Genomic DNA, 144,179 nt, shown 5'->3' on the forward strand with positions numbered 1-144,179 from the left:
ACTGCTGGCTGTAGCTTGTGGATTTCCCACAGAGAACCAATAAAGCCTTATTGGTGGAAAAATATGTATTTATTTATTGGTTGTATTTTGTGTTCGAAAAGTATTGTTTAAACTGGCTCGAAATCCACAAACCAGCGTGAAAATGAAAACGATTGTATTCGAGTCTAGGGGGCGGAGCCGGATACTTGTTGGACCCTGTCAGAGCTGGCCGATGCATGCGCTGTGATTGGCCAGTCGGAGCTCAAGGGGCGGGGACTCAACAGGAAATGGCACATCACATCCAGTGTGGAGTTGCACATGCTTACCGGCAAGCTGAATGATGATGCTTCCACCAGTGTGGCTTATCACTAACAGTGGCAAGTCTACCAATGGAGCAGCGTACAGGCCAATAGTTCTCCAAATAATAAGCCTGAGCAAAGTGAACCTCCGCTGATGAGGTGTCAGTGGTCCCTATTAAGGACTTGACCTTTCTAGACGGAATATGGCGTTAAAAATAGCTCCCCATTCATCAGCTGCAGCCATCGAGCCACTTTGATCAGATGAGGGTGCGCTCCGCTCTGAATGTATTCAAAGCAAAGGCCACCATTGGTTTGATCTGTGTCGCCTCGTGTCATGTCAACACCGAGAGACGTATTCTCCTCTCTGTACGGCGCGAACGCTAGCTGAGACTGAACACAGCGAAACATCCGCATCACAACAGTCAGATGCAGAATCTTTTTAACGCCTCTCCGGTTCCTTTTCACCGACTGAAGGAAGAACTGGAGCGGTCCAATTTGGCCCGGAAAATGGCGCTCACGCCAAAATAGCAAAGTCCCAGTTCCCCACAGCCTCCCCGCGGTCATCTGACCAACTAGTAACAGCAGCTCTAAACAAAGTGAATAACACATCCGCAACGGAGTTCCATGATCAATCAGCACCGTCTGTAACGAAAGAGCGAAAGAAAAGATTGTGGTTCATCACATGTAGACAAAGGAATATGAGAACTGTTTTTTTTTTTGCTTTGCTCTTTGCTCAGTCAGGAGTGATGATGAAGATTGATGCGACGGACAACACAACCTTCACTCACAGACATTACATTCCAGCAGAAACAAAGCTTTCTCTGAGCACATCTGCAATAAAGTGTGCACTGTTTTCTGCTGTTCATACACTAGAAATGAAGGTATTTGCTACACACAGGAAATCAAAGGAGCCACCAGCTTTGTCTTCTCACTTAATTTGGCCTGGGACAGACGTGGAGGGGGAAAAACAAATGAATCTCACGCCGTGGAAGAGGCAAAGAACACAGAAGACACGACTGAACGGTTCGTCAGCATCAGGTCTTTATACAGCAACATACTAGTGACTGGGTTTTACATCTCTTACACAAGTGAAATGCTCCATTATGGAGTTGATGCACGAACAAGATGTTTGTAATTCACAAACCCTTCAGAACAACATTCACCTCCGTCATCCTTTTCAAATAAAATGTCTTTGATTGTATTTGTTCAGGGCGCATAAATGTCTCTTGAATGATCGAGGTGGAAACACTGACATGTGTTGCTGATGCTGTTTATGTTACAGTGTGCCTGTTACCTGCAGATGTGCCGTCCTTCACAGGTAACATCGTCCAGATGTTGTGAGGTCCTATCCACTTTCTCCTGCATCCTTTGCTCACATGTGGCTCCTCGGGGTTCGCTCCACACATGCAGGGATCCATCACAACCAAAGAAGGTTCCAGTTGTTCATTTTCTCTGTCTTTAGGCAAGAAGAGCATCTTCTCATTACTATTAAATCAGGGTGAGAATAAATGTAGGTGTTTGGTGATGAAGTCTGTTCATAAACGAAATGTACAACGGCAGCCTTCTGCCTGCGAGGAAAGCTCTCTTATGGCCACATGCAGTGCATGTTTCAAACCATTTACATTTGAACTGTCGTCTCACATGTGCTGTGTCATGTGACAGGAGATCTGCGCTGACAGGATGAAGATGGCTCGTTACACAGAACCATCAGCCGTCACTGGAGTGTGTTTGGAAAAGGGCAGGTACTTGGCAGCTGATTGGAGGAACGCTCAACGGTCAATCACACTCTGGCTGGAGCCAGTTGGGAGATGAGTGAAAAGCCTTCAGTGGGGTTCTTGTCTCTTCTTTCAGTGAATCCTCTCCAGTTGTGATTGAACTGATTCTATTGCTACGCTAACCTCTTCAGAAGCCACCGAGGATCCTACATGTGGTCTCTGATTCTCTGAATTGAATATAAGAACATTTGCTGAATTATATTCGATTGCTTTAGGGACAAAACACAAACACTGGAAATAAATAGTTTTCTGTGAAAGGAAATTGGTTGTTTTACTTGGAAGGACACAGATACAGGTGTGAGTTTGGCCGCATGTGTTTCCGTGACTCGGACCGGTTCATTAAAGAAATAAAAGGAGTTGAAATGAAGAGTCCAGCTGAACTCTACATATGCACAAAAGTTAATGGATTTCTTCATCCCCCTTTTTCATCAAGAAAACCATGGGCACCCCCCCCCCCCCCCCCAATGAATTACTAATCCCAATATGTATGGGAATTAAACAATGCTGACCAAAATATGACATTAGTACACCCTTATTAGGCAACCATAATGGAATCACCTCACTCTCAAATAAAGCAATCAGACATCTCTGATTGAAATGAAACATCCAAAATGAAGGCGGGAGTGTGTGTGTGTGTGTGTGGGGTGTGCTGCTCCGCACTGATCCGATTGGTATGCATTACGACGAGGCCGAGCCAGTAACGAACAACACGCTTTCAACAGCCCCACAACAAAGGGGGTGCTGGAGCGTCTGCAAGGAGGTCCTTATTAACATCTGCACAAATATAAGGTGTGTGTGTGTGTGTGTGTGTGTGTGTGTGCGTGCACGCCCACATCGGGGCTAATTGTAGCAGGCAACTCTGGCTGGCCGCCCCGTAAAAAACACAGCTCCAGCCTTTCAAATGGCCTCCTCTGCTCTGCCCTCCCCTCCTCTCCTGTGCTCTCCTCTCCTCTGCTCTCCCCTCCTCTCCTTTGCTCTCCCCTCCTCTTCTGTGCTCTCCTCTGCTCTGCCCTCCTCTCCTGTGCTCTCCTCTCCTCTGCTCTCCCCTCCTCTCCTGTGCTCTCCCCTCCTCTGCTCTCCCCTCCTCTCCTGTGCTCTCCTCTCCTCTGCTGAAATGCACAAGGTGAGGGTTGGCTCTTTAAATATGAATGGTGGGAGGGACCGACAGAAGAGGGCGGTCACTGCAGACATGATCACACAGAAACACTTAGACATCGTCTTCCTGCAGGAAACGCACAGCGACTCACACAATGAGGTAGACTGGGGTTTGTGGTGGAAGGGCCAGTATGTCCTGTCTCATGGGACCAACCTGTCTGCAGGCGTAGCTGTTCTGTTCTCACCTGGGCTGGATGTTAACATCCTCTCCTCCACAGAGATAGTGACAGGCAGGGCTTTAGTGGTCAGAGCATCGATACAAAACATTAGTTTTGTTTTTATCAACATTTATGCTCCAAACCAGGGCTCACACAGAACAGACGTCTTCCACAAACTCAGAGATGTCCTGCAGAAGCATGATCACAACGACTGTGTAGTGATGGGGGGGGACTGGAATTGCACCATAAACTCCTTATTGGATAGGACAGGAGAGGAACCTCATTTACAGTCATCCGCCATCTTATCGCAGGTGATTGCAGAGTCAGGTGTGGTGGATGTATGGAGGGTGAAGCATCCCCGGGCTAGACAGTACACATGGGTGAAGGTGTTGGATGGGAACATTAGGGCAGCCAGGCTGGACAGGGTTTACATATCTCATAGTTTTAGTAACCGGTTATTGAACAGTCACATTTACCCAGTAGGCTTCACCGATCATCACCTCGTCACTTTAGATGTTCACACCTCACCAACCACCAAATGCAGCTCTTACTGGCACTTTAACATTAAGTTGCTTCAGGACAGTGACTTCTGTGAAAAGTTTGAGACTTTCTGGGGAATCTGGAGAGAAAAGAAGAGCGATTTTGAGTCCCTGAGTCAGTGGTGGGATGTAGGAAAGACACATATACGTGTCTTTGTTCAACAATATACAAGTCACTCCACAGTCAAAGTCAAAAGGGTCATTGATGAGCTAGAAAATGAAATCAGGGATTTGGAGCACAGTCTATTCACTCACACCAGCACAGACACTCACAGGCTTCAACAGAAGAAGCAGCAACTAGGTTCCTTTCTACAGGAGCGAGCTAAGGGAGCTTTGGTCAGGTCAAGGTTCTCCAGCGTTAGGGACATGGATGCTCCTACCTCCTACTTCTTCAATCTGGAGAAGTCCGTCTCTCGAACCAAACAGATGGTGTGTCTCCGCCTTCCTGATGGTGAGATGACGACTGACCCGAGGGAAATGAGGCAACATGCTGTAAGCTTCTACAGCGCCCTCTTCAGGAAGGAGGACAACCACAAAGAGAGTGTTGACGAGCTGCTTCAGGGCCTTCCTCAGCTGGGCCCCGAGGACAGAGTTGTCCTGGACGCCGACATCTCCCTGGAGGAGCTGACCGCTGCTGTGGGTCAGATGGCTGCTGGGAGAGCTCCTGGACTGGACGGGCTGCCTGCGGACTTCTATAAACACTTCTGGACGTGTTTGGGAGCCGACCTGTGGCAGGTGCTGCAGGAGTGTTCACAGACAGGCCTGTTACCGACGACATGTCGGCATGCAGTACTATCACTGTTACCCAAAAAAGGAGATTTGGCCTTACTGAAGAACTGGAGACCGGTGGCGTTGTTATGCACAGACTATAAACTTCTTTCCAAGGTGCTCGCCAACCGGCTTAAGAACTTTCTGGAGTCTATAATCCACAGAGACCAGTCTTACTGCGTACCGGACAGATCCATCATGGATAACATTTTTCTCATGAGGGACTTGTTGGATCTCTGTAAACTGTATAATATTGATGTTGGGGTTATATCATTAGACCAGGAGAAGGCTTTTGATAGGGTTGATCATAGTTTTCTTTTTTCCACTTTAAGAGCTTTTGGTTTTGGGGAAGGGTTTGTGTCACTGTTGGGTTTGATGTACAAGGAGGCTGCTTGTCTGGTGAAGGTGGGGGGCGGTTTGAGCTGTCCAGTTCAGGTCCAGAGAGGCATCAGACAGGGATGTCCTATCTCTGGACAGCTATACTCCATTGCCATTGAGCCTCTTCTGAATAGGTTGAGGTCCCATCTATCAGGACTAATGTTACCTGGGCTGCGTCAGCGGCCCTCGCTGGTGGTGTCAGCATATGCTGATGATGTTTATGTGTTCGTCAAAGACCAGAGGGATGTCCAGGTCCTAGGTGACAGTTTAGCCTTGTTTGAGGGGGCATCTTCAGCAAAGGTAAACTGGGGAAAAAGTGAAGCTTTGCAGGTTGGGCAGTGGGCAGACAAAGAAATACCAAAGCTACCAGGAAGCATCAGATGGGGAAGGCAGGGTTTGAAGGTTTTGGGTGTTTTTTTGGGAACAGAAGAGTTTCAAAAACAGAACTGGGAGGGTGCTATGGAGAGAGTGTGTACCAGATTGTCTAAATGGAAATGGCTGCTACCTCAGCTTTCTTACAGGGGGAGGGTCCTAATTGTCAATAACTTGGTTGCCTCGACCCTTTGGCACAGGCTGGTAGTCCTGCCTCCACCACAGGGCCTGATTAAAGACATCCAGAGGACAGTTGTGGACTTTTTCTGGTCAGGGCTTCACTGGCTGAGATCTGCGGTGCTGTACCTGCCGGTCCAGGAGGGAGGGCAGGGCCTGGTGGACATCGCATCACGAATCACAGCCTTCAGACTGCAGACGGCTCAGAGACTGCTGTACAGTTTCGGCCTGCCATGGACGGATACTGCCTGTGTGCTACTGAGGAGGGCCGGACGCTTGGGTTACGACAAACACCTGTTCCTGCTCCAGCCCCAGTCAGTGGATCTAACTGGTCTGACACCGTTCTATCAATCCGTCCTACAGGCGTGGCAGGTTTTTACAGTCCATCGGAGAGCTGTGTCGACACCAGGAATGTGGCTCTTTGAGGAGCCGCTGTTTGGAAGCAACTATATCACGTCCCAGGTCCTGACGTCCGTCAGCCTGAGATCCAGACTGAGAGAGGCCGGCTGTGTGAAGCTGGGTCATCTGATGAAGACCTCCATCCCTCAACTTGCGGAGCTGATCAACATCCGGTCCAGCAGGCTGCTGCTCGGGCTGGTGGAGGAGGTCTGTGCGTCCCTGCCAGAAGTCCTCAGAGCGTTTGTTGGAGACCGTGCAATATCTGACCAATGGGACGATGAGTGTGAGTATGTCTTCCCACCCCTGGCTGTCTGTCCTGCTGTGGGTCAGTGGGAGGATGAGGAGCACATCCTGCTGTCTCTAAAGACACCCCAGGTGGAGGACTTTGAGACTCTGGGGAGGAAAGCAGCATATCAGGTCAGTGTGAAAGTCTCTAACTTGCGCTCTCTGGCAGGAGTGAGGGTGTCGAGGTGGACCGAGTTTTTTGGCAGGGGATCCTCCCCAAGGGGCTGTTGGCGGTCCCTGTACAAACCCCCTGTAGACAAGCGGACAGGAGACCTCCAGTGGAGGATTGTACATGGGGCCATAGCTACAAACAGGTATCTGGTGCACCTCGACCCTGGCTCAGGGGTCAGCTGTCCTTTTTGCTCGCAGACAGAATCTATCCACCATCTGTTCGTTGAGTGTTCCAGGCTGGTGAGACTCTTCAGCCGCCTGAGGGCGTGGTTTCAGGGCTTAGGAGAACACTTTTCTTTCTGTCTTTTTATCTATGGTCCAAATTACTCTGCCAAAAAGAAATCTGTGCACACACTTGTGAATTTCCTTTCAGGACTGGCTAAACTAGCAATTTGGAAAACAAGGAAAAACCGGGTGAGGGGTGTAGGGTCAGAGGACGTGAGCTTGATGCTGACCGGACTGCTGGCTGCTCGGCTCAGGGTGGAGTTTGGGTTCTACAGTCTGACAAAGAAAACTGAACTCTTTGTGAACATTTGGGCTCTGAACGACGTTCTGTGTTCTGTTTCTGAACCTATGAGTTTATGTGGGTTTTTTTTAGGTTTTTGTTTGTTTGCGTGAATTAAGGTTGGTCTGATTAACAGTAAACTCTGTAAATGGAATTTTAAAAAATGAATAAAGATACATTTAAACCTCTCCCCTCCTCTGCTCTCCCCTCCTCTCCTGTGCTCTCCCCTCCTCTTCTCTGCTCTCCCCTCCTCTCCTGTGCTCTCCTCTGCTCTCCCCTCCTCTGCTCTCCCCTCCTCTCCTCTGCCCTCCTCTCCTGTGCTCTCCTCTCCTTTGCTCTCCTCTCCTGTGCTCTCCTCTCCTTTGCTCTCCCCTCCTGTGCTCTCCTCTGCCCTCCCCTCCTCTGCTCTCCCCTCCTCTCCTGTGCTCTCCTCTCCTTTGCTCTCCTCCCCTCTCCTCTCCTCTCCCCTCCTCTCCTCTGTTTCCGTTTCCGGTTGCGTGTGAGTGGTGGACGTGAGTGTGAGTGGTGGACGTGAGTGTGAGCGGCGCGGAGGTTTGATTCTTGTTTCACAGCTTTGGGATTTGTTCCTCTGTCTCTGCACATGATCAGGTGAGATATAAGCGGTGTATTTATCGGAAGAACGTGTGCTTAGTGGTGTTGTTTGGCGTTGTTCGGGAGGATGGCGTCCTCCGAGACGCCGCGCCCGTCAATCCGGCACGGAGTCCGGGTAGTTCCACCGGACAGCAGCGTGTCAGTAGAGGAGGTGCTGCTGGCTGTGGGAGAACAGGTGGGACATGACAAACTTTCTTTCGCGTCTCGGATGAATAAAGCTGTGGTTGTGTTTGTGGCGAGCGAGGCTTACGTCCACAAGCTGATAGAGAGCGGCGTGTTCATCAGGGACAGCTTCGTGCAGGTCTCTCCGCTCTCGGTGCCCTCTACGCGGATCACCGTGTCCGGTGTTCCGCCGTTTATACCGGACGAACTGTTAGGGAATGAGCTGCGCAGGTTTGGAAAGTTTGCCAGCGGATTTAGAACAGTTAATTTGGGGTGTAAGGACCCCAAGCTGAAGCACGTGCTGTCGCTTAGGCGGCAGGTCTTCATGTTCCTGGAGTCACCGACACAAACACTAGAGGTGTCCTTCAGGGTGAAACACGGGGAGGGTTCATACATGGTGTACGCGAGCTCGGGACAGTTCAAATGTTTTGAGTGTGGCGATGTAGGGCACAAACGCTTCGCGTGTCCGCACAAGCAGCGGAGAGGCGCGGAGGCGGAGCCTCCGACTGCTCCGGAGGCGGAGCCTCCGGCTGCTCCGGCGGCGGCTGCTCCGGAGGCGGAGCCTCCGGCTGCTCCGGCGGCGGCTGCTCCGGAGGCGGAGCCTCCGGCTGCCCCGGCGGCGGCCGCTTCGGCGGCGGCCGCTCCGGCACCGGACGTGGAGCCTCCGGCTGCGGCGGTACAGACCGCTCCTGCACCGGCTGAGGAGCCTCCGGCTGCGGCGGTGCCGGCCGCGCCGGGACCCGCTGGTGTGGCTGCGGCTGCCGCCGGTGGGGTCGGCGGCGTTTCTTCGTCTTCTGCTGATGACAGTCAGGGCCAGTCTTACAACCAGCAGGCTTCTGTGGTGGCGCAGAACCTCATTACATCTGGTACCGGAGCACCACCACCGTCTGTAGGAGTCTGTGAAGAGGCAGCTACAGGTTCTGCAGGTGGAGATCTCAGCACAGCCTTAGATGACGCACAGAGTGTAGGGTCTGTGTCCAACAGCCAGATGTCTTGTGAAGGAGAGGACATGGACGATGGGAGTGAAGCAGATCTTGCATCAAATTCTGGAACGTGCATTAAAAGCTCTGATCTGTATTCACTTAAGGAAATAAACTCGTTTTTGGAGGTCACTTTCAATAGAACTGTAAAAGTGAGTGAGTATTTCCCCGACACGGAGAAGTTCATCCGATCTGTTGGGGTGGTGCAGAGGAAGGTGGGTTTGGACCTTTTAGACGGGAAAAAGCGCTACCGCCTGAAGAAACACATCACAGCTGCGAAGAAAGAGAGGAAAAGTCAAAAGGGTCAAACTAAGACCGCTTAATATGATCATGTGCCACACGGGGTTTTCCACTTTCCACTGCTCACTTCTCATCTTGTCTTACCGCTTTCCATCCTCTGACCTTTCCATGCAGAGCTTTAATTTAGGGTCTTTAAACATCAATGGTGGGAGGGACGGGCATAAAAGAGCATTAATACAGGAGGTTGTAAATCAAAAAAGGTTGGACATCCTCTTTTTGCAAGAAACTCACACCATTCCATCAGATGAAGTAGACTGGGGTTTATGGTGGGAGGGCTCATGCACCTTGAGCCACGGAACCAATCTTAGTGCCGGGGTAGCCGTGCTGTTTAGAACAGCAGCTAATGCAACCGTCCTGTCGGTCACTGAGGTGGTGAAGGGTCGTTTGCTGATGGTGAGGGCAGAGATAGAGAGCTCGCGTTACTGCTTCGTCAACATATATGCACCGAATCAGGGGCCAGAGAGAGCACGCTTCTTCACTACGCTGCAAAACGAACTGCAGAGCTGCCTTCAGGAGCAGCTGATCATCGGAGGGGATTTTAACTGCACTTTAGACTTCACCATGGACCGAAATAGTGAGGAACCACACCCACAGTCAGCTCAGAGTCTCCACAACGTCATCTTACACTTAGATCTGTTGGACACTTGGAGAGTAAAACAGCCACTAAGCAGACAGTACACCTGGGTTAGAGTCAGAAATGACAGGATTAGTGCAGCCAGGCTGGACAGAGTTTACATCTCTCGCAGTCTCAGTTCCAGACTGAAGAGCAGCACAATCAGTCCAGTTGGGTTCAGCGATCACCACCTCGTCAGTCTAGGCTTGATAACCTCACCGGGTGAAAGGGTTAACTCCTACTGGCATTTTAACAATAAACTTTTACAGGACACCACTTTTTGTCAGAGCTTTGGGGTTCTTTGGCAGCAGTGGAAAACTGAAAAAGCTCGTTTCAGTTCTCTGAAGCAGTGGTGGGAGGTCGGAAAAGCACAGATTCGTGTGTTCTGCCAGCAGTACACCTCAAACGCCACCGCTAAAATCAAGTCTGCTGTCAAAGACCTTGAAGCCAACATAAAGATCATTGAGGAGGGCTTCCAGAGAGACCCAGATCCCGGTGTGGGCCAACTGCTGAAGGAGAGGAGGTTGGAGTTGAGCTCATTCCTGCAAGAGAGAGTGAAAGGAGCTCTGGTCAGGTCCCGTTTCCTTCAGTTGAAGGACATGGATGCCCCAAGTTCGTTCTTCTTCAACCTGGAGAGATCGGTGGCGCAGAGGAAGCGGATGACCTGCCTGAGGCTCCCGGGAGGCAGGATAACAACTGACCAGAGGGAGATGAGGACCTATGCCGTGGGCTTCTACGCTGCTCTTTTTGGGGAAGAGCCGTCCTGTATAGACAGCAGTAAGGAGCTCCTGGAGGGTCTTCCTCAGCTCAGTCCAGCAGAGAGGGCCACGCTGGACAGAGAGCTGACGCTGGAGGAGCTTTCAACTGCAGTGAACCAGATGGCTTCAGGAAAGACTCCGGGAATCGACGGCCTCTCCTCGGACTTCTTTAAGGCATTCTGGAACATCATCGGTGCTGACTTACACTCTGTTTTGATGGAATGTTTTAAAACAGGAACACTGCCTGTTTCGTGCCAGCGGGCAGTACTCTCCCTGCTGCCCAAGAAGGGCGACTTGGCCCTTCTGAAGAACTGGAGGCCAGTGGCCCTGCTTTGCACGGACTATAAGGTGCTTTCCAGAGCCTTGTCCAACAGACTAAGAGACTACCTGGAAGTGGTTGTAAATAGCGACCAAACGTACTGTATCCCAGACAGGACAGTTATGGACAATATCTTCCTCGTCCGTGATGTGCTTGATGTGTGTAAATGTCACGATGTAGATGTAGGTAGTGTCTCACTAGACCAGGAGAAGGCTTTTGACAGGGTGGGTCACACATATCTGTTTTCTGCACTTAGGGCTTTCGGGCTTGGTGATGGGTTTTTGGCTTGGGTGGGTTTGCTCTACAGTGGTGCTGAATGCATGGTCAAAATGGGAGCTGGCTTGAGTCGACCGATCCCTGTACGGAGAGGGATAAGGCAGGGTTGTCCTATCTCGGGGCAACTCTACAGCCTCGTTTTTGAGCCTCTGTTGTGCAGGCTGAGAAGTCGGCTCAGTGGTCTGTCACTGCCGGGGTCCTCTAGTCTTTGTAGTCCCCTCACTGTGTCTGCGTATGCTGATGACGTAAACATCTTCATCAGGGACCAGGGAGATGTTCGTTGTCTACAGGACACTTTGTCTCTTTATGAGAGGGCTTCATCTGCACGGGTGAACTGGGAAAAGTCTGAAGCCTTATTGGTGGGACAGTGGAGCCATCAGACAGTGCCTCATCTGCCTGGAGGTCTTCAGTGGGGAAAAGAAGGTCTAAAGGTGCTGGGTGTGTTTTTGGGCTCTGAGGATTTTGAGAAAAAGAACTGGGAGGGAGTTAAGGAGAAGGTGTGTGCTCGGTTCGCTAGGTGGGGATGGTTACTACCCCAGTTGTCATATAGGGGAAGGGTTCTGGTTGCTAATAACTTAGTTGCCTCGACTCTGTGGCACAGACTCATCGCTCTGACTCCACCTGGAGGCCTCATAGCAGAGATACAGAGGTCTGTCGTGGACTTCTTCTGGTCCGGCCGGCACTGGGTTCGTGCAGCAGCGCTCTATCTGCCTGTGGCAGAGGGGGGGCAGGGTCTCATCGACATCCAGTCCAGGATCGCCTCATTCAGACTCCGGACTGCACAGAGGCTGCTCTATGGCTGTGGCCCCAGCTGGATGGACACGGCTCGACTGCTGCTGAGGAGAGCTGGGCGGTTGGGTTATGACAAGCAGCTCTTTCTCCTACAACCTGAGGAAGTGGACTTGGCCGGGCTGACGCCGTTCTACAGCTCTGTTCTGCAGGCGTGGCAGATTTTTAACATTTCACGTAAAGCTGATGAGACTCCGGGCGCATGGCTGCTGGAGGAACCTCTGTTCTTTAACAGTTTCATCAGAACCCAAACGCTGCAGTCTGCCAGCCTGAGAACGCGTCTGAGAGAAGCCGGCTGCACTAAACTTGGACATTTGGTGAAGATGTCATCAACCGCAGCATCCATGGCCACCTTCAGGCAGAACACTAACATCACGTCTGTCAGGTTGACCAGCAGGATAGTGGAGGAGGTCTGTGCCGCCCTGCCACAACGCCTGAGAGCAGTTGCAGGAAACCGTACTCTGTCTGACCAATGGGATGAAGAGAGTGAGTACACCCCCCCACTCTGCTCGTTGCCCCAGCGGTGGGGGACTGGCAGGGGGGAGGTAACAAGCTGCTGACGTTCACAACCCCTCACCTGGACAAGTTTCAGGCAGCAGAGAAAAAAGCCATCTACGAAATCTGTGTAAAGGTTGTGAACCTCCGCTCTCTGGCAGGGTTGACAGAGTCGAGGTGGACCGGGTTCTTTGGCCCAGGTTCTTCCCCGAGAGGCAGCTGGAGGTGCATGTACAAGCTGCCCGTTGAAAAACGGACAGCTGACCTCCAGTGGAGGGTTGTACATGGAGCTATAGCCACCAACAGATACCGGGCACACCTGGATCCACAAATTGGGGAGGAGTGTGGGTTTTGCGGGCAGACTGAGACCCTGGAACATTTGTTTGTTCAGTGTCTGCGGCTCTCAGGGCTCTTTGAGCGGTTAAAAAGATGGTTTCAGGGTCTTGGACATGTTTTTTCTTTCATGTTGTTCATCTTCGGTCCAAAATACTGCTCCAAACAGAAGGCTGTCCACACAATGGTAAACTTTTTATCTGGTTCTGCCAAGTTGGCCATCTGGCTGACACGTAAGAATCGGGCGCGGGGTGCCGGTAGTGAGGATCCGGTGAAGGTTCTGGAGGGACTGTTGAAAGCCAGACTCAGGGTGGAACACACCTACTATCAGACAGTGGACGATTTACAGGCTTTCAGGGACAGATGGACTACTGGGAGCATTTTATGCTCAGTGGGTGCTGGTGGAGAGCTGGTGGTGAACTTCTGAACGTATTGTTTGTTGTAATTGATGGTTTATTTGTTCTTTGGTGCTTTATTTTTGGTTATTTGTTTTTATTTTATTGATTTTCTGATTATTATGTGATGTTTTAGAGTGTTTCTGGTTTCACTGTAACAGTGAAATAAAGAGATTTTAAAACCCAAACCCTCTCCTGTGCTCTCCTCTCCTGTGCTCTCCTCTCCTTTGCTCTCCCCTCCTGTGCTCTCCTCTGCCCTCCCCTCCTCTGCTCTCCCCTCCTCTCCTGTGCTCTCCTCTCCTGTGCTCTCCCCTCCTCTCCTCTGCCCTCCTCTCCTCTGCTCTCCCCTCCTCTGCTCTCCCCTCCTCTCCTCTGCCCTCCTCTCCTGTGCTCTCCTCTCCTTTGCTCTCCCCTCCTCTCCTGTGCTCTCCTCTCCTTTGCTCTCCCCTCCTGTGCTCTCCTCTCCTCTGCCCTCCCCTCCTCTGCTCTCCTCTCCTTTGCTCTCCCCTCCTCTGCCCTCCCCTCCTCTGCTCTCCCCTCCTCTCCTGTGCTCTCCTCTCCTCTCCTTTGCTCTCCCCTCCTCTCCTCTGCTCTCCCCTCCTCTGCCCTCCCCTCCTCTGCTCTGCCCTCCTCTCCTGTGCTCTCCTCTCCTTTGCTCTCCCCTCCTCTTCTGTGCTCTCCTCTGCTCTGCCCTCCTCTCCTGTGCTCTCCTCTCCTTTGCTCTCCCCTCCTCTTCTGTGCTCTCCTCTGCTCTGCCCTCCTCTCCTGTGCTCTCCTCTCCTTTGCTCTCCCCTCCTCTCCTCTGCCCTCCCCTCCTCTGCTCTCCCCTCCTCTCCTGTGCTCTCCTCTCCTTTGCTCTCCCCTCCTCTCCTGTGCTATCCTCTCCTCATATCTCCTGTGCTCTCCTCTCCCCTCCTCTCCTGTGCTCTCCTCTCCTTTGCTCTCCCCTCCTCTCCTGTGCGCTCCTCTCCTCTCCTCTAGCTCCGTTTGGTTCAAAAGAAGGCTGAAAGGAGAACTGAGGAGGCTCAGATCATTGCGAATCTGTGCTTTGATACGCTGCTGCCGTTTAGACATGAGCCTTTCCCGCCCTCTCCCCACTCTTTTTTATCCTTTTCATTTCTAGCCACAAAGCCCCAGTTTGAAATGCAAGTGTTGCGCACCCCTCCCCCCTCTATCACAAACTACTTTGGATTGCGGCGGGGACTCGACGTCGTTGTCAGCCTGCTGCAATTTCCTCGCTGCTTACATTATTCATGTGTGTGTGTGTGTGTGAGTCAGAAGAGGGAGTGAAAAAATTGAGGCTGCTGATGATGAGAATCACAGAGCTCCGAACCGGGTGGCTGAGTTGAAACTGACAAAATGATTTCCGGTTTCTGTTCAGGGGTAATTGATGACATCTATCACCATGGGCCGAAGCGCGAACGGAGTCTATGATGAGTGAAGCTACAGCTACAGCTGAGAAAGACTCTTTATAAATAACATACCTCAAGTACACACAGAACACAAGTAATGTGCAAAATAATCTGAAATACTGAAAGAAAAAGTTTATTTGTGAACACAGAAAGTCATTGAACAACACAATCTCAAGCAGAAACGCAGTTTTCATTCAATTCTCATGATGTCCGCTTCATCCAGAGCACTTGTGACGGAGCACACGGCTCTGAAGAAAGCAAGTAAGTGGACCTGGAGTTGGGAACTATTTCCAAGGTCCAGAATAAACAGTAATGCTCGACTTTTAAAAGAAGTCTGAACCGCGCTGTGGGTGAAATCACAACCGATCGGCACGCCAGATATTTAGGGGTCCAATCGTATCATCTCAATGGAATCGTCTACGATCTCTGAATTCACGTCAACCCTGGTGAACGTTGAGCAGCATATTTGCACCTTTGACCAACAGCGAGCCGTCTTGGCGGTGCTGACTTTTGGGGGAAAGAAGAAGCTTATTAGCTGATTGGCACGATGCACTTTTATTGAACTCTTCTGTTGAAGTAGAAAGTTCTCCGGAGAAGAAGGAACGGTTCGCAGACAAATACGAGACAGGAGTCGCTGGTACGAATGCTTCTCAAAAACGAACTGAAACGGCTGAGTGGGCAGTTAAGCAATAAACATCTGCTGAATGAAACTATGTACAACACACAGAACAAAACGCCACGGCACAGTACAGAGAGAGAGAAAGAACGAGCTACCGTGACCGAGTAGCGCGAGTAGCTCTCGGCTGGCGAGGGCGAGTGGTTCACCCGTTGGCCCTCCACGCAGTCACTGAAGCCTCTACAAGCTAATGTTTCACAAAGACATGCAGGTCCGTCGGGCTTTGACACTTGCTGGATGCGACCGGGGCTTTAAATGGCTAAATCTAGATTTGATTTCAATAAATAATCTACTACGTCACCGTATTTTGCCGAAGGAGGAAACACAATGGTGATCCTGTGGCCAACTGCTGAAAGTAATGCAACATGTATACTACTAATAATAATAATAATATTATTATTAATGTTATTATTATAACATGTACACTGTATATTTGCGGTATTGCAGTAATATTACTGAGGTGACATTCACGCAAAAAAAATAAAAAAAATAAGTGATTTTTGCACACAACATGTTAGTCTGGAGCTCCAGACCCATCGGAACTCTCAATGAACTTCAGCGGCTCCTGAGACTGCATACAAACCAGTAGCGTGACAGTTTGAACTGCACCTCGAGTTGGCTTGAGTTTTATCGAAAGTAAGAAGCATTTTTTTTATAGCCGATTCAGAAGATCATGTCTAAGAAGTGCTAAAGGACGGGTGTGTAGGACTTAGTGTTAGTTCTACTTCTGGAGTATTTACAAAGAGCCCACGGTTCAGATACGGCACATTCAAAAACTGGAGGTGCACCTGTTCATCACATCTCGAGAGCTCATTTCATCCCTAATGTTTACCGTTTATACACTCAACCACCTCTTCATGTTCAGAACAGGAAAACTCAACAAATCTTTTATCTTCTCCCTCTTTTCATTGGCAAAGAAGAGCTCAGTACCAAATATCTACACGTCTTTGTATTACAATGTGTTGCGTCTTTAAATGTCAATCTCTGAGTTATTTATGACTTGTTGCTTAAATGTGTGAAAAGCAAAACTCAGTTTTTTTTCTTGATGATTAGATTTGATAAATTATACTGCAGCCCTAACCCTACCTTGTATGAGAGAAACAATATGAATGAGCAGCAACGGGTTGTGTTCATTTCATGGCGCGCTGCAGAATGGACGCTGGCTTGTGAGTGGCTGCTGGTGCTCCAGCCTGCTGAGGCCTCGTATTACTGTTTCTATGTTTGTTGATCTGCAGCAGCGAGCGCTGGGAGAAGGGCTGCAGACGGAGCGGCCCAAAGCCGGACTCCCACAGGAGCCTTCCACGCTCCGCTAACTAAAACAATGCGGCCCCGAGCTTCAACCGGCACACTGCTGTACCACCACAGTTCACAGAGCCGTGTGTTAGAAAGAATGAAATAATGATGGGCATGATCACAGCTGGGCACAGTGCAGAGAGGAGTGTAATGATAAAAATGTTTTAACATGTCCTCATCATATTTTCTGTGAGATATGTTGCTGTTAGAAAGTTCATTTGTCTGGATGTCTGAACACATTGACCTATTTGGTCGAGTACAAAGGTCACTTTTCTATCGCAAATCAGCCCTGCGTAGGTATTGGCGCTCTCTACAACGTTTGTTGTCATTCTTGTTCAGGACGGGCAGCTGCAGTGTTCTTTCTGCAATCAACTGCTTCTTGTTAGACTAAACATTTCTGCCTTAGTCTCCTGTCTGTTATCTGTCTCCTCTGTGCCGGCCGGTATGAATACCTTGTTTTTATTCTGCGTCTCTAGAGCATTCTCACAGTTCACTGCAATACGTGGTTGTGTTTTGTGTTCTCTGTTTGCAAACATTAAATTGACTTTTTGAAACTTTGATCATTCATCAAGACTCTGTTTTATGTTAAACACTTTGGATAAAACCAATTTCACTCCTGAACTTTTGAAGGAAATATTCCACAACAGGAGACAGAGGACCGGCGAGGATTCAGTGCTTTGATGTCTTGTTTTTGTCTGATCCCGCTCTACTGGGTCACACTGGGCTCCGTCGAGCTCTTGCCACTCTTCTTACGTTTCTTCTTGACCCGGTACACGTGGAAGGTTTTGTTCTGGAATGTTCTGGTGAACAGAGCGCCGTAAGCCGCCGCCGCCTCCTCCGTCTTGATGGCCTCGCAAAATCGAGGGTGGGAGGCGGGGACGAGGTCCGGGTCGTTCTCTCCCGGTCCGTCCATGATCTGATGGAACACAGCAGGAGGGTGTGAGTGAGAGAAGGTTAGCACCGAGGTGTGTTCCTAAAGGGGACATGTGATCATCAATACATCATCTACACACAGGTAGTCGTAAATAAACAGACCGACAGCCTCTCACAGGCTCGAATGTCGTCTCTCATTGGTTTATCGTTGGCTCAAGATGTGGATAGCACATATGGTGGTATCACCATATACTAAATACCGACACTAGAACGTGGAGTTAAAACACTGCAGACCACTGATTGGTCAGAGCGAATCGTCACGGAACATCCTGCACAAACCCGTAATTTTTAAATAGCCGAGCAGCGATCAGTAGCGACCACACACTTTGTATTCACTCCACCCAGGTTGTTGTAACTTAAAGCAACTCCAGTGTCTGTGTAGTCCCTAAGCATCCGTGTGCTGTGACTACATGCACTGTAAGCCATAACTGACACGTGAATGTCAATTGACGCTGTCATGGCGCTCTGCAGGCATCAGATGAGATATTTCAGCAACATCTTTGTGAAGAAACCCACGAATCTAAATGATGAAGGTGCTGGTGCTGCTATAAAGAGGATACGATTACAGTGTTGAGATGATGGAGATGTAAGTTAGATGACGTTTGTCATTTCAACCGAGAGACAGCAATATTATTAATTAATAAAAAGAAAAAGTATAAATAAAATATTATTATTATTATTATTATTATATCATATCAATGTATTCCTTTTCGCTCTCTCCAAACAGTTGCTGCAGCTGCAGAAAAAAACAGCTTTGGTTGGATTATTTAAAACAATATCTATACTTCTAACGTCAGCTCTCAGTGCATCGGGCCTTTAGCTTTCACAGATACATGCTGCCAATAATGATGTGATTATTGAATTGGTTTTCTATATAAATACCAAAGAGTTCATAGTTTTTTTAAACGGTAAATTTTCTGAATGAAGGATCTGGTTCACCAGAAAGAAAGAAAAAACACAGACAGAAAGAAAAAACACAGACAGACAGACAGACAGACAGACACAGATAAATAAAATAGAAAGAGAAAAAAAAGAAAGAAAAACAAATAAACATGAGAGAAAGAAAACAAAGGAAGGTGAGAGTGAGGACAGGCAGATGTGAACCCAGCGTTCCTTCAATAAAGCTGTCAGATGTTGTGTGTGCTGTCTGACATTTACACACACACACACTCTGTTTTTCATGTGTCAAAAACACCACACTGAGCCAGCCAAACGGAAGCTTGTCTCCCCTCTGATAATCTAAATAGCCAGGGGGGGGACGACAGCAACAGAGTGAGAGACAGTGAGGTGCAGATGGGAAGTGAGACTATTGATCTCGGAGAGCTTTCACCCAGACGCAGAAGTTGGCAAATGCGTTCAAACACACACGATGAGTCACGTTAGATAAATGCCACCCACATGTCCGTTGGCCAGGTCCAGCAGGTCCCTCAGTCTGCAGCCTCGGCTGTGCCTCTGCTCGTAACAGATGCTGTTCTCCAGCACCACGTAGTCGGCCCCGATGGCCCTCAGGGTGTCGTGGACCTCCTCTGGGGACCGGCGAGCGTACACCTGATACACCTGCTTACACACACACACACACACACACACACACACACACACACACACACACACACACACACACACACACACACACACACACACACACACACACACACACACACACACACACACACACACACACACACACACACACACACACACACACATAATGGGTTTTATCTTGGTTCGTGTGGATATTTGATTGCCCCCCCCTAAAGATCATCTGGTGTAATAATGGAACAGAAGAAATAAAGTGTGTCACACAACAACAGATTTAAATAGAAGATGAAGAACTGGATTGTTTATCGGAAAGAAAAGTCCGCCCGGGAGCAGAGTTCCAATTGGTTTCTGGTTTAAATGAGGGCTGGAACATCAGAGTGACAAAAACAAGTTGCAAGTTTCATGTTTAAAATCCCCACAAAGGAGCGGACTGAAACCGCTTCTTTCTGCTGACAATCCCACAAATGTAGAGGTTAGAGTCACGCGACCCGTCAGTGACGATGATTCAAAGGTGTCCGAGATGCCAGTTCAGTGTTCACCAGCCTAAACTGCTGACGGGCCAACTCCCAAAAGGACTGCACGACTTTTGCAGCCGCTAAACCTCTCAAAGCACACACAAAGGGTGAAATGTTCCCCTAACTGTGCTGCCGAGCAAATAGCATCTCGGTGCTGCTCTATTAGGAAAATCCGTTGCCTCTTTCAGAGTGAACCAGTCGCCTGTGTTTGAGACACGCTTTGACAAAGACTACACAGAAAAATAAAGCATAAAACCACCATTATCCTTCACAACCCAGAAAACACTGCATTCTCTGAACACACCCCCTCTTTTCTGTTTCGGACACCCTGTACAGGAAGCTTTATCAAAGGGCGTGCTACAGTTTGAACACAAATAAACCTTTTCCACCGTTGCTCCCCAATTTAGAATGTGTGCCTGCAGGGTATGTGAATTCATTCAGACAGGAGAAACACTTCTTTGTCCACTAATGAATTATGTTGTTCTGACACACAAAGTAAGCCCCAGATAGGAACTGGAAACATCATTAAGGTTCTTACAAATGTTAGAAGATGCATTCACACAGTTTTTTTTCTACCTCAATATCACACACACACACACACACACGGAGGCCAGAAGGCCTGCACCAGTGTCGTGGACTCTTAATGAGCTCCACGCTAAGCTCGGGCCTCGCCTGTGGCTCAGCTCGGCTGACTTCCAGCTGGGAGGCAAAACATAGGTTGAGCTACCCGAGAGATGACCCACACATTACTGCCTGTTCATGAACCGCACGCACGCACACACACACACACACACACACACACACACACACACACACACACACACACACACACACACACACACACACACACACACACACACACACACACACACACACACACACACACACACACACACACACACAAAGTCTATATCCGAGTTATTAAAGATATTGTCTCGATATTGCTCGACAAAGGGAAGAAGAAACCTACGAAGCAACGAGAATTAACACCAACAAATGAATCAAATGATTTATGCCATTTTAACAAATAATTGAATGTGTAAAATGAACAGAATAAAAACTCACATATTTAGTTTGTCATGAAAAGTGTTTTTTTTCCATCAATGACAGTGAGAACCCTTTCCTGTCCACATGAGCAGAAAATAAAAGCGATGCTCTCCACAGTGCGTCTCACACACTGAGATGCACATCCATCCCTCCTGCACTGCAGCACAGCGCTTCCATCTCCACTCCCCCCACCTTATTCAGTGCGACTCAATGGATGCACATTGTGCTCAGTGCGTGATTCATACATTCACCCCCCCCCCCCCCCCCCCCCCCCCATCTACAGACAGGTCCCCTAGTCTCTGGCACTAAGGACGCTGACACGGAGCTGAGAGAGATGAACGTGTGGTAACTAATGCCAATGTTCCTATGAACGCCCACCTGGACGGCAAAACAAAGCTGCATTCATGTGAGCTTCTACCTCCAAAGAGGAGACCAGGGAGGATGAGCCTCTACAGAAACCCGTCTCGAGAGAGAGACTGAGCTATTCTTAATGAAGTACGGAGCATATGGGTCACACGTGTTCCTACATCTTTGCGTTTCCTTTTTTTGAGAGCGGATTTAAACACTCGTGGGTCCAGCAAAAGGAAATCAGTCTGCATGTATCTATAAATGAATACGAGCGACTCTTACGCCGTGTTCACGGCGAAGGAGAAGAGAATTCCTCAATCATGGCTGAAATAACCACTGTTGCTGCTTTGTACATGTTAAAGAGTTCCTCTTGAACACCCGGGTTCACAATGTCATCCGGTGAATTGTACAGAGCCGTATGCACGTATTCATAATGTAATTCACAGTAGTAGAGACTTCTTAGTTCCACGGTGTTGTTAACAAGAACACTGAGGACCAAATAAATCCCCCTGATTTGCTAAACTAAAGAATGAAAATGTCCTTATGAACATGAAGAATAGAGTTGTTGCAGGACTTCTTGTTTGGCGCCTTCGCTGGCTACAAACAAAACAACAAAAAAGAGAGAGAAAGAGAAGTGGCGAGTGCTGCTGTTCAGTTGCGTTTTGCAGCACAAAGTGACATGGAGAGGCAGCAGACAGTAGCTGCAACAAAGTCAATAGAAAGAACGGAGACAAAACAAGAAACTCCGCTGTGGGCGCCTCACATTGAGCTGGAGACGGAGTACATCGGCTTGAGCTGAAAATGTTTCAATTTCAGTGGACATTTGTGGGGTTTTTTCTTTTCCCGGGCTTCACTGTCACCATGAATTTAGAGACGGGAAGCAGGAAGGAGAGGGTCTGGAGGAAGAATAAATGGAAACCATGGCAACTTCGGCAGTCCGGGGCTGTCACGCATCAGTCGTCAGCTGGTCTCGAACATTGAAGGCTCGAGGACACGAGGTTGCAGCCAAAAGACAGAAACACGACTCGGGGTCAAAAACGAGCAAAGGAATCCCCACCACGCTCTCCTCCTCTTCCACCACGGTCACGGAGCCAAATGAATGGGTCCTGTGAACACCAACCGTCAACCTTTGGCGTCACGAAACTATTAGCAATTTATTTTTTCCTCTCTGAGTGATTCTTACAGCATCTGTTGGCTCTAGTCTGTGTGAAAGGCTTGTCCTTCAGTTCATTCTACAAATGTGACGCCAGACATTGGAAAACTTCAATTAAAGGTTTGAATGGAAGGGAAAAAAAGCCGCCAGACCGTGTTACACCCGACCATGTCGATATGCTGACGCTTCTCAAGAACAAGCGGGCAGAATTCTGCACAGATATCTTCTCACGTCTTTCTTGTTGCAGCGTCACATTTAGTTGTTTCTGAGTGCCTCTCTTATAAACATGCTTTACATGTGTTTAACATGTCGAGGCCTCGACATCTTTATATGCTTCCTAGACTTCACGATGCTGTTCGATAATATGCAATCTGTATGCATGCATTTGGTATTGTTTGGTACAAACAAAAGTTTTTGTACTTTTTTTGCAGGCCACCAAATACCTAAAATGTAATATCGGTCCGGGAAAACAAAAAATCAGGTTTTATCAGCGTGTTTCTGGAACAACCATGGCATCACACAACCACAGAGCGTAAAGCTGACAGTAACTATGAACTGACAACCATCTATTTACCTCAGAAGTTGAAATTCTCCATTTACTGTGTCTGCGTTATCTTGCTGCCCCTCTGGTAGTTTGCCCCCCCCCCCCCCCACCGTGTGTGTGTGTTTGACAGTGTAGGGCGCTCTACAGTACCTGCTTGGTCCTCTCCCGCAGGTCTTTATCTTCATAATGGGGGTGGTTGGTGAGAACTCTGCCTGTGCACAGCTTGATGCCGGCCAGCAGCTGCATGCTGCCTGCAAATACTGCCCTCTGAGGGGTCTTTGTGCTGTGGACAAACGAGAGAGGACACATCATTCACCGCTATAATTATGTACATAATACATACCGTAAGACGTCCTTTGATGAACCACAGGATGTTTCAGGGCTTTGTGAGTGAGGTTAAAACAAGACGAGAGAGAAAAAGAAGAAGAAAGAAAAAAAACATCTCCCACAGAGAGATGTTTGAAGGAGTTGGAAAAAGTATGAAGGTGCATCCAGTCATCGAAAATACGTTTGGTTGAATTTTGCTCTAGTTTATTTTTCCAGCTTTATTACTCCACATTATGTAGCTTCCTGCATTCACAGCTATAATTGTCACCTACTGATGGCATTTAAAGGTTTCTATCAGAGATGTGGCTTCAAGGACAGCTCTCGATATTGAGACCACTTATAAAAGCATTCTTTGTTGAACAAATTGAACCCTAACGAGACGACAAAAGCTACGCAGTTAGAGAGGCACGAGAGCAAACCTTGAGAGGCTTCAGCGTGTTAACCTGGTGGTCATCTTTAACCCTGTTTCAGTCATGAAACTATAAACTAGATCAAAACAAGGTTAAGAGTCTACAGCCGCGCAAACAGCCGTGCTAGTATCAAAAAAGGAGGATCACCAAAGCTTTTAAAAATCAATGTGGAGACAGTTTACTCAAAAGCAGAAATGTCAACCTCATGGTGGTACTACAGACAACGCCAGGGGACGTCACCAATGACATTAGAACACATTGTCTGGGAACCACAGATGTCCCAACAGAATTTTGTGCCAATCCTCCGAGCAGTTATGGAGATATTTCACAGGATATGTGAAACCTCGACGCTCTGGTGGAAGAATGCTTCCTCTGGGCACTATGAAGATATCGGTATCGAATGTCACAACATTCCATCCAATAGTTTTTGAGATATGGCACCAAAAACCGCAAAAAACATGTCGCCCTCATGGTGACGCTAGAACAGTCAGGGCGATCACCCAAATCACGAGGATTCATCCTCAGGGGACCATGCATGTCTGTACGGAACGTCCCGACAATCTATCCAATAGTTGTTGAGCTTCTTCCATCTGGTGGACCAGCCAACAGACTGACATGGTAAAAAAAAACAAATCCACTGCGTCCAAAACCACTTCGTCACCATCGTCCTATGTAGAGGACTATAAAATGTCAGATTACAAAGATAAAAACAAGATAATACAAGATTTACCTGGACCATTCCGTTCAACCGGCACGCATTCAAATTGATGAGCCATGCAGCAGGTCCCTGAATGAACTCCCCCGGCGGACTCGTGATGACAAATTGCTCTCTGTTTTTATTACGCGTCATGTGGGGAAGCTGGTAGTGGACCAAGCTGGCTTGTGAACATCATGCCATAAGACAGCTCTTTGTGTGATTATAGAGTTGGTTGTGTGAGGGTTAGAATGCAGCGCATTGACAACATGGCCCCATATCTATTAAATAGGAGTTTCGTCTCTATGAGGCTGGCTTGAGACGACCACATTTGTTTGCATTTGAGGCCCTTCTGTTGTCAAGCGCCAAGTTGGAAAAAAATCGGAGTTTCGCAGTTGTAATTACGGCACGAACGGCAATTAAAAACTGTAAACTGGTAATCATGTGAGCTCTGATATGACAAGAACGTGGCACAAGCCTTAATAAGCCTTCCGACTAGGATTCTAAAAACTGCCAACAAGACACGCTTTAAAAAATAATAAAACGGTTTAGACCCAAACAATATTCACTTTGTAACGCATCACATCCAGCAAACTGGCATTCAGAAACGAGTTGAATTTTTTACACGTTAACACTCAAACTTACAGATAATGAGGAAGAGGAGGCTTCACTTCAAACCCCGATTGGAAGTGGCACAACAACACGCACGTCATTATAGAGAGAAAGAGCCTGGTTGTAGTCCAGCCGTACACATCGTATGATGTGTGCGGCACAAGAATGACTCGCCACAAGCCTTGTGTGTGTGAAATGCAGCTGTTCTGCTCGAGTGGATGTGCACATATAGGGTAGGGTAGTTGAAGTCAAATATTTATCTTTTTTTTTTGCGTGCTCTCGGGCGGATGCGTGGGTTGACGTCTTGCCCTCCTGACCTGTAGTTGAAGTGGGTCATTTCCATTTCTGTCCGTCTTCTCTCCGCCAGCGTGTCAATGGAAGTGTGTGAATTGAATCGCCCACTGCATCCCGGGGAGCGGCTTCCGTTCCCCTCCGATGTTGATTTACATTTTTTATATTCTGGTATGTAAATGCCACAGGGCACTGGCATGCTCCCCACTGACATTATACAAATGATAGAGGAACATGAATCGAGTACGGGGGGTGGAGAGGGGGACTCACTGTGGTGCCCTAGTGCGGATACTGGCTTGTTTGTATTTTACTCTGTGCGCGTGGGTCAGTGTTTACAGGTTCGTGCACTTGTGCTTTCAAAGTGTTCATTAGCACCTGCTGCTGTGCTTGAGAAAGCACCAAAGGAACATGAAATAAAAAGGGTAGAAAGAGAGCAGAGAGCAAAGACCTGAGGATGCTTTTAAGATACGATGCAACACCGGCAGTCAATTATTAATAGTCACAGTAACAGAAAACATGACAACGCGTCAAAAAATAAGTACTTTCAGCGCTCCAAATAATGCAAAATAAATCATGCCTCCTTGAATTATTGTAAATACTAAAATAAACTAAAATACTCAAAACATTTCCAGATGTCACAAGACAAAAGCTGCAGCAACACTGGGAATGGTTCTGGCAGAAAGCGATTTAAAGAAGAACATTATGGGGGGGGGGGGAAGAGAGGTGCTGCAGTAATGACAGTGATGTGTTTAATGAACATTAAAGCATCTTAACATTTTCTAGTCGACCTCTCCTAAATCAATGAATGAACCTGAAAATGTGTCAACCTCGACAATATGAACAAATCCCCCTGCTTTTACAAACTGTTCAACATAATGACTGCATGCACTCATATGATGCCGCTATTTGTGACTGCGAGTGCTCTTTTAAGATGCATGCCGGCATTTGCCTTCAGAGCAGGTAAACTTTTCGCCTGCAGTCACTTCAGGACTAAAACGACTCTTCGTCCTCTTCTCTCTGTTGTTGTCTGACAAAGTGTTGAAACTTGTAATGAAACGCATTCACAGGCAGAATGGCCATCGACGCCCACCTCATTTTACATTTCCTGTGATGGTTCAGCTAACAGTGTGACATCAATGAACACGACTTGAACCATTCCAACCATTCAGAATAACTGAAGATGCCTGTGTGTGTGTGTGTGTGTGTGCAGGGTCTGTGGTGTAACATGTCTGAGAAGCTGCGTAACTTTTCTGATCATTATTTTAGTTACTTCTACTTGCAAAGAGTTGAGCACTCTAAACACACAGACACACATAGAGTTAAGTAGTACTGAGAGGAAAATACGAGGACGACTAACAGTGAGATTGAAGAAATGATTGGAAGAGTTCTTCTATTTCTAAAATGTGTAATTTCTACTGACGTCTCACTGCTGATTGAGAGGTGTGTATAGTTCAATCACTCCTGCTGACTCTCTCTCTCACTGAACTTCCTCCAGATGAGTTAGAATGCCATGGAAGACGGACACACACACACACACACAATTCAAGGATGAGGCCAAATGCTGCGAATTTAGACAATTTAAAGACGCGACAGAGAGCCGCATGACAGGAAGACAATTAAGGGAGCAGGAGAGCGAGCAGAGGATGTTAGAAATGGCGAGGAAAAAAATGGATTTGTACAGAAGGATTGATGTGGAGATGAATAGTGGGACATGCTTCCCAAGAATGGATAAAGTAATTTGTTTTAATTACACAGACAAATGGACACTACGAGACAGATCTACAGAACGAGTCTGAGCGAGCGAGAGAGAGCGAGAGAGAGACAGAGAGAGAGAGAGAGACAGAGAGAGAGATAGAGAGAGAGCGACAGAGAGAGAGAGACAGAGAGACAGAGAGAGAGAGAGAGACAGAGAGAGAGATAGAGAGCGAGAGAGAGACAGAGAGAGAGAGACAGAGAGAGAGAGACAGAGAGAGAGAGAGAGCGAGAGAGAGATAGAGCGAGATAGAGAGCGAGAGAGAGACAGAGAGAGAGAGACAGAGAGAGAGAGAGAGAGAGACAGAGATACAGAGAGAGATAGAGAGCGAGAGAGACAGAGAGAGAGATAGAGAGCGAGAAAGAGACAGAGAGAGAGAGACAGAGAGATAGAGAGTGAGAGAGATAGAGAGCGAGAGAGAGACAGAGAGAGAGACAGAGAGAGAGACAGAGAGAGAGAGAGAGCGAGAGAGAGAGAGAGAGAGAGAGAGAGAGAGAGAGAGAGAGACTCTATTTGCACTGGACTTGAATAATGGAGGGAGCTCATGTGAGTAAGGAGCTTAACCTTTATCCAGACAGGATGCAGAATGCAGGCTGCCCTTCACCAGAACAATGACAGCACTGGTCATTTGCACAAACAATCAAAGTCAGCATTGTTTATGGCTTTTTAATGAAGGCCGTCCTCTCTCAGTGAGGGAGGGAGAGCAGAACTAGAGTGATTTTACAAAAAAACAATAATAGTTTGGACACCTGCTAGAATGCTGAGGCTACTGTCACAAGAGCTGATACGACTATAGCTAGCTAGCCACACAGTTCACTGATGTTACACGCACACAAACCCTGGACCAATCATTGCTCAGGACCAGGCGGAAATCTCTGATTCGGTAAAGTAGAGCCAATGCAGAAGTGCCATTCTTTAAAATGGCCAGCAGGGGGCGACTCCTCCGGTTGCAAAAATAAGTCAGATTGTATAGAAGTCTATGAGAAAAGGACTCTACTTCTCACTTGATTTATTCCCTCAGTAAACATTGTAAACATGAGTTTATGGTCTCAATCTCTAGTTTCAAGTCTTCTTCAATACAGCATGATGTTCATTTAGTAAACGATGGTCCTAAAGCAGGGTATGCTTTAGGGCGGGGCTACTTTGTGATTGACAGGTCGCTACCACGCCGTTGTCCAGTCTGGGAGTTGTGCGTTTTTGTCTTAGAACTTTAACCCTTTCATCGTGTGTTTTTCAGACCTTGAAAGTTAATTCTATATATAATTCTAACTCCTATAATGTCTTATTCAGCGTGCGGTTGTATTTAGCTCCATCCTCTTGTGTCACTTCTGGTTGCAAAAAGCCGAGATTGCAACGAGCATAATGTCGAACTCGAGGCTACGAAACGGGAGTCCATGAACCAATGGGTGACATCATGGTGACTACGGCCACTTCTTGTATACAGTCAATGCATGGACACATCCACTACCAAAAAAAACAACGTTTTTGTGAACGATAAATAAAAGAATAAAACTAATTCTATTTTAACTTAAAAACTGATTGGTGGTCAAAAACCAACTCATTGGAGGATATAAGGGAAATGGGGTCACTCTTTCACACACTGGGTAACGCTTGGCGTCACTTAGGTTTCGGCAACCAAACTACTCGGTGAGTCACTTAAATATGCTGACTCTTTCATTTGAGGCTGTTCCCTCTCTGAGCGGCGGGATGAGCCTCCTGCATTTGCAGCAAAACTGCTGGCAAAGCTCTCATTAATAATTTCCACCGCAGCCTTCATAATTCTCGACCACAGACGGTATATCTCCACCCTTAAGAGGAGCTACATTTCTTTTTGGGGCTTCAGAGTCAGATATCATGAGCCAATGAATGCCCAACACATCTTACAAATACCCTGCGATTGTGACGTTCAAACGTTCAAAATGCAATAAGAGCCCCCCCCCCACTCGTGGCTCTCATCTGCGCTGTGAAATGAGACGTGAGCTTTGTTCGCCCACTGCAGCTCCAGCCTGCAGCGCTCTGCAGTGAAACAACTGTGCTCATCTGTGAGCTGTTTACATTGAACATGTGCCTGAGCTTTAGCTGCTCCTCTCCACGCTGCAGTGCACCTGTAACACTTTGACCGCCTTGAACTCCTCCATCAAGTTGATAGGGACCAGGAGCAGAGCGGGGGGGGGGGGGGGGGGTGGCAGTGCTAATCGGCACTTCTTGATTTCTATTCATGAGCCCTCGTCAATAAGACGCCGCTCCGCTTTAGCACAAGTGTGCACATCTGAAGAAGTAAAATAGGTGGCGATATATATTGAGGACGGGAGCGACATCAGTGCCTTTAAAAAGTGCACACTCACGACTACAACTCAGGAGTTGGAGGCAGTTGAACGGCCAGGCATTGCTATTGATTTATCGAGCTTCCGTTTAGAAGGTCCCTTCTAAGCCTGCAGCTTGGGCTGTTGCTGCTGTTATCAAGTGGAAACTTGTGAATGATTGGCTGTGCAAAAGCACAACTGAACCTCCGCCGGTTGCTGTCGCGTTCAACTGCGGCGCAGTTCCTCAAAACCTGTGACGTCCGGGGGTCATGACTGATTGCTCTGATAATCCCCTCATCGACCTGTTAACACACATATGTCAATGCCCACGAGGACATATTGCCTCTGACCTTATTCAAATCTCATCGCTAAATCAATCTTAAACAAATATCTATATCCTTTTCCTAATCCTGAGTTTGGATACTCTCTTTTTTATCCTTGTCCAACAACACAGATAAAGATCTCCCTGCATCTGTGTTGTTCTTCTGGTTTCACGTGAAACCTCTCTCTGCAACCTTTAGTCATACATGAGTCAGACATGGAACAACATCCCCCTGCAGCTAGAATTACCACGACGAGTCGCTGACAGCTTTAAGCGTGAAAGTCCGGCCCGCATGTATGTACCGTCTTCTACATGCATCTATATTTCTTTCTGCCCCTCGTTACGCCACGGCTTGAGAATCCCCCACGATGAGTCGTCAGCTGGAGAACACGCCGTAACATTGAACCCCCTTCTCCGTCTTAACACTTTCATCTGGAATGTAATTAGAGCAGCGGCAAGAGGCTTAGCGCTCAGCCCCGACCAAGGTAACTGTAGGCAGCCCCTAATCCCTCGTAGCCTAATGGGATTAGCTCCGGAGGGGAAGGGAACCCATGTCACACGCACAAATACATTTAAAAAAACAGCACCTCCTCCTCGAGCTCGCTGTCCATCTCTCTCTGAGCCATTCCACTATCTGTCTGACAGGATTAGACTGAAATTAGCCATTTTCTTTCAAAGAAAAAACCCACATCTGGTCCACTCAGTGTCATCGTCCTGACGATGATCGGATGGAAATAATGAGCTTGGAGTGAGGACAGTGTAGAAGACCTGAATCTAAACTGGGTCTAATTGTTGCACAATCCTGCGTTTCAATTATCGTCTCATTTCAATGGGGACTTATGGCCAATCTAAAACATTCAGAAACAGTCACACTTTGAAGATTTCTTCCCCTGAAAAGTTTTAAAAGATTCACTTTTCAGTAAAAAAAAAAAAACGAGCAACGTTACAAAACCATTTGTGCTCATTGAGTAAAAACATAGTAGTAAGTTAAATTCATTATCAACACAAAGAAACACATTCACCACGTGTTCCATGACGTGAATCTCCCTCCAACACCGGACAGCACAGGAACCGGAGGACTCTTCTGCTCACTGAGGCTCAGAATCAAATCTTTTCCAGGTATCTGTGCCTTCATGTTTGATTGGCCTTTCATACACACCAACGTTTTGTGCACTACACTTCAGTTCAACCAGCAGTGATCCTAAAGAGGCAGCCACTGCTTCACTGCCGAGTCACACTGAGCTACACACAACTTTACAGGATATATAAAATGAGCACTTTACAGCTTCTTTTTTGCTGTCAATATTTCATATGTTTAAGTAAGTAATGAAGAAAATAAAGTTATCAATTGTATGAAACTATCAGCTCAAAGATCCACTTACAAGCTTTTCTGAAGATTCAACCGCTGCTTCATCTGCAAACTATACGCTCTGATACGCAGCTGCCAAGAGTCACACAGTGACAAACATGAATGTTTCCCATAGAGGATCCATACAATGAGGTCCACTTCTGCTGAAAATACCTGTATGCATGTGACTAACTCCTGATAATCATCCAAACAGCTGTTTGATTTAGATCTGTTTTTATTTTGATCGTTGCTCCTTTGTTAGCTGCTCATGATAAAAAACAAAACAATGTAAAACAAACAGATAGTAGCCCAAAGGAGCGCTGATATTCTAACATACAATGGTGGTTAGGGTGTTGATATGTTGTCAAGATATTGATGTCAAAGAAACGCTCTGAGCACCTTTTCGATGAAGCACTGGAATGAAGCGCTACCCAGCGTCCCGCAGCCGCTTTTCTGCCAGGAAAGGTGCTATGTGGACACAGTGAGGCATACAGCTTATCATGTCAGCCTCTAAACTCAGTACCGGTCGACCTCTAGTCTGATCCGTGTTCACCTCAGGTCTGGGGGAGGGTTGTAAAACCAGCTCAGCTGACACCCGCTGACCCGAACAATTCAGGCTAAACTCACTTCATCGTGCTGCTCTGAACGGACTTCAACGGAGAAAAGTGACAAGAAACCTCGTGTGACGTGTCCTTGGCCAGACGTTGGTGGTTACATGGTTGTAGACCGCCGCACGCACGCACACACACACACACACACACACACACACACACACACACACACACACACACACACACACACACACACACACACACACACACACACACACACACACACACACACACACACACACACACACAGCAGCCAGAGTACAGAGCCAATCCAAATCACTGCTCCATCTCTGATCCCATCGCGGTGGCGCTGTTGATAGAGAAGCCCGGGCCACGGAGACCACCCATATACCCCTCCCTCCCCCGGTGGTGGGCACAGCTCTGCCAACAGCTGGGTCCTTTCCAGCACCCCGGAGTCTTGGTCATGGAGACACGTCGGCTCTCATCACTCATACTGCCCTGCAAACAAGCGCCGATGCACATGTATAACACACACACACACACAGACTAATCAAGGACATCAGGCAAAGTGAAACTTGATCGATGTAAACAACCTAATCAGATTTGCTTCAATTTGATGTGTGAGTGTAAGTGTGTGTGTGTGTGTGTGTACCTAATCCAGGTCATGAGCTCCACAGTGTCTGGATCAAAAAACTCCCTCAGTTCTGATATCTCCTCCATCAGCTTAGGCCAGAACTAGAAGGAAACAGACAGGAGATGGAGATTCATGAAGGCCGTGAAGCAGAGCGTCAAAGCCAGCGACGCATCTTCAATAACATCTCCTCACCGCACTGAATACAGCAGGGTGTGTGACATCCATTTAGACTCTTCGGACTGAGAGAAATAAATAAACAGGGATGCATTCATTCCGGGTGTCCTGATTACGATCCAATTGCTGGTTCTCATTTTCTCCCACAACTTCCATTTCAGGTTGTTTTTTTTCCCCTTTTCTCATGTCGTTGCGCACAGCTTCTCACAAACGGCTCCGTCATGAGACCAACTATACAGACGGTGAACACAAGACAGGCAGAGGAAACGGCATACCTTGTAATACAGGCAGCCGATCACCACCAGTGGGACGGCGTGTCTGACGAGCCTCAACTGCGAAACGAGGGAAAGAAAAACAGCAGTGACCAAATGAGAGCACACAATGGGGGAAAAGTGAGAGTCAAACAGAGATATACCTCAAAATGAAGACGAGCACATAATGAGATAACGGGGGGGTTAACAGACGGACAGGGCAGCATTGCGCACAAATATCACATCTTATCTGAGCCAAACGCTGTTGCTGTCGTGTTATGTTATGACCACACTGACACCTAGTGGCCTCACTGGCGACGTCGTCACCAGTCCAGAGCAGAGGCTGTGGAGTCGAATGCAACTCACTGGGCACCTCAAATCACAGAAAAGGGAGATATGATGTCTCATTGCGGTGCTGTCAAAGTCAGAGGCCAGCGGCATGCTCATTGGAGGCTGGTAATGTTGGCTGTCACTGGAGCTTTGCATCAAACCTCAATGCTTCCTGAGCACCCAGCAAAATGTAATGTAACGTCAATTGAACGTCTGTTTGCTCAGATAAATAAATAACTTATTTGAAACTGAACTTGGTTTGGGCAAAGCTCTTGTTACCACACCAATGCTCTCAGGTGTTTGGTATATTTCGTCACATAAGAGCACTGTTATATGTTTTATATACATATTGTGAAACTAAGACAAAAGGTGTTGATCGTGAAACACAGACCTTGTGTTTGTATAGAAACAAATGACCTGGGCATTTCAAAGTGGACAAGAGTAACACTGTGGACTGGCCCATGTATATACTATGTATTCATTTTTACATGTAATAGGGTAAACATGATGAAACTGTGCGTCACACTTTAAAGCAGCAACAACCATTTTTTTGGAATAACATGAGCATTAATTAGGAGTCATGTTGGAGCTCAAAAGGCGCTGAAGGTAGAGCACATGGGGACTTGATGCAGGTGATGTTCTTCACCACCAGCTACATCTTCACATCACACACAACAATCTGATCTGTGACAAGCGCAGCTTTAAATGCTCAATGTGTGTAACAGGGGTGTAATAGTTGCGATTCAGAAATGAAAAAAGCTCAAAATTACAACAATTATGACAATTCTCGCAGGAACACAAAAACACTTCAAAAGCACACACGCACAAACAAGTTTCAAATGTAAAATCAAACTCAATTGTGTTTCAGGAGAATGCATGACACCCTGAGTGTAACATTTACACTCAGGGTGTCATGCATTCTCCTGCATTTACTAAATATAGCTTTCAAAGACATCAAAGGAAAAGAAAAGCAGGAAGTGCAGCCGCTGTGAGCTCTCACCAGAACTTTGCTGTTGCAGCTGAGCGCGTTGAGAAGCAGAGTCCACAGCTCCTTCCCACACACCCCGTAGGCCGCGACTGCACACATGTGGCCGGTCCATATATACTTCATCCTGGGCGGGAGACAGAGGCAATAACATCAAGCAGAGTAGGCTGTTAAATAGTTGTTGCTGTTTAAACGTCTCACCTGGTTCAATTTTCACTTGCTATTTATGTGTTTCGTATCATTCTCCGTGATACAAGCACAGAAAGATTTCTATTTAAATGTGATGCTTGGACATTAGGATGTTCCCTGGAGCCACCAGTAGGGAACATTACATTCAAACAAGACAACCAGACTGTCTTTAGTGTAGCGGACGACGTAGCGGAACGGTTCCAGGGCTGGTTAGACTTCATTTAGAGACTTTTTTAGATCTATGTTCTGATTCAAGGCACATGAATTACAGTTCTCAAACAAATGAGGGAACGATTGAGTGAGCAGTGGGGAGAAGACAAGAGGATGAAATGAGCTGAAACCTTGTTGACAGGAGCAGCGAGAGAGAGAGACAGAGACAGAGAGACATAGAGACAGAGACAGAGAGCGACAGAGACAGAGAGATGGAGAGAGACAGAGAGAAACAGAGAGAGAGAGAGAGAGAGAGAGAGAGAGAGAGAGAGAGAGAGAGAGAGAGAGAGAGAGAGAGAGCGAGAGAGAGAGAGGAGGCATGATGAATTGCAGCCTCACAGAAATAAATCTCAGTGCCGTTTTTAATGCAAAGGAGCTGTCTGACAGGAACCAATGGCTTTCTCCTCTTTTGGCCTTTCGCTCTTCATCAGCATTTGAGGGAAAGTGCTGAAATCAAATGTGTCACTTTCTCTACCACCTGGCTGCCGCCGCATGAAAGCCTCTCGGATTGTTCTCCCCTTGCATGAATTCAATCAGTGCTTTAATTCATGACTGTAACAGGGATGCATTGTATATATGTATGTATGAAATGGGCAGTAAATCACATGCCATTCCAAATCCTACCCGGCACACATGTACCACAGGAGCACAATGTGCATCAGCGACAGAGTGACCCAGCTACCTTCGACACAGCGCTCACAATCCTATTCAAATTAAGTTGCTTAAGTGAAAGTTTGAAAACCTGCATCCAAATATTCCCCTTTGCTTTTGGATGGAGTAATTGCAGGTTTCTTTTCATGCAGGGGAAAAGGAAGTGATGACTCCAATCGTAATCCCTGCAATTTTCTTTGACAGTCCTCACCGAAGAGCCAAAAGTTAAAGGCAATTAATACTTTCACAACAATGCATCGCACATGTCGAGCACGGCGGCCGCTCAACCTGGGAAATGTACTGATGGTTCTGGCAACGCGGGCTTTGTGAGGCCCAAAGCAGTGAGGCGTTTACTCAAAACGGTAACACGCATCCAGAGAATTAAGAATGTGAAATTCTCCTCTGGTTACGATAGAGAAATACCACAACGTGTTATAGTTGCTGAAGCAGCACATAAGCCCTGGTCACGAAATCCTGTCACGTGATCGATACGAATATGGCCCCACAACAAACGTGCAGAGAGAGGAAGCAATACTCGAGACAAAGAGACCACAGGCAACCCTGAAGGAGCTGGAAAGGCAACACGTTGCCCCACAACCACACGCCTTTTGGCCAACCAGGTCCAAATGCAGGCGAATACTTTCACAAGGCTCTGAAACAAGGTTTGTCATTTGATCACAGAGTATGGTCGGGATGGACTCCACCAGGGGCCCACCTATAAAAGCAGCCATCTACAAGCAATCTTATATTATCAATAATTCATAATGTCCCTGAAGTAGCTGGAATATATGCCAGGCTTGTATACCGGCCTGTTGTCTTCTACAGTTAACCACAGGTTTCTGTAAAAATACAATTTTATCAATGATGATAGCAGACTACATCTTTGGGAAATTGTCAGATAGTAACTGAGTGATTGAGAAACGTCCTCAATAAATGACTGATATTCGTCAGTTCACACATTTAAAGGTTCTCTCTACAGAAGTCAGAGCACATCTATGAGCTCCACACGGCTATCGGGCTAGAAGCTAACGGTGCTAACGGCGCTAACAGAGCAAACGACAGCAACAGTGTACATGAGAAGTTGACAAAGTCACCATGACGTCACCCATTGGTGTGTGGACGGAGGTGACAGAGAGACAGAAACACTGAATAAGACAATTTTAGGTGACAAAAAAGGTTGCAATTAACTTCCATGAACTGAAAACACACAAGGTTTTAAGTTGTAAGACATAAACACAGACAACTCCCTGACCGGGCAACGCCTCAGTAGCGAATCACAAGGTAGCCCCGCCCTAAAGTATACTCTGCTTTATGGTCAATTTGACTCTAAATGGACCATAATCTACTAAATGAACATCATGCTGTATTGAAGAATACTTGAAACTAGAGACTGAGACCATAAACTCATGTTTACAATGTTTACTGAGGTAATAATTCAAGAGAGAAGTAGAGTCATTTTCTCATAGACTTCTATACAATCTGACTTGTTTTTGCAGCCAGAGGAGTCGCCACCTGTCGGTCAGTAGAGAGAATGAAAGATTAAGGCACTTTAGCATTGGCTTCACTTTACAGACCAGGAGGTTGCTGCATGACCAAAAATGCACTTGCATTTGTATATATAACTTCTAGGGAGAGTGACTTCATTCTCTGCTCAGGTAGACATGACTCTACTATGAACCGAGTGACAAATGTAGACATCTGTTGCTGTGGTGGAGGCCAACATTGTTTGCTGGTCATAGTTCTGGTGTGACCAATACAAGCACATTTGTCACGAGCCAGCATGACACAGAGGCAGTGGAAGCTAGCCAGCTCAGAGAGCGGAAACATTCTGGGAATTCAAAACGAAGTGGCTGGTTATGAAAGTCGCCCGCAAGTATGATGTTTCTGTTCGATGGTGAGGCCGAGGCGGCAGCGCTGGAGTCAGGGCTCCGGACTTTGGCTTCTATAACTGGGGCCTCAGAGGGAACCTGCCAATAGATGATGCAGTTAGGTGAAGCAGAGGAATGGGCCACGGGGTGTGTGTGTGCGAACAAGAGAGAGAAGCAACATAGAACGGGAGAAGATTACATGAGGTGAGGGGAACGAGCCCATTTGTTGAAAAGGAGCGACACACAAGGTGAAATATCGAACAGTACAGAGAAAGTGCCATGTAGAGTTTTTATTGTCTGCTTTTCAATACAGTTAAATAAATAGCATTTTTCATTTTGACCTCCCAACTTTGCGTGGGAAGTGGCCTCGGCTTCTTTCGATTCCCATTTTGCACGTCGGTTTACAAATGATCTCGTGTGGGTGCTTCCCGCACAGCATCTCTTAGCATCCACAGAAAGTGTGTCGTAAAGAAGGAATAAAGGTTTTGTCGAGCTTTGGATTTGTCCACATGCAGAAGTAACGTGCACGTGGCTGCAGGAAGAGACAATCTGCATCAAAGCCTCTGGAGTGTGGCGTCTATCTTTCGAGCATTTCCAAAGCCAAAAACACGAGAGCAAAAAGTGTAAAGAATGGATTAAACAGAGTGTTTATCTTTGCTCCACTGTAAACTGCAAATAGCTTAGCATAGCTAACAGCATGTCTGGCTGAGTAGTTTACTTACTTAAATCTAAAGTCCACTGAGCACATCACTAACTAATGACATTAGTTTATGGGGTTACAGGTTACGTTGTCAGTTTAATGGTCTGCTTCCAAAGAAGGAGTGAGAGACGCTGCTCAGTTGTGTTTCTTTTCATTTCAGTGAAAGAGAGAAACTTCAATTCAGAAGGTGTGGTTGTATGGTATGGTTGTATTGCTGTGTATGTTTTTCTTGTCTGTTAATTAGACTAAAATAGCCGAGAGAGCTTGTTGAACGTAGTGACTTTGTCACTACAGGGGGCTCACACACACATCGTCACGAATATAATGGAAATTGTCAGACAATTTTAACATTATTCCCAAACTAGGAATGTCACAAGAACCGATGTGTCGGTACCCGGTTGATACCGAAATTCTGAGAACGTGATGGCCCTCGTTTCTCTTCAGAGCTGCAGGTGCCGTTGCTACTGGCCGGGGGTAAAGTCGTTATCGATGCCTGTCTCTTCCCTGATAACGCCACATTTTGAACAACAAATCTGTGTTGAAATCATGGAGGAAAGCTAGTTAACGTTAGCGGTTTGCACCCAGTGGGCAGCACAGTCCTGCGGAGCCAACAGCTAACGTTAACGGCGGTACAATGAGTTTCATTATGATGTGTTCATCCTCTATTCAGTAAAAATTAGCATTAGGGGAAGCTAAATTATGAATGTACTCAAATGTAATCTTGTAAAATGTAGTTTTTGGCAAGAAACCTGAAAAAATCCCTGCCCATCAGGCTCCTCTGTTTGAAAAAATAAGTCAGATTGTATAGAAGTCTATGAGAAAATGACTCTACTTCTCACTTGATTTATTCCCTCAGTAAACATTGTAAACATGAGCTTATGGTCTCAATATCTAGCTTCAAGTCTTCTTCAATACAGCATGATGTTCATTTAGTAAATGATGGTCCATTTAGAGTCAAACAGACCATGAAGCAGAGTGTGTTGTGATTGACAGGTCGCTATCAGAGTCGTATACGGCGTCTCTCCTCCACAGTCCAAATATGGTCACTTCTGTTCACTGGTTGCATTAAAACAAGATGGCGACGGCCAAAATGCGAAACTCAAGGCTTCAAAACGGCAGTCCACAAACTAATGGGTAAAGTCACGAAGACTACGTCCACTTCTTATATACACAGTGTGTGATTATAACCGCGTTAACTTCCTAACACCAGCTCTACATGCTATTGTTTTGTTTTAGTTTTGTAAGCTTAGCAGTCAAACAGTGTTTTGCTGGAACGAATAAAGTCTGGTCTTACATTGTTTCTTACAATACAAGACAAATGCTGTTTCGTTATTGCCATGTCTTCTCCTGGCAACTTGTTGTCTGAGAAGCTGGGCTGTAGCCTCAGTCCAGCCATCATTAAAACCCCTTTCACAAGATTGTCCCTTCAAAACAAGTCAAACCAAGGGGGACGGGGCTCAGCAAGCGGTCTGTTGCCTTGTGTCGTGCAAATTAACTACGAAACACGTACAGCTGTTCAGCAGTAACTCGCTGTTCAGAGAGGCAGTGTGTGCCGGGGCATAAGCCGGCGTGGGATGGTGCTCGGAGCGGGGGGCTGATCAAGGCTAAAGTGGACCACTCAGACACTTGGTGAAAAGCATTTGAGAGGCACTTTCCGGGATTCCAAGCAGCAGAGAGGAAAGGTACATTTGAAGAGTCCCCTCCCCGTCTGGGAATCAAACCGCTGCGGCTACTTAGGAATGTGTGCGAATCTCAGATAACTGCGTGTACACGATCCTGCAATTACATGAGCTCACCTCATCGTGCTGAAAGCCAGGAGGCCGTAGAACAGGGTATGCAACAGATTGTAGGCCACATCTGGACGAAAGGCCGCCGCTCGCGCCTCTCCGCCTCCTTTCCTCTCCTCGGCTGAACCTCCTTTAGGTCTGCAAACAGAAAACAAAACAAAAAAGGGCAGCGAGACAAAAGACAGCAGTGATACATAAAACATTACAGCCAGACGGAGGGTAGGTGGGTGGAATTATTCAGATTATTCAGATCTCAGTAGCTGTTCTTCAGATTGCATTAGCCGCTTACGCACAAGCGGACATGCAGTGATGCACACCCACGAGCGTTTGTGTCTGCGGGAGTCAGCACACAGACAGACAGAGGGAAAAAAGGCCCGAGGGCAGCGGTGTCACTCCCACGATTTGGCCTCCCGCACTGAATCAGATGGACAGCGGCTCCCATTTGAATGCAAATCCAAGCTGAAGCTCTTGCTTCTACGTGAGGTGGGGTAAACTGGATTAAATGAATCCCCCAAATTGGCAAACAGCCCTGTGTTCTACGAGGTTAGTATTCCAGCCCTCTAACGGGCCCTCTAGCGAGTTGATATGCTAATGTCATTAGCTCAGCGCGGGTCCTCACCTTGCACCGCAGGCAAATGGAGCCGGTAGGAAATTCTGTTTTACGGAGCTGGATGCAACGACGCCATTTCTGAATCTGCAGCAGTGTCCGGCGGAGACTTGGGGCTGGTGACTACCACTGAGACTGGGATTCTGCCACCGAAGGTTAATGTTGTGTTTGAAGGAATTTGAACAAACTGCATGTTAGTTGTTATTAATTATAGTGTTTTTTTTGGTTATCTTGTCACTCAAATGAGGTCAAAGGGAGATGGTTGAGAAGAATTAACATAATATTATTTACATAATATTTCCCTATAATAAGTCAAATATGCATATATTTACATGCCACCTGATAATAACCCTTAATAGAGCGGAGGTTGAGAGAAAACGTGTACACCATGTGTGTTACCGTGTCTCTCCTCCGACACAGAGCTGCCAAATGCCACCATCCATGTGACGGAAAAAAGTTGCTTCCACGTTACACACCCCCCCCCCCCCTCACCCACCTGAGGTTCTGCAGTGCAGCCGCAGCCAGCATGGAGCTGAGCAGCAGCATTGTGAGGGCGTAGGGATACAGCAGCAGGGTGCCGGCCAGGCGCTCCAGTGTGTCGAGGGGCAGCAGGCCGAAAGCCTCCTCGCACAGATACAGACTGGCATCGAAATCCCTGCAGGAGGGGGGGGGGGGGAAGACACAGATGGGAGGAATAGAGAGAGAGAAAGGGGAAGATGGAAACAAAAGAAGTGAGGTTTGTGATTAAAACTTCTGATGCTTAACATTCACTGCTGAGGTGACCCAGCAGAGTCTATTTACGGTTTTGTCGGTCCGGTGTACGAGCTGAAACACGGTGGATTTAATGCATACTGGCTGAACCAGCGTTTGTCATTATGACACGTTCTGGTGAGTTAGAAATGAGCCTACATCCGCAACCTGTGCCGACGGCGTCACGGGGTACAAATCCAGCTTGTGTCGCATCAGTAATGAGCAATATCACGAAGTGATTAACATAACATGTTTGTTCATGAACAGACTGACGGAACAGTAAAGAAAATATAAATTGACTGACTTGTTATTCATAATTAAAATAATAAATCGTACACAACAACTTGGTCGGAAATCTTTTAAATTCACAGAAATTACAAATCAAGTGTAAAGCTTTTTAATGCAGCAACAAATTCAAAACTTGCACAGTAATTCAAATTGCGGTGTTTAATGTATAGTATAAAAACAGACTTGATTGAACAGATCGGCCCCGTTGTCACTGACACCTGATGCAGCTTTTTCAGTCAGTATTGGCCCGAAAGCCGATATCAGTGCATCCCAGCATCTTATGTGGGTTTGGTATTTAGGGAAGCCTCCCAACATTCACCGGATATATGTAAAGTCATGTAAATACATGTAGTGGAGTAAAACTAATGTAGAGCAGTAGAAGAAGAAGTAGAAGTTCCTCGAAATTGTAAATGCACCCAGTAACTAGTTCATATATGACTTTCACAAGACATCTTGGTCACGATCCAGCTAACTGCATGTTTGGCCTCAGGGTTTGTTGCTCTGACAACAACACCAGACCATGAAGCGCTGAAGAGTACCGGCTTTGTCCGTCATCCACAATCAAATCAAGATACGTTATCTATCCGCGTATGAAGAACAGCAGAGCCCAGTTCTACAAACCAGCTGGAGACAGCGATTCAAAAAAACAACCTTCGTGAGCTGAAGAGAAGTGTATTGTCACTGACGTGTTTCTTTTATAAAGCAGATGTTTTCTAAATAAACCGCGTCTACTATCTCAAGAAAGCATGAATGCATAGTCTACCTTTTGTTTGTATTGTTGGGTTGTTATATTTTACAGCATTCATTTTCCGCATTACATCGGCAACGCTGCTCCTGGTTAAACAAGCCGTGCTCTAATTGATCTGAGAATTGAGATATTGCAAAACTCAAGGCGCAGAAACAAAAACAAAAGGTCAGAGGAGTGAAATTAGTGTTGGCGAGGTGGAGCCGGAGAGAGCGTGGAGGGAGTGCTGCATTTTCCCAGCCTCCTGAATAATTGAGGGGGGGGGGGGGGTTGTGAGCTGTGTTATCTCCCACCACAGAGCAGCTATCAAGTGGCTGAGCAACTCAACACACACAAACGGTATCTGATCGGTGGGAGGCCTGGTGGCGTTACATCAACATCTGTTATTCGCACACACTTCACACTCCGGGTGCTGCAATACTGGTGCTCAGCGAGTAATACAGTCGAGCTGCATCGAGTCAAGAGGTGCTTGAGCTCAGGCTGTGCAGACTCTGCTGCGCATGTGTGAGCACACCTTAGTGGCAAAGTACGGATTAACGAGAGTAAAGCGGGGCGGAAGAGCGCGTCAGTCTGTTCTGTGTGTGTGTGTACTGCGCGTATGCATCCACGTAGTGTGCGTTCATACCTCGTCGGCCCCAAGGCGAGCTTTGACTTGATGAATTTAAAGATGTGTTCGTCAGATCTGAGCTGAAGAGCTCTCTGTAAACACACACACACGCACACACAGATAAGGTCATCTTGTCAAGGCTAAAGATCAGCATGCTGAGATGTATAAGTAAATATGGGGAGGAGGGGAGGAGGAGCACCTTGGCCAGGTAGTTGATGGTGAAGGTGAGGAAGAGAACCGTGGTGCTGTGGAGGAGCAGTTTGGCCAGACGAACCAGCGGGCTTCCCGTCTTCAGACCGGGCTGCAACAAGAGATTAGTCAATGCTTGGCTGTCACAATTATCCAAAAAACACGATTCCATTTGTCTTTGGATTGAAATATTTGTTCCCAGTAAGTATCCTGACAGCTATGCCATCATTAGACCACGGAGTATTGATTTGTAAAGATCAACAGTCAACTGTTGATCTTTTAAAAACACATTTTAAAAAGATGGTAAATGGACTTGTACTTGTACAGCGCTTTTCTAGTCTTCCGACCACTCAAGAGCTTTAACACTACAAGTCATCATTCACCCATTCATACACTGATGACAGGGGCGACCATGCAAGGTGTCACCTGCTCATCAGGACTATCTAACATTCACACACCGCAGACACAGCGACAGGAGCAGCTTGGGGTTGAGTGTCTCGCCCCAAGGACACATCAACGAGTGTAGCACACTAAGGTCATGTGATATAAAAATAACTTCTTTCACCAGTCAGTTCGGAGCGAGCTGGAGAACGCGAAAGCAAAAGGAAGGGCCACTAGTGGCCTTTAGATTGCAGGAGGGCACAAAATGGTGTTTGGCCGAACGCAAAGCGCCAGCTTGCACATTAACCAGACGGCAGCCAAAAGTTTCATTGCGGCCATTAATATTAATTAGCTACAGCTGATATCATTCGCCGTCGAAGGAGTTTTTCATTTAACCAGTGAAGGCTTGAAAACAAAACCAAAAAAATGTTGGAAAGAGTTGATACGCTGCAGGCTTTTTTTTTTTTCATAACATGAATTTTTAATGTCGTTCGGAGCCAAAAGCTAAAGTCTAAGTGAAGTCACGAGTCGTCCAAGTCCTGTGACTCGAGTTCACGCCTCTAAACCATGTACGAATGGCTTAATGAAGCCTTTCACAATAAGAGCATGTGCTACTATGTAGAAATGATCTAAAGCCAGAAATCTTTCCCAACCTCCCTCCATCTGTCTCTCCTTCCCACTTTCAGCCTGTCTCAGTAAATGTTTCTGTAATTGTTGCTGTGATACGATCTGATTGAACTAAATTGCATTCACACCTGACAGGAAAATGTGTGTCCAGCATACAAATTGGAATTATCTTCAACAAAAAAAAAAAAACGAACTGCAGCGCCGCGCGGGTTAATCTTCCATCTGTGTTTTGTGAACGAGCTACAACAACTGTCTGGATATTTGTCAATCGTGATTCTCTGTGTTCCCAATTCCTGCCTTTTACTTGTATTACACACATACACACACACACACACACACACACACTAACCTGGCAGTGTCTGATGAAGAGTGCGGCTACGATGAAGCTCAGGACCAGCGATCCCAGTATCATAGAGTTACAGAACTGGAGGAGCCACACGCTCAGCAGACTGCACACTTGAACAAGGTACATAGTGGTCACCTAGAGGAACGCACACACACACACACACACACACACACACACAGTGAAGTGAGACTCAAGCCATTATCCATCAATGTGTGCTTCCATAATAGTGTATAAATACCTGCAAAAATACTAACAACTCTTTTACAGTTACAGGACTAAAGCTAACAGAAGCTAAATAAAACATTTTAAGACGGACTGAATAGCTCCATGTTCGAGATATCTTATGATATATCATAAGTGCCTGGTCCTTGTCGGAGCCATACCTGTGTGGTTGTCAGGAAATCGCCACAGTCCAGGGTGTATATGATGAGCGCCTGGACGAGCAGGATGAACTGGTTGAACTGCCACGTCAGACAGAAGCAGAACGTCGTCACATACATCAACCACACCATCACCTTCTGAGGAGGGAAACACACACACACACACACACACACACACACACACACACACACACACACACACACACACACACACACACACACACACACACACACACACACACACACACACACACACACACACACACACACACAGGGGTTAGACATTTAAACTGGTGAAGGTTGATTTCTGTAAATGGGTTGGCTGTGGGGATGGGATGATATCGGATTTCATTGCACATCGGGATAAATACCGTTTGAAGAGATACGCTGAGAGTGGTGAATTTTCCACGTTCAGAATAATCGTGAATATCGTCACAATATCGTGACTTGGAAAAAGCCGCCTTGCTCGCTATGGTAGACAAGTGATCGCTATGGTAGACAAGTGAAAAATAGAGCCTGATTTTTGTTTTTTAATCTTTAGAAATTATCATGGAAGAAAAAACATGTTTTCTTTAAACAATCACCAAAACTACAGCGTTTATCATAGCCAGACACTGTAAAAACTGTAATAATTATAATCCTCAGATTGTCCACATCATATGTTTTTTAACGCTTCAATCAGAAAAAGCAAACAAAACTAAGCTTAAAACTGTGATATTTCATCAAAAACGTTTTAATCTACAATCTCGCGCTGAATAAACCAGATTCTGTAACAAACTAATTCTGAGCTCCTCAACTAGGAAGCCATGATTGATTGAGACCAACAAAACATCCGTGAAACTGTGACGGAACTGCAGGCTGATGAACACAGAGCTTTGAGGAGATACAGGAGAGGCTGTAAAAATGTGAACAGCTCAATATATACTGTATTTTAAATATTTTAAACATTTTTTGTTTTTATAGATTATCGGAATTACATTGTGAATCCCGTGTCTAGTCGTGTGGGTTTTTTTCTTCTTTTTTTTGTGCGTACCTGCTGCAAGGCGGTGAGCTGAGGCCTGAGGTAACAGGTGATGGCGGTGACCTGCAGCGCTAGGAAGGGCAGAGACCAGTTCTCTCTGAGGGAGATGGTGAACTCCACACGAGTGGTATCGACCCTGATGGGAGGGAGAGAGGAAGAGAGAGGGAGAGAGAGGGATGGATGGAAATCAATTGTTTTAAATGATGCAACATCAAAACTCCTAATTGAACAAGGTGAGACGTACTGTACTGTTTGCAACTCCCTGAGCTAAACAAGCAGAGGAGTTTGTTAAAATAAGGTGCACTGGCTGGTCTGAGGAGGATCAGTGTCTCCTCGGTGTCCCCCGCATTCTGTGGAAATGTTGGGACGTGGAGAGATGGAGGGTGGGCCGTCCTCTGGAGTTTGGCTTTTTTTGTTATAACAAGGTTCCAGTGAGTTTCAAGTGAAGTACCAGTATGTTTCAAACTGTTTCTTTTGCATCATAGCAGCTCTTTGTGTAAATTCTATGTTGCAAGTTGTAAAAGGTTCAATGTTTTAGGTGATAGACTTGTTCCTTTTCTTTGTGTTAGTTAAAGTTAGATGGGAATGTTCATACCGCTCTCATGTCTGACTGAAAACAGGGGTAAGCCGCAAACGTGGATCCGTCCCAAAATAACAACATGTGACTGGCAGCATCTTCTACACTGACTGACAAACACATCAGCTCATCTGCTCCGTGCACAAACAAATGACAAAAAATGACAACTTGTGATTTTACAGGGGGGTGAAGGCTAAGCATGTTGAAACATAAGTCTCTTTTGACTCAGAAAACTTGCCCATTCCCAGTTTGAAAGCCTTGTTTCTGTCCATGAGACGGATCAAGTCCCCACCATGCTCTTACTCCACGCACAGCAAAATAAAAGCTTGTGTTGTCACCAATAACTATGGCAATGCATTCATGGCCAACTGTGAGCGGTTTAGGGGGATTTTGCTTTGGAGCAATTCATTTTATTTTCCACTCAACCCTGCAAGACAAGAATCCTCTCTAAAAAAAACACATCTTTGCATTCACACCTGACATAAGAGAACTAGAATATATTAAATGACCTCATTCACAGAATTGTGCTGCTGAAGAGGTTCATTAAACTCTTGTATTTTCCTTCAACGGGACCTTTACTGTACGGCTGTCTTAATGACCACCTTGTGAATGCTTGAATCTCTTCATTGCACTGTTCTTGTAATCTATCTATCTATCTATCTATCTATCTATCTATCTATCTATCTATCTATCTATCGAGAGAGAGAGAGAGAGAGAGAGATTAATGCATAACACTTAAGGCTTTTACACTCGGGGGGGGGCCTGACGAGTACATGAAAGGAAGAACTATTCATACCGGCGGCTATGCAAATTTGCAACAGTTGCAGCACTTTTTCAATAAAAGGTTTGAATGGATTTACAAACTTCCAGCATCTAACAGTCTGTCTGAGGTAAATTGTTGTGTAGATGAAGCTACTGTATTATATCGAGTGAATTTGAGTTCCCTCTAGGAAACAGCTATGCAGTGTATAAGTCTAGGGCTTTTATTGTGAAAGGTAAGAGCGGCAGAAAGGTTGAAAGGAGTACATTTTTAATACATTTTGCCAGCTTGGTTCAGGACTACGGAGCCTCCTTGTTGTTGTACACTAAAGAGAATACGTCAGTTTCACACAACGTGATTGGGTGATGCCTTCATTAGCGGTGCCAAAGCTCAGAAAAATCAACCTCGTTCTGAAAAAAAAAGACATCTCCTTTTCGTCGCATAATATTCCCGTTCTGTGTGAAAGCACTATTGGCAAAAATAGACTTACACTGAGTGAGGAAAAGCAATCACGGTTTACGTTTTCTATCCAGAATCTGAGATGGAAGTAAATTATGTGATCCAATGAACAATCAAAGCGTATAGGAGGAGAAATAAATGTCAGCATCATATCAAGGGCTGATTACTAACGATAAACACTCAAGTAAATAGAATGAAGACATGAGCAGTTACAAAGCACATGAGTCATATATGTTGGAAAAAGAGTGGATCATTCGATGTAGATCGCTCACGTACTGGAAATGTCAGAAACGGGGATGTAAAGTGTCACCACAAATACTACAGGACATCCCTATTAGCTGTTATATGTTCAAATACTATGAATAGCAATTAATTATGAGGAATGGCGTAAACCTAGCTCCTCAGACAGGACTAACAGCTAATGACTGATGAAGATACATCGTGAGATTTAAAAGATACACGACAGGAATCAAAGCGGGGCGGATTTCAGATTATTCACACAAATGTCGACAACAACAGGAGTGCATGAATGCTTGAGAACGTATTTTTTTCTTCAATTGACATTGTTTAAAGATGTCCTGTGGACTGTTCTTTTAAACAAAGACTGTTTACGTTCACTGTTGCTCCACAAAACACATTGTGAGTGTCGGTGAGGCCTGACAAACATGTTGAATGCATTTACTTCCACATAAAACATCTGCAAAGACAATATTTCCTGAAAAAGTTTGAAAACTGCATTGTTTCCACCCACGGTCACTTGTTTACAGTACTCTTCTTCACCACAGAAATCTAGTCAGCTGAGCAAGAAGATGGCTGAAGCGACTTCACTGAGAAACAACTCAGGCTCTTTTTAACCCCCTTTACATACAATATAATATAAAATAGCTAATTTTAGACAGTACAATGTGTAACCAATGTAGCAATGAAGCATGGTGGAATTAGCAAGCTAGCTGACTAACCAGCTGTCCTCCAAGCCAGCCCAGGAAAGGCGCTGGGATTTGAAGAAAATTTGACATAGTGGCCAAACGGTGGAATTGCAATTTCCTGGCCGGTCACATGATGCCATTGGGCCCAAAAAGACTCTTTCCCCATAGACTTACATTGGGAAAGAGACGTCTGTTAATCAGCTTCCCAACATGATCACTTGAATAGCCTCGATTTAAGTCATTAGGTTCTAAAAGTTGAAGAACGCTCTAATAGCCGAGTTCACAGTTATTTTCCTTCCTCCGTTTATGACAACGAGGCTGGACCGAGGCGGGGTCAAAGGAAACATTAGTGCGCTTGCTCTATGGGCCCCATGCATGTGGAAGAGTTCATGAGCCACGGAGCAAGTTTCATCGGAAAGAGCGGGGCGCCGCCTCCGACACTGTATCCAGCTCTCTTCATACGTCCATGCTGTCCGCTGGTTAGCTGAGAGACAATTGACAGAGCTGCCCCTCAACTGTTGAGGAGCTTTGTTCAGCTCGGCTCTGAGCACATGAGCAGAGCTTGGAGGTCTGCCTCCAGGAGAGATGGTAACGTCCCTAAACGTGGCTCTACCTTCGCACAATGGACTTTATCTTTTAAAGCCACTGAAGAACGGAACAAGCTCCCCGTTGATATCAAAGAACTGCACACATTTCCCACCGAGGTAAAAAAATGGATTTTAAGCAACCAGTCTGTCATTTTGACGACCTGATTCTATAACTTGGTGCGACTCATACATGTAGTATTTTGACACTTGTATTCTGTTTAGTGTTTATTCCATTGAAGTGTGTTTGTGTGTTGGCATAAATAGGTAGTTGGTCCATTGAATGTATTTTTGTACATGCTCCCTGATGTAAATAAATGTAATAAACTAAAATTCCAAAAGGTAAGCATCCAATTCACAGACACACAAACATGGTTCAAATGTAAGGGCTATTTTTACTCTGTTTTTTTGAAGCGCTCCTGTCACAAAATGAGTTGCGGGGGTTTACACATGAATGCACAGAGCTTATTACCCACCTGTTGAGGATGTACCAGACCCCCGTGAGCGTGCCGGCCAGCCAGGAACCCGACAGCAGCCACGCTGTGAGGTACAGAGCAATCACGTACACCGCTTGGAGCGAGAACACTGTGTAGATGTAGAAATACACCGGCTCCAGATAGGACTGGACCCCCCCCCACACACACACACACACACACACACACACACACACAGAGAAAGCATTAGTTCATTAGGCGCTGGACAGAGTTGGACTGCGATCAGACTCGGGAACGTTGTGGCCTTTTCAAAGTGTGGTCCGATATTTCCCTCGCTGGCATTCTTGTCGCGGCGACATCTCCGAGGGAGCTAAGTGACCGTTCCTCGGTTAATTGATATGCCAATACGGAAACCTTTTCCTCCAGTGTGACAAGTGCAGGTGTGCCGAGCCACGTCAAGACCAAAAGAGATAAAATGCCAGAGCACCTCAAACGCCCCGACAGCCTATCATTCATAACACGACCAAGAACTTAGTGCATCATTACGACAGAAGAAAAATGTGGCAGTGTGTGATGTTGTTTTTACATTTTTCACACGGCGAGAATGCTTTGTTTCAAAACGACAACGAAAGTCACAGAGACCGTCAATCATTTGGTTTGTTGTGTAATAGTGGTGGTCATTACTCCAATCTTTTTGTGTTTTACAAGCCAATTGTGAAGAGCTGACAGCTGAGTGATGGGGTACCTGTATGGGCAACACTCTGTAGAGAACACTGAGAAAGACCTCTTGGTAGATATTCATTCTCTGCAGGAGATTGATGGTCCTCTTGGATTCTGTCAAGTTGTCATGGATCAAATCGGAGAGCCCTAGGAACACACACACACACACACACATATAAAATGACTATCTTCACAGTGACGGAGAGTGATCGTGATTATTGGGAGGAACGGGTGCGATTCATGTTCCTCAAAGCTCCCATTTACAGAGTACGCCGCTGATTAAGGAACAATAACAGTGTTTGAAATGTATGCTACCGGCTACAACCAGTGTGTGTTCAGCTTGAATCTGATCCCGTAGTCGCCGAGAGCACAATGGAATACCTGAACCCGTCGTCGGTGCATTCCACCTTAGGATCCTCGAGCATCACTGCATTCATTCAATTAAAATAACTAAATACTGTTGTTCCTCTCCCAACCGTCTAAATATGCCTGGGTTTCAGCCAGTGTTTGACAGCATATCTCGTCCGAAGGGAGCCTACCGAGCCGATAAATCTCCACTAACATGAAAGGTTTTCATCAAATAAAACATTAACCTTTAGGGGGGAAAGCAGATGAGCTAGTTCACACGGCAAACGCAGCAAATGTCATCTATCAAACTGACCACGAGAGGAGATGAGTCAAGTCTGCCTCTTCTAAAACGCTTCCTGCAGGAAATGCGGTTCATGGACAAGGACGTTCTTCCAAAACAGCAACTCTGAAACCCCACTGCACTGAGCACACCTGGCATGCATTTGCCAGACGAGAGACGTGTTGTACAGTCGGATTATTTCACCAGACGTGATCTCGGGCTGCACGATACATCGTTTCAAAATCGGCATTGCAATGCGCACATGCGCAACGGTCTCATCGCAGGACGTGCGATGTCGGCAAATCATGCTTGAATGCGTTACATATTTTTTTGATACATAAGTAAAACTTGCACAGATTTCATTTTCCACGACGAATCCAATGTTTCACATTAATTACGCCCTTTCTCCCTGGACGGGGGCCCCCTGCTTCCAGAGCGTGACTGTCCTCGGCAACGTCGGGAACCCCCCCGACCCGTCTTGAAACACCGACCCTCCTGGTCTCCTTTACCATCCTTTGTGGGTGTGACTTTCTTTTGCTGTGTCATCACCATTCACACCAATACAACCAATGTGTTTATGATTAAATTACTGACGAGAGAACCACATTCCTGTATTTTCCATGTTGTAATATATATCGAGCTCAATGTCAGGTTGTTCCAATATCTTGCAGCCCTAACATCAACATATGAGAAACGTTGGTAAGAACCCAAATGTTTCTTGCCCCGCCTGATGTCGCTGTATTCCTCCCTCTGTCAGCAAGTACTTTGGCGAGTATTATTGGAAAAAAAAATTGTAAAATAAGGCCCACATTGTAATACACTGTAGTTATCCTCTAACCCATGAAGACTGGTACTGACGTTACATCAGCTCATACGCATGCTGGTGTCATCATTCCAGAATGGGGCAGTGGGTGCAGTATCATTACTATGCATTGGGTTTGACTGGAACAAAGCGTGACACTAAACCTGCAGCAGAGGGCTGAGTTTGTGCTGCAGGCTGGTGTCAGCCTGATCACTGCTGTGTTCTTGATCCATGTAGGACCATAAAAACCAGCACTGTTTTCCATAAACAAAATAGATATTACTACCCACACAACGCGCTTCCCTTCAACCATTCCTTTTTCATCTTTCTTTCAAACTGTCATTTTTGCTTTCTCCCCTTTTCTTTCCTCACTCACTTTGCTTCCTTATCCTCTCCTTCTTCCCTTATACCTCTCCTCTCATCCCTGCTTCTGTCACTGTCCTTCCTTTTTCTCTTTACACGCCTCCTTGCATCCTTTTTTCTGCCACCTCACTTGTTTGGCTTTCCTACATCCCATCTTTTGTTTTCACATTTCTTCCGTGACGCCCTCCCTGTATTTTTCTCCTCCCTCCCGCACCCTTAGCACCGTAACTCTGAGTAACTTCTGTAGTTTCTGCACATCGAGCCTTTCTGCTGACGGGAAAAGAAACACAGACCGAGACAGAGAGGGAGGTCAGCCAGTTCCTCAAACTGATTGCAGCTCAATTATTTGCCTTAGTGGCAAATTAGGCCTGTTTCCAACTGGGTATTTTACATGATAATGGGAACAAATAATTTGACTAATTTCCCTCAGACCAGACTGTGCGTCACAAGAAGCTGCAGTGATTTGTTTGGTATGGTTGGAAAGTTAGGGGGAGAAACAAAAAGTGTCTTTCTCCTTGTTAGAGTGGGTAGAGACAGCCATCTGGTGTCTATCCATGTAAGAAAGTACATTATTGTATTATAAGACAATGTTCAATAATTACAGTTAAAATAACAATTATCACTATAAACATGAAATGATGGATGACATCATTTCATGCTGCCTGGTGGCCATCTGTCACTGGCAGACTGTATCAGCTGTAGTGAGCTACCGACTCGATAAGGTCTCGTGATGTACCTCTGAACCGACTTGTGGATTTGGATAATCGTTAGATCCCAACTCATTAAGCTCAGAGACATTAAGCTAATGTTAGCTCCATTAATTCCTTCTCTCTCTGACCGTCTCTTTCGTGATAATGGCCGACTCGTATTAAAACAAGAATCCCGTAAAAGGGTCTTAAATAAATGTTTATTAGCAAGATAAATGGTACGATGCTGAATCACTGAGGCTGTAGCTACATGTCCCAGTTAAAGTCCTCCTCACCAGGTGATGAGTCATGGAAAAGACAAAAAAAAGAAGAAAAAAAAGATTTACCGCCTCGTGGTTGTATGCCTGTACCAACCCGTGCATGTCCACGTCAGTCCAAAATGTCAACACTTCTTCATTTTATCCTCTTAGACATTTGTGTGAAATTGTCATAATTAGCGTAGGATTTCTTGAGCTGTGGTCAGAAATGTGTTTTGTGAGATCAGAGTTATCTTTGACCACCAAATTCCAATAGGCTACGCTATCGTGTTCATGAGAACGGACTGGACGGACAATTCAACAACACAATGCTTTCAACCACGGCTGTGGCCGGCGCAGAGGCACAAAAACAGCTTTGTTCTTGCGTTGCAGTGTAGAGCTGGTTAGTCGTGCTATCATAAGTTTGATAAAGAAAAATGTAAGATCAGACTGTAGTTAGCCACACGACCCGGTGTGGCTAACTAGCTTATATACCGGTTTGTATTTTCAAACAGTGTGTTTTCACGTTTGAAGTCACAAAACGCTTTTAGGATGACGACGTGAGTTCCACACAGTAGGGAAATACTACATGAACAGTGCATGGTTCAGTCTAAATAATGTAGTTAGTTAATGTAGGTGGTAGCAATACTGCTAGGTTACGACTGTAGTAAGCTAGTTAGTCCGACTTGCTAACATTTGCAGCCTATGCTATAACAGATGCACACTGTTTAATCCATTCACAACACTTTTCTTCTCGTGTCTACACTTTAATGATACAGAGCATCTCTTACTAGAGACACATGCACATTGCTTCATGTGGAGAAAGCCTGAGCGCTCATAACACCAAGGATGACATAAGTGCACAGGCTGACATTTGATAACTTCAATAAAAAGTCAATATTGGTGCAATATGTATCCGGGAAAAAATGATGTTGCCACCATAAACACAGTTCATACCTTCCTGTATGGACGGGGCCTGCAGCATCTGCTTGTAGTAGGAGTAGTACAGTCCACACTCGGTCCGAAACGAGATCTCCCGCTCCACCTCCTGAAAGCAAAAAATAAAAAGGTGGGTTTTTTTTAGTTGCATGAAACCAAAGACTTTTTAAAAATATGGAAAACAGATATCCTGGCACAGCATGACAGAAACACGGAGGATGGAGGCAAAGCAGCTAATACACTCGTAATCCTCGGCAGTAACAATGAGACAGGTAGCGCGGCGTGCATGTGTGTGTGTGTGTGTGCTTAGACGATGGCTTCCCAAGAGACTTCCCGCTTGCCATGCATGATTACTGTTCCACTGGGGGGTAAAAAAACAGAGCGCAAACAGAGAACAACCAGCTGCAGAATATTAACTCCATCAATCTATCGTGTCCCGTGAGTAAATAGTTTTTATAGCTGTGCTCCATTTAAAAAGACATTCTTTGACCATAGTGATACATTTCTTTGCCATATCGGCTGTGATTTGACTGTTGGGTGTTTGTCAATCCGAGGGAGCTCGAAATCTGCTTGAATATAATATTAGTAATAATATTAGTATTATTACGATGCCAGTTATGTCATCTTGTTTCCAGTGACCTGGCATTGAGGAATAGACCTATGATTAAAAGCTCATCCCACATAAAAAAAAACAAATGAATGGACGCAAAAACCGTAACAACTGATTCATTGACCATTGACACGGAATGGAACAGACCCGCTGATTTCTATTCACATTACAACGTGAGCTACCGCGACATTTTGCGACATTCAAATACACTTTGTACATAAAATGTCCCATATTCTAACCGTCTATGAATGTCCCTCTGTGGCCCGTGGCCCCACCCTTACAGCGCCATCTCATCATCTCAAGTGGAATTGATGGCAGAATTAAATTAGCCTGGCTAATTTAATTCTGCCATCAGCTACCTGACAGCAGGTATCAGGGAGGATCACAACCATGCAGGACACTGGGCAACTACAAGCGAGAAACTACACAGGCCAGTGGTTCTGTGTCCCAGACCAACGCGGGTGTCCTCACCAGCTCCTTCATTGCATTTATGAACCAGTCGCTGATTAATTGAGTGAAAACCAGCAGGACTTTGAGACCCGAGGAGCACAATAGAGAACCACTAGTCCATAACACAGTCCTAACATCTTACATACATATTAAAAAAAGAGGCCGCACTGTGAGCACAGTGTGAAAACAATGTTAATCGGAAATAAAAAAAAGACCCTCCACCGCCGCGGCCCGCCCACAGGGATGCTGTTCATTAGACTGTTCCTGGGACGTAGTGGGCAAGTACAGGCGGTGCTTGACTGACATCTTCCTGTCTCTCTGATCCATTGTGTTGCACCGTTCAGGGTGGGGAACTTATTATTCGTAACCATTATACATACACGTCCACCCCTTAATATATACAGGGTATATGCCTCAGACAATGAGCAGAGAGGGTAGACTTTATTTTCAAAAATGTGAATTCACCAATTATAAACTCCAACCATATCTTTTTTCCCACAGAAGGACAACATTGTGGTTACAGACGCAACATAAAATATAACATATATGATCCTGTCTATTTAGCTCAATTGGGTACAAGAGGCCTTCATCATATGGTATAATTGTAACACTACAATTTGCTCTTTTCACAGCAGCCATTTTTGTAACACACAAAAAAAAACAGATGTATAAAATGAATTATGGTCCCATTCTATTTAGTGCGTCACAGCCAGCATGTACAACAGGCTACCAGGGCTGTGGCCCACCGGGCTAAAATGAATATCATGAATTACACCTGTGTGATCGCTGTGGCTGCTTCGACACACGGTATATTGGTGCATCTATGTCGTGTAAAACTTTCTCAAATCAGTGTAAAACGATTGTTAGTAAGTATCGAATATAAATGATTCTCTCAGCCTAAAACGTCTACCCAAAGCAAACCCAAAGTAAATTGAAAGCTGGTCTTGGAGGACATGCATGGTTTTGGTCTCTTGTGAAAGGTAACAATGTCCAATAGAAAATCATCTGAATCACTGTAAGTGACTACTGGCATTGAGGACAGAAGATTTACACACGGAAGTAGAGGGTTTATATTTCGGCCTGAATATTTTCTTGAAAACAAATGCTCACAGATTACTATAGCGGGGACTAAAGTTAACAGACATGAATTAATTCATATACTTCATGATTTATTCCTGTTTCATAAAAATATTTTGCCATTTAAGTGACAATAATCTTGTTTTGTTTTAACTGCTTTGCAACATATTGCTTGTTGTTTATCTGACTGTATCGTGATGTCGTTGTTATTGTGACCATTGTATGACGTATTGAGACACCCTGTAGTCTGTAGTACAAAGTCTTTTCAAAACTACATAGAAACCACCTGTCCACTTGGCCCCTAACTGAGGCGAGATGCTTGTGAAGTTGAACATTTTTTACGAAACATAATTTCATATGATATTCAATGAACTTATTTCATATAGCCTGGAGAGAGTCAACCGACTCCTACTGTAAGAGGACATTGGACAGCTGAGGGTAGTTTTCATTTGCTGCGCTCAGCTAATCAAAGTTTAAAATGAACGCGGCGTCAGAACTCCTACCGTGAGCTGAGAGAACCACAGCAGGTTCTCGTGTATGGCGTTGACGCACCAGGCCTGAGTCAACGCCAGCAGCCCGGCTAATGACAGCCCGGCCGCCATGGAAACACGCCGTCGCCAGGGCCGCCGGGCCACAATGCCCGGACCGGAATGAGGTCCGGACCTTCCGAGCAGAACCGCCTCCCCTGCGCCCTCCTGGGCGGCATCGGACCGCTCTGTGCCCCGCATCCCGGTACCGCTGCGTCTCCCTTCATCTGCAGCATCTCGCGGAGGGCCCGCATGATGTTGCAGCTTGCTCGGCTTAACTCTCTTACGAAGCTCCATTGCCTGAGACGGCAGAGATCATCAATACACTCTTGGATCCTTTGATGCGCTGAATTCAGGTAGATAAACAGCACGCTCCCGGGCCGAGTTATAGAACTGATCCAAATCCATCACGGCGGTAAGTGTAAATGCGGTGCGCTTCTCGTTTCTTGAAGTCAGTCCAAATAAATTAACTTTTTAAATCGCTTCAAGTTCCTTGCCAAAAAGGAAATGTGCAAAAAAAGCTTTCTCCGAGGGAATGAGCAGCTTGTTTCCTTCCCAATCCTCCTTTCGAGTTTGCTCGGGGCAGAACAAGCCTTGGCTTTCCACCAAGAACTCTGATGAGATGGCTAATCCTCAGTTTGAATTGAGGTCAAAGAGAACGGGCCCAGTTAACAAGTTCACACGTTGCTCATTACCCCGAAAGCTACTTCACTCCTCACCAGGCACCGATCCTCCTCGATTCCGTTTCCCTCTGCTGCCGTTTCCTCTTCATGGCTTTTTCAATGACTCCCATCCCTCTGATGCAGCGCTTGAAGAATCCGGACGAGCTTCCGTCCAGCGCTGGCGTCGCATTGTACTCCTTCAACGACGACCAACATCTGCCTCCCTTGAACTCCAGCAGCCACTTCTAAACAAAAAGCAGTTGACCGAGCCGCAGTAGGGCTACGAAACAATGGGCTGGGCTGTCGATAAGTGGAGCAGTCAGAGGGAGGGAACGGGAAAAAAGAAAGAAAGAAAGGAGAGCCACTACTGGTGACCTCTTGTCTATAAAAAACACACATGAAAAGAATAGGATGGGGTGGGGGTAAGGAACGTCACTCGGAAAAATGCGGGGGGGGGGGGGGGGTGGGGGCCGTCGGGTCGGGTCAGACGGCAACAACTGCCAAAAGCACAAACAGCGAGCGGGCAGGACTCCCAGACTCACAAATGACTTTCCAGCATGTTTCACGGTCCTTTCCATCCTACTTGACCTGGACCCACTTATTAAGAGAGCGTGTGTGTGTGTGTGCGTGTGTGTGTATGTGAGTGTGGGAGTGAATGTGAGCGAGTGGATCTCTAAAGGCAGGAAACAAAATACATAATCTCAACTGTAGTTGAGCGAGGAACAGCTCCAAAGTTCCACAATCTTTAAAGAACATTCGCAGCTAAACAATGAACTAAGCTTTTAGCTATTGCCCTGTTCTTATGATCAAACTCCGCATGGCTAACGTTACATGCAGTGGACGAGGATGGACGGCTGCTCCACCAACAGTCCACAACTGAGCCTTTCTGCACATTGATGTTCTGCTCGTTGGCTAAATGTTGTGATAAACTGCTGGTATTTCCTCCCTTACTTGTGAGGGTTTTATTGCATTTGTGACAACGAGCGTTCTCAGCATCTACTGGAGTGAAACGTAGCCACACTTTCCATCTTTTGTTCTCGCTGCACAGAGCAGTAGAACATTCCTCTGTTCTGCGAGGTAAAATTACAGTTGCTGTCAACAAAGTCTGAAGGCTTTGAAGATATGACAGCTTCAGTTCTGTGTACAGTATATACGTGTATATCACACACACACATACGGAACTGAAGTACATAACATATAAGTAAGTGAAAATATTCTAAATTAAACTCAGTTTAAGTGTGCACTACAGCAGTACATTTCTTTGCAAACCTTGTTTCACATACAAAAAGGATTTTCAGATTTAACCGGCTCTGTGTGAAAGCGACTCTGATAGCATTACCAGAAGGAAACACTACACACACGCACACGCACACACACACACACATGCATGCAATGATGTCAGCCAGGAGCCCACTTATGTGAGAACATTTCAGGGAAAGGTTGGCCAGGCCTGTAAAGTGACTTGCATTTATTATGAATGAAAGCATCTGTCTGCCTCTTCCCTTCACACACAGACAGACTGAAAGAAAAAAGAAACAGCGGAGGACCACAAACTGTGTCCGTACGGAATCCGCTCAATTAACTTGGACGCGCCACTACGTCTCTCTGTGACGAAAGCTTGAGTGTCGCATGAGACACAGATGAAGCACCTGTCTGGTGCTGCGAGTTACTGCCGACGGATGAGAGGAATTCTCATCGTCGTAGACTTTCAGAGGGTCTGTCTGCCCCATCGCTCTCCTGTCCTGCACATAAAAGGGAAGTCCATCCCCTGTGAAGGATATATGCTATATCACGCTTCCACAACATCTGAACCAACCAATGTTCAGATGAAACTCTGCCACGGTCACTAGATTTGATCAAATCAACATTTAAATGCTGCGCACCTTTATTTTTTTTGCATGTCTATATAGTAATTATAAATATAATAATTTTAAAAAGTTGATTTAATTTAAAAAAAGACTAATTTATCTAATCCAATGAATCACAAAATTGAGATTTTGTTCACTTAATAAAATCTTCAATTGTAAATAAAAATAAAGACATTCAGTACAGCCCTGCTAACCACACAACATGAAACTAAACCAGGCCACACCATGTGACCTGCATTCCTTTTTCTAACAACTCCTTCATCGACCTAAACAAATGACTACCACTGCACCGCCAAATCAGACAACAACTAAAGCTGGAGAAGAACACCGTTCATTCACACGTTGCCCCAGTTATGACTCTGACAGGCCGATCTGTTCTGCCTGCTGTGTATATCTCAGTCTGAAGCACAGCGATGGTGAAGCTATGGAAAGGGGATTTAAAAAAAGTGACATCACATCTGGCAGCGCACGGTGTTCTGTTGCCGTACAACACTGAACAGACTCTAAAAAAGGTCTGTGTAGTGGGCAGTGGCCTTGGTGCTTCATGCGGTTCATTTCACGGGCTCAGAATCAATCCGCTGCAGCCCGTGGACGAACACTGGAGCCATTACAGGCATGAAGTGTTTATGACGCGTCTTTAACGCTGGATGAGGGGATGTATCTGATTGGCACTTATGTCAGAGCTACGTTTCCTCCTGAGATAAGCAAAAAAAAAGTGAGTGGAATTTTCTTTCAGCTTTTACATTTCTAAAGCGGGAGACATTTTCCATCTGTAAATACCCACATGTGTGTGATCATGATGTGCTTGATGAATCTTCCACGAGTATAAAGTTGATTTCCGGCGCCGCACGAGTGGCTGCTTTTTACAGTAGCTCCCGCTCACTACTTAGCTTTTTCTTATGTTATGTTATTTCTGTTCATTTTTTTTCGTTTCTTTCTCATACTAGCTACCGTTGTTAATCGGTGCATTATGGCAGCTAGACACGTCGAGCTTGTCGTGGTCTATCTGCTGTTTATTGCAATTTGCACCTCCGTGTCTGGGGATCCAGCGTGCAGCCACGGTCCAGTTGTTTACGCAAGGGACCAGCTGTTAGCATTCCGGGACACGGCGGTGCTACCCGACGAGAGACCCGCTGTTCCCCGCGAGCTGAGGAGGAAGAAACGGGGATGCCGTGCGGGGGCGGAACGTCGGAACTTTGAACACTCTGAACACTTTAATTCATTCACCTGGTGCAATATCTTTTCTAATCCGTGCAATATCCAATATGTTTAAGTATTTACCTGATCCGTCTGTATATTCTGTATATTCTGTATATTCTGTATATTCTGTATATACTGGTATATTTACTATATTTAATACTCTTCTTTACTGTCTTATTTTATTACTGTTTTACTGTTTACTGTTTAGTTTGTTATATTACTTGATTTTATCTTTTATTTTATTACTTGTGAGCAATGCTGCTGTAATCCTGTAATTTCCCCACTGAGGGACTAATAAAGGATTATCTTATCTTATCGTATGAATGTCAAATCCTCAGATGACCTCCACATAAAAGTGTCAAAATACTGTTGGCCTCCATCAGTCTGGCCATCTCTGCTGCTTCTTAACAACTGCCTCATAAAAAGACATTAAAAGGCTCCGTGTGTTTTCAACATTCCCAGGTCTTCTTTCTCGGCTGGCACAAACTTAAATAGTTGGTGTCACACTGTGAGTGACACTTACAGCCAGTCAGTTTTTAACCGGGTAGTAACATGCGGTTCTGAAAAGTGAAGCCAATGCGAAAGTGCCTTATACTTGCATTCTCTCTACTGGCCAGCAGGGGGCGACTCCTCCGATTACAAAAAGAAGTCTGATTGTATAGAAGTCTATGAGAAAATTACTCGACTTGTCACTTGATTTATTACCTCAGTAAACATTGTAAACATGAGTTTATGGTCTCACTAGTTTCAAGTCTTCTTCAATACAGCATGATGTTCATTTAGTAGATTATGGTCCATTTAGAGTCAAATAGACCATAAAGCAGTGTATGCTTATGGGCGGGGCTACCTTGTGATTGACAAGTCGCTACTGCTACCAGAGTCGTATACTGCGTCTCTGCATCATTCCTCCACAGTCCAAATATGGTTACTTCTGTTCACTGGTTGCACAAACAAACAAGATGGCGATGTCCAAAATCCAAGATACTGAACTCAAGGCTTCAAATTCGTCACGACATACACTTGTTCTATACAGTCAATGGTTCTTACTAAACCCCTGAGACATCTACACATGCATTACGTGGACAGGATTGGCAACAAGTCAGCACATCATCATTTGCCATAAATATTTTTTAACATTAACATACACATAAAATGCAACGCTTATTTTGCTCCATTCTGGTATAAAGAGAAAGTCGCAAAATTTGCCTTAAAAGAACCTGGTCATTGAAATGTAGCCAGTCTAGGGGCAAATATTACAATATAGTTAGTCCAATAAACATCCTTCTTCAAAGTGTGATCCCTGCTGCCTTCCTAAGCTTTATGTTACACCATGACATCCACTCTCTGCATCCTTTTCGGGGGGTTGTTTGCTCCTCTAATTGTTGACTTCACTTAAAACTGTCTGTTGTGAAATGCATGCAAAAATAACAGCTGTTCTACTCTATCTAGTTAATATGTACATGAAAAGAAACATCAGTGGCATAAAGCCACAGCGGATTATAGCCCCTGAATGCAACCGAACATGACACTAATCTAGGATTTTACCAGACACGTAAATCCACAATAAACCACCTTACCTGTCAAGTCACCTGAATTTCATTTTTGGGCTGTGTCTAATCACTGCATTGGGGAAAAAAGCGGACACATCGTGATAAACTCTGTTGTATGGTCATCACTGGGTAACTGTCCTTCGATGGCTCAGATCCAGAGAATACGAAAATGAAACTAGCTGCTGGAGAAGCTCGTTGGTTACTAATAGCTATGACCACTGAGAAAGGCAACCATTATCGAGATGGTTGACCATTCATTTGGATGAAGGAGCTGAAGGGTTTCTGACCCCCCCCGCCTGGTTTTCATGAGGGTTCGGGTCAGTTTTGTTTTCCATGAACTGTGGGCTCGTAAAGCCCTTTGACACTGTAACCGTGAACAAGGGCTCTAAATAAACTAGGAATGTTGCTTTAATTCGTCACCCATCGGTACATGGACATGGCTGACACAGGGGCCCTTTATTAAAAATGCATCGTCTAGGGATGTGACGTGCCTACGATATTTATTTTTGACAGTTTTGTTCTACAACACTGATTACAAATTCATGTTGAAGGACACACTGACAACTTGGAGGAACTTGAACGGCGAATAATTGCAATTACTGCGATCACAAAGGTCGGAGCTTCCACAAGCGACAGCTCAAAGGACATCAGAGTCGTCACAGCCCTCGGAGGTGTTGGCAGGGCCGGCTCTGTCCTCATGGGCTTGACCTACGCACCGAATCTCCATCATCCCAGGCAGCAAGGAGTATACATTTGAGAAAAAACTTCTCTCGGAAATGTATGCTTCAAAGCTGTCAAACAAACAGCGTGGTACACTTTTAAGTAGGCCGACACTCTCAGCTTGAGAGCAAATGAGCTGCTTGACATGAGACAATAGTCTTATGCACGGTTATGGTTGTGTTGAAATACTTCTAAAACTTCAGCTTTCCTTCTGGGGGGGGACTAGACTAAAGATTGTGACAGTGAAGGGTTCTTTACCTTAATGTTGGAGAACCACAGGTCGTTCTCGTGCAGCGTGGCCATGTAGATGCAGCACAGCAGGCCCAGACCAACAGACACGGACCAACCGACCGACGTCCAGATTATTGCCCCCCATGACCAATCACCTGCAGGGACATTAGCGTGTCAGTAAGTCGCCGCTGCAGAGTGAAAGCTTACGAACCTTTGTTTGAAGCGAATGACGGCTCAATTCCATTCAGCTGCTTCAGTTTCAGGGTCCTGGTATTGTGGATGACGGCTCAGGGCCGACATCCAGAAATGAAAAGTGTGGGAGTGATGGGGGGGGCACACACGCAACATCCCTCATTGTCAGTCTCTTCTGGAGGGCATTCCTAGTGTTACACCAGAAAAACCATAGACTGTATAGAAGAGGTGAATGTAGTCATGTCATCGGCATCACTTGGCAGAACCGGAGGTTGACGCCTGAGTAAAATTCATTTATGATGGAAACATAAATGTTGCGCTGATTCAACATGACAGCAACAGGTGTGTTGTTGTCATGGGGCGGTTCAGTGGATACTAGAGAAATACAGGTACCTCATAATGTAAATGCCATTCATTTCAATCATTTAAAATTGAAATGCTAAAACAAAAAAAGGCATTTATGCCTGATCTCTTCTGAGGATGCAGCCCAAGCAGACACGTGACTGCTGTATGCATTGGTGCACAGAAGTTGGACAGCCGCAGACTTCAACCTAGAAGAGTGCGGATGAAAAAGGACGATGGCATTTCATTAGAAAAAAACCTTTTTCCGCAGTTAGCTCACTCACCTTGCAGGGTCTTCTCCGGGTGGTGGTCGGTGCAACAGTTGGACTGCTGGGACTGACACTCTGCACCAAGAGGGGGCTCCTTTCCCCTGCTGCCCTTCCTCTGACGCAGGGCTGTCATGTCGAAACACTGCACAACCAGACACGGGGAGTTTGGGGGGGGGTTGTGTCTGATTACACACACTGATATGATGAACAGATACCCAGTGACGATACACACAGAGATGCGCGCGCAGGCACCTCAACACGCAAACAGCGCGTGCACTGCTACAATGTGAGCTAAAGATCAAACAACGAGCCGCACCGCTGTAGTGTTTTGCGTCACTGTCTGTAGCCGTTCATTCGGCTCGATGGACGGGGTGCACAGGCCTGCTGTACAGCGGCATTTCCTGCCCACGTTGCGGCCAGAACAACGTCAAAACATCAGGTCCCGTCTATCGACACCGACAGCACCCGGAACACCGGCAAACTACATTCATACTAACGTCGCCGCATTTAAGCCGGTCGGTAGGCTAGCCAAACATAGCAGCAGTAACTTAGTCATTTAATAAGGGTTGTTAGCAGTTATGCGAATAGTACCAACACGTTAGGTATACGTCAGGTTTCAACTCCTATTATGTAGCATACATCTACAGCCTCATTGAAATGAATGTGCATTTTTTTTTTTTTTTGCATTAAGGCGCACGCTACTGTTATGGACGCCTGATTTTCTTTTTGTCTTGAGCAACAAAGACGAATACGATTTGCGCCAACGGTACATGTATAAGCCTCACCCTCCTCTACAGCAGCGGCTGGTAGGATGGTCCAACGGCTCTCCTCTACCTCCCCTCCCTCTCTCTATCTCCCTCGCTCTTTCATTTTCCTCTCCTCTTTTTTTTCCCTCCCGTTAGAATTCATCGGTCAGCTTCATGCCGCACTGGGACAATACCGGAACACAAGAGAGGCTGCCTTCAAAATAAAAGCGTAAGATCACTGTTTTAAGGATAACATGCGTCGGAGGAGAGACGGACGTGAAGTCTCTGGATGTGTTGACGTCTATGGCCAGGGGTTATGAAGTAGAGGAGATGAGAAAGATGTTGTAGTTACATGCTATACTGGAGGATATGTGGTGGGCAGAAAATGAATCAAAGGACAAAGAGAACAAAATAAAAATAATAAACAATTGTTACATCTATCCTTGATTTCATTAGAAAAGGCCAGTCAGAATTAATATCAAGTATCCCACAACCCAATAATGTGTTTATGGATTTAACTGTAAATATGCCCTCTTAAGTAATGGGAACAGTTGTGAAGCTGCTTTATAGAAGTGTTTTATATTTTCATTGAATCAAATGTCACATGTAATGTTGGATAAATCACATGGGATTAAGTAAGAGTGACCAACACAGATTACATGACTTTGTCAATCGATTTGTTCCAAATGACTTCATATCATTGTTTTCTGGTTAACTTGCTTGTAAGCGCTTTTAAAATAATGATGGTTTTAAATAACATATTGAGGTCCCGGCCCGGGGGACCTGAGTCAAAAGCACCCAGTTGCAGCCTATGCAGTTTTAATAGATAGAAGAGATAGATCAGTCCTAAATTAAAGTATCGCACCATGTCAGCACTGTTAGAGGGGTATAGTGGCAGTCTGTGATTTTGAAGGAGACAGATGCAGATGCAGCAGACACAGTTTCCTCATGCGCTCAGTCTATTTTTGTTTTACAAATATGCAAATTAAATGAATAATAATATGTTTTCATTCAGATTACATTATATATAACTTAAAATGTTTAGAGAATAAATTAATCAACATGTTCCGATGGTTGTATCTCGCATGCACAAGCCGTGTAATAGGTTTATTATAACCTCAACATTGTTCCTGCTCTGAGGATGGCTTTCACTGACATTTGAGGACTTCAACCCTTCATGAGGTACTTAAAACCTAAAGGGACAGTTCACCCCAAAATCAAAAGTACATATTTTTCCTCTCACCGTTATGGCACTCGGCTTGCAAAGCGCCAAAAAAATACATTTGAAAAACTCCAACGGGAGTCAGAGGAAGATGAGACGGAGGAAGGAGGAAGCGATTGCACAGACAAATCGGGAGCCAAGGTAAAAAAGAGGAAACGGGAGGGCATCAGACTGGGAAAAAAAAGAGGAAATGTGATGAAAAGTATCTGTGTCTGGGCTTCAATTGGATTGGCAATGCAGATTCCCCAAAGCCACAGTGCGTGGTGTGCAGTGAGGTTCTGGCTAACAGTCTGAAGCTCTTATTTACGTCGCCACCTGAACACCAAGCATGCCAGTGCAAGTCAAAAGCCCCTTACATTGTTTATATCGAAATCGGAGGAGTTACAAAACAGCCCAAAACAACTGCAGTCTCATTCTATGTGTGGTTAATTGTAAATGAAATGTGATGCAATCTGCCTCTGAGCCTGTGCGTGTGTCCTCGCATCCTTATTGCTCTTTAAAAGTGACGCCTTGTGTCACTGAAAGTTATTGAAACTTTGTTGCAGTGTTTCAGGGCGTTTTCACACCTTCAGTTTGTTTGCTTTGTTCTGATTCAGGGATTAATATGATACAATGTTGCAGTTTGTGTTCACACTGCAACATTTAACAGCGGACTAAATATTGGAAACAAACGCCACGCGCGAGCAAACTGTTCTCTCATTGGTCCGATTTCTATGAGGCTATAAATAGGCTTTGTTGCTTCTTCTTTTTTTTAAGGTGTGGGGGATTGGGGGTGCGTGAACCCGGTCGGGATGTAGAAGGGGGTGCGCGGCCTAAAAAGTTTGGGAACCGCTGCTTTAGATAGTAGACCGCTTTCTATGTGTCTGTTCTCTAAACGTGTTGATCAGCCACCCTGAAAAACACTGAGCCCTGCTGCTCCTTTTATCCAAGCAGTAAGTGACAGAGTAACAGAGATGTAAACACAAAGAAGCAGCATTAGTGCAACAATAACTGTCATACAAATGTACATATACAGTATATATATTTGGTGTATTTTTCCATTGGAACACCTCATGTTGTTAAGCTGTCATTTGGTCAGTGCTGCCGAGCGTTCTGTGTATTTATAATCCAGTATAGGAGCATTGCTGTGTGTGGTTATACTTGTATTAACTATATATTACGATAATATGTATATATATATCTTATATTGTAGAAGTATTATTGTATTCTTGTATTGTATCAGAATTTGAATGTTCTGCATCATGTGACAATGTTGTGTTGTCACTGGACGGAACACTGCGTGTGACAATGTTTTGATGTCATTGTGGACCACTTGGTCACACCAGCATTCAGATTACTTCACAGCTAATCAGTCAGACAAACTCTCAGAGATACACGGAGCCAGAGAGGAGCTCTCTGGCCCTCGGAGAAAATCAAGGTGAGTGTGGCAAAAAGGTGGGGTGGACACCAACTCTGACTTGGTAACTCAAGTCATAACAGTCAGCTTTTTTGTGATCTGGGGCAACGGTTTCCAATTTGAAAAGCAGTGTCTGACTGCACCCTCTGCCCTAGTTTGCATAGGTTTGTGAATTGGGAGCAATTTTTGTACTTTTCATTTGTCATAATAATAATACATTTTATTCGTATCGCGTTTTAAAAGGTAATCAAAGGCACTTCACATGGTAAAAACAGAAACAATAAAAGCAATGACAGTATAAATGACATAACAGTAAGAAACGGCAAGAAACGGAGATTTAAATAGGTGAGAATAACAACATTGATAGAGAGCAGAAATCCACACAATCAACTGACAGCAGCCAGTGTTCATGGGTTAATTTGTAAGAGCCATCATACATGACTGACCTGGAACACTACGTTGATGCTGTGGTAGGAGACATAATGATTATGTCAATGGCTCAGTTTACAATATATATGTATATATTCTTACATCTAGATAGTTTGGCTTTTTTGTGTCCAGGTTCACAGGAGATTTGTGGCTTCACCCAAACACATTGGAGGTGAATGGCATTACCCACAAGTATGAAATATTACATTTGAAAAGTTCAAGAGTAATGTGCCTTTCAGGAAAGTATACCTCGCTGTGGGCAATTTTCCATCGGAGCGACTTTCTGTTAAATAAATAGTCCTCAGGGAAACAGCAGACATTTTGGTCTGCGATTTATCCCATAGGTGTGCCAATTGTCCCTTACTTTCTACACATCCATATGAACACAACCCTCCCCACTACGCAGAGGAATCAGACGCCGGTCCTGACGAGCACCCTGGAGACAGCAAACAGGCCAAGTGGGAGGATGCTCAGGGCATTCAGATGGAAAGGAGAGTGTGTATTTGGGAGGGGATGACATGAAAGACCTGGAGATTATCAAAAGAGATTTAGGAAAATAAATTGGCTTGACTCTTGCTGGAGTGAAGGATTACTGGAGAAGAAGACTGATTGTTTAATGGCCACACTCCCTGACTCTGTCCCCTTCAGGTCTTGGATCATTTCCTTGTGGCCACACTTACGCCCAGTCCGAATTTGACCTTAATTCCCTCCTCCCTTCATTTCATTTCTCTAAGTCTCGTCAACCCGAGCTAGGGAGTGCGACTGCAGGAAGATGGCCCATTAAAGATAACGCTCGGCTCTCCCAGTGTACCCAATTGTCATCCCTTTAGCCGACGTGGGATCAAAACTCCTCTAACATTTTTTTCACTCACAGTAACACAAAACAAGGCTGATAGAGCGAGGGAATCTTGGAATTATCCATGAAGTCGAAAAGTAAACCGTTGTCCCTTGAACTGATTCTAGAGTATCTCTATACTCTTCATCCTCCATTCTTGCTTTGCCTCATTTCATGTTTTCTTTCTCTTTTTCTTGATCTCCACTTTCATGGTGGGCCCTCAAAAGGTTGAAGTAGAAAACTCAACCCTGTAAAGAAAATAACAGACTGGAGGATTGTTCTTCTGCTCGTGCAGTCAAAGCCAAAGGGATTACATGTTTGTGTATGTGGGTATGTTTGTGCAGTAATGGGAGGTCGTCGCTCGGGGTTGTTACTGCACTGCTGCACCTTGAGTTATTGTATTTCACATTAAACTATAAAAGAAGCAAGAATATAAAGACTTGTGTTTGCTTTGAATACAGTCAGGGATGTAGAGCTCTACTGATTTCTACATTTCTATTGAAGGCTTAAAGCTTACCTGACATTCCTCATCTGGGTTTACTGTATATGATTTTCTAGTATGCGTTTTTTATTATATTAAGTTATGTTTCTCTCTCTCTGGTCATCTTGTATTACCTGCCATTACCCCATTTTGTCAGCACTGTTGTCGTTGTTTGCACTGTCAGCGCTTTTAGCATCATTGACACTATTCGTTTTTTCTTTTTCAAACAAGTCAAAAGCTACTTCAGTAAAGATAAGAACAAGAAAACAAACAAGACAGACTTGCAGAGATGCAATAAATACATTAAAGCATAAGAATAAACCTCGCACAATAACTTCTGTGTGTGCCTTGCCTAGATCCGTTCCCAAGATCCAACAAGAAGTGCACCCACAGTCAGGAGCGGACTGCGGGAAAAAAGTGGCCCGGGAGTTACTGTCAGACCGGCCCACTCAATACACGGCGCGTTGCCCACTCAATGCATCGCACGTATCGACCAGTCAGTGGCCTACTTGGAAAAATACCCATACACTTAACATTATTTTGGATGATTACAAAGAAATTGCATCATATATGTTTTTTTTATAACATTTTGATCCACCAATTTACCCGGATGGACACATTGAATAAAATGATACTGGCTATTGTAACACTCCAAGGTAGGTATCATTTGCTGGATGAATATGGTTATACGCAGTGGCGCTGGTGCACATGTTCTAGGGCTGTTTTCTATTTCCCTTTAGCAACTTGAGGGTAACCGTAATAATTCCCTTTAACAGGAAACGATACAATCTAACTATATTCAGGTTACCTTTAATTCAAGTTTACAACAAACGCAACACACACACAAGTTGGAAAAATGAAATGAAAGAAAACCCCTCGTTGCTGGCAGGATGTCACCTGAAGCGTGGAAGTCCAATCTCTTAGTCCGCTTCACTCAAGATATAAGATAAGATACGGAATTAAGATAAAAGTGTGGTACCTTAGTTAATGCTGCTGATAAATCAGTATTACATTACTAATCCCCTTCCCCCAAAATAAAATAAGAGTAATATGACAAATAAAATTAAAAATAAATAAATATCTACATAAAAGGCTGTAGTGATCTAGAATTAATTGTGGAAGGATAACATATTGTCCAGGTGACATGTAGAGGTATGTGGGCTATGGGCTAAGAGAATGTGTTATTAATGTGGAGTGGTTATTATATTAAAAACTCCTTCCGAGGGTGACTGTTCCTATTGGTGTGAAACAGAATTCAGATATTTTTAACTTTTGAAATGTCGCAAAAAGCGAAATACGAATTAGACGCATTTCCATGAACTGTTTTAGAGCAAATATACTCGTGGGGCAGAGGTTGGTCAGAGGCTGGTCAGAGGTTGGTCAGAGGTTGGGCAGAGGCTGGTCAGAGGTTGGTCAGAGGCTGGTCAGAGGCTGGTCAGAGGTTGGTCAGAGGTTGGTCAGAGGCTGGTCAGAGGCTGGTCAGAGGTTGGCTACGCATGTCTGTCATTCGCCAGTTAACAGAGTAGAAGCTGTCGAGGTTGTCAACCGCAAACAAAACCAGTCGGCTTGGCCGACTGGTTTTGAAACTTGCCAACAGACCAAGTTCACTGATAACAGGAAGAGAGAGCTCAACAAGAAAAGCAGACATGCTATTGGTTCGGCCAGACGAGTTCACGTCGGCTTTACTTCAACCGGATCAGGCCGGTTTTATCGAAGGAAAGACTTTCAGCGTTTCCCACACATCATTGACTCTACTTCATCTCAGACACCTGTGCAGTCTTGTCATTGGATGCTTGGAGTGGCATTAATTATGAGTTATGAAACACTAAAGAATGATAATCTGCTTTATTGGCCAGGTATGAGTACGCATATCAGGACTCTGTTTTTTTTTCTCAGTGTACAATACAGTATAAAAATACAGCATAAAAACAACAATAACATAGCTAGGCAACAGTAAACAAACATTCATTCATGATTACATTTTATTTACCGGTACATACATACGTATATATATACACACATGTATATATTGTGACGACCCCTCCCTTCCACCAGGGCTCTGTGTCCTGTTCTCAGCTTGTCTTTCAGGATGTAATCTGCTGCTGATGAGTCACACCTGGGCCTGCTGTAGGTCAGCTGTAAAGGCTGACCCTCTCCTGTGGCTGGGGCTCCTCTCCTCTCTGACTCCTGTGTGGACGACCTGGCTGGCTGTTGATTTGTTTGTTTAGTTTAGTTACTGGATCCTTAAATAAATGTCTATTTATTACTTTTAACTTGTCTTGTCTCCCTCATGTTACGGCCTTTTGAGCCGGGTCGTAACAACATACACACACGTGTGTATATATATAATGTAATTGAATTAAACTTTAACCGTGCTAACAGCTAACAGCCAGTTGAATGCATTGAGATGCTCTCTGGATTACTTTAACAAGAACAAAGCCTGGCCTCGCCCAAAGATACAAATCTAACCTCACTCCTGTGATAATGTGTAAAGAAATAGCAAGGAGACGATTGTTTGAATTGCTCACTGTACTTAGAGAGTTGTGACATTATTCTGTGTTCAAGTTGTGCGGGACATTGCACATCTCGTTTGTTTCAACTATTTTCATTGCTTACGTGACAACTGACCTCATTTGTCATTCTTTCATTTATAGTTTATCTGCATTCAGCGCTTCCGCTTCAGGTTACACTTCAACAGAGGTTTTCTCAGGTCGTGCGATGACGCAATTTTCAGCGCCTGAACTTCAGCAGACACTTCCAGATCAATTCATGACACTTTCACTGACATTTAAACTTCTTTCAGGACTTCAACCGAACCTTCGACTCCTTCAACCACTTTCACCCGAAATGACACTTGAACTTCACCAGCGCCACCGCATGCTGTCGTGAAGTGTTGAAGAAAACGTACTCTCGCATGCCTTCACGGGGAACCCGAAGCTGGAGTAGATGGATGTTTAGATGCCGTTTGATGCCCAGCGTTTAGCCTGTTTATGATACATTTGTGTTTTTGATCTGGGTTCAACTGTATGTCTGTATATGTATTCTTAAACATCTTCTCTGCTCTGTGTAAGTACATTGAGTGTTATGAGAGCTGGAGTCAGATTTATTAGAAGTGCCAAAATACAAATGATATTGTAATATATATTCTCTAAATATACAAATAAATAAATACAAAAAATACATATAAATATGTAATACATTCATATTTTCCATCATCTCACAAACACGACCAGACAAAAAGCAGTCATTTACTTCTCAGTCTTTATTACCAAAAATACAATGGCAAGGTGGTGACATAATACTGCCTATGATGTTCTTAAAAATAAATAAACAAAGCAAGTGTCACGCTGCTGTCCCAAACAATTCCACGTTAAACCTCAGTACAAAATTGAACATGAGCATACAGGAGGAACGGCCGATCAGGACAGACGTGTTGTAGCTTCTCCGCCTCTTTTGGTTGAAATGCCCGCAGCTCAGTTTACTGCGTTTACCTTAAAACCACCAACTCTCTCAAATAGACTGGGAGGAGATAAGAACGGGGCCAAAATACAATCTCTTTTTTTTGTCTTTTTTTTTTTTACAAGATCATTAAAAAAAAATAGATGTTTTCTTTAAAAAAAAGAAGAAGTCATTTTCAAGGTTCTGCAGTATTGATCTACAATATGTACAAAAGTATTGAGCTCATTAACAGGTTAAAACAGCTAGCAAGTAGAAAATAAAGAGCCGCTTCACATACTTGGTTTATTGTTGATGCCGTGTCCCCAAAACTGAACAAAACAGAGATGTGGATTTGCCTCTCTGGAGAACATCCTGAAGTGTGATGATGCCCACAATAAATCCACTTCAACACCACCGGCTGAGCCCAAAAAGAAAATCAGATCAAGTAAAATAAATATGCGACTGAAGTTTTGGCAAACAAAATTCTACTTTTGACACACATGACACCAAAAGGCACAATAAATGATTTGCCTACAAATGAACTAACTTGGCACAAAGTTGGAGTTCTTCAGTCGCGGTGTGAATTCAAACTGACTGAAGGAAATGTAACTGCGCTCTGAAAGTGCTGCCACACTTTTGCAATTTGTGAAATTAAAACACTTCCACGTTGTTTTTTTGCCTTCACTTTCTAAAGAAGTATCTGAAATGATCGTGTTTTACTTGAAATATTATCATGAGCTACGTTGTAGGACTGGCTGCCACTGCCGTGCTTTGCTTGCGATTATTGTGTCATTCCCAATGAACACATATGCTGTACAGTCACGGAGTCCAGTGAAGTTATTACCACTTTGGCTTCCAATAGAACTGTATGCATCAAACTAAGGACAAGTCTGGTGGTAGAATATACGTTTCATATTTTCAACAACTGCCATGAAAAGACCAAAAACCAACAAACAATGTGTCCTACTAATGTCCAGCCGTTCTCACATACTGGTGCCGGACAGACTCACTACCACACCAAACGGCTGGAAATAGTCCCCGACAGATACACCAGTTACAGCTCGCTTGAGCAACAGTTGCCAAAACCTACATTGCCAAAGTGTTATTAGAAATCTCAGCTTTAAAAAAAAATGATTTAATTATATATTCATGACAAAGTTATGTCTTTCAGTGAGATTGGGCTGGTGCCATGGACTGGGCAGGGAGGCTGACATTGCCAGGTGGACGAATGCGCCATTGGTTTGGGTCGTTTCATGGGATCGGTTGACGATAAAAATATATTGGAAGCCATTTATTTGCTAACCCAGCAGAAAGCACCACAGGGCAGAACGATCAGCTTAGACTTTATCTGTACCAATAAAGAAACCAAGGTGTGCAACCCGAGAGATTGCAGAAGACAAGTGGGATCGCGCCGTCAACGAGACAGGAGGAGCACTGAAGTCACACGCGAACCCAACTGCTTTAACTCGGACACTCGGCGTAGCAAATTAAAAATGCAGACAATAATTACCTGCTATGATGATGAGAATTCCCGGCCAGGTCTTTTAGATTGACATTTAATTTAGTTTTATCCACTACGCTACACACACACTGTGGAGAAGGGGGCATGGGTTATTGATATTCCATTTTATCTTCATTTGCTCTGCCTCTGCGGCTGACATACTGATGACTGCAGGATACATCAGATGAGTTGAGATGAGGTTGAAAAGAACACTTATCTTCAATCTACGCTAAATTTTCTGTGAATTTCCAATCCCAGCGATTGTGTCCCGACATGTTCGACATGATATCTTGGATTTGTTTTGACGTGTCATTGAATGAGGTTCTCATCCATCGTCGGTGTATTACCGACGATGGATGGAGTCCAACATGCCCCCAGAAACAGACAGGAGCAAAGCAAAGTACTGCTGGGGCAGAACCTGTAGAAGACACCTACAAATATCAAATATCAGTTGAAGTCTACGCTATATTTAGAAATATGTTCATGCTTTCCCTTGCAGACTCCAGACTCCTTTTACTTCACAGAACACGAGTTGATGATGTACCGCTGCCTCGATCGGTCAGTTTGTTTGCGTTGTTGTGTGACTTTGGTGTTTTAAACCTCTGCGTTCTGCAAGGTGTTATTAATTATTTCCGGTGGCTTTGAAGAGAGCATAGATGGACAGAACAGCTTCACTTCCCCATCACACAGGGCTGTCGGACAGCAAGGTAAAGCGGTGACAATATTCTAAATGTAGCATCGATTAAACTGACAATATTTTTGGTGGCCAACCCGAGACATATTGTTCCTAGCATGCACCTGGGTGACTAGATCGTCAGCTTCGTGCCAGTGAACAGGTGTTCCCGGCGTCATCTGAGATATTAGGGTTACATTTGTCTCCTTTCAAGAAAAAGCCATTTGCTGTCGTATAGCCGCATGAAAAATAACTCCTCCCCCACAGCGAGACCATCCATCTCAGCTAACAGGATCGAAGTGTCCGTTTCACCCTCATTACACTGTGCTGAGTTGAGCGTTTCCATATCAGAGCTGCAGTAATTACATTACACTCCTGCTTCCAGTCCATCACACGAGAGCACACGGCAGGACTGGGTGCCAATAAAGCTCAAAGAACCGTGTCGCCGTCTCAACTTTGTTTATTTTCACATCCGTGTCTTCATATTTCAGGCATGTTGGTTCGCTGGGACAGCAGTCATTCCATGTTTGTGTTTGACACTAGAAAGTTTGTATTTTAAAAACACCGACAGAAAAGAGCAAACTGTTGTTATAAAAAGAACGTTATTATATACACAGCATGAATTGCATGGACTGCAATGAACAGACTTTACCCTTTAATGCCAACTCTTGAAATGAGCCTAGCACCACAATCACGAGTGAGAACACATGCCTGCTTTTAAATATCGAGGCGCCGCTCATTTGAAATAACTACGTACGCCAGCTTCCCTTTTGATCATCCTAAGACCCAACCCCTCTGTCGCCCAACAACCAATCAACTCTGGTCAACTTCCAACTTCCTCCTTTGAGAACTGCACCCGTCTCCCCTCGAGACGCTCATTTCTATGTGAAGTAAAATGACACTCATACGAGAGAAACACAAAGAACAATAATTAATAACATTTGCCATTTTTTTAACTTGGCATTAACGGAAACATGCATACAAAAATAAACTGATAAATATTAAAACCATATTCAAGCTGCGATACATGCCTTTAGGCATCGGTGAGTTTGCACATGTACCTCCTGAACTAGGCTACAGCCGCCGCCGATCAAATACATTAAATATTACAGTAGCAATAACAGAGCTGCCGTATGGTCAAAATATATGAATTAGACTGGAAAATACGTGCTTTCTTTTTGTTTCCATTTCTGGTAAGGGGTCGTGTGGTTTTCGTGAGGTATGAACTTGTCCCTGTGTATTGAATAATAGACTTGGGCTGCAGCTCGGACTGAGACACATCTTGTGTCCTCTTTAACGTCAACGTATTTGACACAAACAGATTGTATTCATTTTCTTCTTTTAAAAACATTCCTTTTAAAAAGGAATATGCTGCTCAGAAAAAAAATTCATAAATCCCCTCAACACCTGTTGAAGGTGTTTTGCGTTGGACAGCAGCCGCACGCCTTCGGCACCACAACATTCTGACATGTTTATGCCTCGATAGCCATCGCAAACCACCTCGAGTGAAAGAAACGTAATGAAGTTCTTTAGTGAGCAGCAGCTCATTGCGAGATTGCAGCGTTGTCAGTATTAATATAGGGGGGGGGGGGGGGGGCTCACTCTGCTGTTTGTGCTTCTGCCTGCTGCTGCTGCTCCTTGTTGAGGATGATGCTGATTATGTCCCCCTCATGCTCCTTCATGTGCTCCATCAGCCGGTCTTTGCTGGTGGACTCGAAGCCGCAGATGCAGCAGCAGAACAGGAGCACGCAGTATTCCAGGCCGGGGCCCGGAGAGGGGCGCTGAGGCTGTGCGGGGTCCTTCCCCTGTGAGGGGTCCGCGAACAGGCCCGCCGAGCTGTCCACGGCCACGCTGGGGGGGGGCGTCGTCATCGTCGTGGGTGCTGGCAGCAGCTCCGCTGGGCCCTGTGCTCGGTCCTTTGAGGGCGGAGCCACCGCGGGGCGCTCTGCCGACGACTCCAGCACCGCAGACAACTTCTGAGGCGCTCTGAGGGAAAAATTACGCAACAAGAACACAACAAGAGGGAGAAAGGTTCAAATCTTCGGGTAGTGCTGGCACATTGAAAATGTCAAATTGCCTCAGCACTACTCCATCTGTTGGATGTAGAAAGTTACTTGCTGCACATAATGGACGCAGTGTGTATTTGTGAGACAGCTGCGTCACGCTTTATCTTTCAAAACACAAACTAATGAGCAGAGTGAGGAAGGAACTCCTGCTGAAGTACAAGCTTTGCAATTAGCTGAATGTCTTCAGTGATAACAAAGACAGTTCATAGAAGGAAAGACATTTGCACATTCAATGAATTTAACATTTAACATTTTTTCTTTTCTTCATCTACTGTAGTTTGGGACAGGGGTGTAAAGTGGGGGTGGGGTGGGGGGGCGCTGGTGCCTGGCAGCGAGTACATTAATGTAACTGCATGGGTTGACCAGGTTAGAGGGTTCTCTGTACAATTCATGAGCAATAGTTCTCCGAGAATATCTTTTATAGCCAAGCAATGTTGGTTGTGCAACAGAAAAATCCCAAATCAAATCAATGTTGAATCGGACATCTAATCGGCACCTTGTGGATTGATTCAGGAAGTCAGTGGCGATTTGTTTTTAGCTAAATATGGTAAAAAAACAAACAATAAAAACTCTACTTGAAGCGAACTTTAGGACTTTTTTTAGAGCCTGCTAGTGCCAGTGTTGAAGAAATCCAACGATTTGTATTAATTAAAGGGCACACAAATGAAGTTCAATATTTAATGACCTGTACAACTGACATAACATACTTTATTTAAAGCTGCACGAGGCTACTTTCTACACTGCGGGTTACAAATGGTGGCATTTACAGTTCGGGCTTTCACCGTAAGAATCATTACAACATTAAGTGTGCATATTTAGCTGTAATCAGGCTCTGAAGCCCTTGTAATACGAAAGTGCTTCTTACTAAGTGTTTTCCAGGACCTACAGTGTGCTGATATTTGCACATACAGAATATGAAACCTGACAGAGCTGCTTGTGGCTTCATGTATTTACCGGCTGCTCTGGGAGATGGCCTCGTTAATGGCTTTGTTAACTTGCTCGTAGTTGTAATTCTGGTCTCCGGCGTGCTTCCACATGTGGGACTTGAGGGACGGGGGATGACTGCACACATAGCCACACAGAGAGCACCTGGAAGAAGAAGAACAACGGAGAGAAGATGAGCACCCGAGTGAGTCAACGTTCGCCGTATCCTTCTTCTACTTTATATCGAGAGGAAGCGTCCTGACTCAAACCTCCGCAGGGTACACTGGGCTTGAGAGGTGGGGACAAAGAGTGGAGCGAGGACACAGGATTTAAGGTTTCAGAGATGGAGATAAAATGTTCCTAATAGCTTAGCGTAGACTTCTGCTAACATCCACAGCCGTCACATAGCAGGCTGAACTGAGTAATCGAGAGAAGTGTTGCTAATAGTCTTAACAAGTTGAGAGAGAATGGATTTGGAAGAGATGGCCGGCTGTTATTTTCTGCATCCGGTGTTGCATGAAAGCGCGGTGGGATTAGCCAGCTAATGAGCAGACGGCTGGCTACTGAGCTAGCTTGCTAACTCCACCACGCTTTCACGAAACATTGACAGTAAATGATCTGAAATAGTTTGTCACTTATGTGCTTTCTTACACTGTGACAACCGTGTGTGGATGAAGCATTAAGTTGTTAAACTTAACTCTTTTAGCTAGCTACCGTGCTACTTTGGGAGGAGAGCAGACAGGAGCTCTGGAGACGAGTGAGCTAACTAGCCAGCTCTGGAAGTGGACAAGCTAGCGAGCTAACTCGCCACCTGTGCTCTCCTGAACTCCCGTCTGCTCTCCTCCCAAGTGGTCTGCAGGCTCACACAGTACCGCTGGCTAACTTCCGCATGTAAAACCTGCTGTCCTGGGGAGCGAGTGGCTGTACATATTGAGGAAAAAAAAGAGCTTGAACGGTACCGACGACGGTATAATACGGAACAAGCGTTTACTGAAGTTGAGATCAGCTGTCAGTGCCTTGCTCCAGGTTGAGGATATCTAACATAATGAGGACAAAGTACCCCCCCCCCACCCCCACCCATTCACTTTCTCCACCCTCCAACCACTAACTTTGCCCATTTCTCAACTTTCCAGGCTGTTGGCACCATGAGACACAAATTTTGGCCAGGTACAGCTCCTCATTCTCCGCTCAGAGGTCCAGCAGTGTTTCTTATCATTTCTCTGTGTGAGGTTCTCTCACCTGTACTGCTCCAGCAGCTGCACGGCCTGGTGCTCCTGAGGGTGCCTCCTCATGTGGCTCTTTAAACTGTTCATGTTGGTGGTGGCAAAATCACAGCTACAGCACCTGGCAGATGCGGGGGGAAGGAATGGCGAGAGATGACAGAAACACTTGAGGTCATCGTTTTGCTTGTTTACACTTGCAGCCTGAAGGGAGCTGGAGGATTTTAAGCAAAACGGAGAGGAAATTGGCACTTTAGGAAAAAAGACTGAATCGCAACATTTTCCACTTTGTTGCGCTACGGATGTTGCGGTTGGAAGACGGAACTGGCTTTTTAGCTGCTTAGAGGCAAATACTGCACGAGGACAGCAGACCGAGGCAACACTCAACTCGCTGCATTAAAATGAAGTCAGACAAAACTAAGTGTTGCACTTCATCATGTGCGCTTTACTGGGTCCACAGTACTGAAAAGATGCATTTGACCAACCAAGAAGACTTTACAGCGCATTACTTAGCTATTGCCGACACACTGCGTTTCTTGACAATAACCCATTCAAATAATAATATACGGAACATAAAGATAGTTCGGGCCACTAATGGAGCCTAAGATATACCACGATATGGTCAACAACATTAGACATGTCCCGTCTTTAAGCGCAGTACACAAATAACTCAGCTGGGAACGAAATTAGACACAACGTTCAAGCCTGGCTCGTAAAGACATCAGCTCAACTTTTTAGTGGTCAGCTGAAGGAGGGGAACCCAACTATTCAGAGACCTACCTCGGGCTGAGCAATATATAAATATATTATATCAATATTGTGACATGAGGCAAGATACTGTCTTAGATTTTGGAAATTGAAATATGGTCACGGCTGTTCCATTAGTTTCCTTTACCCACAGTCCTTATTTCCACATTGCTGATGATTATTCAAACATATTTTATGAAAGCACTACTCTGCAAAATGGTAGAAATATCAACATTGAGGTATTTGGTGGAAAACATTGCGATACTGCCCAGCCTTAAATCTTAAATCTGCCCACAGCTAAAGGTTGAAAGTGTTGGTGGAGATAAAACTGGGATTGCAACGAGAATTAAAAAAAAATAATAATAATAATAAAATTAAAAAAATAATAAAAAGAAAAAGGTACAGTACCCTCCATAATAGTGTGAATGTGAGCAACACAGGATGCTGTTTATCCTCTCCGTCTTTCACTCGAGACAACATTCTCAAAAGTTTTCTCTAAAACACGCGTGATGACAGAAATGATTACAATCTCACTAAAGTATATTTCCAGACACATTGGACATTTTAAGATCCCCTTTTGGATTAGGAGCTCTTAGAGAGTCAACCATGGAGAACTGTCTCACTGGGGGTAAAACATGAGGTCACACGGGCCAAGTTCCCTTCGTCGTTCATCACCGTGTGATAGACCGGAGAACAGTGACGTAAGGCTGTTCAGCTGCACAAATCGAGCGGATAAAAAAAAAAACACCCATTTCCAGAGCACAGAACGGGGTCATTACAGGTAGAACGACGCCTCTTGCTCTTATAGATCCTCTTTATCATAAACAGTCAAACCAGCAGTGTTACTTCTGCTGGTACTAGTGAGCCATAACTATAAGCGGATTTTAATTTTAAAATATTTAAACCAACTCAAACCTCAAATCAAATTTTGCTTAATATTTCATCAGCGCTGTCTGCAGAGGCGAGACCGAACTACAGACCCTCGTGGGCATCTGATGAAATTATCATCATCTGTAAGAGAACGTCAAACAGCATTAAAGAAATGCACAACAGAGCAATCTTAGCCTTCACTAAGCGCTAGTGAGTAAAATTGCTGCAGTGAACACAACTTTATTCATTCACTTATGGTTATTTCCATAGTGACAGATTCAGCATACTGTATACACACAGCTATCTGATGAGAGTACCAGAGCCCACTGGAGCAGAGGAGTAACCATGGTGATGTCACACACATTCTCCAGTCACCTGACCCGGCAAATCATCACCACCTAATTAGCCAAGTGTGGCAATAAAGCCGGGGACAGCTCTCGTACGATCGCTGCATCGTCCTGATCATAATGCCACAAGAAAACACAAGTATAGAAATAAATTGTGTTCACCTAATAAACCTGTTTTAAATGACATCCTATGGTGACACTCGTGATTCGGTGCTTTGCTTTGACCGTTTATGGTTGAATGTGGACATGTAGAGGATACATGGGGTTATGGACTCCATCGAATATCGGCCAATATTAAATGAAAACCTAACTCCGAGCCCAAAGGGAAGCTGCACAACATATTCTAATAAAGCGGTTGTTTCATGATAAGAATTTAATGATTCTTTCAACTGTGTTAGTTTGAATGTAAAGTTAGGTTTTAGTGAACATTTTGAATGAAACATCGTGGTTGATGAACCATAAAGACATCTCAATGCAAAGTGCTATTTTTGTTCCTCACATCTAAATGCATAACTACGATGGGCATTTCTGCGCTCCTCACATTATGGTTCGATATCAGCATCAGTCCGGTCCGCCTTCCCGTCCTATTGTTATGCTGTGGAAATGTGAGACGCTAACAGAGACGATCAGCATCACCAGAAAATGTTGCAAATTGGGCCCTTAGACTCTAATTGCAGTCATTGCACAGTGTGACATACCAGCACACGCACGTGTTCACAATGATTTAAGGAGCAGCAGCACCGCTTGAAACACGGCAGCACATTTTTGGTGAGACCGTCACACACCAGAGAGGCCGTGCTGTCTGCAAGCGCCTCAGACGGAGACACTTTTGTTGTTGTTGTTTTTGCCGTGTTGGCTCGGTGCTGTATCCGAAATAAAAAGGGCGACTACGGAGGGGGAAATGCTAACTTTCAGCTTTAATTTGAGGCTGTGTAGATATAGATTGGGTTCAGAACATCCGCCCTGTCAAAACAAGAGAATCTGTCCACTAACATTTCCATATAACTGGACATTTCCAGTCAGATGTAACTGTATCTTCTGCATTACAGTTTCAATAAACTCCAAAGTATAGCTGATGTCAAACACTAAAGCACAACATCCTCGTGAAAGCACAAGGACACAAGCATGTAGACACAATAGTAATAGCACAATGAACGACGTGTCCTTCAGCCATAAGACCTTATTCAGCCATTTACAGCTGCTTTCTTTATTGCCTGAGTTTGAATGTTCGCTTGTTTTCACCTATTTTATATCTGGATATGTCAAAACTCTTCTTTGGCTTTCAGGACGGTTCACCCCTCTGGTTAGAAACAGCAATTAGATGCCATCTGACCTTATCAAAGCAGAGAGAAATCTTGTTTTGTGTGCGTGGTGTTGTATGCACATTTGACCTTAGAGCACAGAAACACACGTATGTGTTCTCACCTCAGGCAGCTCTGTGTTGACACAAACACAAGGTGTGTGTGCGTGCGTGGGGGGCGGGACTGTGGCTACACAGTGAAGATGACCGTGCTGGTCTGAGCACCACCGGGCATGTACTGCCATCTGGTGGTCCTTTCTCAAAGACTCTCTGCATTGAAGCATCTTTGCATCTTTGTCTGGCAGCTACTTGGTTCGCTCCCACTGTATGAAACGCTGTCTGAAACCTGAAAACGCTACATTCACCAACCACTAACACCACTACAGGGCACACATGGGACGCAATCAAACTGGACTCGAAAACAGAGTGTTTTACTTCTAACATATAGGAATAAAGGACAGCACATCTGTGGAATTGTTGTGAATCTAGCGTCCCGTTAAGGCAACATACTGTGTGCTAAATTAATAATTAATTATTAATAAAAATTAATAATTAGCACAGAAGTCCGTAAAATTAACATCCAATTTGCAACGGATGTGAAATATGCAATCAGTCCCCCCAAAAAACGCAATCAGTCTCCAGATTGGTGTCTGCTTCATTATAATGTCATTAAAGATGAATGTCATTTGTAATTTCTGCAACTATCATTAACATATTCTGTAACTATAAAACACAGTATAACTGCAACAACAAACTATGTTCACTGTAGAAAAACGAAATCCAAAACTTTTTAAAAGGGTAAGTACGGTAAAAAAGTATTAAATCAACAGCACACGCTGCACCAGCTTAAGTATATTATTAAATACAATAAATGGTATGAAAGTGCCTTGTGTGACATTTACGGGGACTATTTTAAAATCATGTTCACTTTGATGATAATAAAAGTCATAAAAGATAATTCTAACACAAATACATTTCATAATGAATAATGATGGTCTATAGCTGCTTTACCCTCAATGAAAAGCAGAAGATCCACAAACTAAAACTCTTCTTTTTACGCCACCGGAACTGAATTCAGGCTCATCAGTCAAACAAGCAAGTGTTGACCCGGCCCCAGAGTTAACATGGGCAGTTTTCACACACTTACTCAATTATTGAAGCATGTGCTCTTCATAAATGACTTATTATTTATGTGGTTTACTTCTTTGGCACAGAATGTGATTAGACGCAGCTGTGCACAGATGACTCAACTTCTGGGTTGATTTTTCAGTAAAAGGGCAACGCACACAACACTCATTATCTCACTCGTAAAAAATGGAATTAATTGTCACCAAAGGTTGTAAATCACTTCTATATGTCGTAATTTTATCTATTTTTTTTCAACCACATTTCATCATCTTATCATTTATTTCCTGGTTCAGACTCAATGTTTTAAGCCAGTTTGGTTCTGATTGGTCGGGGGGTAAAAACAGCTCCAACAAGAGTTGGCTTGATTTCCGGTCACAACTGGTTTGATTTTGTAGCAACTGGCTGAAACTGCATTTCTTCACGATGACACATTCTGGTAAACTAAAAAGAAGCCGACATCAGCAACCTGTGCTGATGGGAGCGGATCTGACTGTATTCTCTCAGGCTTCACGACACGCCCACTTTCCTGCGCGACACGCCCACTTTCCTGCGCGGCACGCCCACTTTACTGCACCACACAGTATGATAGAGAAGAAACGCAAATCTAAATCTGTACCTTAAAGATTTTGTTATTGAAACAAATAAAAACTTCTAATGGACCCAAATCCTACACCGGTAGCTTCTAGTTGTTGGAGGAAAACACTGAGAAAAATAATTACATAATAAGAAAAAGTCAGTCACAAGAACCTGTGGACCTGTGTTCACCTAAATACAAGTACTCGTACCACTCACTGATCGTGTTTGTTTCTTTTTACAACTCACCGATAAGGCTTGTCGGAGTTATGAATCCGACGGTGGTTCCTGACCCCAACATACGTGGAGCTGGTGTAGTCGCACACGTCGCACTTATACACCTTCTGCAAACCACATTCTGGAACAGAGCACAAACAATCTTCTGAAAACACAGACAGGAATCATATGGCACTATGTGGCCCGGAGTCATTGTCATGTCTTGTAACAATCCATCTTTCCATCCCAACACATGAAGAGGTCCTAAAAACACGCCTTACCATCATCCGTTACCCGCTCGGCTTCCTCCACCATGGCCACGGTTTCAGTGACTGGTGTGAGGGCTGCAGTGTCCCCGCTGAAGCTGTGCTGCTCCCTTTCATGGTTTCTTAACTGACTCTAAGGAAAGAAAACATATGCATACACTATAAGAATGACAATACATGCAGTTGACATTTAAACACGGATTGGTTGGATAACGATAGTCAGTAAAACTGTATTTCACACTGTGATGGGAAAAAGAAGGTGCCGTGTCAGATTTTTTACAACATCTTTCAGCATTTAAATAGCACATCATCAAACGTCGTTGATACAACTACAAGTTGAGCATGGATTGCCCTTCTCTCCCACTAGCTCATAGAAGAAAACTAATGCTGCAATTGTGGAAACATTTGATATGTGGAAGTGCAGTACAGCTAGAGACAATAAGATGCACGATGTCAAACAGAGAGGGACTCTTTCACAAGATCTGGCAACATGTTGTTACTTTTGCTCTTTTGTGTTTTTTGATTTTCTACAGCAGCCATTTCCAGTATATGTGTCGTTTGTGTTTTGCTGTATTTCTATATCGCTCGATCAAACAATCAATCAAAAAGAAAATACGAAAAAGACGATAGGACAAAGGATTATTTTCTTAACTCATTGCCCATAAAAATAAGTGTAAAACGCTCAGAATAATGTTTTTTGAAACCAGGGTAACACATTTTAAACGGCCCAAAGCTCATTATTCAGTTTACTGTCAGACATGAAGCAGCACATTCTCACATTTGAGAAGCTGGAGCCAGAGAATGTTTGGCATTTGAACTCAGAAAATTACTTTCTGTAAAATGTGTTTTTAGAAAAAAAATAATGAGGACGTGCACAAAAGAAAGGACAATTAGTAGCAGTCCAGTTGTTGGAAACTGTGACACAGTGGTACGAGTGAGCCCGAGGAAACAAAAGCGGTGGACTGCCAGTGTTATATTTACTGGAAAATACATAAACAATGTCCCTCTGAAAACGTAATATAATATACAGATTCCTGGATCACATATAAAACAACAAGACTAAACGCTGCATTGCCGTGTCCTCACCTTGTAGTGGAAGGCGTCTGGACACTGCTTGCACTGGTACATCCTGGTCTTACAGTGGTGGATCATGTGGCTCTCCAGGTCCTTGCTGTCCGAGGCGATGTGCTCACAGATGGGACACTGGTACGGCTGCCTCTGCCTGTGCACCCGCAGGTGCTGTTTGATGTAGCCCTTATTGCCGCTGCTGTAGCGGCACAAGCGGCACCGGTATGGCCGCTCGCTGCCAGGGATGTAGTCCACCAGGCCGCCGTCGGCAGACGCAACCAACCCGTCCATTCCCGGGATGCCACACATGTAGCCCCCGGCTCCGTTCCCCGTGACCTCTGCTCCGTTTTGGAACTGGGCGTTGTCCTGAAGCTCTTTTAAGATGTCCTCATCCGAGGCGTTCTGGTCCGAGCGCTCTCGGAGCCTCTCGATGACGGTGAGCAGCGACAGGCTGATGCCGGCTTTGGTGGCGGGGCCCTCCTCGTCCCCCTCCTCAAGGCACAGGGACCCCAAATCTTCCTCTCTGCCCCCTCCGTGAAGCTCCAAGTCCAGCAGAGCTGCTGTTGTCTCTGCGTCAGAAGAGTTGGGGCTCTGTGCCTGGGCTGTGATAGTCTTCAGACTTACCTTGGTGCTGGAGGTGGGGAGCTCGGGGGTCCTCATGGGCATAGCGACTAGGACCTCAGCCGCCAAAGAGTGCAGGCGGAGGGACTCAGAATGTGTCCTCTTGCGACTGGCCGGGGGAATGTTCTCATCCCGCGGAGAGTCGCTACCCACAGAGAGTTTAACGTCAGCTCCTAATGGCTGTCCGGCGGTGGGGACGGCCTCACCCTCTGCAGCTCCCGCACGGCCCCGCTCTTCCTCCCCTGCACCCTCTAAGTTCTTGTCCCTATCCCCGTCCGGGCTGAGAAGAAGCGGGTTCGTCGCCATGACCGAATCCTCGGCCGAGGGGAGGCGTTCTACGATTACATTGATGTGGCCGGCGCTGTTGGGACCGCTGTTGATGATCTTCTGAGCTGACGACAGTAAGCTGTCCGTCACGGAGGTGCCGTCACGATGATGACTGCCGATCTCCACCTCGGACTCCGCCTCCGTCGTAACCTGCACCTCCACCACGGGCTCCTCTGAGGTCATGTCTTTGACGGGGTACACCCTCTCCTCCTCTGTCGTCAGGCTTACGTCGAGATCAGAAAGCCGATGATTCAGCGCATCCCGTTTGCTCTCGACGGCCATCGGCACGCGGAGCTGAAGCTTGAAGGCGGCGGGCAGCTTTTGCAGGCTTTTGTCTTGAAGGACCGGGGAGAGAACGACTATCTCCTCCCTGGTCGCCGCGTTGGCTGCGGCCGGGGCCTCTCTGCTTGCGGCAGCCCCGTCTTCGTCCTCAAAGATGGGGTAGGAGCAGTCGACCAGGCCGGCGTGCTTCCAGGCGTGGGTCTTGAGCATCCGCTGCTGGCTGCACACATAGCTGCAGATCAGGCAGCGGTACAAGCCGTACTCCTCGTAGCTGTACCACTTCTTCTTCTGCGGCAGCTCCCTGGAACCGTCCGGCGAGCTTCTGATCGCCTCGGTTGCCACGCCGCCGCCGTCCTGCTTCCCCAGAACCTCGTCCTTAGCGGTGTCGATGTGCAGCCTGACGTGGGCCTCCAGCTGGCCCTGGTCCCTGGAGGTGAAGCGACACTCCGAGCACATGAGGATGAGGTCGCTGTGCTGCTCGTTGTGCTGCTTCAGGTGCTCTTTCAGCAGCGGCAGTGTTTGGGAGAGATAGGGACACAGGCTGCACTGATAGCACGTCACCGTCCGCTTGTGGTCGCCGCTGTCGGGGTCGCTGGCTGCCTCCGTTGCCGCGCCGGCGATGCTGTTGTTGTTGCTATCACCAGGCACAGGCGGAGAAAGAGTTGCACCACCGTCCAATCGCACCTCTTCCTCTACGCTCTCCTGCTCCTTCTTAATTTTCTTAAAGGGGGATCCTCCTCTGCTCCCCCCCCTCCCCCCCTCCTCCTCCTCCTCCTCCTCACCTCTTCCCCCCGCAGAGGCGGCTCTCTTCTGTCCCGCCAAGGTGCAGCGGCGCTGGGGCCGCTTCTCCACGATTTTGCTGAGCTTCTCGATCACCTGGATGAGCGAGTCGGCGGCCTGTTTCTGCTGAAAACTGTGGGAGGCGTCCCCCTCGACGTCTCCCAGTGCTGACGCAGCGGATGAGGAAGAGGAGGCGGTGGAGGAGTGGGGGATGAGTACAGCTACATTGCTGACCTCCTCCATGACCTGACAGACCGCGGGGAAGAAGGGAAAAACTGGTTGGTGCCATGTGGTACATTCGATTTAAACAGTTGTGGTCCCTTATTAATAATATAGATAAAGATATACATAAATACAATATCGAAATGTTCCTCCAACATTTTATGTCAGGCGGACACTTAAACTCACGCAAACAATATTATTATTTTTTTATGTAGGGTAACATGTTGCTAATAACATATTATTGTCAATACAGATTGTCTGACTAGTTTTCGTATATTATTTGTTTCTGCACTTATTCATTCCGCCTTTGAAACACTAGAAAACAGTGACTTGCTTGTTTTGTCCAGTCCAAACTCAAAGTTACTCAACTTACATATAAGAGTCTGCACATTCGAGGAGCTGGAATTTGTGGGTATTTGATAAATATTATGATCATCAAAACAGCTGTCAATAATTTTCTCTCCACTTCTGCATTTCTGTTGACTTTTACTTTGTCTCAATTTCAAAATGTGTATCTAAACAGGGTCGGCAACAGTCAAAACATTGCCATTCATTATTCGTATTGTAAAACGACGTAGAGTAATGGTGGCTTTTAGAAAAGCTTTCATGATATTTGTTGATTATTCTGTATTACTGTAAATATAAATAATGTAGCCTACAGCCTGACTCAACACTCGTGCTAAGTCGACCATCACAATATTGTTGACCAAGTGCCTCGAAATCAATATCACAACAATATTGTAGGGTTGACTATTGGTGCTTTATTTACACAATTGCATTTTTGATAAGAAATCATCAGTAAAGTGGTTATAATTACTAAGCGGGTAAAGGCAAATAATAAAACAGCTACAGTCTGGTAACTTTTCTGTAATGCACCCTTCAAACACAAATGATACATTAAGATATTACGACATCCATAATCTAAGATGATATCCAGTATGCTGTACAGCTAAACCAGGTTATCGTTAAGATAAGGAGAAACGATTGCATACAGATGTTGCACCAGTGAACTGTAAGCTTAGAAATCAGCAGGGAAACTAGTGCTAATGAAGGTTTTATGTATTCTGAGGGCCGAGCATGTGGTTTAGTGTTTCCCAGTTTAAATGTTATCTCAGCATTTGTGTTTAAAAAGGTCAGAATTTAGCTAGCAAGTCTTAGCATCGAGAATTTTGCACCGTGAAAATCAGCAAAAAGCAACTGTGAAGACTAGTTCTATCAGTTAAATTTCCAAAATGAGGACAATAACCAACCCCCCCCCCCCCTCAAGACAACTATCAACATCTGTTTGAGCGTGCTGTCACTTCTGTTTACTGAGGGGATTGATCGTCTGTGTAGAGCCCCAATCTCAATGTGATAGATTAACTCATTCATGATTAGCCCCGTCAAACAACTTCACCATGTGCATCTGTTTACAAACTAAGCTGGAGGGAAATGGTCACAACTCCTGTGGCTGAATTTCTTCCTTTTGTATCTCTGCATATCCAAACTTTCCTCTCTCTGACCACAAATCGCTTTCCTCTTTCTCATACTTCCGCTTCTGTGCATGATTACATCAAAACAGTAGGAGACACACATTTGGAGGAGAGCTACCACATGTGCAAGGAGTATTGGCTGTCACCCAGCTTGATTTCTGGATTCTGTGGAGTTACAGGGAAACTGGCCTGGTGTTATTAACACTGGAAGCGAGGATAAACACCAGCCAGCAATAATGGCCTTCTTCTATTAGAAATGTCGTAACCGAGCAAATGGAAATCTGCCAAATAGGCCACCTATGGTCAGATCACTTCACTGGCACAGATAAAGATCTCGGCCCGTGGTCAGCGTGGCCTCTCTTTAGACCGCCGTGTGCTTTAACCAGTCTCAGACGAGCACCTGTTATGTCAGGGTCTAAAAATATTTCATCCACTTTCACTCCTCTGTAGAATGAAGTTGAACACAGCAAACGTCAGACAGCCACTTGTCCAATTGCATTAGCTAACTTCAGCTAACGTGCTGCAGCTGCTACGACAAGAGACGTTCACAAGACGGGGGAAAAAACAAATTTGAGTAAGAGGCAGCACTGTTAGCTTCACTGTTAGCTTCACAGCTTGCTGCCTGCTATTCAAACACACACATACATACACATACACACACAGATATACACACACACGAGTCCCACACAGTGCTAGCAGTTATCCACACATGAATGTGCAAGGACATTTTAATTATCATTTCGGTTAATGTGTGACGGAGGAGCGCGTGGCTGCAATTTGAATGAAGACGTACTCACTGACACGGAAAGGCTCGACGCTCTTTGTCCTCAACACATAAAACCGGCTTCGTTTTATTCGTTAGCCATAAAAAAAAGTGGCCTCCCTGTCTCTCTCACTCTCTCCCACATTGCAAAATGGCGAGGATGGAGTATCAGTCACGTGACTTGGACTTCGGGTCAGGTGACCGACCCGGACCGATGATTGACGTTGTGCCTGATGCTGCCTTCAGGTGCTGCTCGTAAAAACATCGCGTCTCGTTTTTGACCGGCGTGTTATCGCTTTTAGGGGTTTAAATTACATTTTATAAATACATTGACCAATATCACCATCGCAAACAAAAATTAAAAGGCGCAATGATGTACAAAGCATTTGTGCTCTAAAGTATTTACTCAATTTCAAACATTCGGACGATAGTTGTCTGTGTTCAGCTACATAGGGTAGGCTATATTTATTTTCAAAAGTAATGTGGATTTTAATGTTTTTTTAGTAAAGGTGGCTCATATAAGGACAGTCTGTAGATTTGTTCTATATATTTTAATATTTCATAAGGGCAACCCCTAAACATATCTAGGCTTCAGACAAGTTTAATGATTAAAATAAGCTAATTATAAAAAAAAGCCTAATTGATAAATATCTCTGCCTTGTTTTGAGATTGGAAAATATATGATAAAAAAAAGGATCAAGTCAGGGAACAAAAATCGGAAAATACAAAGCTATGGTAAATGAAATGTCAAAGAAGGACATAGAGAGGTAACTAAGCACACTTTTCTCAATCATTACAAACCTAATTAAAGGGCTAGAAAAAAAGACCCTTTCAATGCACCTAGAGGTGAATTAATTCATTTTAGTTCACACACTCGAACTGAAATGTCCACCAACAACGATGACAGATAAGACTGTGACAGCATCATATTACATTTACGTAATATTGTATAAAATATGGTGATAAATTAAGCCACGATAAATTTGTCCATCATTCACGGATATATATCTGTAATATTTTGGCTGAGGAGGAAAACTTACTGCATCACAAAAACATTTGTTATCTCACTAGCTTAATCTATTCCTATTATATTCCCACAAAAAAACTACAATGTTACACTAGAACTGCAAATTAGGAAAGCAAGTTGTTGCGACCCTCCATCTTATCTGTTTTTCTACACTGACAAATGTGAGAGAAGAAAGTTCAGTGGGAAGCACAGCCCTGTTTGTCTCAAAATGGAAATAACATTATGATATATAATTATGTATTTTCCTGTATAGATTACAGTAATACACAAGTAGGCAAAAAGGGAGCAGAGACATATTTCTCATTTAACCATATGATCATTAACTACTGATCATTAACCATGGTCTTGTACACATTAACCACCAATGGTCAGTCCACTTATTTCCACCTGACCCAGACTGGAATGATGTAGCAGGAAGCAATCAACAAAATGTTGAGAAATCTCTGATGGTGATATTTGTTGAAAATTGTGTGCAGGTGTGTGGTAAGGTCAGCACTACAGTTCACTATGTACATGAAAGAGATACAGCTGGAATATGAAACTGTGGATAAATATCACAGCAATCATTTACCACAGAGCAGCTGAAATAAAGAACTGCTCTCTTTGTGGCAAATAAATTGTGTTTTCATGCACCGGTAAATTTTGAGATTTTGGGCTATTTTGCTTCCATGTCTCCTTTAGTGGAGAGAAAACATCCACAATACACATGAAGGGCTTTATTTTACTACTTTGTCTATTTGCATCCGTAGTTTTCTCCTAAATTCACCAAAAGTTGTCATTAGATAATGCCTAATTTGCATATTAAACATACCATTGCAGAACATTGTAATACAAATAATTGTTGTAAGTAATCAACTGGAGAGGTTTCATGGTGATATATATTCTATTTGTATTGTTTTATCCTATTCACCTGCAGTGTTTTCAAAATGTATGTAATTGTTCAATCGATGTGTTTCAAGGCTGTTCTTTTTGTCTCAGGCTGTATTCTGAAGGTTTTTACTGAGGGGTTTGTTTATATATCCTTCAAAGCCTAATTTATACAACATTATATTCCTAAAAACATGGTGATAGGGGATTTTTTTTAATAGTTGTTGACAGAATTTTATGATTTGGAGTGATACAAAGAGACATCCCAGATCCCCTGTCAACTAAATAAAACAACAATTTTTGAGCCTGGTTTTGTCAAATGTTCAGATTTCTGTTATATAAATGAATGCAAAATAGCACATATTTAATTAGATAGTGCCTCATTTCTAAACATAACGTTTCAGAAAACTAGTAAAACTAAAAAATATCTGTATAATCATCTGGGGAAGTTTCATGTTGAATCTGTTAGAACATTTTTTTTTATCCTGGGTTTCTCCCCTTAGTTTGTTCCTTAACTCAAGGACTGTGAACTCTACATCTATTTAAAGTGTATGCCATAAAAAGTTAAGGAAGTGAAATACAGCAGCAGTGTGTGTGTGTGTGTGTGTGTGTGTGTGTGTGTGTGTGTGTGTTCAATGAGGTCCAGAGATTTCGGAGAGGATTTTCTCACTTTTACATGACGATACAATATCAACCCTTTACAGTGCAGTATGCACTTTTCTGATGTAAGAGGATATCATTGGGCCTCTTCCTTGCTTCATGGCCATTACTGTCTAACTCACTTCATTTTCAGTTTAGCCATTTTTTGAATAGGATGACGCTTATTCACCCTTTTACAGTAAATCATCATCGTCATCTAAATCTCGTAGCATAGAGAAGAATTTCCAAAGAATGCCTTGAAAGACTTAAAGGGCCAGTGTGTGGGTTTTGGCGGCATCTAGCGGTGAGGTTGCAGACTGCTACTACCTGAAACTTCCTCCGGGTGCCAAGCGTGTCGAAGAACTATGGTGGCCGACGCAAAAACGAGAAAACACAAATGGCCCTCTCCAGAACCGGTGTTTGGTTTGTCCACTCTGGGCTACTGTAGAAACCATGAGGCCGGCTCCGTGAAGACGATCTGCTCCCTATGTAGATACAAATCCTTTGTAATGTAAAACATTACGTTATTTTCAAGCAATGATACAGTAAATAAAACACATTTATTAATATGATATTCAATTTCTGCCAACAAATCTGTCTAAATGCTACACGATGTTCCTTTATGAATACAGGGAAGACCATGGAAACAAATGCTTTTGTAAGGGGAATTCATTTTTTTTTTTTTTGTATGATTATCACGAAACATTTTAGCAGAAAAGGCTTGAGCACAATAAGTATCTCTGAGGATGTTTCTGCATGTGCAGATTCCAGAAATAAAAACTGAAAGGTGACTCTTTTATTGTCCACATGGAAAGTAAAACACTTCTTAAATGAGAGGCCGATCAGCTCAAGAACTGACTTTTGTCTGTCGTGCTCATGGTGATGTTGTGGTTGTTAATGATTGGTGTTGTTTTGTCACAGAAAGGTTGAATAGTGTTTTAAACTGGTATATGTCAAATATTTGATGATCATATTCTCAAAATTGGCGGATAGAGCTTCATCACTCACAGCTAATTATTTGTGAATTGTAGATAGATTCATTTGAAATGTACAGAAAACGATGCAGCTGTGCAGATGTTAGAGAGAGACTTGAAACACAACACCTCTGAATACCACACACACACACACACACACACACACACACACACACACACACACACACACACACACACACACACAATGTAATTCAGGCCCAATTGGAGGTAAAACAAGCCTGTGCTGAAAATGACATATTTCATTGTTGGCTGTGTCCATTCATATGTGATTTTTATGAACTGTAATCCCTTCCACCTTCTATTACCCCTGCTGCCTCTCCGTCAAAGGCACACCGAGGCGGCTCTCTAATCTGAAGTGACAGCCCATATACTCTCACTCACACATTACAGCGTAGCCTCGGGCAACGGAGCCTGCTCCTCTCAAAAATGTTGGAACCAGGTTATTTCTATTGAAGCAGTAATACTTCAGTTTAAGCTATTATTTCAGGGTTTTTATTATTATTTCTTTTCTCCCCCAACTGCAGGGCTGAGTAGGGATTGATTGAATGTGAATGAGGGAGAGAGAGAGAGAGAGAGAGAGAGAGAGAGGACACACTGTGGAGCTGGAAATGTGGAGATGTGGAGAAGGAGAAGCAAACATGCTTTCAATTGCATCTCACAGTCTTCTTCAGCAGATGTGAGTTTGCTCAGTTGTATGTAAATACGCAAATTGTTAAGTTCCACACTTAGACCGGACTCCATCTTGCTGAAGAAGACCATGAGATGCGGAGGAGGTAAGTGGACCTTGACTTAGACATCTTTTTTTTAACTTATAAATAATGAATTGAATTCAAATGGTTCTCCTGAGATGCGCGCACGTCCATAAAGCTAGAGATATCCTTTAATATTAGTCCCTTGTGTGGATAAAGCACCAAAAACACAGTTTTCCCATAATGCAGCTCAATAACATTTTCATTAGAACCTGCTTGACCCCGTGCCTCCCTCGACATTCAAGCTCCACGCCTCCGTGATTGTAAAGACTTTCTGTTATAAATCTGTAGTTTCCAAGGCCACGCTGAGGTGATCCTCAATGACTTCATCCGGGCTTCCTCACTTCACAAAGCTTATGGTACATACATGTTTATTCCTAGTGCTGTATTGTACTGTCATTTAAGATAAACATATGAGAAAATTGAAATGGATGAATCTCCTCAGTGCCCTCATACAGAACGTAAAGGCCACCTGTGTGGATACTGCTAACTGTTATCTGTTACATCTCCAAGATTTCTCCTCAACTTCAAATGTTGATGACTCGATGAGCATCAGTCCGAGTTACACTAAAGGTCAGACGATAAAACATCTCCAGACACTTTTTATTAACAGTTTAAATCTACTGCGTCAGGACTGTGCAAGTGTGATGTCATCAGATTTGATTGACAGTGGCATTTTCATTTGAATATTGCTGGATTCTGATTGGTGACGTTGTGTTTTGGCGACGGAATCAAATACAGAAATACCTCAGTTGAAATAAACAGAAAGGAGACGTTGTGTCCGTGTAGGACATCATGATGGATGTTCGGAAGCTGATTGAGAGAATGTGTCTTCAGGGCCTGTCCATTTATAATGGCGAGAAGAATTTTCTCCAATGTGCTGCCATCAGCTTTGGGACTGCAAACGCAATGATGCACTGAACACAAGTGAAACGGCTCTCACTTCACTTTTGCTGAACTCTGTTGTCTTTCAACGCAGAGTTTACCACGACCACACAGAAAGCACCAATGAAGACAAACCCTGCTGTGTTGGCTTATACTTTACGGTAATGTGCAGGTTCGTCTTCATGAAATCTGGAACTGCAGCTCTCAGAATCACTGTAAACAAACAATAATCTGAAACGCTCGGCTCAAATGAAACACTCATCACGTCAAAACAAAACCGAAGAAAGCAAACTAATTTGGTGGCTCAGACTTCCTCCTCTCCTCACTATCTTTAGCTGCAGCAGTTTCACAGCGTGGAGCTCCTTCGTGCTTTTCCACAGACCACCACAAGGTGGTAGTAGTGACCTTCTGGTGGGTGACAGAGACAGACACAGATAATTTGAATTGAACCAAATTGTTATTGAGGGTTTTTATATCAAAGCTGATAACATTAATATTTGTGTGCATTTTTTTCCTTTATTAATATCAATCATCCGTTTTGGACGATTAATCTTGAGCGATGCCCTTAGTCAACAGGATCTTTATTTCCTAAACATACCAGTGAAACACATGTGAAACGCACTTCATTGAAGGAAATAGAGTCATAAAATTGAGAGAAGAGAAAAATGAGATACGTGAAATAGAGGGAGAGCAGTTATTAGATTTGATTATCACGTAAAATGTAAATGTTTTTGTGCAGAGACAGAGAATAAAATGAGAAAGTAAGAAGAGTAAATGTTACAAAGAAAGGATGAGGAAAATGTGCGGAGTCGATGAAGAAGGAGAGAAAGTAAGGGGGGGGGATGAAGAGAGAGGTCAGACTGTGGATTTTGCTCTTCTCTTATATTATGTGATGATGGACTGAGGGCTCAGAGGTGGTAGAGAAAGAGGGAGAGAGAAGGAAGAGTGTATGAAGGAGGGAGAGAGAAAGAAAGAGAGGAGGTATTATTTTTGTGGCAAATTGATGCGATCCATCTGAGCCATGTGACTCCTGCAGCACACTCCCCGAGTGACCAGCGCCGTGCCACACCCAAGGGCAACTGGAATTGCATTGTGGGCCCCCCACTTCTTCCCCCACTGCTTTTCTTTTTTCTGTTAAGGCAATAAGAGACGATGTATGTCCTCCATTTTGCCACGGGAGTGAGCAAACAAAACGACAGCCTGTAGTTATATGTATCGCAGTCCTTCTCCCCCCCCCCCTCCTCTTAAAATATATATATTCCGCTAACGCGCGCGCCCTCTGAGAGGCGGACATGTGGCTGGCTTTTCTTCTCCCGGTCGTTTCCCTTTTGGAGTCGCCACTTTATTGTGCTCGCTGATCCGATTTCCCATCCTCTCCGGTGTGATTTCTCTCTCCGTTGCCTGGGCCGATCTTACAGCCTCGGTTTCGACCTGGAGAAGAAAAATAGCGTGACCTCTACACCAAAAACACCGGCACTAAGAGCAGCAGCAACAACAACACGGCATTACAATACTTTCACGTGAGGACTGGGGAATAACGCCTCTTCAGGATCTATCTGGGCCATATCAAACATATGAATCATGTTGTTAGGGAGGAATTGGGGGAGACCGGTGTGTTTGCAAAGTGGTGTGTGCGTCAGGAATGGTGGTGCTACTGTTTGAACTGAGAAGTGCTCTCTAGTGCTGTGTTCAGTTCACTACTTAGATAGCCGATGAACCAGCAGTGAGCGTTTTGTGTCTGTATCAAATCCTGATACATCTGATTCGTCTGAGCCAAAGAGCTCCACTGGTGTCCAACAACGATTGAAAACACATCAATGTCCCTCATACACACCACGCTGCTGGAAATACTCACGGGAGCACCACGTGTGTGTTATTCTGCTCTTGAAAATAGTCCCCAACAAATGCAATGTCTCTACTAATGTTTGAGTGAAGTTTGATAAAAACTACAGTGTCCAGGTTGTTTAGGAAATAACTGAGCCTTTGAAAAAAAGAAAGAAAAAGAAATAGCTTTGGATGAACTTTTAAAGATTGGTGTCTTTCAAGGAGCTTGAGTCAGGAAGACGAACACATTGTTGGTTTTGGTCTTTTTTTTTGCAATAAAAGAAAGATAACATCACCATTGTTCTTTTCATTGGTGATAAACAATATGTAGCTGATTATGATAAAATCATGAGCATGACACAGTCACAGTATTATATGTCATATTTTTTGAATTTGAAAATGACAAAAAGCTAAATAACGCACAACATGGGTAGAAACTGTAACAATGGGTGAATGTTTGGCAGCAAAATCTAAAACTGGATTCATAAAACAAAATAAAATCATCGTCTGTACTTCACGTTGAAGGTGTTTAGTTGACTTTAGGCTTGTGTGTCCATGGAAGAAAAGAAAAAGAAGTGGAAAGTGAGTCAAATGAAAACAAACAAAGACTCCACCTTCAGAGTAACTTGACTGTACAGTAACTCGATTCAAAGTTGCTCTGCCAGCCCTCTGTCCCTGGCTCGCCTCCAACAAAACAAATGCAACCTCATCACGAGGTGTTGTCCGCTATCGTGGTGAGGAGCAGAGCAGAAGACACACTCGTTCGTTCCCCTGTCGGGGAAATCGAGGCGAGACACATGTATCGCCTCTCCTCTCTTGCGGCTAATTCAAATTTTAAGTTTTTCAGACGAGAAGAGGAGAAAAGTCAGAGGCTGGAGCGACATTAGCGACATTACGGCGCCTGTTTTCCCTCAGCGGGGAAATGAATTACTTATTGATCAAGAGAGCGGGTGAATAAAATGAAGCGAATTAATAAATAAGTGAACGGATAGCGGAGAGCGGCCCATGTGTGGGCTAATGGTTCACATTTGCAAACATCATGGTTGGCAGATTCCATTTGTTTTCCATTCCATTACTACCAAAACAGGGCCCTGTACGCACTTAAGAGTTCATTTGTTAAAATCTGATACTTTTGAAAGGAAATCTGAGGACAGCTCTTATACGAAACCCTCAAAGTTTACATGTTCTTAGACTTTTGAAATATCCTGCAGTACTAGTATTGAAATCCACGTTTAAAGGGGCCATTAAAAAAATGAGTTCCCCTCCTTTTAATGATTGCTTGTTTTGAATTATACGAACAGTTAAATGGCAATAATTCCTTTTAATAAACGCTCCCGCTGCTGGAAAGTTGTGCGCTGATTGGAACCTCCCTTAAAACTTGCAAAGTACATATCATCAAGCCTTGGTCCGGGATGGTCGGCTAATAAACAATTATTTATAACTAATTATTGCCGAATGTATCAAATTAACAACATGCGGCATGTGAGATTTACGCTCTGCACTCGCCACATTTATTACACTTACTTAAGGTATGCAGCGACACACATTTGGTGTAAAACACGTCTTTTCTTTTTTTTGGGTGTGTTTTATAGAGGCTGCTTTATGGCGGGATACGTGAGATTAACAGTGTGAAGTGTGTTTTTGTTTGGTTGATTCATGGACACCATAAAGTCCTGTTTATTGGGCCTGGCGCAAATAATTAAATGGTGGAGTTTTTTTAAGTGCAATATTCACCTAATGTAAAAAAAGGAACGGGTGGAGATATTACCTCGTAAAGTCGGAGTTATCTCCAAAGTCAAGGAGTCAAAATATTTACATCGATAAATCCGTCCTCAACACCTCGCAGCTAACGGGGGGGCATCGCCCGACCAGTTGGCTTTTGTGGCGGCAGGACCGAGATGGATGTTGGCAGGAGACGCTGCAGTTGTTTTTCACCGCTTCTAATTGCCTTTTTACCCTCCAGTATGTAGAGTTTTGGACAAAGAGGAAAAGTTATACCAACTACACAAACACGCACACACTCACACACACACACACACACACACACGCACACACACACACACACGCACACACAGACAGAACAACAACAAAAAAAGCGTGATTCAATTTGTTCCATTCAGCAGAGAGCAACACACAACCTCCTGGCTACGAACATGCATGTGCGCTATTCCATGTACAAATATGCACGCACGAGAACACACACAAACACACACACACACACACACACACACACACACACACACACACACACACACACACACACACACACACACACACACACACACACACACACACACACGGTGGGTATGCACAGAGGCACAGTCAAAGAAACATTCAGCCATCTAGGTCAAAAGCAGCACAGACTGAACCAGAGTCAGATTGATTCCTTAAGATATTCAAAGTAATCTTAAAATTCCTGCTTGTTGGGTAATAAGACACTTTATCATCACATGCGGTGACAAGGAGCATTAGTCTTGACCTGCCACAGGGGCGGGAAAAAAAAGACACAAAAACGGATGCAGTTTGATCCCCATAACAACCGGCTTATTGATTATAACAACGTGTGGCGGGGCTGATGTGGCCCAACGCCGATGCCGCTCCTCGAGAGAGAGAAAGGTGAAGAGGAAGAAGGGCAGAAGAGTCCTGAAAAGAGGGAGGACAGCTGTGTTTGTGTGTGTTGGCCACTCGTGTGTCTTTGTCCTCTCTCTCTCTCTCCAGGCCAGGCAGGGACTCCCAGAGGAAGAGAAATGTCCGCTTCGCAGAAATTCAATAGATGTTCAGACGCACTCAACAGCCAAAGCAGACAAACTGTTGTTTTACTTTCGTGTATCTTTAGAACTTAAGTGAACACAGAGAACATGTTTGAGGCCCCACTTACAAAGCCGTCCCGGTGTCCCCAGTGGACTGACGGGCCATGCTGGGTTTGGATAGTCCTCCACAGTGAGTTTGGTGCAACATTTGCATGACTATTATTTGGTATTATCATTGGAACTACTTTCTACCAAAGAAACGATCCCTGATTGAAAATACATGTTTCTGTGGATTACTGCGATATCCATGCTTTAAATTATCTCTTTGTTTTTACATAACATCCATAACATAATTAACATAACATAAACAATAGCAATAAACAAAACAATACTCATTCACTGCCAACGTTTATTTTATCACTGCTATTAATAATTAAAGAAATGTCCCCTCTTTGAGGATACACGTGGGGTGAAGAACGTAGTTTGTAAAATATTTTCCACTGTTAGAGGGGTTCAGGCTTCATGTACAGTGGCACTGTCATGCTAAGTAAAAAAAGTAACAAAACATATGATTTATTCCAGGACAAAAAGGTCTGCCACTAAAGTCAATACAATCCGTGTACGATCCTCAGCAGCAGTGTGCTCAGTGCTGCCACCGGTGGAGTAAAAATATACAGAAATGACACGAACAATCATAATCATTGTTATCGCTGCAATAGCACTGGGATCAGGGCTTTGGGTGGTGGCCGGATGAGGTCATGCAAAAAGCGGTTTATGTTTAACGACGTTTAATGTTCTCATTTTCGATAATATCTGCACATGGCAACTTCCACATCGTGAAAGATCGGGGTTAGGGTTACCATAACAACATACAAGTAGTCGCAGGTCGTTGACGGGACAAGCTCAGCCTCCACATTCTAACTTCCTGCCTCTATACATGACGGGCCGACTGCTTCCTACGGTGATGCTGAGTGCTGCCTCTGGACGCAAATCTTTTGAGTTTGTCTGACTTAGACTCTGTTCATTTATTCTAATTACATATTCCAAAATGAGAACTTTGGATTCATGTTCATCCATTTGTGTTACTTATTGTGTTCCTTTCAATGAGCTGTGCTTTTATTGAAGATCATTTGTCGGTTGTTGGAAGTATGATATAACCTTGCAAAGATAGACCATTCAGTCTCCCTTCTGTCAATACAAAATACACAATTACATTCATATGTATATATATTTTTATTCAACCAAGAAAGCATTGCAGAGGTTAAACATCACATTTTCAAGTTCTCACAATCGGCAGCAATAACAGTAAGATACAGACAAACAACATAAACCCAAAATCACAAGATTAGAATCCAACAAAATAAAATCAGAAATAAACCATCATAATCAAAAAAAATGACGCCGGTGAAAAAACTCAAAATGGCACCTCAAAAACAACAGAAGCCAAGAGCGTGGATAATGTTCGTGGTATTCTCACTGTTGAACAGATGACTACCGGTATGCTGGTATCTTGCGCTGTGCTTTCGTCCTATGACAGACATAAACAATAAAAGGATCAGAGGTTCTGTAGATTGACAGAATGTGGACTCAATGGAAGAAGCAGATGTGACTGATGTCATTTGTAAAACACACTGCGTAAAAGCTAACCGACCCAGCAATAGCAGGCTACCGAGAATTTCTGTGTGTGCACGTCCATGCTCACACACATGCATGTGCATCTGTTTACACACACACACACACACACCAGCCGCAGTGCCTGAGCTATGGCCTAATAGGATAATGAATTCAGTGTGTAGAGGCGGTGTAAGGACCTGTGGTGTGTGTTGGCGTGAGCGTGCAGGGCAGCAGTGGGGGTTAATACAACATGATAAATATTTGATTTCTGCTGGGGCCGGTCCCCACCTACAGAATGGGAAATGGCTGTAATGCGATTCAGAACAGATTGTCCTCTGGGAGGGCCCTTTGTGTGTTTTGCTCGCTACGTGTGTGTGTGTGTGTGTGTGTGTGTGTCTGCGAGCATAAAGGCCCTGTGACTGCATGTGTATGGCCAGGGGAAATAAAGGAACAAATCGGCTTACAAATCACCACGGCACCGAGGCACCGCGGCGAGCAATGGCCCCTGTCTGACTATCACCCACCAGCAATGACCCCGAACACAGCGATCAAGTTGATATGGGCTCTGACGTGACATTATGTACGGGTTCAGGAGGAGGGAGCACCGTGCCGCCGACTGCGACGCACTAGTTGCACTAAATGATTTGTGTTCGAGTGAAGAAGAGAGAATAACCCGAGCGGGATGAGGCCGCAACTGTAATGACGAGTTTGAATCATAATACTCTCCTTGGAATATGCCGCTTGGGATATAAATAATCGAACATTTTGAAATACAGCACATGGTTTAGCACTCCAAAATGGGACCATATCATCAACAGATGTGATTCATTAACTCAATGGTTTATAAATACAGAGAGGACGTTTTTTATTTCACAAAAAATGGAAAGATTGTTGTAAATAATGTAGTTCTAAGTTTCTATCATCTAACTGTCTACCTGGATTACTCAACCTAACCTCTCCTAAAAATATATGCTTATATCGTCTCGTAATGGAGATTCAAATTGTAATCCTTAAACACTGCGATTTGTTCTCCACAAACTAAACACACGGCTTTACATTTGACTTCAGTAAACAAATACTTAGAAGTCCATGTTTTGCTAAAAACTCTACACTTTGTGTAAATCTTTCCTTTTTTAACTTAGGCTGGCTGACATTTTTAAGGGGTTAACCCATCCATAGCTTATTGGGAGCAGTGGGCTGCTGAGAAGCGCCCGGGGAGCAGTTAGGGGTTCAGTGTCTCGCTCAGGGACACGTAGTCAAGGATCGAACCGCCGACACCGGACAACCCTCTCTACCCATTGAGCCACTACTACTCTACTTTTTATTCATGTAATCGTGTACTTGTGTTTTTCTCCTCTGTACATACACCACCTAGTGTTGCTGCTCCTCAGGATTCTCCCCTTTTTACCCGTTACAGGTATATTCTGAGGGGTCTTCTTTATCCATATCGATGGAGGGACAAACTTGTAATTGTGGGCTGTATGAATGAAACTGACTTGACTTGGATAGTATTCTTTTGAATATTCTGTAGTGCAGTAGTTCCCAAGCTCTTTTCCTTGAAGCCTCCTCTGCTTGTATCTCAGTAAAGCTGAGCCCCCCCTCCCCCTATTTTCTGACGTCATCACCCTAAAGAAATTACAAATCCTCAAACTAAGTTCTCAATTTGAAAAAAGTGATTCAGTGTAATAAATGAGTTCGTCTTTTTTGATCAAATCAACTGTCTTTTGTGAATATAACTTGTCAATTTCATCTTAAGTCAGGAACAGTCCTACGCAGCCACCACTGGAATCAAATTCTACAAATAGCATAACAATACTAATAATATTAGAGGAGGCAGGCCGCCGTTGTAAATTAATGTTCTTTATGATTCACCTGCTTAAATAAAGATTCAATGCACAAATACTGGCATTTAAAATAATCTGGTTTACTAAGTATCCTACTGTTTTTGAGCGACGACACAAAAATTGTTTTATATCCAGAATTTATATAAATTAGCCAGTAAGTGTGTTGTTATGATTTGGGTTATATATGTGCAAATCTTATTTTGACAACGGAGCAGAGAAATCCCGGCGCAGCCCCTGTGATCACCAGGTTAGGAAAGGCGTATCAATATATAACAGGTATTGTGCTAAACAATGTCCAAACGCTCTGCTGGCCAGCGAAGGCCTCGCTGTATTCAGGTCACTGATCTGTCTCTCGAAAAGACTGAAACAGATGTTTACTCCTTTAAGAACCCTGGACACACTCTCCAAACAAACACATCTCCACGGATCTAACCCCCCAACACACAATCATGGAGTGATAAAGAAAAAGAAAAGAAAAACTGCCCTCAAACTCAATACTGCAGGGAGTGACCGGTCTGTGTGATATATTTATAGACAAGTGTGCCACACAATCAAGAAACATTTTGTCCTCAAGTGGGGGAAATATGGTTTTGGTGATGTTGGGTGGCACGGGAGAGACGGTAATGATTGATTATAGCCAGACAGAACTCTTGTTGCTAATTTAATCATCGCTGAAAAATGACAAGAGCAGTTCTGCAACAAACACACACACACACACACACACACACACACACACACACACACACACACACTCTAACCCAGCCACACTCCCACTCCCTTGTCTTTTCTTTTCCTGTTGTGCAATTGTCAGAGCAAATTAATGCAATTAACGTGGCCTTGGGCGGAAAGTGAGTGGTTTTGAGTTTGTCACGCTGCAACTCTGTTATCTAGAGATGAAAAAAGAAAAAACACACAAACACACACGCACAATCTTGTTTCTTTAGCTCGCACTATCCCCCCCCGTCTTTCAAAGGAGCTATCTGTTTCCCGCGTGTGTGCGGCGCTGTCACCGCGTCCCCTCTCATTTGGGATGAGACGGAGACGTTGGCGTCATCCCCAATGAAATCACTGTTAATGTGTCCTAATGAGTCAGGCGCGCTGACGCACACTTGACTCGCCACTTGGATTTGTGTCTAGACGCACTGCGCGCGCTAGAGGAGAATGCACATGCACACACGAGCGTGCACACACACACACACACACACACACACACACACACACACACACACACACACACACACACACACACACACACACACACACACACACACACACACACACACACACACAAGCGGTTGTAATTGCAAGAAGCTTGATGACAGGTGTGATAACTTGATAAACTCCATCCCTCCAACACGGCGTGTGGATAATCCTTACGCACTTTGGATAACTATTACAACCTTACAAAGTGAATATTGAAGGCATTTATTTATTCTTTTGTATCTCCCTTTCTTAGTCTGCACGGCTGCGTATCCAATGGCAACCTGAGCCTTGACCTTGAGCGTTATTGCGGCGCGACACTTGTAAGAAACGTCCTCGCCTCTATTCTCATAATTGTCCTTGTAAATGTCAAATATTGACATTTACCAGGTGACATACAGTCAATATTTTCCACTTCACCGTTTTATATTGCACGTGATATACAACATGCGCAGAGCTTAAACTGAGGACGCTAAGTGCATGAGCTCTGAGGTGGTGGGGATTTTATCACGGCGAGGTGCGATTCTCCTCCCAGCTCGCTCTCGCTGATGTTGGCAGTGACCCCAGACATGCAGAGCTGACCCTATTAGCGTTGTTTATGACATGTTTAAGACGAGTAAACAGAGTAGCAAACACTCCATTAGGCTTCAGAGGAAAAAGAGCTCATCACCTCTGCAGCCACTGGCTTTATAACCAGAGCTCTGTGTGTGTGTGTGTGTGTGTGTGTGTGTATTCCCTGTGTGTGGCCTGTTTGTCGAGCGTCGGAAGAGTATTTCTTCCGCCGCGTTCGGCCCATCCTGCTCAGACCAATTTGTCCGTCCAGCCATCTGTGATTTAGTATCAGCAATAAGAGCTTCAGAATGTGGTGTGTTCTTTTTTTTTAAACTGGTCATTGTGCAGAAACGTGAAATATGCATTTGATATTTCAAGATGCGGCGAAAGCAGGAGGATGGAGCCACACAGGTGGGCAGGTCAGGGGCTCTGGCTTTTTATGTTGCAGGCCAGATGACAATTCTTGAATGGATGGTCCAATAAGACGGTATGATTATGTGTCGCGAGTTCAAATGCTGAGGAAATACGGGGCCCATATTCAGACCGGGTAGGGACTGTTAATCAGACCTCACCGACCGCTTCCCAACAACTGTTTACTCAGTCTTCTGGGCACAAAAACGAAAGTGAAAGATTTTCCACCGGATGGTTTTAGGACAGAAATTAATTGTGATTTTTGGGAACGCTTGTATAAATGACGAAAGCGTCTGTGATTTATCTCATTCGTTTTCGGCAGCGTGTCTATGGAAATGGCGTTGTTGATCAGTCTAACGGTCCAATCTGTAATGCCTTGATAACTATTGAATGCCATTACCTTTGGTCCATATATTCATGATGCCCAGAGGAGGAATCCTCATGACTTTGGTGATTTTTCATCTCAAGCCTCCAGAAGGTCAAAGCCTTCACTTTACCAATGAAACATCTCAATATTCACTCGATGGGTTGTCACCATAGGAAGAATTTTAATAACTTTAGTGACCCTCAAACTTAGCGCCATCACTGGGTCCAAATTAAAATTTCTCCAATATCTTCAAAACTAAAAACATTCCAGTCAGCCTGGGCTCAAAGCACCACTGTGTGCATTAAATGGTGACCCAACAAAAACACTCAAACAATCTATACAATATGTAGAAACTGCTTTACTATTAATGCAGTAACACAATATAAAAACCTAGATTCAATTTCCCCAAACAACAACATGGAGAGGAAGATCTTCCTGTTAAAGCAAAGACATCCAAGGTAAAGGTTGTGTTTTTGTCCTTGCAGTACATTTTCTTGCTAACCAAGTTAGTTCAAAGAGGGAGAGGGAGGGAGGCTTAAAGACTAATTCCATGAATGTATTTGACATAGTGTGCACAATAGGAACAGTTGAAAAAAAGATGTGCTATATGGTGATGTCATTCTTTTAAATGCCGTGTGCTTGTTTGAGCCATCCACCTCAGCTCTCACCAACCATAAGTAGCCGCTCTCACCATTTAATGCCACGTCACTAGCTTTGTGCGTTACATGTTCACGTGGATGTGTTTAATTTGCGTGCCCACCATCAAATTCAAATAGACTTTTCATTGCCAACGTCTCCATTGTCAACAGGTCGTGGCCATTCCGTGTATTTGTGTGAGACCAGGCTGGCTGTAGACGAATATCCTCCCCGTGCAGTCGTGACGCTGGAGTTGGTGGCTGAAGATCCGGATGCGACGTGGAGCAGGACTTATGATGAGCTCACTGGATGAGCCCACCGGGAAGACTGGTCAACCGGAGGTCACTGGCAGCTATCAGCAGCAGAGAGAAAGGAACAGTTTTAAGGCTTGACAGCAACAAGATGATTGGCTCGCAGAGGTCCTGGCAAAAAATGGGATTGATTGAACTGAAAGAGTGAACACTTTCAGTCACATGGACTTACTCTAAGCCGCATTTATCTGTAGATATATGTTCATCTTGCTGTCGCACATCTTCATCAGTTGAAACAGGTTCAGCTGGATTTCACGGGTAGATACAAGATCAGCGTTGCCTGGCCGTAATTGTGTTTTTTTGCAAATATGCAAAGGCAGCAGGGCTGAATGTCACCCGGGGTAATAATAAAGACAAATCCATCTGAACCAAATCAGTCTGGAGATTCAGCCCTGCTGCTAATTAGAGGCAGGGTTATTACCGACTGGAAGAACAGTCCTTTTAATTAAACCTTCAGCTTTAATAGTGATGTTTAACTTGTCACCAGGACGGTGATGTTTTTTAAAGGACAGCCAGAGCTCGTTTAATTGGGGCAAACTCGGAAGTGAACAGCAACGGTGTGGCAAAATGTTATGTTTTATTTACAATGGAAACGGAAGACATCATGTGTGATCGAGCTCGAGGTAAATCACAGATATAAGCAGCATAGATATAAGCAGCATAGATATAAGCAGCATAGATATAAGCAGCATAGATATAAGCAGCATAGATATAGCGCCGGTTGGGTTTTTATTGATGTAATTATGTCTGTGCATGTTATGACTATAATGACTCCTTTTAACGAAGCCAAAGAATTTTTTATTTTTACTTTTTTAAATAAATCTGTGCCTTAGCTTGAAACCAAGCCTGTAGTTTTCTGGTCATCGACGTCATTGCTTTGGTTCACCGTTCTCATCAGCTTTGGTTCCAGCAGCAGCAGGTTGCTGTCGTCAGTGATAAACCCACTCTGCTCTACCAGGCCGGCACCAAACAGCAGACAGCTGGTGAACACGCATTGAGCAGCTGTAGAGCACCATATCTTTTTCACGAGTTGGTGGAGACCTAATCGGAGCTAAAAGCAGCGTGAATATTGGACCTGTATTCATCTGTATCGCCAGACACATAGCTCCGTTTTTGCTGGACGTCTAAAATAGGCAACAAGTACACCATATCGACATAAATGGCAACCAAAAGTGAAACAAAAGGATGGAGCTCATTAAAATTGAATGCAGAGTAAGGCATTTTTCGGCAACATTAAATGAACTGAAAACCTTCTGTGAAAAGGGTTAAAGTTCTAAGACGAAAGAGTGACAACTCCTACACTGGACAATGCCGTGGTAGTGACCTGTCAATCACAAGGTGGCCCCGCCCTAAAGCATACTCTACTTTATGATCTGTTTGACTCTAAATGGATCATAATCTACTAAATGAACATCATACTGTATTGAAGAAGACTTGGAACTAGAGATTGAGACCATAAACTCATGTTTACAGTGTTTACTGAGGTAATAAATCAAGTGAGAAGTCGAGTCATTTTCTCATAGACTTCTATACAACCAGAGGAGTCGCCCCCTGATGGACATTAGAAAGAATGCATGTTTAGTCACTTCACCATATTGGCTTCACTTTTCCGACCGGTTACCGCTTGCATGGTTTAAGGTGCTAGTTACTTCAACATGCAGTATATGCAGAGCTAAATACACAGAGATAATACTGTTGTCATAGTAGGAATGTTAGGAAAGAAATCAATCTGCAGGTTTTCCAGCTAGATCTAGCAGGAAGAATGTGGTGCTGGCCTCTCCTTCACTGGCCACTGTTGAGGTGCTTTTGCGCAAGGCACTTAGGGGGAACAGTTTTATGCAGAGTTATGCACTCAACTATTACTGTGAATAAGAGTATTTCCCAAAATTCACTTATTCTTCAGGAGGCTGTACCGGGCATCGCTCCCTCCCGTTCTATCTTCCTAAACACCACCTCAGCGGTTTTGTTGCCTAAACCTAAGTCTTCCTGTTAGTACTGACGTTTACTTTGAAAAAGAGACTTTGCAGCATATAACAGCAGAAAAGTACATGATGTCATGCCGACCACCACTGACCAAGCTGCGGTATTGGACGGTATGATCTTCCCCCATAGAAAAACAACCAGTGTAGCTTGTTTTATTACATTAAATGATGAATTATTTGTTCGGCTTCACAGATATTTCCACACTGATGCTACAATTTTTCAATTAAATCATCACATTTCACCATTTTTCATTAAGATTTGGTAGAAAATTGTGTAAAATACAACAGAATTGAGTGGGATTCGTTCAACCACTGATCTGAATGACCATGAGGTTCAGACAGCAAACAACAAACGTGCTCTTCTATCCTGGTTCATGTGTAGCGTATATCCATACTCATTTGTGTGATTCAGAGGAAACACGTTGGCCTATATTCCAAACAAACACACAAACATGTCCATATATATCTGTGTGCTGCTCATTAAAGTGAACATGTTAGTGGGATTAAGATCCTGTGTTTGTGCCCGAACAGTGTGTGTGTGTGTGTGTGTGTGTGTGTGTGTGTGTGTGTTTGGCTTGCTGGCTGCCGGAGGCAACAGCTCTAAAGTGTGTGAAATGACGGAGTAGCCAACGGTAGGCCCTTGGCTAAGAAGCAGCATTGAGGAGAGTGTGTGTGTGTGTGTGTATTTAGGGATGTGTTGTGTGTCACATACATATCAGACATATGTCAAATTCACTGACACATCTGCTGATGTGAGTGACACTGAGCCTGCGGGCCCTCTCCATCCGTTCCCTCACCCCCCCCACCCACCGTATTTCCCCCCTGACGTGGAACAGTCCTCCATTTGGGCTGCTGGGTAATGAGGCACAGCGATGAGATGGAGGGAGGCTACGAGGTTCAGTCAGGTGTCAAACTTCCTGGAGGCCTTAACGACAGCACACGAGGTGATAGTGCAACAAATACAGCGTGTGTTTGTTGTATACAAGCAATGATTTCAAGTGGTATTAGTGGAAACTCATTTTCTGTGTCTTTTCTTCTCTGATTCCTTCCTTCATCACTCATTTCCTTCATATGTTTTTCACAATCATGCACATATATATTTTTCCTTCCTCATTGTCTCTCCTTCTCACTTCATTCTTTCCTCCCCAGTCGTTGGGTTAACTTCATTATCCCACTCTGCCTCTATTCCTCACTGCACAATAAGATCTTTTTTGAAGATCAGGCAAGGAAGGAGTGATGTGAATTCATTCTTTTCTGTTCTCTTTGTTGCTTTCTTTAACATCCTATAGATGGCGCTGTTGCCCACGACAGGAGCGTGCTCAGCGACATTCACAGCCCTCTTTCTCTTTTGTTGAAGGGAAAACCTCTCTTTTCCTTATCTTCTGTTGCTGTTGCTTTGATTAAACAAATGATCCAATGCTGATGATGCTTCCTACTCTCACCGACAAAAACTATAATGCAACTCTGTTTGTATGAAAGGGTTTGTTCAAAACATTGCTTTGCATCTGCTCTACAGTATATGACCCACATGTGGGCTGAAGATCCAAAAGTTATTTTTTAGAAACACAGATTTTAAAGCAATTCTTGTCAATATTGTAACTGCAGTCATAAACCAACAGGCCCAAATGCATTTTTTAAAACTTTGTTCTGCATTGATGTCACTGGTTACAGCCTTTTGTTTTTTACTTGTAAAACTGCTCAAGCTGTACAGTTAAATAATCAATAATTTCCACATATTTTCAGTTTTTCCTTGAGATGTTGTGTTACTGTACAACATGCGCTTCCATTACTTAAAAAAAATAACAAGAAAAATGCAACGATGAGTAAAATGGAACAGATGGAACAGTTCCTGAATCACCATCTGTCATCTGTCGTCATTTGGATGTACTTTGGTCTCAGAGGACGGACATTCTCTTTCAGGTTTTCCTTATTGTTGTAGCTGCATTCAAAAGAAATAAAGTGGATCCTCACTTGGGTGAAGTTTGGTTATTAGGGACCACAATAAGAGCTGCATGTATCTAAAAATGTAGTGTTTTATTTTTTTCTTTCAGATAAACTGAAGGATTAAGTGTTCCTTAGTGAGAAGTTCCTCATACTTCTTAAGCTAAATAAACTATTTGAAGCCCGACTGGTTTATCTGAACAGCAAAGCTGGAAACATGGCTGCTTTCCAATAGACTACATGAAAAGTTAATATTTGCATGTTTTTTTTACCAGAAAGCGATACACTTTTACTGACAAAGAATCTGCACTGAGAAGAAGGGAAAAGTTGTGTTTTTCCTGTAGTGAAAGTGTACAATCACAAAAATGAAGACACACTGTCACGATTAGAACATTTGGAGAGTTACAGGTGCAACTCAAAACATCAGAGACTCTGAGCAAAGGAGAGAAAACCGAGCAACAGATTAACAGAGGCGGGGCACATGTCTCATGTCACTATGTATTAAAAAAGAATGGAAACATACTTTTACTGGATGAATGAAGGAATCAATCTAACAAGTGTATCTCCTGTCCAAACCACGTCGCCATCCGAACCCTTAGTCATTTCTATGCAGTGCGTGGAGCCGTGGTAACCATTTCACCTGCCCACTTTAGTGGACGGATAAGAGGCGCTTGCATATTCATAAGAGCAGATAAGAGCTACCCATGCAGCTCCCTTTAATTGAGAATGATGGAGAGGGATGGAGGGATGTCAGAGTGCAGGAGAGGAGGGTGGAGGAGGATGGGGAACGATAACCCGGCGCTTGCCTTGATGCATTAATTGAGGGTATTAGAAGGAGGGATGGATGGACTGGGAGGTGGTGGCGGTGAGCGGGTGGTGGTTGCATACCACGGAAATGCCAGCAGTGCCAATAAATCACTCCCCATCGGTGATTGACTCTGCAAATGTAGTCTGGGGAAGTTGGAGGGGAATCAATCAAGGCACTCCCAAAACTTTTTCAACCCTCTCAGTTCTGTCCGGCGGATAAAAGGTTATCATCACAACTGAGCGGGACGGGCCGCGACCTGGAGACACTTGGACTCGATGTGGCTTTTCAAGGACAATTTATTTTACACGGCTGAAGGATTGGAGGGACCCGCGGGAGTCCGTTGTGTCCATCAGCAGAAGTGTGAGGGAATGTGGTTTTCAGGAGGGCAAACGCTATTGGTCAGCGCTATTTGGATTCAACATCTAAAATCGTTATAGTTTTGGTCAATATTCCTGTCGGTGAGGCTTCCTATTTCATAAAAGATGAAGAAAAATGAGAGCACGTTCCTTGAGCTTAAGGAGGCACTCTGGTGATCTAGCATTACGCTTCCTTAATGTCAAGAGAGGTTTAGACAAGAATGGCCAAAGTCAACGCAGCAGAGGTTGAGATATCACAACTTTTAGTCTCAAGTAAGAGGTCAAGCCCACAAAACACTGGATCCTGCATTTCCCATAATGCAATATAATAGCATCTTTCATTACAAACCCTGTGCTACAGCTCACATGCATGCAAACATATATTACTGATACAAAGACATCATGTTTGTAAAGAATGAATTATGACTAGGAAACAATATTGCATGACATACTGTTAATACAGAAAAAATATTAAAAATACAAAAGAATATATATATATATAGACAGTGATGTCACTTTGCAGCATTTGCAACATTGCAAGCATATTTAAAAAAACTCCCTTTTTCATGCATTTGGGTGTCTGGCGTGTCAACCAACCCTCCAGCTTTCAGATCAGAAAACATGTGATTCAACGAGCCAATCAGAAGAGGCTCCACTTCCCATGTCACATGCAGACTCATGACAATATATCGCCCCAACAGCTGAGTATCTTCACCCACGGATTGATTGCGCCATATTTTTCTTGCAAGCCAATCAGAGCAGACTGGGCTTAAAGAGACAGGCGCGGAAAACGGAGCGTTCCGGGCAGAGGGTGAATACAGGTACATTCAGACAGACAGTGTGAGAAAAATAAAGTGTTTTTTGAACATTAGAACATGTCAACATGTTCAAGTAGAAACCGCAAATACAAGTATGAACCTGAGAATGTGCATCATATGTCCCCTTTAAAATGCAACAACCCACAGATGAAGAATGTTTTTCAGGTCGCAGACGTACAGTAGGTCCCGTTTTACAGCCATGATGCTATTATGGGATGTTGGGTTGTTAAGGGAACTCAGTCTCTTTGACCGGCTTTACCAGAGGTTGCCTCCGTGTCTCTGACTTTGTCTGCACCACCAGTACCACTGCTGCTCCGCTCTGCTTCAACCACAGACACCGTGTGTCTCATTGTGTTTTTTGTGCTACTTGGAGTGATGTGATGTGTGCTTTCTGATACTGTGTTTGTCTATTTATTGTTTGCACACAACTTTGTCTGTGTGTGTGTGTGTGATTATTTGAATAATATGCCTGGCTGTTTGTGTATTTGTGCATTTTTTTTGTGTTGACCCACCAGGGTTCATATATATCCACTGTGCGTGTGCATGAATCCAGTAAGTGTCCATCTCTACTACTGTTTGTATACTAGCGTGCATGTGAGTACATAGATATAGTGTCTGCCTCTGCAAATGTGTGTGATTGTGTGTGTGTGTCAGAGATGCCATTGTTTGGCCTCTGGAGGTTTCATTAAGGCCCAGTGTCCAGAGGTAAAAAGTCATTCATCTCCCCTGTTGTGAAGAGGCAGCTGTGGGCTCCGTCCCCCACCTCCTCCCTCTTCTCTGGCCTCCCATCTCTTCTTCCTCTTCCTCTCCTTTCATTTTTTCTTATATCCTCAGCCACTCTTCCTCTGCCTTTCTCTTTTCATCTCCTCCTTTTCTGTTTTCTTCCATCATGGTCTCACAAAAAAAATAAGAAATAAAGAACAAAGTCAAGTCTTGTGCATCTAAAGAAAAGAAATAATAGTAAAAAAAAAAAAGTATAGCAGAGGGAGCGAGTGTGTTTGATGTCTTTCAGACGGACCGGCCTGTCTAATGAATCCTTCACCAATCCGCTATGAGATCAGCTCGTCGCTTTTTTTTTGTTGCTCTTTTTTTTGCCTCCATGCACATTAATTAGAGCTGTCAAAACTTAAGTCTCTCCCTCTGTCTCTCTCTTTCCCTTTTTATTTTGCTCCTTCAAGTGGCTGAATGGGATACCGTTAATTAAAAAGATATCAGATCATAGAGGCCCCCTGAGCGCGAGCAAACCGCCTGGGCTCTCGCTTCCCCCGACAAGTCGAGATATCGGGTTTGTTCATGTCCCTACACACTCCAAAGAAATCCTGGTCCCTTTTGTCCGCAAGTTAGAGCGATGGATTGAAGTTCATAGGGTGGGAGACGGCAGGGTGTGTACGTTCAAGTGTGTGTGTGTGTGTTGAAGTACTGTGTTGATAAAAGCATCTTTTTTTTTTGGTATTCAATTTTGTCACAGCTTTATGAAAGCGTGGACTTCTCTTCTGATGAGGACTTCTGAAGGTTCACTGTTTTAAGTGGAATATCTTTGCTGACAGAGCAAAGTGCTGAATGAAAGACACTGAGAGCACTACCTTCTCCTTTGTGTGTGTGTGTGTGTGCGCACATGTGTGGGAGAATACAAGTTTGTGTTAACGGGTGTGTATACACGCGGAGACATCCGTTGAACAAAAAAGACAAAAGTAGATCAGTGACTTCTCGTGTGTGACTTTTACTACAACCAAGAAGTGGCACGTTATTATGAATCCCACTGCTCTTCTTGGCATGACCCGCCCTGAGCAGCATTCAAGCAATAGGATTGGCCAGACGTCCATGCTGATTTGCCCCTGACCAATGGGCTGTCCTGGCCCTCACCACTCAGGCTGCTCTCATCCAGCATCCGTAGCTATACCTGAGAAACATAATGCTCCGTACAGTTATTAAAAAATGAATTTTGTTCAATATTCACGTAATCATGATCAAGGAAGTTTACCGCAAAATAACACAAAGGAGGGCTTTGTGTGCCGTGGGTTCCCCGTGTGAAACGAGAAGTCAATGTTCATTTATTTGTCACTTAACTTTTCTTTGGTTATTTCAACTCAAACAATGATCTTTTCCTAATCCTATTAAATATTTCAAACCCAACTGAATAGTTTCCTGTGAAGACAGAAGTTTATTTTGGAAGGACCTCATGTATGTAACAAGAAATTGACACGTGTTGCTGACTGTCGAAGGGAAAACGCACAAAAAAGGGGGAGTAACTTATCACATGAAAACCGTTGTATGAGGATACGTCTACCAGAGGTCAATGACGAACCTCAGCCCGTCGTCTCCGCCTCAACTCGGCTACGCAGGGCGGGTCTTGCCTGGAAGAGCAGTGGGATTCATAATTGCGCAGAAGTGGCACGGTAAACTGAATTCATGAACTTATAGGGCTAGTTTGTGAGTTAATGTGGCCGGCAAGGTAGTAGTTAACTGCTTGGTAACATGCTAGCCCTAGTGGCCACAACAGCCTTTTAAGTTAGCAATGCTAAAGGTTAATCAGGCCCATTCCATAGAAATGAGCGGACCTGGAATTTGCTGTTACGAGTGCTGCAGCAACCCGTTTGTAGCTGTCTGCATCTCTGCATATGACTAATACATGTATGTTAGGAACTTGTCATTGGTTGCCACTGTTATTGATGTTGATGTATGGTTTTCATACATTCACTGACACACACATACAGTACTGTTGTGTTGCGAGATCAGTAATTTGTAGTTAATCATTTGGGCTGAAGGGGGATGAGGATGGGTGAGAGAGAGAGAGAGAGAGAGAGGGAGGGCCCTCCCTGCCTTCTCAACAGCGTAGTGGCGGTGGAGAAGCGCAGAGACAAATGATGCACACATATACACACACACACACACACACTCTCCATGCAGAAACCTAATTAATTTTGTGCAGTGTTTCAGAATTGATTGTGGTCATTCCTGGTTGCAATTTTTCATCTGGTTTTCGAGGGCTTCCTTCTTTCTGTCATTCTCACCCGTCTGTATTCCTCTTAAGTGTGAGTGTTTGTTACAGGAAAATGTACTTGCATTTATTACAGAATGCAGAACTTTATTGAATATGTATTTTTTTTTCATCCATAAAATACAGTCCCTTCCTGCTAATCTGGGGTCAACAGGCTAAGTGGGTTATTCTATCTAGACGTTTCCTCTCCATAGCAACAGTTTCCGGGTGTTTCTCAGTGTTTTTTCCTTCATTTGAAATCAATTGGTCATGTTAGACAATTCAGTTTGAATGTAGTAATGTGATGTTAACATATAGAAGATTGCATGCTTGTAAAACTGAAAATATGTCTTTTATCACATGTAAAAATGTCTCGATTTACTGCTGAAATGATCTTTTTCACATCTCAAGTTTAGTGACACTGCAAAGCTGAAACGTGTGCCTTCCCTTCCATCACGTGATGCTGAGGGTAAACACATGTCCGTACAGAATGTTATTAGGCCTCACCGCTGAAACCCTCTGGATACAGCAGTTATTTGTCTTTATTTACATTCACATTGGAAATGTTTCAGATCACACGTGATTGTTTTCACATGGTAAAGAAGACATTTCACATGTGCTTTTTTCCACAAGGGCAGGTTGAAAGCAATGTAGTGATGCAACAAAGTCACATTTTCAAACAAATTGAAAGCTGCTATAATTATATAAAAAAAACTACGACAATCAGGTCATCAAGGCAGTATGAATTGCACAACTACCATGTTGGGAAATCAGTATTGATAGAAATCTCAGAATCAAAGCACACTTTCCTGCATCTCTATTTTAAAAGGCTGTGCCGCTTTAAGAAAACCCGTTAGCCCTTAGAAATGAAGGAAATGAATGAATCTGATTATGGCTTTGTCTAATAGTTTATGCATCACAATTTCCTGTTTTTAATCACTACAGTGAGTGTGCAGCCCAAGGGCACTGTTTTAATTCTTTTTCTGTTACCAGCAAAAGCAAGGGGGATAAAATTATAAGATTAATAATTGTTTTGCCAGGATCTAATAACAAGCAATAAAAACCAGCCAACCAGAATGTTGCCACCATACCCAATCTGGGTGCTATTATCAGAAGCCCTCTCTTCATGTGCAATTTATTTTTTCTTCTCCTTTTTGAATCTTTTCATTCCTTTTTTTCGTCACTGATAATATTGAATGTTTTTTGTTCTCCCAATTCTGATAAATATTTGAATTTGCTTATGGAAGGGGCTAATGCTGTCACATGAATAGAGAATGCTCTTCATGCCTCATTATGATTTACTGTAGCCAATGACAGACAGACATGCTGATAGAATATTTACAGCCTCCCGAGGAGACATTTAGCGGGAACACATCACAGCTGATGTGCACCTGCTATTTAAAACATTATGTATGAGTCTGCAGGTGTGTGTGTGTGTGTGTGTGTATGTGAACCTGCCTGTGCGTGTGTGTCTAAGTGTGTCTAAGTGCAACAGAAAGAGAGAGTGACAAGAGTGGCTCGCTCACATGCCACCATATTGGAGCTGACATTCTATCAGTAACACAGACAGAAATGCTCCCTCTCTCTCTTACTTCCTCAATCCTTCCAACTCTCGCTCTTTCCCTCGGTCCACTACATTCCCATCACCCCCTCCCTCCTCCCCTCCTTTGTCTTAGCCCTTCATTGAAAGTAGGACACTTACAGCACTGCTATCCACCAGCGAACTTCACCACATCAGCTACGTGTTGCTAAAATTAAAAAAGAAATAGGAACATTTAACTCCCGAGAGGTTCTCAGGATGAGTGACCCATGTTGGAGAAGAACCTTGTTTGGTTGAGGAGGACTACAGGAGGACTACAGGGCTCAGAATGCTTCAGGCAGTGGCGGGCCGTGTATTTACATAGACAGTTGCTGATGCCTCCCCTCTTTTGCCATGCCAGCCACACAGCGCCTGAGCATCGTTAATTGTCTCGAGAATTTACAAAGCTCACGTTCATTAGTTGCAAACAGATATTATTTCCCCTCACCGTTTACCAAAAAACATGTTCACGGTGCTCTTGTGGCATGTCCATGCAGAACACTGAATGCTAGCATGTTATACAGCAGGCGTAATGTTTACCATCTTCACTGTGTCAGTTTAGCGTACTCACATGCTAACATTTGCTAATTAGCACTAAACACAAAGTGCAGAAGAAGCTGATGGGAATGACATACGTTTGGCAGTGGATCTCACTAATTCTGGACCGAAGTGGTGGACTGACGGACCAATAGACAGACATTGCAAAGCCCACAGAGCTATGCAGCTAGACATGATTGATGTAAGACTTTTCTGATTTGCCACCTTTATGGTTAATGTTTGGAAAGTTCAGTCATGTAAGAGCACTTTCAAACACGATACCTTTTAGTTTCCTGTTCACACTGGCTTTTTTTTAATTTTTTTTTTTTACAAATAACATTCTTCAAATCCATTCCTACTGTTTCATGTTCTGGCCACAAAACGTTGCAGTGGCAACAGGACTCAATTTCAAGACCTCCCAACAAAAAGTCTTCCAGAAGGGTTGAATACCTGACAGGCCTCCTGTTCTCCTGCTTTCCACAGTGTGGTGGGTGTTCCAGCGCGGCGGCAGTGAGGTCCATCTGGAAACGCTCAGAGCGTCTCGTCTCATAGCTGCTGCCATCACCTCTCACAGTATTTCACTGTTTTATGGACACGACCGGCTCTGGAGCTCACCGTCTCCCTTTGGAGCTTCTTTGGAAACATCAGCCAGCATTTTATTTACAACCTCTGAGGCCGGGCCTGCTCCTCACTGTGGGAGGTGTGTGTGTCGTGAATATTCAGGAATATCAGCTGACAGATTTCAAGAGAGGTAGGAATGCATTGTGTGGTTGCTGTGTCCATGGATCTGTTCTCACAGTTTACTAGTGTCAGAGCGCCCACTGTGGCCACAGCTTTCTGAAGCTTTGTATTTCACACTAGAGCTTTTTCATGATCCAAGCATCTGACCTCTACCAGGCTTGATCATTTTCAGGAAGATTATTACATTTTGACAAGGCAATATTGTCCCATTCCAGGAACAAGAAATCAATCTACAAGAAAACAGTCAGTAAACCTGACAAGACACTTCATCTTGTCTGCCTGTGTCATTTGTCTATTTTATTGTCTGAGCATGTTTTATGTTGTAATTACATAACATTTCCATTTTTACCATTTCCATTACAGCTTCAAAATCACTCATTAATCCTCCACATTTTATGAATATAGGAATTAAATTGATTGAAGCAAGCCTTAAACCATGAGACGACCTGGCTACTGAAGAAGCTACCACTGACCTGACTGGTTCCCAATAAATACAACTTACTGCTCACTTATGTGGCACTTAAAACCACCTTACTTGAAAATAAGTTTCTATCCTACAAAAATAGTCAATTATGTTTCAAGGGAAACATTTGCTCCCGGATTATGTTTGCTTTTAAAATTTGACACAAATACGTCTAGGTTTGCAGTTTTCAAGGTGTATAGTTCAAATTGCATCTCTTACACACATGAAGATAAAGTTCTGAACATCGGCTGAATATCTATTATCAGAATCATAACTCTATTTCAACTGCTACTGTGTAAAGGGAATACTGCTGTTAACAAGAACCTGATGTGTTTAAAGTGTTTGCAAACCAAATGTTATTGCACTTTTGTTCACACAGCAGTACTTTTAAAATAAAAGTGCTTAATACACGACTTTTAAATTCATTATTGAATTTTGTGCATAACAATGTGATTAGTCGCAAAAAAATCATGCGATTTAAAATTGTAATTGTTGCCCAGCACTAATATATATATATACACGTATATACACAATCAGAGGATCGGCGGTTTGATGGCCGGCTCCACAAGTCGCATGTCGATGTGTCCTTGAGCACACTTAACCCCAAAATTGCTCCCTATTTGCCTACGGTGTGATTGAATCTGAATTGTAAGTCGCTTTGGATAAAAGCGTCTGCTAAATGACTATAATGTAAAGTAATTTGTATACAAAGTATATACAGTGTATATATAGACACTATATAACAACTGATTATACGTCTCTTTTCTAAAACCTTAACAGTATATATCTCTGTTATGTCAGCAAACACATATGATACGCACATACTTTATATTTGTTATATAAATTGCTCCCCCCCTGCAGGCACATTTTCTCCAAAATGGTCCTAAATCACATTGAGAAAGTTATGAAAAGAGAAACAGTTATCAATAATGTTAACACAAGGATGCAAACTTAGAAGATTGACTTTTACACAGCAGAATATACACAGAAATCATTTACATGGATGTCTTATTGTGGGTTTAAATTAATAAAGGAAAAAGATGGCAGTCACAACTGTCATCTCTGTGACAGCAACAATAACACATCAAAAGGATCTACTGTGTTGAGCATATTCCTTATATGTGTAGCAAAGCCATGTTGAGTGGCCTGTGCAGTGATGTCACATGGGAGGATGTGTGCCTGTGTGCACTGGAATGCTGTTGTGCGCATGCGCAAATAAACGGTCCGACTTGTGTTCCCAGACCAAAGAAACAATAGCGGTGTGTTCTTTTTCTCCCGTGAATGCTAGCTACTAGGAGCTACTAGCTAACTACTTTGGCGACTGAAATAACGTAGAGAGCTGCAGGAATGTCTAACGCTACATACTGGTTGTCTTAAAGGCTTTGTATAGGTTGAGAGCTAATTTAACTGTAACCTTAAATACAAGATGGTCAAATGGAGATATTAAGAAAGAAGAAACATTCCTTTATTCGTCCCACAGTGGGGAAATTATTCTCTGCATTGGACCCATCCCTGTATATATAGGGAGCAGTGGGCTGCCAATGACAGGCACCCGGGGAGCAGTTAGGGGTACAGTGTCTTGCTCAGGGACACTTCGACACAGGACACGGTGCAGCCGAGGATCGAACCGGTGACCTTACGGTTGGCTGACAACCCTCTCTACCCAGTAAGCCACGGTAATATGAAGTACAGATAATCTGTAAAATCGTCACAATCTCAGTAAGATATGTGTCAACCTTGAAAGTGAAGGCATTAAAAGTTACTTTACAAGGCTAACTACGGTCGGATGTAGACATACGAGCTGCCGCTAATAGCGCAGCGGCTAACATTAGTTAGCTTGTCGGTTAACCCAATACTTACATTTAAAAGTGAATACTGCGGCTTCGCCGGCTGCCTCTACACTCGCCCCCATGTTGGTTAAAATTAAATTTTCATCCGCATGCAATACATCTCGGGATATGGTGGGCCGCGAAGGAAGTTTGTATCAAATAAGTAGCCCTTCGTACTACTCGGTACCCTTGAAGTAGCTCTCAGTTTAAAAAAGGTTGGTGACCCCTGCATTAGATGATCTACAGTCTTCAAGAAAACTAAATCATTTTGAATGACAGTAGAGCGGAACGTGTTTGAGCGAAAACCGTACATGACAACACGATCTAGTTTAACTTTCAACAAGTTACAGAGTATTTACTTCACGGTAAAATCCCATAATATTCCCTGAGAAAAATTGTTTCGGATACACCTGCGGAAGTTGGGTCACTGATGCTATGACACTGTGTGTGTGTGTATTAGTGTGTTGATATACATGAAAATCGACCCGTGTGCATACATCAATGTTGCTGTGTAAACAGAGTTTAGAGTATGGAAGGGCACGTTGTGTGTGTTTGTTTGTTTGCATGTTATACAGTATGTGAGGTTATAAGAGTGCGTATCTCAGTCAGCGACACTTCTTCGTGTGTGTGTGTGTGACATGCTAGCAGCCCCACTTGGCCAGCTGACAGGCCGCTGTCTGATTATAAAGGCACTTTACTGGTATTAATATTAATGCCACTCCATTTTATTCAGGATGTCTGCCTGCCACTCCGATGAGACTGCACTTTACCGCCTTAAATGGTGTGTGTGTTTGACAGGAGGTGTGTGTTGGAGTGTGTATACATGCATACTGATTCATGTGTGGTCGCCTGTGTCTCACAAATGCAGTTGTCAGAAAGAAAGAATCCTTCTAGTCCATTAGCACCAGGGCAGTTTTAAACTTGCACCCCCCCCCCCCCTTATATAGAAAAAATAAATCTTAATTTCTCCTCAGAAGTGTGTGTTTTTGCTCTAAAACAAATGACACAAGCTTTTAGTGATAAAGGGATTGCCCCCATGCAAAGATGTTGGGAATTATTGAAGTCAGAGGCCTAAGGCTTTTACACAACAGGGGCTTTTTTTTCTTTTGTGTAATTCGTTCGCTGCAGTATATTTTTCGAACTGTTTTATTTTGTTAAGAGTACTTTCAATCAGAATTCAGAACAAGGTTGATCTTTCTGAGCTTTCGCACCACAAATAAAGGCATCAATCAATCACACTGTGCTTAACGGACATATTGAAAACATACTAGTGCACACCAACACGGAGGCGCCGTAGTCCGTTCCTACCTTTCACAATGAAAGCCCTAGAAATATACAGTACATTGTGTAGTACGGGAAGACGTCTTTGGAGACAGCGAGTCCCTCCATTGTCTGGTTCACCTCTTTGTTTCTTTGTGTGGGAGACCCACTTTTCTTGGCTCGGTTTTGGCTTCCTCCACGCTTTATCATCACTCTCACTGTGAGCAGGGTGACAAACCACTGGAGGTTGTTCTTACTTTCTGCCTCTGTTGTAAACAGAAGGAAGGCAGAACGATCGGCAGACTCCGTTAGTGTTTGAGGTTGGTAAGCTCGACCTAGTACACACACACAGATAGATACAATAACACTGCTGAAAGCTTATATTTTTAACATCCCTACAAGCTTTACACAGGAACTATGTATGTTAACGTTAATTAGCGTTAATCTCGGGCCTAACCTCAAACGAAGTTGGTTGCTTGCACATGTGCATTAGCCAAGTGTGTGAGCAAAGTGTGTATTGGTGCTATACCATCCTCCGCCACTAGTGGTGATACTGAGCTACTTCTTCGAAGCACACCTAAGTTGGTATATGTTTATCGTGGGGAAACCTCTAAAAACTTCACAGGGCATTTCTTTGACCTTGTTTTCAATTAATTTGATGTAAAATATATGGGGTCCAGGCTTTTGGTCCCCACCATATTTTTGGACCCCACGGCTAGACTGTGCTGACATGCCTCGGGCCCCACCATATAATAAACATGCACACACGCACGCACGCACACACACACACACACACACACGCATGCATCTATCTTGTTTTACTCTTGTTGTTGGTTGTGGTGTAGGTCGTTCCCTCCTCTGTCTGCCATCTGGGAAGTCTCTCTCTCCATCCATTATGGTCGTCCTGGGACAGAAACCCTTCAACACCAGTGTGCCCCGCAATCCCCACATGCATGAACATGTAGCGCGCGCACACACACGCACACACACATATCAGCAAACACACATGTACACTTCAATCCAAGAAAACACAAACTAATGGCAGCACACTGAACTCAAACATGCACACGGACCAGTAAGAAATGCACACAAAGGAAAATACAGCCAGTCAACACATTTAAACACACAAAGAAAGACAAACACACATGTGTGCATCTTCTGCATTACCTGCTTATGGTACGCAGATAATTCACAAACAAAAAAGAAAAACACGGTTGCCAATATATCTTACAGAACTCTTTACACCTGTGGATAACAAAACGTTGGTGTTGTGAAGCGTCCAGATTTTAAGTGCAGTTGTGTTCTTAAATGCAACAATGACATTCTGGCTCCATGGTGGGACCATGAGGTCTCTGACCGCTAGCTCACACATCGAGACTCTTTAAACAACATGAAACATGTTTCTTCCTCTCATACTAAACAACGGTACCATTGGGACAACTATCAATAACGCATGTTCAGGTTCACAGTGGGACAGGAATGAAGAGACCAGCACACGGCTCTCGCCTTCTCTCGCCTGTATTGAGTGAGGAAGAGCTGGAGTCAGGAAATCGATCTGCATCACCTACTCATGCTCCTCTTTTTGCATCACCGGCTACGTAGTCTGAACACTGACCAGTACTAATACACATCTGCAGCTGAAAATGAAATGACATGTCCTGACATTAGAATACTGCAGTGGTGGGCCGTCAGGTCCTTCAGGGCCTTCTCTGCTGGCCTAAACAGAATCACAAAGTTATAGCTATTTTATAATTTAATAATTTTTCATAAATACACTATATGTATTATAATGTATAAGAATATTTTTCCCATTATCTTATTTTCTCATTGCACAGCTCCTGTCTTCCTCAGTTGCTCTGCTTCCAGTGCAGCTTGTTTTCAGTAGAGCTTTTATCCAATCAGATCTCACCTCTGTGTCTCTAGGTAAGAACAGAGGGCCGAGGCCTGCAGACTCACACGTGCATCCATATGCAGTTTAAGTGAATGGAGACGATATTGTTGATTGTCATATTCTTCAACCAATCAGATCTTTAGTTTGACATGTTGGGCGTATTCTTTGACGTATCAGAGCCTGCTAGCTGGCCTATAATGACGTCAGCATTACGTGCAGCTCAGTGTCCATGTGCAGCTCTGCCGCGAGGTGCAGAGTGTGCTGTGATTGGTCAGTCTGCGAGCACGTGACTATCGTGAAACGAAACGTAACAGCAGAGGCTTAGTCGGGTAGTGAATCACATCACGTGATGCAGCTCAGCCAATCAAATATGTGCATTCTGATTGAGTGAGATGCACCACACACCATAACACATGGGGCTGAGATGAGGAAAAACACTGCAGAGCAGTACGTACAATGTTTAAGTTGTGAAAGTAAAATCATAAGACGATCTCTGTGGGTCGTGGCTTGTCATTAAGGAGTGATGGTGGGTCCCACAGCCAGACCAGCTGAGAACCACTGTCCTTCAACAGCGCAGAAAACATTATATTTGCCTGAATATAAGCTTCTGCATTTTCCAAATGCTCGACTACTATTCAAACGTATTGTAAGCCTCGTACCGAACAGTATGTACATAGGTACGTACATTTAATATGTACATAGTTACAGCCTTAGAAACTAATAACTGTGGTGCCATCATGTGGTTATAAGGTGGTATTTCAGCTGCAGGACAACAGTGAAGGCCTAGGTATAAAATGCGCAGCCGGCCACTGGAATACTGGAATGACTGAGTCAAGAATGAAAATGAGTTATTCTTATCTGTCACACAGTTACGGTTTACTTCTAGCGGTAAGCAGCTTGTTGCTGCAGCTCTCTCGCTCCCACTCCTTGTTTCTGTACTTTTTGTCGACTTAACACTCTCATGAATCAGAAGCCCTTTGTGTAAGCTTGCTAGCACTGCTGCGACTTTGTAGTTCTGGAGTAAGTGGTGGAGTACAAGTTACCTGGTGACTAGGGATCCCATACACCAGGGGTCACTAATAGGCGGACCGAGGTCCGGATCCGGACCCAGACGCCGTTGTATCCGGACCCAGGACCTAAAACCGATAGATAATTGAGAATTATTACATTTTGACCGGCGCAGCTTTTTCAGCCTTTACGGTACTTGTTCAGTGGTGCAAATCACATCACGTGATGCAGCTCAGCCAATCAAATATGGGTATTTTGACAAGTTTCCTGATTCGAGTGAGACGTAAACACACGGGAGAGACGAGGAGAGAGAACAAAGAGCAGGAGAATAATTACGTCAGTCAGAGAAGTTATTTCACATGACGTTCTCCAAAGAGAGAAAAGTGGTCAGAGAGACCAGAGTCTAATAATGAACAGACTCTTATAGGTTCATTCTTCACACGAAGAAGTTTAAAACCAGTGTGTCTCATATCTTCAGAGACCGTGAAGATCAATAAAAGCGGTAATATGAAGTGCCACTACGAGACAAACAAGTCTTTTGAGCAAACGTACCCACTCACATCTGAAATGAAATCACGGAAAATAAACCTAAGAGCCCAATATGATCAGAATCCTAATACATTAATTCACTGACCAACAATGACGTTACCAGAGAGGAATAGAGCTGAACCAAGTGGTTTAATAACCACAGATAAAATCGATGCACACTGATTTCTCTTGTTAGAAGATATAATAGTGTGGCTTTTGTTATTGACATCACTTCACATCTGAATGAACTGAATTTAAAGCTGCAGGGCAATTCAGTGAAATGAATCTTTCTAAAATGAAAATTTTCAAAAGCTTTCTGTTATGTCAGTTTAATCCAGCTATTATTTTACTTGAAATGAGAAGAACATTTATTTATGTATTTCTATGTATTATAAATAATCCATCTAGTTCAATTTGAAAACTGAGAATAATTGTTAAAATATAATTAATTGACAGTTGTTGACTACACAGAGACGTTGTTACTACTGCTAGGCTTCTGGTACTAAATACCGCAAGTTAGATATTATTGTAATGTTCCGGACCTTTGCCCGACGAGATTTTCTCTATCTGGACCTTTTGGAAGTTTATTTGAATACCCCTGCCATACATCATACACACAAGCCACTGAATGACCAGCGTGGACCTTGGAGTTCCTTCGGACCAAAATACCAGAGGAGATATGGAGAGTCGGTCAGAGAAAAGGAAATTTAAACACTCTCCTCCATCAATTATCATGGGGGACGTGAGGTCACCGCTTTGTTGAACGGCCAGTGCCCTTTCTGAGGAGAGATGGCTGAAGGGGAACGTGCCGGACAGCATGCATGTTCTGTCCTCGTGCTGCTGCAACTCCTGAATTTCCTGTCAGGGGGTCGATAATGTTTTATCCTATTCTGTCGGGATGTACCTGTCCAGTCTGCCGGAACAGTCTGTTCTCATACAGCGTTCCTAGCTATACTTACGAAAATGAATGCGATATCCCACAAAATCAATTTGTATGTAATCCACGAACCAGGAAGTATAAAGAATGCAAAAACCCCCACAACGGTCTTTCACCCAGGAGACTGCTGTGAGAAGTCAACGTTGATTTATTTGTCAACGTTGTAACTTCCGCAAATTCCGCAAATTTCAACCCAAAACACGGTCTCTTCCTAAACCGAACTAAGTAGTTTTGTTGCCTAATCTAACTGAGTTGTTTCCTGTGAAAATTGAAGTTTATTTTGAAAAGACTGCATGCATGTAACGAGCGGAAATTGTAGCTAGACTTTTGTGGGAAAACGAGAAAAATGTATACTCTGAGTAGTTTATGGGTAGCTAATGTTCACGATATTTCTATGTGACTGACTGACTTGTTGCATAATGTTTTTAGCTTTGACTATTATGACCTAATTGCCACTAAATGCCCCAGTGACCACTGTTCAGCAACACCAACATTGCATTGCTCTAAATTATAACCCCACTTTGCAATAATCCACCGCTGATTTGTCTCAGAAATCATAATCTATACTTCTCACTTCTGATCACATATTTGAATTTTGCACCCGATTTGTACCTAGTGAGTCAGGAAGAAACAGTTTCACCAAACGGCATGGATTTTGGCTTCAGTGGTTGATGAAAGGAATTCTGTGAAATATAGGCAACAGAAAAAATTATATAATCACAGCAGCTCAAGGTAAATTGAGTACCAGAATGGTAATTAATCAAACTTGATCGTGAATTAACTTTTGTGAAGCTCAGATGGATGGTATGAGTCAACGTAATAACAACTGATAACCCTAAACAATACAAACCTGTTGCGCAAGTGAGGACCAACCAAAGGTCCTGTGTTTGAAGGACTTCCCCCATCTCTTGCGTCTGTCTGTCCTCGTGCAGACCTCCACCACCAGCTTTCCATTCCGTTCCTTCCCCATCAGCAGCAGCGAGCTGGAGACGGAGAGAGAAGGAGAAAGCCGGGCGAGGATGATGATGACGGCAGGCTGAAGCTCAGTGCAAAGCTCCGGGTTATCAAACTCATTAATCTACATGCCATAGTCCCCGGATGAATAATTGTGCGTTGAATTTATCTGCCAGTGTGATAGCTACAGCCCAGCTCTCACCGCGCCACAACCGACACCGCATTGTGTCCCGGCCTTGTAATTATTACACGCTTTGTCTTTGCTCGGGGTGGAGGTGGGTGGAAGGTGGGTGGTTGGGCTGGAAAACAGAAACACAGTCCCACCTCTTCTTTTGCAGCTTTTCATAAGGAATCATCTCACCACCCCTCCTTTTGATGCTTAATATCCCCCCCGCCCCTCCTTTCTGCCCTCAACCATGCTGTCGCATCGAAGAAACATGACAGGAAACAAAAGGGGCCCAATGTAAAGCTTGACAAAACAGGCATTTTATAATCTTTGTGTGCATGTGTAAATATATTTACCATCCTGAGGAGGCGTTTGCATTTACACAAAGAATACACATGATGGATTTATAAAAGGACTATGTCTATTTTTGGCAAAAACAACTCCTTTCATAGACAAGGTTGTGATCCATTTTTAAAATACAAATATTTTGATATTATCACGAAATTGAGTTACATTTTCTGTACATTTTCTGTCCCCAACATGATGATTTAAATGATGTTTGGAAGCCTTCTCCACACGGCCAAGAATATAACTCTAGTGGAAATATAATAAACCCCTTTATTTAAAAAAAATAAAATAAAAAGATTTTCTTAGCTTCTCTGTGTAACATCAATCACAAGCAAACGTGGTGGGAATCGTATCCCCTGTCCGTGTGGTAGGTCTCTGGTGCCCGATGTGAATGTCCTCCTTGATTGTCCACTGACTCCTGGTCGATGACCTTTGACCCCTTCTCAAACAAAGTTAGCCATTAGCTGGGTTGAAAATAGTGGAGCATTTTTCAGCAAACATTGCTCCTGTAGCTGTGCCTACGGTGTAGAATTGTGATAGAATCTGAAAGAATTGTAAGTCGCTTTGGATAAAAGCGTCTGCTAAATGACTGTAATATAATGTAATGTAAAAAGCGACAGATATTTCTCCGAAGAGTAGGTGGAGACCAAAAACATAGCTACAAGGAGAGGCTTAAATGCGTAAGGAATGAATGTTGTTCCGTGTCTACTGGATGTGTCAATCGGCAACTTAAATCTGTGGTCGGCAACAGTGGACAAATCAGCAAGAATAAGCTGTTTTAAAAGTATCCAACCAATGATAGCAGCATTAGCTCCAAAAGTCGCTCAAGTTGGCAACTCCCCCCAAACTCTCCCAAATCTATCATAATAAACGTAAAAAATGAACATGGCTAGTGTTAGCACTCACAGCTAGCAGCTTGTGGAGGACTCCAGTGACGCACAATGCAATTTCATTTATTGATTGTTGTTTAGATGTAAAGATAATTTGAACATCTTTAACAAACATACTTCTAAAATACATTACCTTCATTAGCTTTAAAAAGTGGTCATATGTTCACAGCTGGTTGGCGCTGCCCCTAGTGGCTAGAAGTAAGTTTTTGCCTCACACAGATGCACGCTTTGTCTGCACGTTCATGCGTGTGATACATCACAGCTTCACAGTTTCACTGCAGATGCACACACCCCACCGCACACAGCAACATGTGTAAACATCTCAAAGCTGCTTGTTGGTTCTTTTGTCTTTTTGATCTGAGGTGTAGTTCTCCCGATGAAATAAGAGCAGGGAACATGAAAGAACAAACAACAGGCTTGTTGGCAATGGCGGGTGAACACGGTAAACAGGCTGTGTATCTTAATGCTCTTTATCTTCAAACAACCCTTTGCCACCCTCTCCGAGTGTGTGTGTGTGTGTGTGAACAATCCAGGATTCTTTTGGCTGTCACACAGAATACTCCGGGAATGATTGTGTGTAATCCAAAGCATGATCAGCATTGTGATATATATTTGTTTTTTCCCCTAGACGACAGAGGTACAAATCCCTAATTCTCATGACATTTGATGACATCTCATGACAAAATACCATTGGCCAGATTTGTACCCACAATGCAGTGGTACATGTGCCTTAGCCTGCTGAATTAATTTGGTGCTTCCGATGGAGATTTTTCCACCACCAACGCGAGATGCATTTCCAGCCATCTGTCAATTTGTTTACGATGTGTCACACAAAATTGGGTTTTGGATTAGTGTCGAACATGTTCACGATGATCAAAACAAAGAAATGCATTTATGCTCTTTCAAATATTCAAATGTGCCAACTGTGCAACTCATTGCAGCCGTTTAGAGTGAGATGTTATGCATAGTGAGACTTTCCTCAGGCAAGTTTTGCTGAGCTAACTTTATTCTTTGACATACATTTTGCTTCAGTCCAAAACTGACCCAATTTGTATGTGTTCTCAACAAGTGACCCCTTGTGTTTATGTGACTGATTTCTCCCTCAAAAAAAAAGAAGGCAGATGTGGGACGTTGTTATAGCATCGGAAAAAAACTCCGAAGCATATTCCCTGTCCAAACCAAAAGTCAAAACACAATATTCAATCAGTCATCCACCAATCTATTGTCTTATCCAGACTACCGCACGGCTGACAGATACAGAGACCAGTCATCCTCACACATCATTAACCTAGAACAGAAAATACAAACTCCACACAGACGGCCCGCCCAGCCCAGGAACCGAACCCTGGCCCCTCCGAAGTTATTGTTGTGATCTTACAGGGCTTTCTGCCTGGAATGAAGAATGTATTCTGCAAAGCAACTACTCTTAAAAGTAGCAATTGCTCAGATAAAATCACTCGCGTACAAGTAGTATCCTCAAACAACGGTTTGTATGATATCCTACTAAAAGTTACTCCTAAGTTTTAATGCGCTTTCCTACGAAAGCCATTAACACATGTCAACATTCTGCTCATTACGTGCATGCAGTCACACGAAAACACTCGGCAACAAAACTACTTAATTAAGTTCAGGAAAAGATCGTTGTTTGGATTGAAATAACAAAGTGCTGTAATTTAAGTACCCAAGTAACGTTGCATACTCCTCAATGTGAAACATTGAGGAATGAACAGTGATCTCCTGAGTAACCCATCCACCACCAAACCGGCCCCTTCTCTGCAGGCTTTTGCGGTCTTCGTGTACTTCGTGGTTCTAGATTACATGGAGATTGTACTGAATGATTTGGGTGGATATCTACAAATTACGGCACGTTTATTTTAATAGGTACGAATGCTAGATGAGACCAGCCTGAATGGGGACAAGGTACTACCCCCCCACTGCCAACAGTCAACATTAGCTTCTTTTAAACATGACTATGAGTGGTCACTGGTCACTAACCTTAATCAAGTAGTTCTAATTGGCTAAAGTTAACCCAGGAAATGATCATTTGTGTTTTTTGGATGTCCATGACAAATGGCTTATTCTACAGTTTAGGTTTGGAAGCTTGTTCATTTCCACTTTAGTTTATTACTGGATTTCATCATAATGGTCTACAATTGTTGGTCACCTTCAAACAGTCTCAATTTATTCACTGAGTCACTTGATTTTTTTATTAATAATTCAGATTCATTATTTCAATTTCGATCAAAATCATCTTTACTAGTCAGTTGGTAAATTTACAGAGTTGTGAATGGAAACCCAACTGTATGTGTGTATGTGTGTGTGTGTGTGTGTGTGTGTGGGGGGGGGGGGTGATATCATTGTGGTTTGGAGGCTCTATCAGAGTGCAAATGTGTGTGACATTGTGTGTGTGTGTGTACAGTAACCTGAAGCCAGCTTGTCCTTGAGACAACCTCAGATGGCAGATCTGACTCAAAGACGGCATTGTGTTTAATTTGTTTTTTACCTGCTGGAAGGTCATCAAGCCCGGGACAAGTTTGGTGGGAGGTTTGGTTGGGCGGTTGGCGATTGGGGGTCGGGGGTGGTCTGATTATAAGAGCCTAAACACACTCTCGACCCAATGTCGCATTTATCATTTTCAAACAGCTAATACCTTCGGACGAAACCGTAAAGGATGGCGACCTTACCCCGCCGTTGTAGCGGTGGACCGAGGGGAGGTAGGAGGGAGACGGGGAAGACACGGGTCAACCTTCAGATGCCCCAGGCATTGTCCATAGAGAGAGGGAGAGAGACAGAGAGAGGGAGAGAGAGGGGTGATGTATTTTAAAAAGCTCTCCTGACCTGTAGGCACCCAGTCCAATGTTTGCTTAAATGGACAAGCCATAGTTTTAGAATGTGCTTTGTGTAGCAGATTTTGAAACGTGCTATTACATTTCAAAGGACACACATGTTCATCACACACACACACACACACACATGCGCAGGTCCACACAAACACACACTTATTGAAGCTGCATAGGGCATCGGTGTCAGCCTGAAGGTTTCTGGCAAGGTCCTCTGGGCAATTCCCATTCACCTTGTCCAGGGTCTGTATGAACAGAGAAGTGTGTGTATTGTGTGTGTGTGTGTGCGTGCGTGTGTTTGGACACTTATTTTGCTGTATCTGCGTGTGATCTGACTCATTTTTATGAGACAGAAGTACGGAAAACAAAAAGGAAGTTTTGGAGGTCACAAGCAAATCGTAGTCTCTACCTTGTGCTGTGTGTGTGTGTGTGTGTGTGTGTGTGTGTGTGTGTGCGTAACTGCATCCTTGTTTGTTTGCACCTGTGTATGTGTACGCACTCCAATATAGTAGCAAATTGAGGAGCGCGTGCTGTTGTGACTACAGGTATTTGTGGAGACTGTCTATATGCAAATGATAAAAAGATGTGAACATAATGACCCGGCATTGAGAAAGACCCGGGCTCTTTGGCTGTTTAGAATGAGGTGGGAGCAATAAGACAAACCTCATGCGGCTGCAGTGGAGAATGCTGGGAAAGGAGTATCTGGCAAGTCCAAATGCCCATTCCGTGGTTGTTTCTGTGTGGACACACGGTATGTAAGGGCGAGACAAAGTAAGAGAAACACTGGATAATATATAAAAAACAAAAAGTGAATGGTTTTAAAAAACGATTCAAACCCTCTGGGCAGCTCTTACTTGCAGTTCATTTTATTGAGGCCTATAAAAAATAAGAAGCAATGTTGGATCGGGCCAGAGGTAAGTCATCTTGGTGGCCTCCAATGATCCACCTACTGAAAATCAGTGCATGCACAATGTTGCCGGGAAATCAAACCCAGATGACAAACAATAAGCTGACACAGGTTCTGTTAAAAATCATATGAATTTGCTATTTTCTCACATAAAAACAAGCAAAGTGTTCATCGCACCGGAAAAAAAAAGACATTTTGTACATTTTAATCAGGAGAGACTAAATTAAAGAGCGTCACTTTTTTAATGGTGGCTGTCACTAAATGAGCATGTCTTCTTTTCTGTGAGGTTTGCTTGATTGAGTGTTCTGAGTCGGAGAACTCTCCGAACTGCAACAACTTGTTACGCTTATTTGAACTCCACATTTTGCCAGTCTAGTATGCGTTTGCCCTAGCTTTCCAGCCTTTGTTTTGCCTGACTGACCCACAGTATGATGATTCTCTGCCTAACCCCGTTGGATAGTGTAACGTGAACTTTCATGTTAATCTGACTGCCTTTGTGTCGTGCTTCTGGGTTAGAGCGTGCCCAATCTCTGAGCCATTACTGTTGTAGTACTGAAATAAAGCGGGAATTGTGAGATGCTGAAAATTGTCTCTCCGAAGCAAAGTGTTCTATGACTTCAGCTTGATTTATGCTTGACCCGTTTGAGAGGGATCGCAAATGTCCGCAAAGCCTAAGTGACATCGCACCATGAACCATGATAAAACCCCGCTGTAGACCTGAGTTTTTATATTCACCGTCCCCTACAGTTTGGGAGAATATTGATTTGCTGTGAGGAGTAACCTGCTTGGAGTATAAAAGACTCAAACGTTTCCTCCTCACCATTCCCCTTCAGCTCATGTCTGTTCGTAAAGTATAACTGTGGCTTGCGATGGGAGCCTGTCAAAGAGAATGTGCCAGTGATGGAGATGGACAGGAGAATATTATACAGCAGGTGATTGACACTGTTTAGGGCAACAGAGTACCTCCGGACAGGGATTTACATAAAGTCAGTTGAGTATGAGTGAGAAAACTTTTTGAAAACTCCAAGCATAAAGTTTCCAAAGTATGCCAATAAAATTTCCAGGCCAGGCCCAGTCACCATGAGCTGTGGAGAAGCAAACTATCTGTACATGACTCATACAACTGGCCTGGGAATTTTGTTGTTGCCTAAGAGGAAATTCTAAGTCTTGTTGTCCCCCTTTTTCTGGCGCCAATGACTGGAGGTGAGAAAGTGAAGGATGCATGGGTCAATCAAACACTCAAATGAGAGCTGACAGCTGCCCAGAATGGAATCGCTGTATATTACCAGCAACAACATGAATACAACTTTGACAAAAGATTACATGGTAAAGTTTACAATAAAAGATCATCTTTTCAAGAATCTTAGGAAATATCTCCCTATGCCTGGTAAACAGTGACTAATAACACTAAATCATGGAAGCTGTGAGGTATTATCAACTTAATCTTCATCATCTGGATGAATTCAAACTAGGGGTGGGAATTGCCAGAGATCTCGCGATACGATATTATCGCGATACTTTAATGCTACTGCGATATTCTGAGTATTGTGATAACATATATTGCGATTTATTACTTTTTTCAACTTCAAATTATGTCCCCAAAGGAAAACTGTGTCAACATGTTTTATCTGAGTTCTTTCTCTGATGTCTCCATCTTTGTTTCGACCAATTTCCTACCAATCACTCACGCAGACCCGGCACCTCTGCTGACCTCACCAGAAAACAACTCAGCACCATCTAGGGGACTGAAAAAGCAATTGATTTGATTTTTCTTTTTTTTTTAAATAGTTTACAGAATAAAAGATCGATACTTGGCGTCCGTGTATCGATATATCGCCACGCAAAATATCGCGAGACTATGCTGTATCGATTTTTCCCCCCACCCCTAATTCAAACTGCTGGCAATGCAGAACAGTGATCGGAGCAAACTACTGAATGATGGCTGCCCGTTACAGATCCACCAGCATGTGTGTGTCTAATAGCTCGACGTGGACACATTTGGTCTGGCTAAAGGAAACACGCTTTCTATTTCCCATCTGGATGTGTGACTCACTCTGGTGCTCATTGTGCTCTGGGCTCCGGCTTTGTTGCTTCCTCATGCAGGTTGAATGCATCCCTGCATTGGACACAGCTGGCGTGCAAATGGCATAAATAACAGCTTTGCTTAATGTGGCTTTGAAACAAATTTTAGAGTGATGACCGCTTTTGAATTGGACGCTGCTGCTCAGACAGTGTGCGGTGGGAATCTTTGTCACGATTCCATTCAGAGTGGATTTTTGATTCAATACTGATTGTAAATTCAGTAAATAAAATAACTATTCCCTGCTCTTGGTCCAGTGTGCCAAACAATTTGCTTTCTTGAATCAACTGGCTTTGGTGTTTTAAAGGGTTAGTTTGGACTCATCAAAGTCACACAATAACACTAACTAACTGACAGATTGATGCAGTGCTGGCTTTCTGTATTCTGTGGGGTTAAATTACTGTTCTTGTCAAAGGACTCTTGTTGCTTTGAAGAGAGCGATACAACAGCTTCAGTTCCCCGTCAGAAAGGGCGGTGTGACACCCTTTTTTTGGTATTTGTCATCGTAACGTTATTAATAATGCACAGAAATCCATATTTGGAATATCGGAATGGATTTAGAATTCTAAAAGAGAAAGGTTGTGATTCTAACACTCTGTGAATTGATTTATTTCCCCCTCCAACCCTGATAATATGAACTCCATGTACAGTAAGTTGCAATTTCTGTGTATTTTTTCCCCCCAAAGAAATAACTGCAGTTCTTCCTGTCATCATAAAATCATAAAACACATCCTAATAATTTGCTGAGATGCTAAGGTAGTTTTGCAGAGAGGCCTTCAGGCCGGATCAGGGGTGTCATATGTTCACAGACTGTTAAGCTGAACTGACCTAATTTGTTGCCATAAATTGATAATTTGAACATCAAATGTTAAAGGATTCATGAAGTGGCTATTGAGATGAGGAGTGGACATTTATAGCTTGTAAAAATATGGTGTTTCTGGTATTTTGTCCTTGCTCATACACATGCCCACTCCTCTGCAAATGGGATTTTATGATTGCAATTGTGCTCCTGTCTGCATGTGTTTGTGTCCGTATCCACTGTACCTCCTGTCTCATTTGCCCTGTCTTGTGTATTCCACATCCCCACAGTGTGTGTGCATGTCTTTGTGCCTCGTTGCATCAGCCTGGACCGCTGGAAACAGGCTCATCACTGCCGGGTAAGAGGACGCGGCGGCGGTGGTGGGGAGCCGACAGAAGGTGGGGCAATGGAGGAACGGGGAATGTGGATGCAATCCTAAGTGTTAGTGATGGACTAGACAATGGAAGGTGATGTAGGATTTAAATCAACTCTTCTTTTTTCTTTTTCTTTTCTCCCTCGGAGCACTTGGAGGCTGATGGGAGAGGAAATGGCTCTGTGATGCTATCCGCTGCAATCCCTGCTGGTCGAGAAGCCCCGTCTGTGTCTGCTTGTGTCTTTCAGCTTCTCTTTTTCTTTCTGTGGTGTGTCGGGAGACCACGGATTAGAAACGTTTAACCAGAAGGTTGACGATTGGATCCTCACCCAAAGACTTAATGAGTAATGCTCCTCCCTTTACAACTAGTTAAGGTGCTTTTGAGTGAAACGCTGACACGGTGTTAATATGATGGCAAGGACCAAGCAGCCACCGTCACCTTTCCCCAGCTAAACAGCATGCACACCTGTTAGTCTTTATGCCCGTCTGTGAGCTGGGCTCTCGATAAAGCTAATCTTAGTCAAATCCTCGCCCTTCTGTTCCACTGCTCTCTCTTTCCCTTCTTTCCCGCCCTCCCTCTCACGCTTACACTGTAAAGTAGAAGCTATCTCAGAATTTCTGCAGTATGCATCATCCTGCTGTACACTGCAGTTTTAAGTCAGTTATGAATGCTACCCAGCAGAGCAGAGGTGGTGCCGCGTATAGTAGTTGAACACAAGATGATGTCTTCATGCTTCTCGACTTCATCTCTGGAAAAGAAAGTAGTCCCAACCGCATTCTGAGCTGATTGTACGGGAACTTATTTGCCCGTTTTACGAAATAATGACGGGTTACATAAAACAGCAGCAGACACGGTCAATGTGGAATGAGTTTGTGTGTCTTTGACCCCCACTTACAACTGGCATTAACATGCAATCTGTATCTAAATGCAGTGTATGGATTATGCTATTTGATTATGGGCCTTTGCATTTAAACCTGTTATTAATTCAAGTGTTTTTTCGATTCTGCGACTGACGTGCAAACTCTTCCTGTTATAGCTATTGATTAGTTTGCGAGTGGGCGGCAAGATGCTTCAAGTGGTGGAAATATTTGTAAGATCTTGCTTTGACGAGCAGCGTGTGTGTGTGTGTGTGTGAGAACGATGGTCCCATGATGTGTTTATAATTAAACGACGTGCTGCAGCAGCAAATGCTGACCAGTAGGATCGCGGCGTATGAATGTGTGTGTGTGTGTGTGTGTTGGGGGGGAGCAGAGAGAGGATGATAGATGACTTGGCCACTTGCAATATCTCAATACCAGAGGGAGCTATGTGACATTAAATATGGTCACATATGATTATTAATGTAGGACATATTAATATCCAGGAACATGCAAGCAATACGGCTGAAGCTGCAGCCACACATCCCTGCTCCCCTGAACAAACACCCACAATGAGTCACAAATGAAACATATAACTTATGAGCTGCCAGGTGAGAATCCCAACATAATCCGCATTATGTTCAACGGCAATGTCTTGCAGCTACATTCTGTTCCGCCAACATTGTTTGGATTATTTTTTCTTCAATATCTGAATAGCCTTCTTGCAAAAAATGTCAAATAAATATGTATAAATTTGGCTTGAAGTAAAAGTGACTGAGCCGGACTTTCCACAAAATGTCAGCGGGTAGAGGTGCTGAAGCTAATGTTGAGGTGCCCTTGAGCAATGTTCTCTAATGTGAGCGGAGGCCATTAGAAGACTGGTTTGCTCGGCAGCATCATGAATTTGTGGAGACTTTGTGACTTTTATTTGCAGCAGACAGACGTGTCTTCATGTCGCACACACGCACGCACGCACACACACACACACACACACACACACACACACACATACACACACACACATGTAAAGTCAGACACACAGCTGTTTATTAAACTGTAAGCACACAGATCTGAGTAGCCCTTGCTGAGGCTTGATCCTCTCCCCATAGGAACTTGTCTGGCTTTACCCTCAGCCCGCCTGAGCTCCTCATGGAAAATGACACACACGGCTCAGAGCTCGCTCTCGTTCTCTGCCACGCACACACACTCGAGCGCTTAAGCACCTTTCTGTGTGTGTGTGTGTTTGTGTGGCTGCTCAGAGTCGTGGCAGAGTTGGGTTGTGACAGCTGAGTCTCAGGAGAGGTTGTGCAGATCAGGGCTGAGCTGAGAACCAGGGGCCCGGATGTATTAGAGGGGGAATTACACGACAGCAGCCCCACATGAGAGCCTTATCTCCTGGCTGCTGCCTCTCCCACAGCCCCTTCCCCCTGGAGCCCTCGGGGGAGGATGCATATCTGTCCGACTTACCCCGTGACTGTCTGTCTGCCTTACCCACAGACCGTCTGTCTCTGACTTACTGACTTAAGCCCTCTGTATGCTTTACAATTTTGTCTGTCGCAGATGAGTTTACAGTGTTGAGAAAAACCTGGTGAAATTTCAGTTCAAATTGAGTCCGCAAGGCAAGTGACTGATGATGTCGTGATTGTAAAATAATGATCTTATCCACAGGTCAGCAGCTTGGTAACCACTCCTGATCAACATAGGATGTATGAGTCCAGATCAAATATCAAGATTGACCATTAACCTTGGTTAGTACTGTAACCATTAACAAGTACCTATTTATCCCCAAAGTGTAATTTTTCTCACCCTAATAAAGTGCTTTTGGTGCCTAAATATAACCAAACCTTAATCATGGCACTGTCACATCAAAAGCACGGCCAAATCATGTTGCTCTGCCAATAGAGGCGTCACAATTGTATGTGTAATACTAATGGCCAGTTACAGACTGTATAAGAAGTGGACTTCGTCATTGTGATGTCATGGTGTGTGGACTGCCGTTTTGAAGCCTCGAGTTCAGCGATTTCGCCGTCGCCATCTTGGAATACGATTGTCGCCATGTTCTTATTTTTGTAACCAATGAACAGAAGTTACTATATTTGGACTGAGGGACCATCATTTACAAAATAAACATCATGCAAGACCTAAAACTAGAGATTGAGACCATAAACCCATGTTTACAATGTTTACTGAGGTAATAAATCACGTGAGAAGTAGATTCATTTTCTCATAGACTTACAACCAGACTTCTTTTTGTTCCCGGAGGAGTCGCCCCCTGCTGGTCAGTCGAGAGAATGCAGGTTTTAAGACACTTCTGCATTGGTTTCACTCGGCAGAACCGGAGGATGCCGCCTGAGTTACACACAACATATTGAAATAAATGATTGTATAAAGTCAAAGCTATGCACCAGACTTGTTAAAAAAAGATGATGCCCTTGGTTACCTGATGATTTTTATCGAGACACCGGACAGAACCGGTTGTAATGGACAGTCGTGATGTAGTTATTAGCAGACTGCAATGTTTTTATTGGCCTTTGGATTTCCTAGTAGGCGATTAGTTATCAGGCGATTAGGCAAACCCTCCTACCCCCTGGCTTTGCAGTTTAGAGTATACTATACATTCCAAGACACTGAAGGGCGGGCATCCCGCCTCAAATGAACTACCGCATGGTGTGATCTATCTTCCAACACGCCGCTTCCTTTGTAGGAGATACTGTGTAGAAGGACGAATCAAAACGAACAAGTCTGATGTGCAGAGGTTTCTGTAGACGTTACACTCAACAGTCTGATGCTAGCTGATGAAAATCTATCCAGTGGATCGGTCTGGAGACGCCTCACAGGATTGCAGTGCGCCACTAGATTGCCATCGCCACACCCCCTCCGCCCTCCACCCCCTCTCTCCTCCCCTCCCTCTCCTCCCATTGGGCAGGATGGCAAGTCACCTAGCAAACTCTAAACTAAATATATTACTGTCTAAATGTTTTTCTCTTTTTCTGACTCTATAACAGCAAAAACAACATGGAGGAAAACACTTCTTTTAGTCACTTCTTGAAAATCAGTCACCATGGATATATTGATTAAAATCTTGTAGTGGTTCAGGCTTCACCCACTGACTAACTTCCTGTCTGGATAACTTATTGTCTCCGTCTCTTTCTGTCCGTCTGTCTGCCAGGAGACTGTTAAATCAGTGGTGATACAGTAAGACTGAGCTGTTTACACCAGGGTTAATGATGAGGATACGTGTGTGTGTGTGTGTGTGTGTGTGTGTGGATGACGTGGGAATGCACACACACTCGCAGCACTCATATCATTCATTCATCCCACTAGGGTGCTCAGTGTTTCACCTTGTGTTAGCTGGCAGATGGTGATGCTATGGGCAATCACACTGCTTCATGAGAGAGAGAGAGAGAGAGACTAAGCTGCAGAATGACATTGTAGGAGCGAGCTAGGAAAAGAAAGTCATATTCAAAATCCCCACAAAACAATAGCATTTGTTGCTTTCACAACCAAACTTCAAGTTAAAACGTCCAGCACTCTCCGAGCAACATTGGAATACATTTGAAGTTGAGTGTTTCTGTCCAATATATTGACAATATAAGATCTTTTAGCTCTGTTTTGGTCCGATCATCTCGTGAGGTAAACATCCAGCTCTTCAGCTGCTAAATGCTCCACTATGTTCTCTATTCACTAACTTTTTATGTGGCGTGTCTGCTGGTTTGAGCTTTTCCCTCATAATCTGCAGCTCGAAACGAAGTGGATGAAAAGTGATGAGACTCAACCAAAACGATGAAGTTGCAGGCCGTTAAACCAAAGAGGTGAAAGATGCTAAAATGTTCCATAGAACCGAGGAGTACTGCAGAATCAGGTGATAGTTTGTCACAACGATTTACTCCTTTTGCATCCCACACTCCTTTGACCTATAGTTAATAACAACACATCGATTAGTGCAACTTCAACTCAGGGCTTTAAACTCACAGTTTTCACCTTCGTATGCAACTTAGGTCATGTGAAAGAAAGTCATATTCAAAATCCCCACAAAACAATAGCATTTGTTGCTTTCACAACCAAACTTCAAGTTAAAACGTCCAGCACTCTCCGAGCAACATTGGAATACATTTGAAGTTGAGTGTTTCTGTCCAATATATTGACAATATAAGATCTTTTAGCTCTGTTTTGGTCCGATCATCTCGTGAGGTAAACATCCAGCTCTTCAGCTGCTAAATGCTCCACTATGTTCTCTATTCACTAACTTTTTATGTGGCGTGTCTGCTGGTTTGAGCTTTTCCCTCATAATCTGCAGCTCGAAACGAAGTGGATGAAAAGTGATGAGACTCAACCAAAACGATGAAGTTGCAGGCCGTTAAACCAAAGAGGTGAAAGATGCTAAAATGTTCCATAGAACCGAGGAGTACTGCAGAATCAGGTGATAGTTTGTCACAACGATTTACTCCTTTTGCATCCCACACTCCTTTGACCTATAGTTAATAACAACACATCGATTAGTGCAACTTCAACTCAGGGCTTTAAACTCACAGTTTTCACCTTCGTATGCAACTTAGGTCATGTGATTGAAAGTGAACCTTCTCCAGCTGAAAGCTCTGGACAAAGTAAGTACATGAACCTTGAGTTCAGAAAACAATGTCAAGACTGGCAAATACCTTTTCAAAAATGTATTTGATGATAAACAAAAACATTTCATTTTGCCAGTTGAGTATGTGAACTGGCCTTTCACAGTTATCTCTTTGACAGTTAGTTATCGCGCCACCATCAGGCCGATGGAGGTCATATTTCTTGTAAAGCATTTGCACATCATTTCCAGTCATGAGGGACAGTTTCATGTCTCGCACTCGTTTCAGCTCACACCATAAGACAACAAACACTTATAAGCAACAATGAAAGCAAAAGTAAAAAAAAAAAAAAAAAACCAACAACAATGTATTTTGTTATTTTTATATAAATTTAGGAAAAACTCAGCGAATCTGCTTCATCAGGTCTGCCTGATTGATGCACAGAAGGAACCATTTCTCCAGCTGTGACCCAACCACCTCACACTAGTGACAAGAACATAGAAAAAAGAAACTTAACCAAGGAGAAAGTAACCAAAACCTTTTTTTAGCCGGTTGAGAAATAAATTTCTTTCTTCTTCTCCAACAGATTCAATTTCTCTTTAGTTTTGTGTGCACACACATCCACAATCTCACTGACTGCAGGAGTGTTTTTATAAATGGATTGTGTGTGTGTGTGTGTGTGTGTGTGTGTGGATATCTGCTGGTCTCTGTGTGAGCGTATAGAAGTCTATTTGTGTGTGTATTTGAGTATATTTTCGGGGCACGGTGTATGTTGCTATTTCATGACAGGGGCGACATATGAGTTCCCAAGTCCTATGGGTCCTGTGCTTTAGTGGCTGGCATACTTCCTGCTGCAACATGACAATGGAGCCTCCGCGGATAAATAAGCGTCTCGTCTGCCTGGAAACAAGAGCTCTGGAAAGTGGCCCAGATTCCGACACACACGGACCCTGATTGGTCCAGAACAGGTCCACTTTTTCTTTCTGGCAGGTGCGACATCTTTTTATTCATTTGAGAGGACAAACCTGTGTGACATGCTGTGTCTACGCGCATGTGTGTGTATGTCAGTCTACAGGGACTTAGATAGACACACACAGGTGTGCTTTGATGGGACATCTTAAACATGAGGATGCAAAAAAATGGATTTTGTTCGTATTTTTGGTTTGTGTTTGTTCCTCTGTGCGCAGAGGACAATGGAATGAAATCTGAAAGAAGGAATATGTTTAAAATCCAAAGTACACTGGATTTATGTGTATTTAACTCCCTCAAACTGTTATCAAAGCAGTGCCGAGCTTCATCAGGTCCTTTGTCCAATCGATTACAGTCAGAAATAGCAGTGTTCGTACCCTTCTGCTTAACGTCACTGTGAGCGTGCCAGCGCTGACATTTAGCTGGAAGCACTGCTGTGTACAGCCTCACAGAGCCGCTGGCATGGCCTGTAGTCTCGTTAAGAGACAGGGTTTAACAATGATCAATAACCCTTTGCCCAGTAGTTTTAGGTTCCTAAACGTAACGAGACATGAACCCGAGGTGTGACGAATCATGACCACAAGTAATTTTTTCAATAATCATGCGGGTTGTTTTGGAGGACACTGACATGTGTCCTATTTTATTTTTTAGAACAGGGTGTCTTAGTTGTTTTACTCCCATCCATCAAGCTGACATCTGAATCCCGAATTGAAACACCACCAGAAGTTATTTGGGGTGATTGTAGAATTTGCTCAATGATTGGGCAACATGATTTAAAATAAATGAACGTGCTGCGGCCAGCTGTCTGCAGGTGAGGAAACCCCCATGCATGCGCAATGAAATGCGTTCTTTGACCGCTTGCCAAGTCGACACCCGGAACTTCATCGCTATTTTGACAACATTCAGAGCATAAAAAACATGCGAAAACCCAGCTGCTATGTTCTTGGGGAGCCCTCAATCGTACCGATTTACCTCACGTCAAAGTCAAAGTCAAAGTCAAAGTAGCTTTTATTGTCAATTTCTTGCATGTCAGGACATATAAGGAATCGAAATTACGTTTCCCACTCTCCCACGGTGGAACATAAAGTGCAAGCGCGACACATAAAACATAAAACACTTCCTAGGCTAGGTAAAAACAGATATCCTAGTTAAAACATATACTGTACTACAATAAAACATTCAATACACATAGAACGGGAAAAATGGGCAATTAATATAATAATGTGTGTGTATGAAAGTGAAAGTGGGCAATTAATATAATATAAATATAAATATGGATACATATTTACAATACTTCTGTACTGGGGGGGGGGGGGGGGGTCAGCTTCAGCTTCCCGTCAGGCTGGAGGATATGATTGGGGGGAGTGAGGGGAGAGAGTTCAGTGTCCTGACAGCTTGGTGGGTGAAGCTGTTCTTTAGTCTGGTGGTGCGGCAGCGGAGGCTCCTGTACCTTCTTCCAGAGGGTAGGAGGCTGAACAGACTATGTGCAGGGTGACTGGTGTCGCTTGCGACTTGAGTGGCTTTCCGGGTGAGGCGGGTGATGTATGTTGCCTGTAACGAGGGGAGTGGGGCACCGATGATCTTTCCGGCTGTCTTTACAATGCGTTGTAGTGCATTTCTGCTGTGTTGGGTGCAGCTACCGCCCCACACAGTGATGCAGCTAGACAGGATGCTTTCAATGGTGCCCCTGTAAAATGATTTCAGCACTGATGTGGGGGCTTTTACTCTCTTCAGCTTGCGAAGGAAGTAGAGGCGCCGCTGGGCTGTCTTTGCCAGTGATGCGCAGTTGGTGGCCCAGGAGAGGTCGTCACTGATGTGCACCCCCAGGAATTTGGTGCTTTCTACTTGCTCCACAGCAGCACCATCGATGGTCAGTGGCGGGTGTACAGTGTGGCCTTTCCTGAAGTCAACAACAATCTCCTTAGTTTTGGTGACATTCAGCAGGAGATTGTTGTCGCTGCACCACGTGGTCAGAAGGTTGACCTCCTTCCTATAGTTGGTCTCATTGTTCTTGGTGATGAGACCAACCAGAGTGGTGTCGTCTGCGAACTTCACCATGTGATTGGTGCTGTATGTAGGTACGCAGTCGTGAGTCAGCAGGGTGAAGAGCAGGGGGCTGAGCACACAGCCTTGTGGGGCCCCAGTGCTTAGGGTGATGCTGCGTGAGGTGTTGTTGCCGACACGTACTGCTTGTGGCCTCTCACTAAGGACGTCTCTATTTCCTAGGCAGAGGTTGGCGTTGAGCATGATTCAATAGGCGGCTTCGATATCAACTGAGTCGTCTGGTGCTCGGGGTCAGGGATGATATGCTCCATCTCTGACATGATGAATGTGTTGTTCTCCCCCTGCTCACACTTTCTCAAAGAGAAACAGAATAACAAAAGTTTTCCTCCAAACTGGGAGAATAAACTTTTTTCTCCCTGTCTTTAACCCCCCCCCCCCCAGCTCTTGTCCTCTTTCTCTTAAGACAGAGAGAGAGGGAACACGAGGTGATTTGGGGGGGGGGGGGGGTCTGATTGCTATGCATTGTTTAGTTTCTTTCATTAATGCTGGGTGCCAGTCGAGGGCTACAGATGAACAATAGCTGGGGCCCCGGGCGTGGATCAATAGCAGATTGCTGATAGTGCCCCGTCCATTCTCTCCACCAGATTACATGATAAATGGGTCGGTCCATACACAGTGACAGGCCCAGGGCCCAGGTAAGGCCCTGCATCTACTGGATACCACATCCTCTGTGTGTGTATGTGTGTGTGGGTCGGAATACAAGCGTGTATTTTCAATCATTGGGTGTTCATGTGGGAGCCTGTGTGTGTAGATGGGTGCTCACACAAAAGTGCTGGTTTTTTTTCATATACTTGTGAGGGTGACCACTGAATGATATTCTATGTGAGTGTGTGTTGTCTGTGAGTGAGAGCGTATGTGAATTGATACAGATGATGCAGCTGCTGCCGCTGTCGATTAAGGTTTTATTTTGGTGTCGTGCATGCAAATATGGCCAAGCTGCAATGGGCTCACAAGACACCACAAACTACCATGCAATACACCAGACCCAGAATGAAACGCATTCACTTTTAAATGATGACACAGACACAGAAAGTCCCAAAATAAAGGATGCCAAACACACATGTTGCATAATCACGTACTTTCATATTTGCCTAAAAAAAGCTGTCCATCTGATGTGACCCAAATTAAAGACAATTTCCGGCCGTTATTTATCTCGGATTGTGTACGTCGAAGTGACAACATAACAGCGAGATGGTTCGAAATGTGAGCCCCGCATTTGAGAAGAACCATTCTGATATCAACCATGGACATAATAATTTATATTTTGTCAGCATACTATCATGCTTACAATGAAAATGCCAACACGCTAATGTTGAGCAGGTGCAATGTGTAATGTATTCTTAGTTTAGAATTGTTTTCATGCCAACGTGTGCCGATTAGCGTTAAACTCGGACGACAGCATCTACGTTTTGTAGGTGTTTGATCAGAAGCTGATCTGAGGACGAGGCTGTATGAAAAGTCAAAGGATCAAGTGGATGTGTGTACAACAT

At 44.1% G+C, this 144,179-nt stretch overlaps 2 protein-coding genes across 4 annotated transcripts; both read right to left on the reverse strand.

The window, feature by feature from the left end:
• Positions 1-14,553: 14,553 nt before the first annotated feature.
• Positions 14,554-63,545, reverse strand: dpy19l3 (dpy-19 like C-mannosyltransferase 3; the record flags this gene model as incomplete). 2 transcript variants are annotated; one of them, XM_079287036.1, is made up of 19 exons in its annotated part: positions 14,554-17,289; positions 18,705-18,863; positions 22,603-22,735; positions 31,737-31,819; positions 32,168-32,224; positions 33,474-33,585; positions 38,873-39,001; positions 39,967-40,125; positions 41,879-41,952; positions 42,060-42,161; positions 43,407-43,538; positions 43,787-43,921; positions 44,817-44,940; positions 48,587-48,732; positions 49,290-49,411; positions 52,958-53,048; positions 61,862-61,989; positions 62,653-62,779; positions 63,423-63,545. In XM_079287036.1, the coding sequence occupies 18 exons, from the start codon at positions 62,768-62,770 to the stop codon at positions 17,080-17,082; spliced, it is 2,214 nt and encodes a 737-aa protein (XP_079143162.1). In that variant the 3' UTR covers positions 14,554-17,079. The 2 variants fall into 2 exon arrangements, with proteins under 2 accessions (XP_079143162.1, XP_079143161.1); XM_079287035.1 differs by lacking the exons at positions 61,862-61,989; positions 62,653-62,779; positions 63,423-63,545 and adding an exon at positions 55,580-55,900.
• Positions 63,546-70,998: 7,453 nt separating this feature from the next.
• Positions 70,999-88,673, reverse strand: znf507 (zinc finger protein 507). 2 transcript variants are annotated; one of them, XM_079294395.1, is made up of 7 exons: positions 88,585-88,673; positions 84,102-86,339; positions 83,031-83,148; positions 82,783-82,891; positions 77,588-77,692; positions 76,379-76,513; positions 70,999-75,344 (listed from the first exon to the last, which is right to left on the reverse strand). In XM_079294395.1, the coding sequence occupies exons 2-7, from the start codon at positions 86,334-86,336 to the stop codon at positions 74,957-74,959; spliced, it is 3,090 nt and encodes a 1,029-aa protein (XP_079150521.1). In that variant the 5' UTR covers positions 86,337-86,339; positions 88,585-88,673; the 3' UTR covers positions 70,999-74,956. The 2 variants fall into 2 exon arrangements, with proteins under 2 accessions (XP_079150521.1, XP_079150520.1); XM_079294394.1 differs by having other exon boundaries at positions 88,581-88,628.
• Between the last annotated feature and the right edge of the window lie 55,506 nt (positions 88,674-144,179).

This window comes from Melanostigma gelatinosum, assembly GCF_949748355.1.
Source record: "Melanostigma gelatinosum genome assembly, chromosome: 2".
In the NCBI taxonomy this organism is placed as follows: domain Eukaryota; kingdom Metazoa; phylum Chordata; class Actinopteri; order Perciformes; family Zoarcidae; genus Melanostigma; species Melanostigma gelatinosum.

Coding starts and splice junctions, on each gene's coding strand:
- znf507 (XM_079294395.1), bottom strand. CDS start 86,336: ATGGAGGAGGTCAGCAATGTAGCTGTACTCATCCCCCACTCCTCCACC. Junction 82,892..83,030: donor CGAGCGGGTAACGGATGATG/GTAAGGCGTGTT, acceptor GCTCTGTTCCAG/AATGTGGTTTGCAGAAGGTG. Junction 77,693..82,782: donor AACTCCGACAAGCCTTATCG/GTGAGTTGTAAA, acceptor CGCATCTGCCAG/GTGCTGTAGCTGTGATTTTG.